Source organism: Stegostoma tigrinum, chromosome 4, assembly GCF_030684315.1.
Source record: "Stegostoma tigrinum isolate sSteTig4 chromosome 4, sSteTig4.hap1, whole genome shotgun sequence".
Classification (NCBI taxonomy): Eukaryota; Metazoa; Chordata; class Chondrichthyes; order Orectolobiformes; family Stegostomatidae; genus Stegostoma; species Stegostoma tigrinum.
In genome coordinates, this window is record NC_081357.1 from 116,002,859 (window position 1) to 116,125,490 (window position 122,632).

The 122,632-nt window shown below is 41.3% G+C and overlaps 1 protein-coding gene across 1 annotated transcript; it reads left to right on the forward strand.

Annotated features, from left to right (window-relative positions):
* The first annotated feature begins 62,895 nt into the window (after positions 1-62,895).
* Positions 62,896-119,363, forward strand: LOC125452775 (hippocalcin-like protein 1). The gene is made up of 4 exons (XM_048531603.2): positions 62,896-63,191; positions 111,229-111,627; positions 114,157-114,262; positions 118,268-119,363. Exons 2-4 carry the CDS (start codon positions 111,250-111,252, stop codon positions 118,363-118,365), a joined length of 582 nt encoding a protein of 193 aa, XP_048387560.1. The 5' UTR covers positions 62,896-63,191; positions 111,229-111,249; the 3' UTR covers positions 118,366-119,363.
* The last annotated feature ends 3,269 nt before the right edge of the window (positions 119,364-122,632 follow it).

The following is a 122,632-nucleotide window of genomic DNA, read 5'->3' on the forward strand; positions in this document are numbered from 1 at the left end:
GGACACTCTCGAACACCAAGAAATGACTTAACATCTAAACGTTGGTTGTTTAGGATTGTTTAACTTAAAATACAATGCTTTTGATTTACATGGAGGTTGGGTCGGGGGATTTGGTGGGGTTGGGGGATGGGCAGTGGAAGAGATGCTGTGTTGAATTGTTTGGTGTCTATTGATCCTCACTGTGCTGTATTCTGTCAGCCAAGCCAGTTTACAAGGCTGAGCAATCAGCATGTAGGAGAAAGGAAACATGATAAAAACACTTACAATAAAGTTTACCTCCACAGTAAAAAAACCACTGGTATGAGTGATCTCTTTAAAGTCTCGAGGCACAAAACACAGTGTGGACTGTGAACCAATGCAGGAAGAATATCTTTTTCACACTAATATATTTGTGGACAAGGAGAGTGATTGATCACAACTAAAGTTGCCCCCGCACTGTCCCACTTCAATGTTGGCAATAACATCCCAATAAAATAATTCTTCGTCTTCCAAAAGTATTCTATTACAGCCATTGCATCAATTGTTTGCCATGCTATCACACATCCTAAAATCAGTTTCCATTGTGTAATATTCCCTTAAATTTTCCATAATTCCTTTGCAAAGTTTTCCCAGTGTCTATCATGACTCTGGATAATGTTCATGACAAATAGGTATGCCTTATTTCTTACAAAACACTTCATGATCCAATGCTACAGAATATAAGTTAAAGCAAAGAACTTGCTTGCTTTTTCTGCCTTCTATCATTGCCGCCATCTCTTCACGTCAGCCTCCCTTTAATGTCTCACTGCAAAGCCTGGTATACTTACTGTTACTCTGTTCAATACTCTCTTTAGTAGCCGCTTGATAGATTCCCATGATACTTCCTATTTGTTGTAGCTTTCAATTTATCATCGGTCCAGTAAGCGCAATGAGGCTCTTTTTTTCTGTATTAAGAATAATTTAATCTCCCTAGTCATCAGCAAAGACTAAGCCTTTGATACATTTCCTTTCTTGCTAAGCAACCAACTTAATTTGTAGCCTTGTGTAACTATTTCACATTGCTAATCTATGAATCTCTTTGCCATTTTTTTCTTCTATTTAATCTTTTGAAGATTTATTTTTCCCAGCAGATACCTTTTAGAAGTCTTCAACTTTTTTTGAATTTTATTGGCAAACTAATTATAATTTGGTTACGGATTCACTAGCATGCCTTGACTTTTAGGTTGCTTGTTTGCCTGACTATTACCCAGAAGCAGATCAAGTAATGTTGAAAATCGTACAACTACAGTTAATACACACCTACTGTCTATAAACCTCCAGAATCCACTTGATGCACATTGAAATGTTTTCTTTATTAATTGCACTGATAAATGAAAATGTTGCAAATAACATGTTGGTATTGAGTTTAGGAATCCGAACTGAAAATCCAATGCACCCAAATTTGGCATGAAACAAACTAGACAGCGTTATGAAGCTTATATGTTGTCATGGGTAGGACCAGCGAGGCCAATTATCCTTTCTGAGCTTCCTCTCATTATTATCCAGCAGAGTCACAGAACTGTTACGGTGCCAGTTTCCTGCTTTGTCCCCATACGCTTATACACTATTTTTGAATGCCTCAAGCAGGCACAGCACATGTGAGGGCCCTGAATCTTTGAACAGAGATGTGGCCCAAATATTTCAGGCTGAGGCACAGTTGCCTAATTGCTAACAACCGCCACTTGTATTTATGTAGCATCTTTGACATCATAAAAATATCACAAGGTACTTGAGAGCAAGGCTCTGCAGTAAGATTGCTGTCAGGAATAGGAGTGTGGCAGTAGTTTTGAAATACCTGTTAAACTGCCATCAAGAAGTAGTAGCCAGAAGGTCATGAAGCTGAAGGAGGGTGGGAAGTTAAGGGGACTGGGGGAAGAGGGTAGTGATCTTAAAAAAATTTTGAATGACCCTTGCTTGGTGCTTTCTCACTTCAACCTGCTCTGGGATCCTCACCAAATCTCCAGTTTTTTTTAAGGTGCTTATCTGCTTGGAAGATCAACAAAAATCCAGGCTGGCGACCAGAAATGATGGCACACAGCTCATTAGTGTTTTTACCGTGGGACCAATTAGATCATTTTGAGAATTCTAAAGATATTGATGAGGTAGTGAGCCATCACCCTGGTTCTTAATTTTACCATTTTTAAAAATATTTTTTTCAGTGAGATTCCTAGCGAGCAGACCACCATGGCCAACGTCAGCTTCTCTCCCACAATCTCCAGTCTTCAGTTGATTAATTATGAACCTAGCACCTTTACCTTTACCCAGCTCGCGTAAATGTGTGATAGGAATGGTGGAAGTGCTCCCTGCTGCCAGGATTTGCTTGTGTTTATGCTATCGGAGACATATTTAAACCCCAGCTCCCAAGCGCTTCAGACACTGCAAGCCACAAAGTGCCCATTATGATCTGCTACCCCATTGTTCCTCGGGAGGGAGGCTGGTGCACCATTTAGGATCAGGATCTGGAAATGCTGTGATCGGGTGTTTGAGAGGATTGCTGTACCATTTCCTCCAATGACAAAGAGGCTACATCACAAGACACAATCAGCCTGACCAGAGATAGCACCATGGGCCAGTCTCTAGGGTTAAAAGAAACACCCAGCAGTACAGGACAAGGGTTAATGGTTTGTGTCTGTAAGGATAAGATACAGCATCTTCTCTCTGTCTCCTCACATTCATGGGGCCACTACCACTCATTGTAACTCTGCCACTGCACACACTTTGGTTCCTTAATTGTAACTCTTACTATTGCTGCTGCAGCAAGTTAACTCGATGGTTGTCACCCGGCCCACCCTTCCAAACTATTAGCCCTTCCTATCAAGGCCAAGCACTGCAGATGCTGGAAATCTGAAACAAACATGGAGAATGCTGGAGAAACTGAGCAGGTCAGGCAGCATCTGTGAAGAGAGAAACAGAGGTAGGTATGACTCTTCTTCAGAACTGAAGTGCTCCATGAGCAACTAATTCCATGAGCTTCTTTGTATTCTGTTGTGATTCTCTCCCATCCTGAAGAAGAGTCATAGTGGACTCAACATGTTAACCCCCCTTTCTCTCTACACAGATGCTGCCAGATCTGCTGAGCTTCTCCAGCATTCTCTGAGTTCATTAACATTCCTACCTTGTTCATTTCCTGCTCACACACACAGGGGCATTTCATCACTTCTCTTTTCCCTGCATCACAAGAAACTCTTATATTCACTTCCATCATACTTAATCACTCCCTTTGTGTCATTGCAGGAAAAGTATTTTCTAATTGGGCTGGGAGAGGTGTCAAGACCAGGGTGGAAGAGTATCAGACATTAGACTTCTCACCCCACAGGAAAAGATGCCGGAGTTGGCCATAAAAGAAATGACAGCTCATATGGGCACCAAGACCCCTCCCAACCTGATTAAACTCTCTTCCACCCTCTTCTGTCAGGCAGAAGATACAATAATTTAAAAACACGTACTAACTGATTTAAGAATAGCTTCTTCCCCACTGTTATCAGATTTATGAGCAGCCTTCTCATATATTAAAATTGATCTTTCTCTGCACCTGCAACACTATATTCTACATTCTATTCTATTATCCTGGTGTATTTAGGTAAGGTATAATTTTTTTGGTTAGCACGCAAAACAAAACTTTTCCTAGTGTGGAGGAGTTCATTACTAAGGTGGCATATTTTTAAGGTGGGGGAAGTTTAAATTAAACATGAAGGGCAATTTTTTACAGAGTGCTTAGTGCGTGGAATGAACTTCCTGAGAAAGTGGTGGACGCAGGTGCAGTTACAATATTTAGAAGGTACTTAGGCAAGCGCGTGAATAGGAAAGGTGTGGAGGGATATGGGATATGGGCCAGAGACAGGCTGGGAATATTAGTTTAGTTCACAAATACTGTCTGCAAATACTCCTGCCAACTGGTCACAACAGGATCTGAGTGCTCGGTCCAGGACTCCATCCGGGCCAGCCATTTTCCATGGGTTCACTCTCAAGAAGGCTGTTCTGATGTTTGTGCCAGTGGCTGTGGGTACAGGTGTATCCAAGGCTGTTGGGATAGGTAACAACATTTCACTGACGTTCTATTCAAAGTGAGCATAGAATGCATTGAGCTCATTGGGTAGGGCTGTACTGTTAGCCACGATTCTGTTCGACTTTACTTTGTAATCCTTTACATCGAGTTAGGTACTGGATTTTGAACCAGTGATTATGATTATGTCAAACTCAGGATGAAAACAGAAGTTGCTGGAAAAGATCAGCAGGCCTGGCAGCATTGGTGAAGAAAAATCAGAGTTAATGTTTCAGGCCTGGTGATCCTTCCTCAGACAGAAGGATTCTTCCTCTGAGGAAAGGTCACTGGATCTGAAATGTTAGCTCTGATGTTGCTTCACAGATGCTGCCAGACCTACTGAACTTTTCCAGCAACTTCTGTTTTTGTTCCTGATTTACAGCATCTGCAGTTCTTTTGGTTGTTATTCAGTATCAAACTCTGGATGGCATGATGTTAAGGTGATGGTACTCAATTGATCATTGGGATTTTGATTCTATCAGCGATTGAGATGTTATTGAAGTAAACTTTGATGAGTTACTCTGGAGACTGTAAGTACAGCGGTGATTGTTTTCAGTGGTGGAAGGCTAGATGCTGATTCTCAAAATACTTTGCTGTGTTGTTACATATTTCTCCAACAGCAAATCTCATGGTCCATAGACCATTGTCTCGTTGCTTGCAGCGTTATGAAAGATATGAGCAATTAATTGTACTTTAAAATGTTAAAAACAACAGGACAGAAATTGATGTTGGACATTTGTGTGACACAATGGAGAATTGGCAGCCTCTTTCAAATTCTGTCTCATTTTCCCTTCTATTGAGGTTTTGCCACAGCACCCAGATTGAGTATCCACTTATGTGTTTATCAAGCCAAGCTGTGAGCTCCACCCTTCACTGAAGGAATGCTATGGATGCTGGGTCCAGAACATAATGTACATGTCAAATAAATGGGCCACACATTGCTATTCAGAAATGTGAGCCCTAATGAACAAAAACAAATTCTCTTTTTACACTAAAATAAAATCTCTCAAATGATAAAATAAGACCTTCTTTATACAAAGAAACATGAGTTTTGCATACACAGAAGTTCTGAAATGCCCATCCATCAAAATTTCACTTGGGCACAGAATATTCAAACCTTTCCTCTACTATTCTTTCTTTCCACACATTCTATCCCTCTTATCTTTCCCTCCTATTGTGTTTTCCCTTTCCTGCCCTCATAGTTTCAAAACCCAGAGGCTTTTCCTTTTTAAACTTTCTGGACCTGGGATAATGGTAAATGCTGATTTCCTGATTGGTGCGAAATAGCTGACATCCAGTTGGCCATTCAACATAACTTCTCCAGTGATCTAGGGCTAGAAAGTTTAAAGAGCAGGATCAGTTCAGTGAACAAACAGGTATGGAGGAGCAGAACTAGCCTTAGCTTCAGTGACTAAATCACAAAATAATCTCACTGGAATATATGGCACAATTCTACTTCACTCATGTAACATTTCATCTTTGACGCCAATCAATGAGAGTTTTTTTCCTTTACCTGTGAATTTCGTGTGCACAACAGTTGAGAAGCTCATTTTAATAAACTCACTGGAGGGCATAGATTTAAGGTGGGAGGGAAAAGATTTAAAAGGAACCTAAGGGGCAACTTTTTCACACAGATGGTGGTATGTGTATGGAATGAACTGCCAGAGGAAATGGTGGAGGCTGGTAAAATTACAACATTTAAAAGGTAGCTGGGTGGGTAGATGGGTTTAGAAAGGTTTAAAGGAATATGAGCCAAATGTTAGCAATTGGGACTAGATTGATATAGGATATCTGGTTGGCATGGATGAATTGGACCCAAGAGATGTGTAGCATGAAAACAAACCCTATGACTTCATAATTGGAATTTCTGTAGTCATAGTAAACATTTGCCTCATCTGTTTTGAATGGATTTGAGCACAGGAATCACGGTGAGACAACAATGTTTAAACCCTGTGCATTACATAGATTTGTACGGAATATATGCCAATAAAAAAAAAAGGTTTGCTCTTCTAATCCATGCTCTACCCCAGCCCAAAATGTCCACTCTCCACTGCACTTAAATTTAAGTAGCATTGAAATGGAACATTTAGTTATTTGTTCAGCCTGACATTTTCATGCTCAGTTGATGCATTGAACAAATGCTTCTTTTCATTTGTCAAAAGAAAATGTGCTGTGCTATCTTTACTCTCATTAAAATTAATGGAGTTTTCTTGTAGTCCTTTCACAGATGATCACTCATGTATGATAACTGGCATGAAAGCAATAAAATAATTGCTGCATATCCTTTCACTGTATCAAGACCTCACCAAAAGGGCTCCACAAACAAGTGTAGATCATCCAGAAAAAAAAACAGGCTTTTACAAATAAGAGATCTCAAACCATGAAATATCTGAAATAAAAGCAGAAACTGCTGGAAACCTAGCAGGTAGACAGGCAGAATCTGTGAATTCTTTCGGAAAGTAGAGTGACTCAGGAATTAGGAGAACCAAAGTCATGCTGGTACTTCTTGAGACTGAGGGAGGGCAGAGTGAAGGATCCAGGTGGAGTAAAAGTTCTGAAGATGGCCTTCCACTTAATTGACCAGGATGTGAATGAGAAGGACATGGAAGAATAACTCGCATCATGTCATTGAAGTGGGGTTTTTAAGGAGGTCAGACTGAAGTTGTTGCTGAGGACTGATCACTAGAATTCAAGAGTGTGGTGAAAACAAAAACAAGTGGTGAGATTCAGTAGAGAAATGGCAAGAAAATCTTTTCAAAATCAGATGAAATAAAACTAGAGTTGTTGATTGAGTTGCTGCTGGCGGTAATGGATGCTGTAAATAAACACAGGATAAGGTTATTCACTTGGCTGCAACAATAGAGCTTCTTTCAGACCATCAATATCGATCCAAAAATGCTGAAACTAATCTAAACCTATGCCCTTTCTTTTAAGATGTTCGGTTACACAGGTGAATATGTACCATTTCTTTGAAGAAGAAGACCAGAAATAACTTCTTAAGTCATGCCCAAAATTCATCCCTTAAATTAATTAAAACTGAGATGCTAATTATTCTTATTAATATTCCCTCTAACCAATGTTTTGTTTCTTTATTATATTTGTTTTTAGTTCCAAAACAGACTTGTTACCTAATAGCTGCTGCCCTCTAACTTCGTGCATTCCCAATATTTTCCAATGTGACCCAATGTTAATGCCTCTGACTCGGTATGACCCAGAGCGAAGGTGAAGCAACAAGGAATGCTGAAGCTTTATAACTGTTGAGCAGAGTGCAGTGTGGTTTGATGGTTACAGAACTGAGCGGTCGATGGGTGCTAAGATTGGTGAGAATTGTTCACTGGGCAGTGGGCAGAGGTATCTCAAACTGTTAGTAAAATACCCATGTTTTTGCAGGACCCAGCTGTACCTCTGAGGAGGCTGGAAGGATAGCACCTCCAGAATTCTGGGATTGGGTATGTACTGTGATGGAACCATTTCATGGGTTTGGAGAGGTGGTGCAGTCATAGAGAGAAGAGCACATGGTATCAGAAGCAGGACCAGGTGATTGGCTCTCATTGGAACCTCCCTCTCCTCAATGTCAAGTTCTTTCATCAAGCACTGACTATCTTTCATTCATTACCTCCCCCAGTGGGGCAAGTGACCTGTACAGCCTGTTCAGTTACGCTTGCTGCCCAATGACTGGCTTGCTCGCAGATATTTTTCTTATTTGACCCCGGGATGTAGGCATCACTGGTCAGGCTAGTATTTATTGTTGATCCCTAATTATGCTGGAGGTGGTGGTGGTGAGTGGCCTTCCTGAACCGCAATAATTATTGGTGTGTATGACCAGGTAGAGAACTTGTAATGGTGATATTTGCATGAGCCTGCTATCTTTATCCTTCTAGACGGTAGAGATCATGGGCTTGGAAATTGCGATCAAGGTACAGTTGCTGCCACTGTGCATTAGTGGTGGAGCAGGTGAATATTGAAGCCAATGGATGTGGTGCCAATCAAACAGGCTGCTCTGTCCCACATTTTGCCCAGCTTCTTGAGTGGTATTGGAGCTGTGCCCATCCACGTAATTGGAGGGTAGTCCATCACACTTTCAGCGTGGGCTTTATGGATGGTGGATGGACATTGGAGATAAAGGAAGTGAGTTACTTGCTGCTGGATTCCCAGCCTTTGACTTGTTCCTGCAGCCACACTTGTTCCTCGTCAATGTTGGTATTGATAGTGGGGTGATTCACCAAATGTGATCCCATTGAATGTTGAGTGCTGATGATTAGGTTTCTCTTGTGGAGATGCTCATTACCTGGCATTTGTGTCACGTGGATGTTATTTCTCGCTTGTCAACCCATGCCTGGATTTTGTTGCATATCAACGTAGACTAATACAATATTTGAGGAGTCATGAATAGTGCTGAACATTGTGCAGTTATCACTAAAAACTCCCACTTCAGACATTATCTTGGGGGGAAGGTCATGGTTGAAGCAACTGAAGATGGTTGAGCCTACGTCACTACCCTGAGGATATCCTGCAGAGGTATCCTGGAGCTAAGAGATTGATGTTTGTCAACCACGCCATATTCCTTCAGGTTATGTATGACTGCGATCGGCAGAGAGGTTTCCTACTATTGCCGATTGATTCCAATTTTTCTGGAGCTCCCTGATACAATAAACAGTTTAATCCTACCTTGATGTAAAGGGCAGTCATTCTCAGCCCACCGCTGGAAATCAGTTATTGTTTTCATGTTTAAACTAAAACTGAAATAAGCTCAAGTCAGGTGGCTCTGGCAGAACCCAAACTGAGTATCAGTAAGCGTGTTATTCCTTTGCAAATGTTGCTTGGCAGCATTGTTAATGATCCCTTCCATCGCCTTGCTGATAATTGAGAGTGGGCTGATGGGTAGTTGGCTGGTTTAGATTTGTCCTGCTTTTGTGGACCTGGGTAATATTTCAATGTCAGTGCTGTAGCTGTGCTGGAACAGCTTGGCTCGGGGTATGGCTAGTTCTGCAATATATGTATTGCCAGAATGTTGTCAATATCCATCCCTTCTGGGTATGCAGTGCTTTCAGCTGCTCCGTGACATCATGTGCAGTGACTTGAATTGTTTGACAACTGACATCCATGATATGGAGGATCTCAGCAGAAGACTGAAAGTGATCATCCGCTTGGCACTTCTGGCTGAAGATGAATGCAAGTACTTCATCTTTGTCTTTTGCACTGGTGTGCTGGGCTTTCCCAACATTAAGGATATTTGCAAAGCCTCCTCCTCCTTTTGTTAGTTGCTTACTAACATTCATAACTGGGATGTGGCAGAATTGCAGAGCTCAAATTTGATCCTTATTAGTTGTGGGTTTGCTCAGCCCTGGTTATTATGCACTGCTTCTGCTGTTTGCCATATTCAGGAGCTCCTAATACTGCATGTTGCATCATTTGCCCTCTATTAGTGACTTACTCATGTTGCCTTTTTTCTATTTTTATGTTTATTTGCACTCCATGTTAACACTTAAGAATACAAAACACTTAAAAACCACACATTAGAGACTTACCAAAGAGCTAGCTCTTGTCTCTGAAGTAGATTCAGAACCAATTCCAATCAACCTAAACAGATATAGCTCTGGCTGCTTGTCAGGGTTTCTTTCTCATCTGTCCTGTCAAGGTAGAGTATTCTCAATGTGAAGACAGGACATTATCTTCATAAAAACTGTGTAGTGAACACTCCTACTAATCCTGTAATGAACAGATATATCTACAGCCGGCAGATTGGTGACTAAGAGGTAAGGTAGGTGTTTCCCTTTTGTTGGTTCCCTTATCACTTGTTGCAGATGTAGTCCAGCAGCTATGTACTTTAAGACCCAACCAGGTTGGTCAGTGGTGGTGACTGAGCCAATGTTGATCATACGCAATGAAGTCCCCAGCCATAATACAGTTTGTGTTATTGCCATCCCCCGCTTTCTTTAAGTGATATTCAAAATGGTGGATTACTGATTCATCAGGTGGGTCAGTTGGGGAGGTGACATGGCCATCAGCTGCCCATGTTTGACCTGATGCCAAGAGTCAAAGTTAAGGATTCCCAAGGCAACTTCTTCCTAACTATGTACCACTGTTCCGTGACCTCTGCTGGGTCTGTCCTGCTGGTGGGACCAAACATATCCAGGAATGGTGATGGTGATATCTGGGACAATGCCTATAAGGTATGATTCCATGAGCTGGTCTGTTGCACAACTCTCCCAACTCTGGCACAAGCCCCTAAATGTGGTTAAGGATTTAAATGGTCATTTATGTCTGCCATTGTCGTTCCTTGTATCCAGGTCAAATACAAGATGGTCTGTCCGGTTTCAGTTCTTTCTTTAGACTTTATGGTATGGTGGTTACTTATAGCTAAGTGACTTGCCAGGTCAATTCAGATGGCAACTAAGATCAACATTGCTGAGTCTGGAGTCTGGGCCAGACCAGGTAAAGATGGAAGATTTACTCCCCTGAAGGACATTAGTGAACAAGTTGGATGAACCCCAGTGGCAGAGGGGTGAGGAACTTAAGTGGCCCTTACTTGACCCCTTGAGTCTTCCCACCCAGAATCTAATTCAGTTACACACAACCGCACTTAAGTAAATGCCCTTTCTGCATCAATGCTTGCCACCAGCCTCTGAGTTTGCTATTCAGTCAGAAAGGAGATGCAAGTGCCAGCCAATACAGTAGTCAATAGACTGATGCAACACATTGTTGGATATCATTCACAATTTCTATTCTGGCTTGAGAGGGGAAAGAAGTATAAAAATTAAGGGACTAAATGGCAGTGCCAACCATATGATGAAGGCACAGATTTTCTTTGTGAAACTGATTTCCATTGCCATGCCAGTAAGTGTGCGAAGACCTGCAGATATGTTGATGGGGTAATGGCAGATCTGAGCATCTGGTCCTCGTACCTCCTGTTCTCACTGGCATGCCTTCATCATTAAACTACAATATAACCAATTTGAGGAGATTCTAAATTGTCCTTTCTCATTGCTTGTAGCTTGTCCTTTGACAAAGGTAACTGTATTCACCTCAATTTATTCTTTTCCCCATCTTTCATTTGAGTTGTTCTGTTTTGTCTATAATCTGGGAAATGTTTCAGTTATAGCTAACTGTCCTGTAAGCTTTAACATCTCCAAGTTCGCAAGCAATTTGGGATTTTTTTTAATGAAGAACATCTCATAAATAAACTAAGACATTTCAAAAAGAATTTACTGCATGAAAGTTTCCTTCACAATTCTGTAAAAACAGATTGCCATTTTTCTTAAAAGATATTTCTAAAATCGTTAGGATTACATAAGAAGTCATGCAATGACTGTGATAAAGATATATAATACATTATTATAATTTGGAATTTGGATTTTTTAAAGTAGAAACAAATGGATATTGGTTTCAGTTCTGTGAAGATAATTCTTTTTTAAGAAGTGCTAATTTGGAACCATGATTTGAGTAAATCATTGCCAAGGAAGCATGATAAGTGAAGTGCCCATTAGGATGCCTGTGATATTAAATCATAGAATCCCCACAGTGTGGAAATAGGCCATTTAGCCCACCAAGTCCACACTGACACTCTGAATTGCACCCCACCCAGACTCACCCTTACATTCCCTATAGCTAGCCTACATAGGCCACACATCTCTGATGGGCAATTTCACATGGCCAATCCACCTAACTGGCATATCTTTGATCTGTGGGAGGAAACCCTTACTGAAACAGGGAGAATGTGCAAAGTTCACACAACCTGAGTGACCTCTGGTGTCCGGCTAAGGATGCTCAGAAACCAAACTAACTGATTGGAGGAAGGGAAGTTCTAATTCCGGCCACTAACTGACCTATTTCAATCAAACTCCTACAGTAAGTATTAGGACACCATTTTACACATATTGATCATCTTGTACTAGTTTTAACTGTGTAACCTGTATGTCTAAACCCGATCATGTCATATATGCGTTTCCCTACTTAAAGCCAAACCTAGCTTTGCAAAGAGTAGATAATTTGACCAAACTTCCAGCAGTAACTCATTCAGCATTAGAATTTATTTAGCAGTGTAATCTTTTTGTTTTGTCTGAGATGGCATATAAATTCAATATACTGTAGAAAACATCAATTTTCAATTATCCTTTAATTTTCATTTTTGTTGTTGCAGGGTTTGTGCAGACAGCAAAATAAATCAAATGTAGTTTATATTTTGAGAATTGCATTAAAATTAATAGGATGATGATTCATGTTGGCATTCTAGAGAATACAGTGTTCAGCATGCCAAAACTGTGTTTCTGCCAGGGAGGTGAGCAAATTATCATGCAAATAAAGATTCACATTAGCAACTTTCACAGGAAATCTCACAGCTAACTGCTGAATATCAGTAGAACCCAGGAGAGCTCTCAATGTCACTGATGTTATGGCAGGAAGCCAAAAGGATATGCCATGTGTTTTCTGCATTGTGTATTAGGGTAGGATTTCTGCAATGGAACTCCTGATCTCACACAATAACCTCTGCTGGAGATCAACAAATTCTTATAGAAATTTCGTAAACTGACTTTATACATTTTACTGAACTTTGTTACAATTTGCCCAAAGCAAATCAAAAACAAAATCTTCCCTGTTGTCTTGTTTAGCGTGTTGGAAAGATCACGTAATACGACTGCATTGATTTTAAAGTTGAAATCATTGGAAAAGCTCAGCAGGTCTGGCATCATCTGTGGAGAGAAATCAGAGTTAAAGTGTCAGATCGAGTAATCCGTCCACAGAACTCCAGTTCTGAGGAAAGGTCACTGGTCCCGAAACATTAACTCCGATTTCTCTCCACAGATGATGCCAGACCTGCTGAGCTTTTCCAGTAATTTCTATTTTTGTCTCTGGTTTATAGCATCCACAGTTCTTTTGGTTTTTATTCTGATTTTAAAGTTGGCTTTTCACTGTCTTACCTGATATCTACTTTTTTGACTTGATGTCACATTATGATTTATTAAGGTTTGCTATGCACCTCTGGATATTTGATCAAATAAGAGATCATATATTTTTCTATTTTGGAAGCACAAATGAATGGATATTGGGGTACTATACGCATGCAGTCCTCAGCTTATGAAGGGGTTCTCCTTCTGAGCATTTTTGTTAGCAACTTGGAGCACAATACAGTAAAAATAAAATAGCCATTGTAAGTCAGAGATAAGGCATCCCTGGAAGAGGCTTCGCAGTGAGGTTAAAATTGTGATCAGAGATAATGGAAACTGCAGATGCTGGAGAATCCGAGACAACAAAGTGTGGAGCTGGATGAACACAGCAGGCAAAGCAGCATCTTAGGAGCACAGAAGCTCCCGAAACGTCGGCTTTTGTGCTCCTAAGATGCTGCTTGGCCTGCTGTGTTCATCCAGCTCCACACTTTGTTGTCTAGCCATTGAAACTGGCTGTTTTAAACATAAATGGAATTAAGAGTGAACATTTGCATGTTGGATCCTTTAAGTTAATAGTTATATGGGATCGTGTTCATAAATCAAACCTTTATAAATCAGGGATTGCCTGTAACTGAAATCAAGGAGCGTTTTGCAGAGGGAAAGTAAAGTGCTGTATGTTTTTGAGCTGCACAATGCAGTGTAACGTTTTGAAGCAGTGAGGGAGTAGGTTCAAGACTGAGTCTTTTTAGTTAAGGAAATTCTGCATGATGACAGCTCTCTGATTGTTTGAGCTGCAAAGTGTTAAATCTGTAAATGCCAGGGCAAGAGAGAGAGAAAAATGCCAGCAGCCTGCACACAGAAGCCTTCTAAAAGACCATGAGATCAGAAGATTTAGGATCCAAAGTAGGCTATTCAGCCCATCAAGTCTGCTCCATGATTCAAAGAGATCATAGCTGATGTGATAATCCTCAACTCCACTTTTTTATCTTTTCCCCATAATTCTTGATTTTCTTGCTAATTAAAACTCTGCCCATCTCAGCCTTGAATAAACTTAACAGAAACTCGACAGCTCTTTATGGCAATGAATTCCACAGATGCATTACCCTCTGTGAGAAGTGTGTGTGATCCCGAGATGCTGTCCTTTGGTCTGAGTGTGTTTCACAATCTGAGTGGCTGCTTCCTTTCTTATCCTAGAATGCAACCCTCAGAGTTTATATTCTCCTACTGAATAAGTTTTTGATCATTTTCATTGGCTTTTGAAAATGTCCCAAATATCTGGTTTCCCACTAAGCTTTGCCACATTTTTGTTCCTTTCTTTCAGTGTAATACTATTCTTACCTTCCTTAGTTAATTAAGGTTGGTTGAACGCTTTCCTAGAAGCCTATTTTTAACCTATTTTTCAAATCAATCCGTTCAGAGATGTTATTACACACCTCTGGAACACTGTGGCACCTGAACCTGTGCCTCCCGGTCCTGAGGCTTTACCACAGCACCACAAGAGGGCCCTTATTCCTCATTGTCTTTGCTGTGAGTCATGCATTATTTTCGTAAATAAAGGCAAAAGGCTGTGGATGCTGGAGACCTGAAACTAAATACATTTTGAACATTGGAGAAATCACCAAGTCTAGCAGCATCTGCGGAGAGAGAAAAATGGAGTTACGGTTTCAAATTTAGCATTACTCATCTTCAGCACGGATCTTCTTCTGAAGAACAGTCATACCAGCCCATTTTCTGAAATGTCTGAGGAAGGGTCACTCAACCCGCGACATCAACTCTGATCTCTCTCTATAGAGGCTGCCAGACCTGCTGAGCTTTTCCAGCAGTTTCTGCCTCTGTTTCTTAAATGTCTGCCCTTGCCCATCAACCAACTTTGCACCTAAACCCATTTCCAGTCCACTCCAGCCAGCTCTATGCTCACTCCCATGTAATTAAGTTTTTCAAGTTTATTTAAGTTAAACATGGTTGTTTGATAACATGCAAATACATGAAAATAAGTAGTGACCACTCAAAGGCAGAATTCCAAAGTTGCCAGTTCAGGCTTGAGAGAAAAAAAACAGTAGATTATTTCTCAACATTGAGAATCTAATTTTTTTCATTCTCATCATATTGTCCTACCATTACTTAAACGACACCATGAAGGAAAATTCCATCCGTTGTACTCGGATAATAACCCCTACCATGTTAGGAGCAAAAATTCTTCCCATGGTAGCAAAATTATGCTTACTCCTTTGATGGTACCTTTATGACTTAAACTGCATCCAGATTTCTATTTAACTCCATAGCAAGTGCGCACCCACTAGTGCTTCCTAGATTTAAGTGAGAACTAAGGACAAGTTTGAGTGCTTAGCTGCTGGGTCTGGTAACAACTGTGAAGCTGACAGTGAAGGAGGGGGTCGGGAAGGAGGGGTTAGTATGGTATCCTCAAAGTATGGCTTTGGAGGACGACCTTTATTTAACATCGGTCGTCAGCCCCCAGTTCGTTGTGCAAGACTGTGTGGTTCTTGGGTTAGACTTTGGATCGGGTAATTCTCCTGTTCCTATTTCTGTCTACCATAGCCCCACACTCTCTCAATCCCCACCATTGCTTGTCCTGTTGGTCACATCATGAGTTCAACTGTTTGACTCTACCTTCGCATCCCCTCTCCCCCACCCCAATATTGGTCAAAGCTAACTCTGCTACAGCCTGGTAGACAATACCTGTCCCAATATTTTTCTTTCGCAGACAGCACAAGGACAAATAGAATGATTATAGCATAGAAGGGGGCTATTTGGCCCAACCTTGTTTCATCTCCGAAGGAGCAATTCGCTGAATGTCACTTCCTCCCTATAATAATCAAATTCCCTTTTGGATGTCTTAATTGAACCTGCCTCCATTACTCTTGGGAAATCCATTCCAGATCTTAATCATTCGTTATGTGAAAACAGTTTTGTTCATGTTGCCATCACTCCTTTTGCCAAATAACTTAAATCTGTGTCCTTTGGTTCTCAAATCTTCCAATAGCATGTTTGTCCTGATTTATTGTCTCCCTGCTCACCAAGAACACTCCCAGCTCCTCTGATCTAGTTAGGTGACTGAAGTTACTCAACCTCTGAACCATTTCCTTGAATGCTTTCTCCACTCTCTCCAATGCCTCTCATCCTTCTTAAAATATGGCATGCAGAACTGAACATGATATTCCAGTTGAGGCCAAACCAGCATTTTATATAAGTTTAACATAAACACCTTGCTTTTGTATTTAATTTTTCAACTGATTAAGCCCAGGGCACAGGATGGAAGATTCCCCTGAGAAGTGATGGGAAAGGTGGCAGGATGGGCAGTCAATAGGGTACGTTGGAACCAGGGGCTTTCTGCTCAATTTCCACCACCTCAGCATAAGCTCTGGGCAAGCGAGCCCACGATTGAACGTCTTGAGCCACCTCCTTAAGTGGTGAATTAATGACCACAGAGGGGCCTTAGTTACTTCAGTTTCAGTGTTGTGACCACTCCTGCTGGTCCTGGGATAGAGGGCAAAAGAGAACAAAACAGAACAAAAGAGAAGTACTGCACTCCAAGCCTGCGCCGATCATCATGCCCTGACTAAACTGAAAAACAAACCTGCCTTTATTCGGTTCATATCCCTCTATTGCCTCCCTCTTCATGTAACAATCCAGATGCCTCTTAAATGTTGCCAATGTGCCTGCTTCTACCATCTCTTCTGACAGTGCATTCCAGGCTCCTACCACTCTTTGCTTGAAAAACTTCCCTCACACATCCACCTTAAACTTTCTCCCTCTCACCTTGAGCCTGTGCCCCCTTGTAACTTAAACTTCAACCCTGGGAAAAAGCCTCTTACTAACCACCCTATGTATGCCTCCCATAGTTTTTTAGACCTCTATCAGGTCTCCTCTCAGCTGCCATCTTTCCAGTGAAAACAATCCCAGCCTTTTTAATCTTCCCTCATAGCTAAATGCGCTTGACAACTAGGAGCATTCTGGTGAGCCTCCTCTGAACCTCTCCAAAGCTTCCATGTACCCCTGGTGATATGGACACCAAAACAGCACACAATACTCCAAATGCAGCCTAACAAGGATTTTGTATAGCTGCAACATATTTTGCCAACTTCTGTACTCCATGGTCCGGCTGATGAAGGCAAGCATGCCATATGCCTTCTTAATAACCTTGGCCATCTGTGTTGCCACTTTTAGGGAACTGCACAGCCAGATTGCCTGTATGTTAATGCTCCTAAGTGTTCTGTCATTTACTGTATACTTTGCACCTAAATTTGATCCTCCAAAATGCATCACCTCGTATCAAGTCTGCTCCATGATTCAAAGCGATCACAGCTAAGTTTAGCTTAGTCAGGGCATGATGATCGGCACAGGCTTGGAGTGCTGTACTTCTTTTTTGTTCTGTTTTCTTCTCTATCCCGGGACCAGCAGGGGTGGTCACAACACTGGAAGTGAAGTAACTATAAGAGGAACTTTCCCGCTCCTCTGATGCCGCCCGGCCTGCTGTGTTCCTCCAGCTCCACACCGTGTTATCTCTGACTCCAGCATCTGCAGTTCTTGCTATAACCTCACATTTGTCTGGATTAAAATCCATCTGCCATTTCTGTGCTTAAGTTGTCAATCTATCCATACCCTGTTGTACCCTTTCACAATTGTTGGCACTATCAGCAACTCCACCAATCTTCGTGTCATCTTACTAATCAGGCCACCCACATTTTGCTTCAGATCATTTACATATACTACAAACAATGAGGACCTAAGACTGATCCCTGTGGCACACACTGGTTACTGGTCTCCATTGTGAAAAACATCCTTCTAACACTACCCTCTGTCTTCTATGACCAAGCCAGTTTTGTATCCATCTAGCTAGCCCTCCCTAAATCTCATATGACTTTGGGTTTTGTACTAAACTGCTATGTGGAACTTTATCAAATGCCTTAGTAAAGTCCATATAAACTACATCCACAGCCTTTCCCTTATCAATTATCTTTGCCACCTCTTTAAAAAATTCAATCAGATTGGTGAGACGCAACCTTTCCAGAACCAAACCATGCTGCCTGTCAGTAACTAGTCCATTTTCTTCCAAATGAGCATTTATCCTGTCCCTCGGAAGTTTCTCCAAGAGCTTCCCTACTGTAGACGTCAGTCTCAGTGGCCTATAATTTGCTGGATTATCCCTGCTTCCTTTCTTAAACAAGGGAACAACATTGGCTAATCCCCAGTTCTCTGGAACCTTGCCTGTGGTGAAGGAGATTTTGAAAGGGGCTCAGACCAGAGGACAGCATCTTGGGATCACACATATTTAAGACTTCTCACAAAAGGTAATGTGTCTGTGGAATTCATTGTCAAAAAGAACTGTCAAGTCTCGGTTGTTAAGTTTATTCAAGGCTGAGATTGGCAGAGTTTTAATAGCAAGAAAATCAAGGATTATGGGGAAAAGTTACAAAAGTGGAGTTGAGGATTATCACATTAGCTCTGATTGCTTTCAATCATGGAGCAGATTTGATAGGCTGAATAGCCTACTTTGGAACTTAAATCTTTTGATCTTGTGGTCTTTTAGATGGCTTCTGTTTGTAGGCTGCTGGTATTTTTTTCTCTCTCTTGCCCTGGCATTTACAGATTTAACACTTTGCAGCTCAGCCAGAGGGCTGTCATCATGCAGAATTTCCTTAACTAAAAAGATTCAGTCTTGAACCTATTCCCTCACTGCTTCAAAACATTACACTGCATTGTGCAGCTCAAAAACATACAGCACTTTACTTTCGCTTTGCAAAACTCTCCTTGCATTTCAGTTACAGGCAATCCCTGATTTACAAAGGTTTGATTTATGAACACGATCCCATATCACTATTAACTTTAAGGATCCAACATGCAAATGTTCACTCGTACTTCCATTTATATTTAAAACATCCATTTATAATGGCCATTTTATTTTTACTGTATTGTGTTCCAAGCTGCTTACAAATTGACTTCCGAACATACTCAGGAAGAGAACCCCTTCATAAGCCAAGGACTGCGTTGTGTATAGTACTCCAATATCCATTCATTTGTGCTTCCAAAATAGAAAAATATATGATCTCTTATTTGATCAAATATCCAGAGGTGCATAGCAAACCTTAATAAATCATAGTGTGACATCAAGTCAAAAAAGTAGATATCAGGTAGGACAGTGAAAAGCCAATTGTCAAGGAGGTATTTAAGGGATGTAATAAAAGAGGAAAGTGAGGCAGAGAGGCAGAGAGACAGAGAGGCAGAGAAGATATAATGAAGTAATCTAGAACTAAGTGCAGCCCCAGTGCTAGAGCAATTAAAACCAGGAATATTAAAGAGACCAGAAATAGACTGCAGTTGTCTTAGAGGGTTGTGGATCTGGAGGATCCACAGAGACAGAGAGAAATAATACGCTGGAGGGATTTGTAAACAAGGAACTTTAAAATCAAAATAAAAACTAAAAGAACTGTGGATGCTGTAAACCAAAGACAAAAATAGAAATTGCTGGAAAAGCTCAGCAGATCATGTAGCATCTATGGAGAGTTAACACTTCAGGACAAGTGACCTTTCCTCAGAACTGAAGCCTCCTCTTTCCCTTGTTACCCTCTTCCTTCTAATACATGCATAAAAAGTCTTGGATTCTCTTTGACCCTGTTTGCTAAAGACATTTCATGGCCTCTTTTTGCCTTCCTAATTCAGCACTTAAGTGCCTTCCCAATTTGTCTATACTTCTCAAGGGCTTCATCAGTCTGTAGCTGCCTAGACCCTATTGTATGTTTCTTTTCTCCTTTTAACTAAGCTTACAATTCCCTTGTCATCCATGGTTCCTGAATTCTGCTGTTCCTATCCTTCAGTTTTGCAGGGACATGCATGTCCTGAACTTGAATCAACTGGTCCTTAAAAACCTCCCACATGCCAGACATAGATTTGCCCTCAAATAACTGCTCCCAAATCACATTTCCCAGTTCATCTCTAATGTGGATGTAACTGGCCCTTGCCCAATTAAGCACCCTCACCCAAGGGTCACTCTTGTCCTTGTTTCTGACTACTCAAAATCTTATGGAGTTATGGTCACTAAGCCCTAAATGCTCTCCTACTGAAACATTGATCACCTGTCCTGGCTCATTCCCAAATACCAAGTCTAGTAATACCAAGTTCTCTCTGGTTGGATTGTCAACATATTGTCTCAAAAAGCACCCCTGGACACTCCAAACAAATTGCTCCCCATTGGAGCTTCTGGCTCTAAGGGAGTCTCAGTTAATAAGAGGAAAGTTGAAGTCACCCACCACACATACCCTACTTTTCTCACACCTTTCCAGGAACTGACTACATATGTGCTCGGCTGTCTGCCTTGGGCTGTCGAGAGGTCTATAGAAAACTCCCAGCATTTTGATTATACCCTTCCTATTCCTGAGCTCCACCTATAATGCTTCACTGCAAGACCTCTCCAATGTGTCCTTCCACAACATAGCTGTGGTGCGATCCCGAATCAGCAATGCAACTCCCCCAACTCCTTTCAGTTAAGTTTCTGTCCTGTCTAAAACAGCAATATTCTGGAACACTAAGCTGCCAGCCTTGTCCCTCTTTTAATCATGTCCCCATAATGGCAGTAACATCATAATTCCATGCAGCAATCCATGCTCTTACTTCATCTGTCCTACCTGTTATACTTCCTGCATTGAAGTAAATGCACTGCAGACCTCCAGTCCCTCTGAGCCCCGTGACTTCCCTCTGCCTGCTCTTACTCTGTGCAACCCGGCATTTCGCGTCCTTTCATTTTCCCTTGTCTCTGGACCAAATGTCAGGAGCCGTGCAGGGCAGGTCCAGACTGGCAGAGCTGGTCTTGGTACAACTGCAGCTTTTTAAAGCTGCCCCAGCACCAGGGATGTCAGTCCATTCTCAGATATCCCAGCAATGGCGAGTTGCTCCGGTTGCAGCAAGTGGTAGAATGAGGCTGGAATTGGATGGGAGGGGTGCTATAGAGCTGGGGTAGGTAGTAAATGAGGCAAGTTTGAAAAGATATGGCAAGAAGTTGTACTAGGCCTCACAGAGTGAAACTCTCCATGAAACTCGACAAAGGTGATACATAGTCAAAAGAAAATTTCAGTCCTATGCTTCTACTACCCCTTACTTTCTACAAATTGTAATTTTGTTCATAAATGTGTTGTGCTATAATTTATCAAACACCCTTTTGAAGATTATGTGCACCGCATCAACAGTACTCCCCTCATCAACCCTCTCTGCAAGCTAATTGAAAATGGTTTGCTCTTAACAAACTCCTACTGGCTTTCCAGTATTCCAATTTATCATTTCTCAAAGATTCCCCACCACTGACACTAATCTGAATGGCATATTGTTACTGCACTAATAGTTACACTTGTTTCTGAACAAAGGGTGTAACATTTGAAACTCTCCAGTCCCCTGGCATTATCTTGACTCTAAGGAAGATTAAAAAATTATGATCAGTGCCTCCACAATTTCCCTTCTCATTTGCCTCAGTATCCTTGAAAACATCCCATCTGAGCCTATTGTCTTACCCCCTTTAAGGACAGTGTCCAAAATCTCCTCGTCATCAATTTTAAACCAATCTGTTATCTGCATTAAATTGTCTTTGGCCATGAACTGTGTAATATCTTCATCCTTGGTAAAAAAAAAAGCAACATATTCATTTATTATCTTAGCCTCCTTCCATATGTGAATCAGTTTTTAGGTCCTCAATTGTCCCCACACATCATTTTATCACCATTTTAGTATTATGTCCATATAGAATACTGCTTGCTTCCTTTATATGTTGGTTGCCAGTCTCTCCTCATTCCCTCTCTTTGCTTCTCTTGCTGTTTCAATTCCCCTGTGAACCTTTTATTTTCAGCTTGATTCCCAATTGGATCATTTGCCTGACATCTGTCATAAGCACACCTTTTCTTCTTTACCTTAATGCGTCATCCAGGAAACATTGGATTTGTCCATGCTTCTTTCCCCTTTGAGGGAATACACCTTGATTATGCTTGAACGTTCTCTTTGAGAAAGGCAACCATTGTTCAGCTACAGTTTTGCCTCCCAACCTTTGAACAAATTTATCTGAGTCAGATCCACTTTTCCCACTGAAGGTGGCTTTCCCCGAGTTATTTATTCTTAGACAGGATTGTTCCTTGTCCATTAACATAGACAACTCATACGTTATATTGCAATAATTACTGTGCCCTAAAATTCCCCCACAGACACTAGATTCACTTGTTCCACAATGCTTCCAAAAGCCAGGTCTAGCACTGGAATAGAAATATACTGCTAAATAAAATTCTCCTGAACACACATTATGAACTTTTGCCCCTCTCTGCCCTTTATACAACTACCATCTCAGTCTATAATATGATATGTAAGTCTTTCATTATAACTACGCTTTAAATCTTGTGCCTCTCTGTCACTTGCAGATTTGTTGCTCCACATCTGCCCCATTGGTTGAAGACTTATAGATTACATTAAGTGATTTAACTGCACTATTTTTGTTCCTTAGCTCTGGTCAAATTGATTCTGTCTTTACTGTGAAATATCCTTTCTCCAACACTGCAGTGTTCTCCTTAATCAGTACTGTCATCCCTCTTGCTTTGTTCCTTTTCCTATCTTTTTTGAACACCTTGCATATCCAGGAATATTAAACTCGCATTCTGTCCATCTTAGTGCCAGATCTTTACTTATAGCCACAACATTTTGTTTCCTTATGACTATCTGACCAATTCCTTGCCAATTATGGTTGCCACAGACTGCCTGTGCATTCACATACGTGAAAAGTAATGCTAATTTGCACACACTCTCCCATTCACTAAGTTTTTTATATCCAGAGATTCTCTGTGTTTATATAACCAATTCATAGAACTCTATAGGCATCATTTGTTTCATAAATAATTTTAGGATAACGAATAAATAGAAAATATGCTTCAAAGCTGCTTAAAGTGGTATAGTCTTTATGGAAAATTATTTGAGAACTGCTTTACGAATTGTTTCCAAGCAGGCAAAGATCACAGTGATAAAAATCTCACTGAAACATTTTATCGTGTAATGTGCATAAAAGTCCCTGATCAACAGGAAGAGTTTATCTTGCATTTGACCAAAATAAATGAAAATGTTTCCCAGTGTTGTTCCTGAAGAAGATTGATGCCTCTCTTCATGAAAGCATCGGCTGGAGGAGATACATATGGCTTTAAACTAAAACTTGCAGATCCCTGCTCAGGCAGGAAGTTGACACGTATGAACAAACCATTGCCAATAATGAACAGAAATGGCTGCAGCATCAACTAGGTTGACTTTCATGTGTTAATTTTCTCACAAGGTCTGTATCTCTAGGGCTGGTGCAGAAAATCATGTAAATGACGCCAAAGACATGGCTAATCTTAAGATTTGAAGTGTTTGTGAAATAATTTTACTCAACTATTCAGGGAATGGCAAAGGAAGCAGCACAGAACCTCAAGCCATGTGACATTTCCCTGATGACAGCATCTGGCTCCTGCAAGAGATGTCACAAATCTGCTGTGGCGGTCTTTTATTCAATAAATATTTACTTGTCATTTCTGGAGTAGCCTGCCCTGATTAAAGGAACAAAAACAATTTCATATGGGTGCTTTGAAAGCCTTATTAATAGGAACAAATCACAACATACCAGTTTCCGACATGTGCTTGGTTAGCAGCATGTAGGTTTCGTTCCATTAAATCCGCATTTTTGTAAAGGAGATTTTTTTAAAATAGATTTTCACATAAAAGAATCAATCACTGTGCTTTTCTGTTGTTCGTTCTTTCCAAATCAAGTTCTTTTCTTTCCAGTAGATCCCATAAACATGAACAGACTTGTATTTATTGGGCTAGGCTTTCACCCAACTCTGCTTCAGCTGACACACTTAATTCTCCAGAGCCTGGTGTTCCCCAAAGCAGTTCCTTATTTGCTTCTGTAACTTTAGTTTGTTCCAAGACTGCAATTTGGGGGCAATCAAGTGTTACCGCTTATCGTTCTATGATTCATTGAAGACATCAGATCACAACCACGTAATCCTGGGAATATTTGAGTTCTGCATCTCCATACAAGGAGGAAGAAAACTTGTATGGAACATGTGTAGCCTTTCCCTCATGCATCCTGGCCTTTAGTTTCAGAGCATTGTTGTAAAAATCTCAGAAGAACTTGTACATCAGCTTCCTTCCCAGTTTCAAGGTGTCTTACCAGAAATCAGCTAAGTGTTAATTTTCATTGTGTTTCATTGTTTCTGTCTGAGAGCTCTGATAAGTTGTCTCGCACTGTCTTCCCAAACTGGCCTCATTAACTCCGCACCACACCGTATTTTGTCCCAGTCATCCTCTTTTCCCACTCACTGAGGGTTTAAGCGCTGCCCATTGCTGGAACTTCATGGGATTCCTTTAGAGGACATCTTTAGAACTCAGCTGTGCACCCGATCAAGAGATGGCATTCTGCAGTTGCCTTGCACTGTTCTTTTTATTTGCCCTAGCCATGTTGGACAGAGGGTACTTTGCATCCAACTTTGCCCACAGGGACCCAGAGGTGCTGCTGGATTGTGGATGCTTGTGGTCACTGCCCATGGGCCATTCCCGGAGATGTTGGTGCTTGATGAGGGCCAAAGTGTGAAGCAGCAAGTTGGAGTTGCCAGGTTACTGCTCTGAGTTTCGTGATGGCAATTCTAGTGTCTCTCTGGTGGGTGGGAGAGTGGGTAACTGGATATCAATGAGGCAAGGTGATGTTATAACGAGGGTAATAATATAGGCTAATAATGCATGCTTACTGCCCTCTCGCTGCTCATCAACAAGAATCTCATCTGGTCAGCTACCATTTAGTTGGAAAATGGGACTTTATGCTCTCAATGGTGGGAAGCTCCTCACTGCCAATCTCACACAATGTTTTCACCATTGTCCACTTAGTTCAGGGACTGGGAAGATTCTGGCCAGATGTTGAGTTGCCAAACCGTTAGTTCGAATTCATTAGAATTTTATAAGCCACAGAAGAGATTCTGGGTCTATTTTGATGGATCCATGAGAGGACATTGTATTCATGAAACAAGAATCATCACAACATGCAGTGGGACACTACTTTTGCTGAGCAGAAATGTTTGGCCCAATCAAAAGAAGCTCATCATAAGCAGAAATGTCCAAACAAGAGCAAAGGGAAATTTCTTGGGATAAATTTATTTCCTCACATATTCCTTAAATTTACATCAATTAAAATAATTAAAGGAATAAATTGTAACTGCAAGCAGAAGCATTCTGTACGGTGTTTGAATTTAAATCACTTGCTTGTTCGTGCTGTATAGATTTGCCAGACATTGCAACAACATCAGTGTAAAGTAGCGTCTCACTGGTGGGTAAATCCTTCTTCGGTTTGCTATTTATTTTGAGTGATTTATTTGATGTTAATTTAGTTGACAGGGAAAAACAGTTCTTTTGCCTATGCACACTAATGAACCTGGCAATGTAGATAATTAAACAGAATGACCATATACTGTGTACACTTGTGTGTGTTTGTGTCTGTATTTTTATGCGCGTGTGTGTGTGTGTGTGTGTTGTGTGTGTGTAAATCTGGATCTGCCTGGCTCTGAGGTTCACACATCACCAGAAGCTCTTTCTAGGGGCTGCAGGGAAGAAGGTAAATCATATGGTGCCCCTCTGACTCCGTCCTCTCCTTCCCTGTGGCTCTCCAACTTTTCCTTCCATTCCACACAGGTGCCTATGATCCCAGTGTGGGTCTCCTCAAAGCACAAGGCTAAAGAGAGTCACCCTAATGCATTTCATTTTTTATACAATTTTCAAGGGGCAATTAACAATATTTAGTCATCCGCTCTGGTATAAAAGTACTTGCAATACAAAATCTCATTTGTTGCAATCTCTATAGCGGCACAGTCTGACCGCAGCATCCAAATACAAATCCCACAGAAGCTGGAAAGACCATAAGGTCAGAGGATATAGGAGTAGAATTAAGCCATTTGGCCTATCAGGTTGGCTGTACCTTTTGATCGTGGCTGACATAGTTCTCAACCCCATTCTCTTGCCTTGTCTCCGAAACCCTTTATCCCCTTACTAATCAAATCTATCTACTTCTGTCTTAAATATTTTCAACGAATTGGCCTCCGCAGCGATCTGTGGCATTGAGTTCCACACCACCTGGCTAAAGAAATTCTTCCTCATCTCGGTTCTAAAAGATCATCCCTTCACTCTGAGGCTGTGCCCTCAGGTCCTAGTCTCTCCTACGAATGAAAACATCTTCTCCACATCCAATCTATCCCGGCCTCTCAGTATTTGGTAAGTTTCAGATTCCCCGTCATCCTTCTAAACTCCATCGAGTAGTGACCCAGAGTCCTCAACCCTTCCTCATTTGACAAGCCCTTCATCCCCAGGATTATTCTTATTAACCTCTTATGTCCCCCTCCAATGCCAGCACATCCTTCCTTAGACATGGGATACAAAATTGCTGACAATATTCCAAATATAGTCTGACCAGAGCCTTATACAGCCTCAATAGAACATTTCTGTTCTTGCTTTCTAACCCTCTTGAAATGAATGTCAACACTGCATTTGCTTTCCTAACTGCCAAATGAACATGCATGTTAACCTTAAGAGAATCCTGAACTAGGACCCTCAAGCCCTTTTCCACTTCAGATTTCTGAAGTCTTTCCCCTTTTACAAAATAACCTCATCTCTATTCTTCCTACTAAACAGTATAACGTCACACAGTGCCATATTGTAATCCATCTGCCACTTCTTTGCCCACTTGATTAGCATGTCCTAGTCTTTCTTCAGCCTTCCCCCATCCTCAGCACTATCTGTGCATCCACTGTCCTGAGGTCATTTGCAAACTGCCCTCAGCTCCTTTATCCAGATCATTAATGTGTAACCTGAATAGTTGTGGTCCTAACACTGAGCTCTGCAGAATTCCACTAGTCAGAAGTTGCATTCTGAGAAAGGCCTCTTTATCCCCACTCTCTGTATTCTGCCAGTCAACCAATCCTCTATCCATGCAAGTATCTTGCTCCTAACACATTGACTCTTATCCTATTTAACAGCCTCCTGTGTGGCACTGTGTCAAAGGCTTTCTAGAAATTAGAATAGATCATGTCCACTGGCTCTCTTTTGTCTAATTTGCTCACTACCTCCTCAAAGAGTTTGAACGGATTTGTCAGGCATGACCTCCCCTTGATGAAGCTGTGCTGACACAGCCCTATTTTACCATGCACTTCCAAGTACTCTGTAATCTCATCCAAAAAATTGGGCTCTTAAATCTTAGCAATGGCTGAGGTCAGGCTAACTGGCCTACAGTTTCCAGTCTTCTGCCTCCCACCCTTCTATGCCTCCTGACTCCATATCACTTCTGCAATCAATTTAATTTCATTTCTTACCAATCAAGATGACCCTGCTCCCCTCTGCCCTTCTGGCTGTCCTTTCAATAACCTTGGATATTTACTTCCCAGCTCTGATCCTTTTGCAGCCACATCTCAGTGATACCCGCAGAATCATACATGCCAATCTGTGCTACAAGCTCATCTACCTTGTTTTATATACTGCATGCATTTAAGTATAACACCATCAGTTCTGCATTGACTGTCCTACTCTATATGGTTGTCTCCTTATCAGCTGTGCCTGAAGTTGGGTTCCTGACCCTTTCCATACTTTCTGTGCTGTTACTTGTTCTGGAAACATTAATAACCTCTGCTGAGCTCTTTCCTTATTAAACTCTTTTCATAATTTCCCATGCCTACCTCCCCACTATTTCGTTTAAAGCCCTATCCACAGCCCTAGTTATGTGAATCACCAGGACTCTGGTCCCAGCAAGATTCAGGTAGAGGCTGTCCCATCAGAACAGCTCCTTCCTTCCCCAGTACTGCTGCCAGTTCCCACGAATTCAAACCAGTTTCTCCTGCACCAAGTTTTCAGCCATGTGTTTACCGCTTTAGGCCTGTTGACACTGTGCCAATTAACTTGTGGCTCAGGTAGTAATCCAGAGATAATTACCTTATTGATTCTGCTTTTTAATTTTACGCCCAGCTGCTCGTACTTCCTCAACAGAACCTCTGTGCTCTTTCTATCTTTATCATCGATAACTATATGGACCATGACAACTGGATCTTTCCCCTCCGACTCCAAGTTCTTCTGCAGCGCAATGAAATATCCCGAACCCAGGCACCAGATAGGCAATACAGCCTTTTGGACTCTTGCTCCTGGCCATAGAAAACTGTGTCTATTACTCTGACTATACTATCTCCAATTACAATTTTTAGTGGATTACCACTGATGGATGTCATGGTGGCCCGGTGGTTAATGCTGCTGCCTCAAGGCACCAATTCCAGCCTCGGGTGACTGTCTGCTTGGAGTTTGCACGTTCTCCCTCTGTCTGTGTGGGTTTCCTCCCACAGTCCAAAGATGTGCAGGTTAGCTGTGGGGGTGTGGGCCTGGGTGGGATGTTCTTCAGATGATCAGTACAGACTTGATGGGCCAAATGGCCTCTTTCTGAATTGCAGGGATTCTGTGCAACTACATTTCATTTTTCTCCCCGATCCCTCTACCACAGTGCTATGATCAGTTCGCTCATCTTCTCTACACACCCCACTCTCATCTACAAAGTGAACAAAAATCTCAAACATGTTAGACAAGCTCAAGTGCTGAGACTCCTTCAGCACTACCCGTCCGCCTCCTCAAACACAGAGTCCAGGTAACTCTGCCCTTCCCTGATGTGTCAAAGTGTTCCAAGCTCAGACTCCAGCTCATCAACTCTGAGCCAGATTTCATCAAGCAACCAATGCATGCTATAGATGTGGTCACTGTGAACCATAATGGGGTCCACAAGCTTCCACATCATGCAATTACAACATAGCACCTGGCTTGGTATATGTATTTTAATTCCTTCATTTTAAATTTGATTTTTCAAAATCTTGTACTAGTCTTTCAGTTTGTAGCCTGCAAACCAATTTCTTCTATTTACCTTCAATCTGAAGTAAGTCATAGTGGATATTCAAATCAGTAGCTTTCACCAACCAATGAACGTATAGTTTACCTGTGATGTCATTCTCGTCCTGGGACTCTGCTCTGGGCCTTTCATTATTCTGTTTAAAAAACTTACAAATTATAATCCAAAAAAAGGAAAAAGCACCTTGTTCCGCTCTGCACTGAATTCCCACTTTGCCACCAAATTCCCTGAACTATAAATTCACTTGGGTTGTGTCTCACTTTGGTGAGAAACATGAGCCAATTCAGAACAGCATGCTGAAAACAGCAGTTACCTAAGGGAAATGGGATTGCCGAGGGTATCCCCAACTCCAAACATTGTCAACATTCATCTCAGTTCTATCAACAAAAGACTGCGTTAGCTAAAAGATAGCAAGAACTGCCGATACTGTCAGAGACAGCACAGTGTGGAACTGGAGGAACACACCAGCAGAGGAGCAGGGAAGTTGATGCCATTTTTGAAGAAGGGTCCCGACCCAAAATGTCAACTTTCCTGCTCCTCTGATGCTGCCTGGCCTGCTGTGTTCTTCTAACTCCACAAAATGTTATCACTGCTTCAGCTAAATTTTCTTCAAAGTAGGTGTGCCGTGTCAGAGATAACAAGGTGTGGAGCTGGATGAACACAGCATGCCAAGCAGCATCAGAGGAACAGGAAGGCTGACATTTCAGGCCTAGACCCTTCTTCAGAGGCCTAGATTTGCTTGGCAGGCCTAGATCCCAGAAGTTGGGTCCACATATGCCTTTACAGACGTGCTCACACTTTCACTCACTCAATGTGCCAGCTGAATCAGCTTTAGGAGCAAAAATCCTCAGTTTGGGGCATCTCCTTTACCTTATTATGGAAGAAGAAGATTGAATTGACTTAAAAGGTGATGATAAAGTTCACCTTACTGCATGTTCAATTGGTTTCTGAAGGAGTAATGATGGAATCCCTGTTGAGTCTCTGTATGTGTAAGGCAGCTCACTATTGCCTGTATTCCTTTCACTTTGTTTATCTTTTTAGATCCAGAGTATCCTGCCCTCAATTCCATTTGGTGTCATTGACAGGGCTATCAGGTGGCAATTGGGTTGAGTTCCTCTCAGCCTGCTCAGCTCATGACCATATTACAGCCTTGGTTCAGACGTGGACAAAAGAGCTGAATTCAAAAAGAGAAGTGAGGGTGACATTTAAAATCAAGGCCTCATTTGACCAAGTGTGAAATCAAGCAGCCCTAGCAATACTGGAGTCAATATGAATCAGGGTGAAATCTCTCCGATGGATAGAATTATACCTGGTACATAGGAAAATGATTCTGCCTTTTGGAAGTCAGTCATTAATAACCTTCCCTCCATCATAAGGTCTAAGATCGAGATGTTTGCTGATGATTGCAGAACATTCACAACTTCTCAGATATTGAAGCAGTCCATGTCCAAATATAGCAAAACCCAGCGAACATTAGAACCTGGGCTAATGAGCGGTAAGTAATATTCATACCATATTAATTCAAGAACCATCTCCAACAAGAGAGAATCTAACCATTATCCTTTGACGTGCATTGAGATTACCAGCACTGAATCATCACTCTATCAACACCACGGGACTAACTATTGATTAGAAACTGAACTGGACCAGCCATCTAAATACTATGGCTACAAGATCAGATTAAATGCTGAGAAATCTGTAGCAAGTAACTCACTTCCTGACTCCTCAAAGCCTGTCCACTATCTGCAAGCCACATGTCAGGAGTGTGATGGAATACAATCTACTTGTCTGAATGAATACAGCTTCAAAAACACTCAGGCAACTCAACACCATTCAGGACAAAGCAACCTGCTTTGTCGGGACCTCTTTAACACTCACTCCCTTCACCATCAATGCACAGGGGTAGCAGTGTGTACCATCTACAAGATGCATTGCAATAACTCACCAAGGCTCCTGAGACACTAATTTCTAATCTCATGACCTCTATCAGCAGATGGACAAGGGCAAAGGGCTACAGGAACACAATCACATGCCATACACCATTCCAACTTGGAACTATATCATCATTGGTTCAAAATCCTGGAACTCCCTTCCTCATAGCACTGTGGGTCTACCTGCACCAAATGGACTACCGTGGTGCATGACGGTAGCTCACCAGTACCTTTTCAAGGGCATGTAAAGATGGGCAATAAAGGCTGGCTTAGTAAACAATGTCCACAACCTGTAACTGAATAGAAAAAGTGAGGAACAAAAACAGAAATTGCTGGAAAATCTCATCAGATCTGGCAGCATTTATGAAGAGAAAGCAGAATTAATGTTTCGGGTTCAGTGACCCTTCGTCAGAAAAGAAGTGAAGGTCCGTTTTGTGGTGCTGGTGACAAAATTAAGTTTATACATACAGAATGAAGAGAAAAATCATAACATCACTACAATACAGAATTTAAGTTACTATGTGTAATGTACCTCTTCAGATCCAGACATCTGGAACTCCACCATGATAAATTTATTTTCATCTTGATTACATACAAGCTGTTAGAAACACTTTGGAATGTTTGCTTGAACATTTTGGCAGGGACTGTCTCTAGATTCCTTCTCTCAAAGCAGGACAATGAAGATGATCATCTGTTTCGATACATGTTTTATGCCTCCACATAACTGCTTCAGGTCTCACAGCCACATCTGCATATTATTCCATCTCTGTTGTGCTTCATCACATGGTAATGCCTTAAATGCATTACCTGTATCCCTCAATTGGGTATATCCTGATGCTGAATGAGCGCTCTAATGACGTCTTTAATGAATAGCAGACAAATGCGCCAGTTTTGTAAGTAAATTCAAGAATCTGTTCTATTGTTTCCTGGCAAGTAATCCTCTGGGAAATACACTCTTGAGTGCTTATGCAGAATTATAACATAATCAGCCATTTTTTTTATGAAAAAGCATACTTTAGTTAACACGTTTTATCTGTTCACTCAAACCCACTGAGAGCACAAAGGTTCTCACATCTCTAAGCTGGGAGTGGAAGCTAGTTATGGCATGTGTTACCTCTTTATGTGTTTTTTTAATTCATTCATGGGATGAGGGCATCATGTCTAGGCAGCATTTATTGCCCATCCCTAATTGCTCAGAGGACAGTTAAGAGTCAACCACATTGCTGTGGGTCTGGAGTCACATTTAGGCCGGACCAGGTAAGGGTGACAGTTTTCTTCCCAAAAGGACATTAGTGAAGCGGATGGATTTTTCCTGACAATCGACAATGGATTCACGGTCATCATTAGATTCTTAATTCCAGATATTTTTATTGAGTTCAAACTCTACCATCTGCCATGGCAGGATTTGAACCCAGGTCCCCAGAACATTATCTGCGTCTCTGGATTAACAGTCCAGTGACAATACTACTCGGCCACCACCTCTCCTTCACATTGTTATATCAAAGCATTAACATAATATGCTTTTCTTATTTTCTTTTGCAGAAGTGTATTGTATAAATTAATTGCTGCAATATAGTCCTGCAGTCACAATCAAGATACATAAAATGGATGCTCATAAGTAATGAGGGTCGGTAAGGAGCATAGGAAATAACAAGTTCTCTCCTTCATCAGTAGGAGCAGGTGCTAAGGAACAAGGGTCGGAGGTGTGGGGCTTCTATATGCTAGCATTCAGAATGAGAAACACTCAAACAGAGTGTTACCAGTAAACTTTGTTTCTGGTTTTAGCTGACATGCTGTCCGAGCTGCTATTCAAAACAATTGTGTACTCCTACAGTTATCTTCTCTGTTATCCATCTGAAACTTACACCTTTGCTAACCATCAACATGGTCATCAAACTGCCTCCAACGAGCAATGAGCTCCTTGTAACTATGCAAGTTGCCCTTACAGCAACAGGCATAATACCCTACTTCCCTGTACCCTAACAGTGTCATTCCTCCATGCTGGAATCTGTGCCAGCAGCACTTTGCTGCAGCCCTTGGGATTTCAATTAGAAACTCACCTTCTTTCATTTCAGCCATTTAAGTCCCTTGTCCAAGAAGCTACTCATTTCTTCAACTGCAAGTTACACCTTCTTCCACATATCTACCAAATTTCCAAGACACACTATCTCCGTGCTCATCCCACATCTTTAATGGTCCTACCATGACTATTAAGTCAGCCATCTTTGGAATTTCTGACTGCACAACCTTTCTGCAATGTTGGTGGCCACAGGGTCAAACCCAGTAATTAATGCTGGGAAGGATCAGTGCCAGGAATTTCCAGGCCCCTGTAACTTCGCTGATATCCCATAATTCATGCCAATGCTGCTCCCTCCTTTGCTTGCAGGGAAATGCTTTAATCTGTCTCCAGCATATTTCCCCTGTGTTGCCTCTTTTTCTGGCATTGTATTCAAAGCCTTTTACTTTCGTTCACTTAAACTGAACCTTTTGAAAGACTGTATTTCGCTGTGTGACGGCTTAAAGCAAAGCTATTAACCAAACTTTAGATCAAAGAAAAGGGGCAGAGGCATAAAAACGAGACATTGAAACTTTGCTACACTATAGTCAAGCATTTAACTGTTCAACATGAGTCCTCAACAGTCGAAATTGTAGAGAAAGGTCTGACTATGCTCTGTGACCTTTTCACTTTCTTACCCATCCCCTTCATTTGGAAATAACCTTTCTTAAATTTCACCATAAGAAACAGGGCTGTTCATCAGACGGAAATTTATGCTCATTTTGATGATTATTCTCTACGGCCTTTCTGAAACTTGAATGATTCTGTTAGATATCAGAAAAAACATGAAATACCAGCACTCAAGAAAGCTCAGCTGCACCTATTGTGTTTGTGCATGAATGTGGGCATGAGACAAATAATTTACTGCTTATTTTGTCACTAATCAGAAATATATTACAATTCCTTCTCTGTTGCTGGGTCAAAATCCTGGAACTCCTTCCCAAACAGGCTCAATCTGCAGCACGTAGACTGTAGTGGTTCAAGAAGGCAGCTCACCACCACCTTCTCAAGGACATCTATGGTCAGGTAATAAATGTTGGTCCATTCAATAATCCACCCACCTTCCACGAGCGAACATAGAAAAAGATGAAATTTTATAAATGTGCACCAAGATTTCCCTCCAAAGTGTGTGAAACCAAAACACTGTTTGGGTATTTATGGTGTGAGGAAATTAAACAAGGGAAATTGTCCTTGACATATAAGGAACTGTCTCAGTCTTAATTCTATCAGTCCATATTTTCAATATGAAAACATAGTGTTCAAATTTCCGGGCTAAAGTTACATCCATATGTCTAAAAGCCTTTCCACTATGCTTCTTCAGTACATTGTCATTACTAATAGATACACACCAGGAGTAGATAGTTCATCATTTGGTTTTTCTTCCCCTCTCTAAGGACATGCCTTCTGTCTATTCAGGACCATAACATGTCAACACAGTCATGACTGGCATTGCTGTGTATGGAGGATCAGCACAAACTAAACAATCTGTATTCTTTTAAACTTGGCCCAGACAATAAAAACCGACAAACAACTCAAATTTTATTTCAAATGATGAGAACTGTGCCTTACGATTTAGAAAGTTTAACATTTTGAAAACATTTTCCTAGTTGCCATGGAAATACAGGCGCATTCCAAGAATTTCCAACAGCTGGAAACTGTTTTCTGAGTTCAGGCTGTGATCAATTACTTGTGCTGTGGTGAAATAAGGTGGTTCGTATGAAATCAAGTTGAAAATCTAAGAAATCGCTCATAAATTTAACCATTTGGTGATTCTTTTAAGCTTGTCTTTTGGAAAGTTAGAAATGCAAACTCTGTATAAATATACTGTAGTTGAAGGTCTGCTACCTCAGATGGCTGGATGGTTGCTGTGCAATGCAGAGTGATGCCAACTGCATGGATTCAACTTCCACACTAGCTGAGGTTCCCATGAAGGACTCTCCTTCTCAACCTGTCCCCTTGCCTGAGGTGTGGTGGCCTTCAGGTTAAATCACCACGAGCCTCTCTCTACGAGAGCAGTCCTACGGTCTGGTAAGACTACAGAGAGTAGACTGAAAGCAGCACCAGTTATCTCCCTCTAATGAGAGAAATACAACTGGTGATTTTCCCATTTAAGATATCACTGAATAGAAAGGTTAGGCTTGAAAGAACATGATTATAACTTTGATCCTAAGTTAAAGACAGGTGAATGATACTTTATAAAACATGTGTTCCTACAGCTGCTCTACCATGCATAACAGATCTGAAACCTGTAGCTTTGAACATTACAAATATGTTTCTGATGCACAAGCATAACTGGCAGTGTAACTATGTTTAATATGTGTCTTGGAACAAAGTAGCGTTACTATGGAAACACTGCTCCTGCTGTAGATTTTCACTTTATCCGTGGTTTGAACCAATGTCACAGATTAATTTGGCTTGATATGATTTGTAAAATACTTTGGAGCTACTATAGATATATGATATGATAAATTGTTTGGATGATCACATGATTTAATCCAGAAGACAGTCTGTAACAACAATGAAGTCACCAACTTTCAGGAGAGTGGGTTATTTGTTTGCCACAAGGTACCTTCAAAACCTAGTCACCTTGAAATAAAAATAATTTGGCCCCAAGGGCTTTATGTAAACGTCTCAAAATGTTTGCTCAGTAAGTGTTGTATATTTTTATTCCTGCTGATTTTCAATACACCTGCAAGTTCTACTTCAATTTCGCAACCAAAGTGTGGACAGAAATATATGAAACCTTTATTCAGTGAATAAAAAAAGCATAGCGTAAATAAATTCAGGACCACAAGAATAGATTTTCCTATCAAAGTAATGGAGAGGTTAACAGCAAATAGTACATCAACTTCATGCGAAGGGCAGAGGCAGGGATAAACTCAAATGCCCAGAATTTGCTGTCCAAATTTTACTGCTCCTCTGTTTGTTTTGCAGAACCATCCTTTCCCTCTCTGAATGACCTTTGAAATGCATTGAATGGTTTGTCATTGCTGTACTCATGCAGTAGATATGAACTATACACATTACAGTGAGTCATGGTTGGTCTGAAATGACGCAAGAGGCCTGCTTATCCGAGAGCCAGTTTTGCTCCACATTCACTTAATTCAGCCTGAATTCTGACAAAGGGAGCTTCTTTTTCAGCTATCAGTCATTCTTTTAGCAAAGTGCTCAATGTAAATTACTGGAGATCAACCACTCTGGCTAGAAAAAGCGCCAATTACAACTGTGGAGGATCATTTTTTACTGTTTTAATTTTCATGGGAAATTTTAAATTGAAATGGTTTTTAAAAATATTCTTTAGTTTTTTTCTCTCTGTTTTGAGTGTACAACACAGCATCGTTTAATATGATGGCTTTATTGAAGTGAGTTTATGTTACATGCCTACAGTGTGCGCACCTCATCATAGAGGTCAAATGATTGTGGCCGACTGTACATGATTGCATTTCAATCCAAACACTCTCTTTTAATCCTAACATTCATTTTCTGTATGGGATTTGACATTGAATTCACCTACTCTAAGTTAAACTTCCCTTTCTCAGTCATTGCACTGCGATCCTTTCAGACTTATTGTATGTTTCTTTACTTGTTCAGTTTACATAGATCCCAAATGCTTTCTTTCCTCCACTATGATAGTATCAGCTTGCACCTTCAATATCTTGCCATGTAATTTTTGAAAGAAAATTAAACACTTACAGGATAATTACTCTCCATTGCTGCTGCCAGAGTCAAATCTGGCCCATGTTTCTAGTGACACGAGTAGTATCCAAACTGAATATACAACTGCACAGAACATCGAACATTACAACACAGGAACGGCCCCTTTGTTGCCCCCCCCAACGGCTGTGCTGACCCCTGTTCTATAATCAGTAATTGTGTGTATACTTCAAATAGAGTCCAAGTCAGACAACCTGGAAACAGACCCTTCAGTCCAACCCATCCATGCTGCAAAAGTTTCCCAAACTAAACTAGTCCCATTTGCCTGCATTTGGCCCATAGCCCCTTAAACCTTTCCTATCCATGTACATGCCCAAATCTCTTTTAAATGTTATAACTGTACCTGCCTCCACCACTTCCTCTGGCAGTTCATTTCCATATACACACTGCCCTCTGTGTGAAAATGATGCTTAGCAGGTTCCTTTTAAATCTTTCCCCTCTCACTTTAAACTTATGCCTTCTAGTTTTGAATGCCCCTACACTAGGTAAATGACCTTTGTAGCTCACGTTATCCCTGTCTCTCATGATTTTATAAGCCTCTACATGGTCACCATGTAACCCTCTGAGCTCCAGGGAAAAAAATGTCCCAGCTTATCTGGCATCTCCTAATATCTCAAACACTCCAGCCCGGGTAACTTCCTTGTAAATCTTTCCTGCATCCTTTCCAATTTAATGATTTCCTCCCTATAGCGGGGCGACCACAACTGCACACAGTACACCAAGGGTGGCCTCACCAATGTCCTGTACAGCCACAATATGACATGCCAACTCCTATACTCAATGTACCTCCCTTGAAGGCAAGCATACCTTCACCACTCTATCTACCTGTGACACCATTTTCAAGGAATTATGTACATGAACCCCTAGATCTTTCAGTTTGACAGCACTCCCCAGAATCCTACCATTAACTGTGCAAGCCCTGTCCTGGTTTGCCTTACCAAAATACAACACCTCGCATTTATCTAAATTAAACTCCATCTGCCACTGCTCAACCTATTAGCCCAGCTGATCAAGATCCCAATGCACTCTTAGATAACCTTCTCCATTGTCCATTATATCACCGATTTTGGTGTCATCCACAAACTTACTAACCGTGCTTCCCATATTCTCATCTGAGTCGTTTATATAAATGACAAACGGCAGTGGGCCCAGCACCGATCCCTGTGGAACATCGCTAGATGTTTAGCAAAAATTGATACATACTTTATTAAATGAATGCAAAGACAATGTCTCCACAGTTCCAGAGGACTATGGAGCTGCTCACTTCTTAGAGAGATGACTGATCGTGGTTTAAACTGAAGGTTATCACACCTCAGGCAAAGGGGGTGTTAAAAAAAAGTGGGACTTTCATAGTGACCTCAGCCAGTCTGGGAATTGAACCCATGCTGTGGCATCACATTGAACTACAAAGCAGCCAACTGATCTCACCAACACACACACGTAGGAAGAGGGAAAGTTTAGGTAGGTGTAAATAGATGTCTGTGATTGGAAAGTTGAAACATGTAACCTCGGGAAGCAAAATTTATCAATTTTAGAAAACTGAGGTAAAAACAGAAAGCCCAGAAAAAGCCCAGCAGGTCGGTATCATCTTTGGAGAGATGCATGTAATTGATGTTTCAATTCAAATGATTCTTCTTCAGTATCAGAGCTTCCATTTCCCATTCCCATGAAAGAATTTACATTGGCAGAAGAGGAGCGACATGAATGTGAGCCAACAAGCCAGAGCACCGTCAAACTGAGAGGGAGGACAGCCAAGTTTGAAGTGGAAATCAGACAAAGGAGTCGAGCAGATAACTAGTTGGAGATGCTTTTCAATGTTAGGAGATGTGAACTAGTAAAGGGATGACCAAACCACAGCTAGTGGGCTACTTACAGCCCAGCAGAGCATTTCATATGACCCAATGCCTGCCATTTCCCAACATTGTGATCTCTGACTGGCAGTGTACAGCCATTGTATTTTCATCATGTCCATTCAGGGATGGGTTGGAGTTGGAGCTGCCACTTCCTGAAGAAGCACAGAAGCAACAAATTGTGTGTCCCACCCCTGGACTGAGGAAAGGCCACCTTGATGCCTCAGGAATTAATTGCAGATCATCACAACTGCTGCAGCCAGTGCTGAACTTTGACCTGCGAATACTCACTGCCATTGCTGGCAAATATGTCATTCAATAAACTTTGGCCCAAAGGGAGAAGATTCTCAGTGAAGCCCCAACATGTTGTATGATGAGCCAGCTCTGGGGAGACTGCTGGGCCAGACTTTCTGGGCTTCCTCTATTTGGCCGATAGTTGTCCTCTGCCAACTGAACATGCAGTGGGGTCACAGCGTGAACAGCAACCCGCACACAGATTTTGACTTGTCATCCCCGCACCGCACCCCTCAGCCTCCAATGGAGCAGGCCAGGTACTGGGCAATCCCATCCCTGCTCCCGGTTTCTCTAACAGAAATCTAATAAGACACAATTCCTCCCTCGCGTGACTGTCTGTGTAATGTTTGCACAGTCTCCCTGTGTCTGTGTGGGTTTCTGTGTCAGTGTCTACGGGTTCTCCGGTTTCCTCCCATAGTCTAAAGATGTGCACGTTAGGTGGATTGACCACGCTAAATTACCCGGAGTGTTCAGGGATGTGTAGGTTAGGTGGGTTATAGGGGGATGGGTCTGGGTGGGTGTTCTGAGGGTCGGTGTGGACTTTTTGGGCCGAGAGGCCTATTTCGACACTGTAGAGATTCTATGATCTTCTATGATTAAACATAAATAGAGCTGACTTCAAACCAACGGACATTAAAAATGACTAAATATTTTTACAGTGTTTACATTTATGTTAAATGTTCCAATATATATTTTGTTGTGGCCCGTGTATGGTCTACGTGGCTCATCAGTGCAAAAAGGTCAGGCAGCCCTGAAATCATACATTACCGGAATAAGAAAGCAATGTGAATTATACTTTTACTGCTGCCTGGAGAAACAGAAATTTAAGGGTGTTGATACATAGGGTGGAATTGTCGAGGGGTAAGCTTAGCTCTCTCTCCGAACGACCTCCAGGTCAGACATCAGGGCTCTGGACACACAGACACACTCCACATCAAAAGGCATTGGCATCTGATAAGGAAAAACCTCTAAGAACCCACATGGAACCTCTCTGATCCACTTGCAGAAGGCCTCTACATTTCAATGTTGCACCTCAGACTGCCGCAGGAACTCTCATTGTAATGCTGCAGCAAGAACGCTGTGCAACCAGGGATGCAGACTCAGCTCATGGGCTGCATCTCCTTGCTCTTTGCCCACTGTCATAGTGTTCACTCACCCTGACCCTGCCTGGATGCTCAAAGCATCTCTGCCTTGCTATGCTGCCACAGCCAGAGATATGAAGGCCCATATTACCTCCCTGTTTAGCACAGACACAAAGCCAGGAAGCTTGTCATAGTTACAGAGAAACCTGGACAAACTCAGCATGTCTGACAGCATCTGCAGAGACAGAAACAGAAGGAGTCACACCAGGCTTGAAATGTTGACCCTGTTTCTTTCTCTTCCCCCCAGATGTTGCAAGACCTGCTACATTTCTTCAGTCTTCTCTGTGTTTATTTCAGATTTCTGAAATCCACAGTATTTTTGATTTTAGCTCGTCATCTATGTCAGGGAGCCTCAATAAGTCAAAAGGCATAGACTTTGCTCAAGGGGTGCTGAAACAGTAAATCATGGACAGCCTTCTGACGCCAGTCCAGAGGCTTGGAAACTATCAGTCATCCATTCGGGCTGGTCTGAGTAAGGATGTTCTTCACATGAGAGCTGAATGTCGAGCAGTCCACCATCTATTCTAACCTTTTTTTTTCTCAAGCTAGGGAATGATTTTCTCCTGGAATGAGGCTGATATTAAGGAAGATGAAAGTGAATGACACAGCTGTTATTCTTGGAGCAGGTGGGGCATCGTCCCAAGCGAGTGAGTAGGCAGCATGAAGGGCACGCAAGGGGTTAGTGTTGGCAGGGTTTGAGTTGGTTGAAGGTGAGTTGGGAAGATGTTGCAGAGTGGTCCAACTTGAGCCTTGATGTGTGGCTGATACAGAAGCAGAGGGTATGAGGTATTGAATACAAAATGGTGGCATCTATGCTGGTGAAGTGCAGAAGATCATTGACGCTCTTCCAACAACAGATAGTTGAGACTGTTGTAACCTGGTTAGCAACCTTGGACCAGACTGGCATGGTTTGGTGTTGTGATTTCCACCGTTGAACCTGAGAGCAAGTGGAAATCCTACATTTGCACTGCCCTGTCCAATAAGACCTTCAGGTCCTTGCCAGTCAAGCAGAGTACCGATTTCAGGGTGAATGTCAGGAATTGTGCGGGGCAGCTATTAAAGATGCCATCGGTCGAAGGAATGCCAGTGAATTCCACCTCCTTGACCTGTCCGTCTTCCCTGGACTGACCTATCCCCTCCCTACCTCCCCACCTACACTCTCTCCACCTATCTTCTTTACTCTCCATCTTCGGTCCGCCTCCCCCTCTCTCCCTATTTATTCCAGTTCCCTCCCCCCATCCCCCTCTCTGATGAAGGGTCTAGGCCCGAAATGTCAGCTTTTGTGCTCCTGAGATGCTGCTTGGCCTGCTGTGTTCATCCAGCCTCACATTTTATTGTCTTGGAGTCTCCAGCATCTGCAGTTCCCATTATCTCTCTCTCTCTCTACCTAGCCTGCACATCCCTGGACACTATGGGCAATTTAGCACGGCCAATCCATCGAACCTGCACATCTTTGGACTTTGGGAGGAAACCGGATCACCCAGAGGAAATCCATACAGACAAGGGGAAAGTGCAACCTCCATGATTTTTTTTTCCTTTTAGTTTAGTCCATGAAAGAATTCAGGTTTAAGAATCAGAAGGAAAGAAGTTATAATTTGATAGTCCATGTTGACCACCATCCTTACCTGCCGGCAGCAATGTGGGCTTGTACACCAGAGGCCAGGGATTTTGTTGTTGTGTGTGTTTGACTGCAACAATCAGACACAAGGAGGACACTGCCTGTGGAACCAGAGGGAACATCCAGCATGGGCTCTATTGTCAGTCAGGGTAGCAGCTCAGCCATGGAGATGGCAACCATGATGAAAAGAATGAACACCAAGCTGTGCACAATGCTCTAGTCATAAAGTCACACATCATGGAGACAGACTGTTGGCGCTGCCCATGCACAAAATGGCTGACAGCTGCTCAGGGCTAATGCAACTTTTATAAACCTCTGTAAGGTCACCCCTGTGCCATGGTGGGGCGCAAGTCCTCTGTGTTCCCCGTCTGTGATGGGAGGCTATTTGTTTGATCTCTCATTGCCTCAAGCATCTTAGTGTACATTTTTACCAGTGTTTTGCTACAGTTTTCCCCAGCAGGGACATTGCTGTGCAGGTGAATTAATCTATAAGCTTGTCCTCTGGGGTGTTTGTCGACGATCTGACCTATTGCCCTGGTCTGACTTGTTGTCCACTTGCTCATGGAGATTCACCACATGCCGATCCTAATTCTAAACCAGCCTCCAACATCCCACCGTGCCAGCATCTGGGGTGTACTCAAGTGCCTCTGCGTCTTCCTCCAGTCTCCCCACCCTCCAGTGCATTTCCACATGAAGCTACAAGGGTTCAGCGACTTGCAAACCTTGGTGAACTGAAAGCACCGAAACATAGGGGGAAGGTAGAAAACTAGGGAGAACATGTGAGATTCATTCCATCTCCAGCCTCCATTTCATGCTACATTTCAGCTTGAAGTTGAGGATTCAGTAGAAAGGGTAGATAAGCCAGCAAATAGCATCATACAAGATGCCCTCAGCATTGCCCATTGTCATTGGATCCATTGCTTTGGCACTTTGTCCCTCAGATCCTTTCCATTCAAGGCTGCCAAGCTGATGGATCGTTGTGGTCCTCCATCAGTTATCTGTCTCACTCCATTGTTCGGGTCAACCTTCCCTGCAAGTGTTTGAAGTGAATGAGTGAGTGGAGTGAGTCCTGCCTCCACAACTCTCCATCAAGAGAATACAATGCTTTTACCCTGACACCGGAAACTTGTATTTGGGCTTCCTGCTGTATTCAGTGCCCACACCCACATCTTTCCCAATTCCCTTGGCCATCAATAGGCTCCACCTTATGCTTTTCATAAGGGAAGGCCACTTGCGGCACATGGTTTATGGTCAACAGTAGACAGACTCCTGGGAATGTGGAGGGCACTAGTACTGAAATAGAGAAGTGAACAAATGGGAGCCACATTTGACCACACTATAAGCATGAATTTTGAGTCTTACCCACTTTGTTTCCAATGGGTATGAGCAGATCATGAATGACAGTCCTCATGCCTAAAAAGCAAGGCAAATGTATTTTGATCCATTCCATTGCTCAAATCACAGGTAAGCTCCTTTAGAATGCCCATCAAGGCATCAATAGGGTTAATCATTCTGAACATCATCTGTGTTAAAACCATCTGATCTTTTACAAACTTAATCCTATCCAGATGTAGCACTGCTTTGTTTTGTTGAATGTGTGCCAAAAAACAGCTGAGAATCAAAGACCATGGAATAGAGGTCACATTGTAACTTTGTAAGGGCAATGACTCTTGTCAGGTTCATGTATTCCTCGACATGCTAGCTCGGTTCTTTTAGCGATGAAAATGTTTAGATGACATGTTATCTGCTTTCATTGTCACTGCCATCGTTAAAAACAATATTAAATTCTAGCTGTCAGTTTCTCAGATGTGCTTAAAAGTTGTGCAATAACTTAGATTTAAAAAATGTTTTAAATGGAACATTGAAAAATTGCAGAAAAAATTAAAATGAAATGGTACAAAATTCTATCGATTCAACTCTGCAGTACTCGCATAAATCTCACAGTGCCAGACAGATTGGGAAACCCATGCACTAGAAAATGCCTGTGTAAGTGAGTTTCTCTGGTCGCTAACTCTCCTTCTCTGACTTTTATTTTAAGTCACTTCTACCATGGCACCCTCTTGCATCTTACCATCTTCTTCCAACGCAGTCTTCCTAGTGCTTACTGACACTATTATATACCAACAAGTACTTCATACTCACACAATTCTGTTCTCTGTCAGACTCTATACCCATCTGGTATGCTTTTTAAACTTTCCCTTGTTTGTTTTGTCCGATAACTGGTTGGTTTGGTATTCATCTAACACCTTTTCTGGTATTCCTTTAACCTACAACATTATCCACTAATTTGTGTACCCATGCCAGAAAGCATATTCTTCTCCCCTGTGCTCATAGATGGTCACTCATTTAGTTTTTTGAAGATATTTTATTGCACATCAAACAAGTTTACATCATCACCTCAGAATGAAGGGCATTGAATGTCCATCTAACTCCAAAGAAAACTAAAACTTAATTCAGATATGATTACAATCCATTAAGTGTGCCTAGCTTCACTGTGCAAATAAATAGATAGACAGACGTACAATGTAATTGGTAACACAACCAATTTCCTCTACATCAGCCTAGCATATATATTGCAAAATTTCTAAAAGGTGTGGCTGTACAGATCTAAATAAAACTAGTAAAAGAATACTGACAGGGCCAGTAATTCAAACAAACAAATTTGAATAAAAGTATTTAAAAGCATATGGCTTACCACATTAACAAAGTGTGGAGCTGGATGAACACGGCAGGCCAAGCAGCATCTCTGATGAAGGGTCTAGGCCCGAAACGTCAGCTTTTGTGCTCCTGAGATGCTGCTTGGCCTGCTGTGTTCATCCAACTCCACACTTTGTTATCTTGGATTCTCCAGCATCTGCAGTTCCCATTATCACTGGCTTATCACATTTCCAGATTTCACAGAATGTTTGTCTGAAATTCTTGGAGCACAGTTTTCTATCAAGTTTGTGGGGACAGAGTGGAAGGGGGAATGTGAAAAGGGCAGGAATACGATGCCAAATCCATTCCATTCCAATGAATAAGGTTACTTAAATTCTGGCGGTGGAGGAGAAGGAGGGTTTTCACTTTTTCCATATGTCATTGAAGCATATCTGAAGTTCACCCGAGCCTGCCCTTGGAATTCATCCGTCACTGGTCTCATCAGAATTTATAAGAGCTGATATCTAGAATAAATCCAAAGGAACAGCAAAATCTTTGCACTTCAAGGTAATTGATCATTTCAGAATTAATTTTCTGAGGAACTGAAAATTGGAAATCCAGTGAACATTGGCCCTTTCAATGGCCTTTCATTCAGTGGTAAATGGAACAGCATCAGTCAGGTGCCGCAGCCAGGAACCTGGGGTTTTGGGCTATTGAATTCCCTTTTGTGATGGACTTACCCAATGTTTATAAATAATTTGGAATAGGATCAGAGCCTCACTGCTTGGGAAGACTTGAGGTTCACTTAGAAAATTAGACAGTAAAGTAGTCGCTTACAAGAGTGAACAATGGTGATGAATGTTCACACAGAGTTAGTGCAGACCCGAAAATAGTGGGTTTGGCACGACAGAGCCAAGTTGAGGTTCAGCTGGCTCAAGCATTAACTTTTAACATCAAGTGGTGAATTGTGCTGTCAGTAAAAAGTGAAGACAAGGCTCTTATTTTTAATTTGTTTCCAGGATGTGAATGTCACTGGATACAGCTGTATTCCTTAAAATATCCTAACTGTCCTTGAGCTGTCTGGCTTTCCCAGAGGTGATTTACCACTTTACTGTGGGTCTGGAGTAACATGTCGGCCAGACCAGGGAAGGATGGCAGTTTCTTGTCCTAAAGGACATTCATGAACCTGGTGGGCTCCATGCCAATCAAAAATGGACACCCCAGGGCTAGCTTTTAATTCCAGATTTTTATTGAATTCAAATTTCACTGTCCAGCATGATGGTTTATACCCATGTATCCAGAACATGAGCCTGAGGTTCTGGATTATTCGTCCAGTGACATTATCGCTACACTACTGCCTCACCTCACTGAATGTTAATCCTACTAAAATGAGAATTATACCAGCTGTTGATAAATTAAGCTCTCAGTCTGACCAAATGGAAATTTCGGAAACTGCACTTCATAGTAAATACTTAAATCAGGGTAAAGCAACATTCTCAAGAAATTTATACAGGACAAAAAAAAAGTCCAGTTACTTATGTAGGATTTAAATTAGCAAGTGACAGACGAATAAACTGTTTAAGATGATATAAACGCCATGCACAAATCATTTTTGTTTCTTTACAAAGAAGAGGCATCCCTTTCAAATTATTAACTGTTAAATGCACGAAAGGTTGAAATAAATGTGGAAATAAATCTAGATTTATTGATCTAAGTGTTTGATTTTGTCAATAAACCCTTTGTGTTTCACCATTGAGTATAGTTTTGTAAGCATTTTGCCGATCTGTGAAAATGGCCGACTAACAAACACACCTCAGACCACCACGTTGTTCTTTCTTCACTAGATTCCACCTTCTATTCCAGATAAACTCAGTGAATAACCAATAGTGTAGAGAATCCTTGGAAATCTGCTTCAAAAAGAAGCAGGCAGTTTGAAAAATAACTCATTATTTTAATCCCTATTTAATCCCTTTTGAACAACATTCTCTTTTGTGAACTGCTTTCTTGTGAACTGCTCACTATCCTTTAGCGATAATACCCTTTCAATTTTAAATGTAAAAAACTAGCCAGCAAATGATGAACTCTCCAACCCACCATCCCTGCCAGCTAAAACATTTTACACTTCTCCTCCACTTGGCACTTCCATCGGTAACCTCTGTCTAACTACTAAGGCAGAAAAGTGGGTGTAAACTTGCCACACTGTGGTACAACAGTATATTCACTCACAAAGCCACTCAGACATCTAAAACAAGATGAGCTGCAGCTTATCATTGAAATGTCATTCTCTGAGAAGCTGACAAATTACCAGGTCCAGTGTAATTTTGTAATACAGATTGATCCAGCAAAATACAATTTTAGACTGGCAGAAACAGATTGATCCAACCTTTGAAAGTAATTAGAGGCACAATACCCAACATCACATCCACACAAGAAGTAAACTTGCATGCAATGAGAAAGTGTATCAGAGATAATGGGAACTGCAGATGCTGGAGAATCCAAGGTAATAAAATGTGAAGCTGGATGAACACAGCAGGCCAAGCAGCATCTCAGGAGCACAAAATGAAGAAGCGTCTAGGCCCAAAACGTCAGCTTTTGTGCTCCTGAGATGCTGCTTGGCCTGCTGTGTTCATCCAGCTTCTCACTTTATTATCTTGCAATGAGAAAGTTGTGTTTCAGAACACTGAGATTTATTAAATGGCTGCTTTTCTTAATACAGGGTCAATAGACACAAAGCACTAAAATCATCACTTACTCCATGGAGCTCTCTGAAACTACTGTAGGCATGCCCTTTCCTAAAATAAACATTGTCTGATCAATAGACTATTAGTAGCTGCATGTCGAATATCAAATGGTAGCCATGACTTTGCATGCAATTTGTGTGAAGGAACGTGGTCATCAAGGAATGCAACACACAAATTTTCCGACCAGAAGCATTCCATTGCAGTCGTCTAAAGTTTTGGAGCTCTGAATATTCTGGATTCTATTCAATGTAAATCCTTCAAAGGTAACTTTGGAAAATGTTGCAGTATGGTTTAATGGCTCAATAAATATTTCTAAAGATAATCTCAGCACACATGCCTTCCTGACTTTACATAACAGCTGTTTTGTTTCTGAGTGTACCCCTGTTATTGCTGGAAGACAGTTCAGCAACTTTGCTGAAGCTGTGATTCCCACTTTAACAATATTAATACCCTGCTCTCTTCAAATATCTTGCATTTCTTCACGTAAAATAATTTCCAGTTTTTCTACTGGCAGAAATACTTAGCACACTAGTGAAAGTAGTTAATGCTGGTACCTTCCTAATCTCAACTAATTTCTAAGAACACTAAAGTTACAATTTCCAGGCCGCTCCAATCATAACAGGGGGTGGACCACTACTAGTAATTCTCATATGTAGTTCTGGTAATACAGTTAGCTTGCCTTTACTGCCCAAATTCTAGTCTTACGATAAAAGGGCTTGTGAGGCAGAATAATTCAAAACATGAAATCCTTGTGATATGCACACTATAATCTTAAATATCATTCTCCAAACTTCTGAAAGGAGCCCGATTGCAAAGTGGCATGTTGAAAAGTCAGTGAAACATGATCACTTCACAATCGCTAAGCAAGTGTGCAAAACAACATACAAAATTAAACTGACCAAAAATGAGTGTATCACTTCCACGCTCCCCATAACTTAGTAAATAAAATTTACCACATTGTCACCACTGTATTTTTTTTTAAGTGTCAATTTCTGTGCTCAGCCATTTCTGACCAGTTGAATCTTAGAAAGGACTTTCCTCATCAATCTGTCTCCCTCAACTGAGTGACAGAAAACAGAATTAGACCATGTCCAATAGAAATGGAAAGTGTTAGAGAAGCTCAGGAAGTCAACAGGCTTCTGTGCAAAGAACAATAGAGTTAATGTTTTAAATCCAATGTGAACCTCCATCAGACTGAAGAGAAGGAAAACTGATGGGTTTTATACTGCAATGAAACATAGATAGAAGGAACAGAAGAGAAGGTTAGAGGTGAACAAGATTAAGAGATTACAGGTGTCACAGAAAGCAAAGAAAGGGAGTGGGAATGATTGTAGAGAAGCAATACAGATCCAGAATAGGTGTTAATATATGTTGTTAATAGCTGAATATTGCTTGATTGTAGAGAAATGATATAGATCTAGAGTAGGTGTTAATAGCATAAAATAGGTTAGCCCTATTGCAAGCAAAACCATAAAAACAAGAGTTTGTTGTTAGGAGACCCTAGAAGTGGGAAATCGGGCTGTAATGAAGGACAAAACCCATCTGTATCTGGATAGTTAGAGAGACCATAGCAAAATTCTAACATCCTCCCTGGCCTCACTATTCACGGATTGCTCACAGGGACTGCCAACTTTTCCAGCTGCCACCTCCAATACAATCTAAACCCTCCAGTTAGTAACCACCTCTGATTGTTTTCACATGAACAGGTATTTCCTAGGAGACTGATCCTTCAGATTGTCTGAAAAGCAGAAATTTGCAAACTGGGGCAAGGAGAACAACTCAGGCTTACATGAAGGACACCTGGTATAAATAGTTTGCAAATAGTATAAGCCCCAAATATCTGATCACTCAAACTATTATAATACATTTATCTTTGTAAAGGATTGAGAAGCTATCCAATAAATTCAAGTGGCTCTCTGCCAATGGAGAAGGAGGAATTGTCTGGAAAATAAATGTGTTCACCCACTGCGATTTGAAATGATGTGAATAAATTGGAATGTCCTTTGTATGGCTTCATACAGCCGGGCATAAATAGAACCTATTGTCCTCAAATGCAAAATTGCTGTCCCTGACTCACTGATACAGATATAAAACTTAATCTGTGCACCTGCTCAATCACTGTATCTTGGCAATAATGAAAGCCTTTCACACAACACATACTGCGCTATGACTGATATTAATATAACCACTTCCCTGTTGTCTTGGGTGACAGGACCACAAGTCTGACCCCTGGCATTTCTCAAGATAAGAGCAAGAGGAGAAGGGGGATTATTAAACCTCCCAACATATTAATCAGACGAAGTCACCACTTGAACAGGATACGGAGATATACTTGCAAATAGTGAGTGATTGTTACCCTGCAAATCCTAAGAGATGTAGAAAGGTGTTTAGAGAAGCAAAAATTGCCATGAATCTTGTTGAGACAGTACTTAACACATTATCTTGAGTGGTGGAAACTAGTCCATGTAGTCGGTGCAGATATCTCATTTGGTCCCATGAGAAACACAGTGTGTAAGTTCAGGTCTTTCCAGACAGGCCTGTGGCGACAATCTGAGCCATCCTTCTCTAGCCTAAAGGTGACAGTGCAGCCAACTTCCAGACAGTGTTCCATGTCACACAGCTGCTTTAGTGGATAAGATTGTATTGGATGACCACAGAGCCACTGTGAAGATTGAGTGGCAAAACAGAGAAAGTTGTAACTATTTTGAGAACTTCGATCTAATAGAAGCAACACCTCAGATTACGCTGAGGACGGATTGAGGCAACTATCTAATAGCTATCTAAATTTTATCCATTAACACTCAGATTGGAAGCAATCTTTTGCACATAGTCCAGAACGAATATTGTAGAACATTCCTCTACCTTCTGGGAAGTAAGGGCAATAGTACTTCAAGAACCACCTACAACTGATATTGATCTATCACACAGCCAAAGCTTAGAAATGGATAAGTTTCTGCATCAGCAGACAGAGAGAAGGTGTTTCAAAACAACCAGTCATTTGTTAATCTCTGGGGACCACTGGGCATAAAATTAAATTAGAGCTTGCAAGGTTGAGAAGAAGCATTTAATTGAAAAAGCAGGCTAGTATATTCATATGCCAAATTAATTTTACTTACTCACTTGCTGGCATCCATTTTCAGTACATTACATACATATTTTTGGACATAACCATGCACCATGTTATTCCTCATGCTTGCTTAAAGTGTAGACATGTTTGTCACACTTCACTGGAGTAGCAGACTGGAAATCAAGCTCTGCTATTCCAGGAGTCATCATAGATGTTAAAGATTTTATAAAAGTGCCTGAAATTCTCCCATTTCCCTGTCTTTTAAATCCAGGTTGACAGCAAGCATGAATCAGGCTTCTGTACATAACAAGAGTTACTATTTATTATAAATAAATAGACTGTATCTACAAACAGGTAATTATGAACTGTTGACATATAGCTTTACCGATAAAAACTCTAACCCACATATAAACTCCTCCTTTTCACACACATACAGGCGGGCAAAAAGACAGGAAAAATAGGTGTGTGAGTGAAAGACTAGGAAGGCAATACACTGGTTGCTGTACACAGGGTTCATAAATCCCTGTTCACTGGGACAGTCTTTTGGCTTGTCAGAACTTGCTGCTCCTTTATTCCCTTCTTCCAGGTACTATCACTTGCCTGCAGAAAGTGCAGGGTGGTTGGTTCACTTTTATAAGCTCCCTGGCTTAGTAGTTGAGAACCACAGCCTACAGTAACTGTTGAGGGAAAAAGTAATGGCTTTCTCAGGCTTATGGTGGTATTTACTGCAGAAACAAAGTGGCCAGGCGTCCAATGCCTTCTCTCAAACAATTACATGCCTAAGCCATTCCGTTACCTGGGAACCAATCCCAAAATTCACAGGCAGAGGGCTTTTGTTATTGATAACCATTTACTAGTTCACAGACCAATTAGCTACCTGTTGCTGGCTGAATCTTCACTTGTACACAGCCCTCTGGCTCCAGTACATCTGCAAGCGAGATTTCACTATTGCTTCAACAAGCAGCTGTGTAAATAATGCTTACAAAGAGTGTCAGGTAGCTTGTTTTCAAAAAGTGCAGCAATCGTTCAATAATTGTCGGCTTTTAAACTTATCCTTTTCCTGTTTCAGTCCACAATCAAAAATACTGAAAAATAAAAGACATTTTTTACACTTTGAATTGTACACCAGTTTACACAAAATAAGAGCAATGTAGTTGCTGAAAATCTGAAATAAAAACTGTGTATTGGAAATAGTGAATAGGTCTGGCAGCACCTGTATAAAGAGAAAGTGAGTCCAGTATGATTTCTTCAGAACTGAAAGAAGATAAAAATGTGATGGGTTAAATGCCATTGAAAAGGGGGACAAAAGGAAAAGGAAAAAAAAACCCTGGGAAAAGGCAAATGTTTTGCTTCTTTGCTAAAATTATGACCATTCTCTTTACCTTTTCTTCAATGGCATCTTTGTCATTTTGATCTCTTCTAACCCGTACCCTATATCTGAGCTTCTATATAGTTCCTTCTTTTCTGTTCCTTACACCCCATTCTCATCTTCAATGACACAAAATCCAACACATTTCTGCCTTCTTTCAGCTCTGAAATGGAGTCACTTCTGGCTCGAAACGTTAACTCTGTTTCTCTCTCCATAGATGCTGTCAGACTCACTGAATATTTGCAGTACTCTCAGTTTGTAATTTACAAACTTACATATTATAGCTCAAGACCACTTGCGAACATTAAAACACACCAACAGTTGTGGTTGGAAAGCAAAGGTGGAATAGGATATGAAAGCAGTGATAATGGGAACTGCAGATGCTGGAGAATCCAAGATAACAAAGTGTGGAGCTGGATGAACACAGCAGGCCCAGCAGCATCTCAGGAGCACAAAAGCTGACGTTTCGGGCCTAGGCCCTTCATCAGAGAGGGGGATGGGGAGAGGGTTCAGGAATAAATAGGGAGAGAGGGGGAGGCGGACCGAAGATGGATAGAGGAGAAGATAGGTGGAGAGGAGAGTATAGGTGGGGAGGGGATAGGTCAGTCCAGGGAGAATGGACAGGTCAAGGAGGTGTGGCCTGAAGTGGGAGAAGGGGATAGGTGTGGGCCTCAAGCTTCAAAATCTCCCCCTCCCCCACTGCAGCCCAAAACCAGCCCAGATCGTCCCCGCCTCCCTAACCTGTTCTTCCTCTCACCTATCCCCTCCTCCCACCTCAAGCCGCACCTCCATTTCCCACCTAACCTCCTTGACGTGTCCGTCCTCCCGGACTGACCTATCCCCTCCCCACCTATACTCTCCTCTCCACCTATCTTCTCCTCTATCCGTCTTTGGTCCGCCTCCCCATCTCTCCCTATTTATTTCAGTTTCTTCTCCCCATCCCCCTCTCTGATGAAGGGCCTAGACCCGAATGTCAGCTTTTGTGCTCCCGAGATGCTGCTTGGCCTGCTGTGTTCATCCAGCTCTGCACTTTGTTATCTAGGATATGAAAGCATTTGCTTTTTGATGTTAAGGGAAATATTTTTGGAAATAGCACCTGATACTTTCGGCATTTGGTTACTTGATCTGAAGTGTAAACATCTTAAGCAACTGAACAGACATGCTGATCATTTTATAGCCTTACCACCAAGGGTGGGAGATTAGCTGCCACATACCAGATTTTCTGGTTGGACAGCAGCCAAACAGAAATTATCTGACTCGGAATTCAACTGATTGAAGCGGGTGAGATAGGCAAGAGGGAAAACCTATTACAGTTTCTTTGAAATCCTGAGGTGCAAACTGGCCGATCACTTAACGTCATGGTAGGAGTCAGTCATTTATATTTACAGGGAGCAACAGATTCGATTCTGGACGCTGAGAATTATACACTTTCTCAAAGGGGAAGTGCTGCTATAAGTCACATAAGCCCAAATCCTCTGGTCACCGCATGGTTAGAGACTAGACACATGACAGAAGCTGTATGTTAGGAGACTGCAGAAGCCCTCACACACAGACCTGTGAGAATTGTCTAGGGAGTTCAAACTTTCAATGAGCTACAACTTGTTATCTATGACCCCAAGTTTAAAGTGAAGACTAAGACCAGATGCTGAATTAACGATGGAAAACCAGTATAAGCCCTGTTGATGGAATGGCCTAGTGGTATTTTCACTGGTTAATTAATCCAGAAACTCAGTTAATGCTCTGGGAACCTGGGTTCAAATCCTGCCATGGCAGGTGCTGGAATTTGAATTCAATAAAGAATCTGGAATTATTGGTCTAATGATGACCATGAAACCATTGTTGGGGAAAAATATCTTATTTACTAATATCCTTTTGGGAGGAAACTCTGCCATCTTTACCTGGTCTGGCCTACATATCACTCCAGACCCACAGCAAAGTGGTTGACTCTTAACTGCTTTCTGAACAATTAGGGGTGATCAATAAATGCTGGCCTAGCCAGTGATGCCCACATCCTGTGAATGAACATATTATTTAAAAAAGACTTCTTCAGAACTCAGGGCACAAAACATTAACTCTGCTTTTCTCTACACAGAGTTTCTCCAGCATTCTCTGAGGAGAATGAGACTTCACAGCTCATAAATGCACAAGAGACACCCAATTACCATCCCAACCATGGCTTCTTCAGAACTGCTTGGAAATTCGAACTTCCAGTAGGCAATTCCACTATTCCCGGGACTGCTTCAAGGAGCTCTCTGATGCCGAGTTAGAGTTATAGACTTTGGATGGACTTACCTGGTAGTAACCCAGGAAAATTTAGACAATAAAGTCCTTCCCCTTGAGCATAAAAACGGACCCCTTAATGATCATTCCAACAAAGCCACCAACACCGTATCTATTCTCTGAATTCCAGACCCACCCCTGCTGCCTAACTCTCCGAGCTGACCTCAGGGTCACAGCCCTGACTGTTCCCACACTGCCACACTACCCACCTACCACTGTACCCAGCTATCACCGTACCCCTTACACACCGACACATTCACTCATACATGCACATTAACACATCAAGAAGCTTCAGGTCATTCAAAGTTACCTACCCAGACTCAAGTCATGATTCGCACACAGTATTCTCACCAATCAGTCTCAATCAATCTCACAGCAGTCTCACCAATACCCTGAAGAACTGAAGCATAATTCCCCACTCTCATCTTCGATTCCCATCTAAGTAAAACATGACATTCTATTAGCTTTCCCGATTACTTACTGTAATTGCAAACTAACCTTCCATGATTCACGCATGGTAGGCCAATTTATAAAGTTAGATCAGATGGGATTCAGGGAAAGCTTGCCAATTGGATACAAAATTGGCTTGACAGTTGGAGACAGAGGATGGTGGTAGAGAGTTGTTTTTCAGGCTGAAGGCCTATGACCAGTGGTGTATTGCAGGGATCAGTGCTGGGTCCTCTGTTGTTTATCATTTATATAAACCATTTGGATGAGAATTTGGGAGGCATGATTATTAAATTTTTGGATGACATCAAAATTGGAGGGAGGGTGGACATTGAAGAATGTTACCTAAGATTACAAAGGGATCTTGACCGGTTGGGCCAAAGGGCTTAACAGTGGCAGATGTAGTTTAATTTGGATAAGTGTAAGCTACTGCATTTTAGTATAACAAACTAGGGAAGGCCTTACACAATTAATGGTGGGGCTCTTTGAAGTGGAAGAGAGAGTCCTAGGGGTTCAGGTACGTAGTTCTTTGAAAGTTGTATCACAAGTAGACAGCGTGGTGAAGAAGGCATTTGAATGCTTGCCTTCAATTGTCAGTACATTGAGTATAAATGTTGGGATGTTATGTTGTGGTTGTACGGGACATTGATGAGGCCACTCTTGAAGTACTGTGTACAGTTCCTGTCACTCTGCCAAAGGAAGGATATTATTAAATTGGAGAGTGTTCAGAAAAGATCTACAAGGATATTGCCTGGACAGGAGATTTTGAGTTATAAGGAAAGGCTGGATATGTGGGAGGTTGATGGGTGGCCTTATAGAAGTTTATGAAATCATAAGGGGTACAGATAGGGTGAATAGCAAAGGTCTTTTCCCAAGGTTAGGGGAGTTCAATAATAGAGGGCATCATTTTAAGGTGGGAAGAGAAATATTTAGAAGGAACCTGAGGGGCAACCCTTTCACAGAGAGGGTGGTTTCATATGAGAAATGAACTGCCAGAGGAAGTAATTGATGCAGGTACAGTTAAAAAACATTTGGGCAGATACATAAATAAGAAAGGTTTCAAGGTTTCAAGAAAAGATGAAAATAGATATTGCAGCCCTGGTAGATCTAACCAGGATTTCAGTTTACTTAAGCCAAAGTATCTAACTCTATAGGAACACAGAAACATGTAACTAGGGAGCAGCCATAGGTTCTTTTGCTCTTTGCACTTGCCCAATCACTCAATAAGATCATGTGTGATCTGGCTGTGGTCTCAGACCCACTCTCCTCTCTGGCCTACATAAACTTTGACTCCTCCGTCAATCAAAAATCAAACTGAGCCTCAAATGAATCTATTGTCCAGCCTCTGCTGCTTCCTGAACAAGCGAATTCCTAGGACTAATCGCCTTCTGGTGAAGAAACATCTCCTCACCTGAGCCTTAAAATAAAGACCTCTCAATAATTAAACTGTAAGCCTCGTGCATGATAGTGAGATGCTCTAGCAATTCCGAGCAGGAAAAGCATACATATCTATTTTCAGTTTCTTAACTTGTCACTAACAATGAAAAGGAAACTATAAACTAAGGAACTCAGCAACTTGTGCAGGTTTAACACCACTATGTATGCTCAAATAGATTGTGTTGACAAGGGATCCTACCAGGCCCAGTACTCATAAATATTTTTATTGGATTCCATGAGAAATGTATCTTCTGTGGAATGATATCTAACCTTCTACCCCTTGCATATTCCCAATATGTAGATAAGATATTTGTAATATTTGGATCTGCAGCTGCATATAGGAATTTTCTCATGTATCTTATTGGGGTCCGTCTTACTGAAATTCATCGATCAAACAAAACAGTCAAATGATCTCGAGATCCTGGCCAGGAGTTTACTACAGTTTACTGTGAACGTACTGCTACTCGTCAATATACGTGATGGAACTCATACACTTTCACATGCTGTAAGATTGGCCTTACCAACCTCATACATAGGAGCTGGGCCATTTGTTTATGGTGCAAGCTGATGCTGAAAAAAAAGGCATATCGAGCCTTCCCATGATATAATGACTACCTGGATCAGATCAGTTCTTGCTGTAGATTGGATGGATGCGGGAACAGCTCTAAGGACCCTTGGTACCATCCTGGACTATCCTGGAAGTGGAAGGTATCTCAAAAGTTGGAGCAACAGGTAAAGCTACAAATTTTGTGTGCAGTACTAACACGAGTGGCGGTCACCCTCAACAGGATGCTGCTGTCAAGACTTTCTGCTGATAACACGAATGAGTAGTATTGTGCATGAATTTTAAAGCTAATGTGATGTTATATACCTGGACCATATGTCCCAAAGACTGGTGGATCATATCAAAGAACTACTTCCCTTCTGATGCTCACAACAAGCAAGTTACTGCCCATTCCAGTCAGCAAAACTTAAAACCCAATATCTAACATGAGTGATTCTGCAATTGGGCCATATTTGCTAAATAATCATAGAATTCCTACAGTGTGGAGACAGGCCCTTTGGCTCAACACGTCGAAACCGAACCTCAGAACATCCCACCCAGACCCAGCCCCCCATAAGCCACTTAATCTACACCTCCCCGAACACTAAGGCAATTTAGCATGGCCAATCCACCTATCCTGCACATCCTTGGACTGTGGGAGGAAACCGGAGCACCCAGAGGAAATCCACGCAGACACGGGGAGAATGTGCAAACTCCACATAAAATCCTCTGTATCCTAAGCATTACGCTGAAAACAATTCAAGATTGTCACTCAGGCTTGCAATATGGTATACCAGAAGCTACATTAATAATAGAGAGGGCACTGTCCTGTGTAGGGAGATAGAACATGCGTACACACTGCACCTGTTTCAACTCACATGAAAGGTAACTATTCTCTGGTTCATTTCTCAGGACAATAAATTTGAAATTTAAACAAAGCTTGGATGTTAACTGTCAGACATCATCCAACAGGTGCAATTCCTTCACCAATCAGCATTCTCTTCTTATACCGAATGAGGCAATTGTATTCACTTTACATTGTTGTATATCTTGTGAATTGTCCTGATGAGTGCAAAATGTATAGCTTTGACAGCATGTTTTTTCTCATCAATGTGAGAACATTTTTGTTCTAGCAATTTTAAATATTTTTAATCACAAAATTGATTAGTATATTAATGTTTTAATTAATAATTGTAGCATGATACTTTACATAGAATAGTCATAACACCCATGTTTGGACAATGTAAACTTCTGCTAATCATTTCTGGCAGTCAATAAAAAAATTTGATTGAGTCATGAGACCCGCAAATCAACTCAATCCCTTGACGTGTCTGGTAAGTAATTATTCAGCCACTGCAAAGCAATGTTTTTTTCTAATGATCTGTTGAGATTTTCTCACAGACTACTTTTTTGTTACCAAGGGCAAATTTTTCAATATCACTCGCTCCTTTATTGGGTGATGCACTCACATAGTAGTAATGCCTCTGTATTTGTTTGGGATATTTGGACTCACACAGAAACAGATGTGGAAGAATCCATCAATAATCAAGTATCCATTAAACTTAGAGCTAGCACACACAAGGAAAGCATTGTTTTTTGTAGATACCATAGTACTTATATTGCAACAAGTCAACAGGCAAAAGTATTTTCCAGAATAACTAACTCATACATCTACGCACAAAATAAAACACCCTAAATACACCTCTGGTATGGTAAAGTTGCTACGTATTTTTCAACCGCATCTCAATCTCAGCTTTTAATGTAGTGAATCTCAGTGTGTTCTTTACAATAGCATTTGTTTAATTTTTCCCCATAGTGCAGCCCTAGGCCAGGGATACCACATTCGTTTGCAAGTAATTACTTCAATGATTCCAAGGTTTCCCTTATTTAGCAGAGTGTTCCTTTATTGACAGGTTTGAAACACTTCTTTGTAACCTCCCTCTTTCTGCCACCTGGCTCCCTTCCTTCCCTGCTTCCTTTCCAACTTTCTATCAACTGCCCACCTCCCACTTTGCAGACTCCCCGTCTACACCTTCCCAGTTTTCCAAACCCCTGTAGCCATCATGTCTCCCCCATCCAACTTTGCAGCCTCCCGGTCTCCTCCTCATACACCCCACAGCAACTGTGAAACAGCTTTTTCTTAATGCCACTCTATTCCTACAGCCCTGTAAATAATTAGTTCTGAAAGTATTATCAAGTCAACTTAAAGTATTCCTTCAGCCATTTATTTTGAAATCGTAACAGCTTACAGTGTAAATCAAATCGTGTATTCCCTTGATTTTTATACCACTGATCTTAAATTTATTTATTAATCCTCCAGCCAATGGAAACGGAAAGTTGAATTTGACAGACTCTCTCATGGCACGTTCAGAGGTGGGATGGTTATTAGGCAGGGTGGTGGTGTGCCTGAATCCTGCTATATCTTGCCTCTGCCAGAATTTAGTGGGGAGGGTCAGGAATTGATTGCTTGATTGATTATTAACCAAGTGGTGGGTGGGCCCGTCTATATGTAGCAAGCATTACAGCCAAAATGTTCCACCTACTTGTGGTGTCCATGGGAGGCAGCCTCTCACTCAAATGTTGCAAGTGCCTGATAATGGGTTGCAACTTCAGAAAGGGGATGACCTCTGATAGCCATCCTCTAGCCTTGCTGCTGGCAATTCCCAGATCACTCTACCTGCAACTCCGAACCCCTGAAACCCTTCGCACCTGTGGCCTGGATCTCTCCTCAGTCTTGGAATTTCATTAAGTGTCATTCTAGCAATAGTTTGGTGCCACAGTGCCTCCCGAGTGCTTATTGAAAGGACTGCTGATGTCTGAATCACCACCATACTTCAGTAAGTGACATTTCTACTCTGGGCTTCTTGATCCCAGGATATGCCTGTCACTCACCACCTAAGTGCCTGAACGACTCTTAATAGCAATAGGTCTTTCTCAAGGAGACAACACAAGCTTCTCTTCAGCACTCCATCCAGGAGGCAAGAACCTCAATACCTCCACACCTTGTGTCTCCCTATTTGCTCGATCAAATCCTTCATTACTTTGAATATCTTCATTAGGCCGTTATTAAGAGCGACACCTATCAAAAGAAGTTACATTTTTAATTCAAATGAATTGTGCTAATGTGGGCTATTAATTTGAATACTGATAAATTACAAATAAAAACACAGTCATAACTTCCAAAGGAAACAAGATTTAGACTGCTTGAGAAATAGTACTGATTGGTTGGCACGATCTCTGGTTGTTCGAGCTGTTGCTTTGGAGACTACATCTGGGAACAGGTACCCTGCCTCCCCATCACATTCCCCACCCTGGCCCCAACCATCTACCAAGTTTTTATTTTGATGTAAAAAAGGCAATTTATTTCTGAATTCCTAAAGTTGATGCGGCACCAGGATCAGACGAGATGCATTGAAGGAAGTGAGGGTAGAAACTGCATGTACACTGGCTAGAATCTTCTAGTGTTCCCTGGTTGTGGAGGAGGTGCTAAAAGACTGAATAATTGCAATCATTATGGCCTTGTTCAAGAAATGTCACAATTAATTCCTGTTAGTTCAACTTCCGTGGTGGAGAAACTGCGAGAAACAAATATTTGGGATAAAATTAGTAGTCACATGGAAAAAGGTGGGTTGATAAGGAAGAGTCAGCATGGATTTCTGAAAGGGAAATTGTGTTTAACTAATGTGCTGGATGTTTTTGAAGAGTGACAGAAAGACTTGATGAGAGCGATGCTGTTGTTGTGATATACATGGATTTCCAGAAGACATTTGATACAGTGTCACACAACAAACTTGTGAGGAAAGGGATAGGTCATTAAATAAAAGGATCAGGAGCACAAAATTGACTGATAGAATACAGCGAGGCATGGTCAGTGAATAGTTTTCGAGCAAGAGGAAAGTTTATAACAGAGTTCCCCAGGAGTCAGTATTTTCCAGATCTATCTGAATGACCTGCATCTTGGTATACAGGGGACAATTTCAATGTTTATAGATGAGATTAAACAAAACTTGGAAGAATAGTAAATTGTGAGAACGACAGTGTGGAAGTTGAGGGAGTGGAGAGATGGGTGGCAGATGAAGTTCAATGCAAACAATGTGAGGTAATACACTTTGTTTGGAAGAACGTTGAAAAACAATTTAGAATAGAGGGTACATCTAAATGAGGTGCAGGGATAGAGGGACCTGGGCATATATGTGTACAGATCATCAAAGGTGACAGAACAGGTGGAGAGGTCAATTGGTAAAGCATAGTGTTCTTAGCTTTATTAATAGGGGTGTCGAGTACAGGAGCAAGTAAGTGACGTTGAACATGTATAAGTCACTTGTTAGATCCAGCTGGTGTACTGTGGGTACTACATTGTAGGAAATATGTGATTGCACTGGAGAGAATGCAGAAGTGATTTACAAGAACAATTTCAGGAATGAGAAATTTCAGTTATGAGATAAATTGAAGAAGTTGGACTGTTCTCGTTGGACAGAAGGTTGAGATGAGAGTTTTATAGACGTTTTCAAAATCATGAGTAGGCTGGACAGTGTAAATGAGGGAGGGGGGCAGCTGTTCCCAACTGTAAAAGAAAAAGGAACAAGAAGCATAGACTTAAAGTGATGTACAAATGAAACAAAGGTGATGAGAGAAAAAGCTTTTTCACACAGGGAGTAGTTAGAGTATGAAAGGAGCTGACTGGAAATGTAGTAGAGGCAGGTTCACTTGAAACATTCAAGCAGACATCTGATGAATATTTGGATAGAAATGGTGTGCAGGCATGTGGGGAAATGGCAGGAAATTGACACTAGGTATTCAGTATTATGTGGTGTCTTTCTGCACTAAGACTATTCTGTAGTCAAAGCATTGCTCTGGGAATGGAATGGGAGAAAGTTGTCCCCCTGCTTTTCTTTAATTGAAACAATGCAACACCTAGATGTGTTTCCTCTCTTTGAAGATGATGTAAGTGAGCATACACATAGCTTTTAGCAAGTGGTAGTACGCCAAATTGTCAGCCTATCTGGTCATTTTCAATTTGCTGTTAGTGTAGTTCTTGCACATTTAGGATTATTTGCTCAATGTTCTCCAATTGTAGATTTACATTTAATATTTGACACTTTCTTCAGATTCAGATAATGGCAGCACATCTAGAGTGCTATTATATAATGCTGCAACACAATGGTCTTTGACCATTTGAGTGAAGACGTTCAAAATGTCAAATGAACACATTGCTATCCATATGCATGTCTTGCATAGATTGTGGGAACGCCATTTTTCAGCTTTATTTACATATTCCTGATTCCCTTAAAATCCACCTACCTTCATTTCTGAACCTACTCAACAATCTACTCCACAGGTCACTATAGTAAAGAACACATTAAATCTTATAAGCTTAAAGTAAAGAATTTTTTCATCTTTGTTCTAAATGGCAAACCTCTACAACTCCCTAGGGGAATTACCAGTTAGGGAAATACATTTGCAGCGTAAAACACATAATACCTCCAAGAACTTTATAAATTGAAATGAGATAGCCCGGGATCTGAGGAAAAGATAAAAAAAAACAAAACAACTGCACATGCTGCAAATCAGGAACAAAAACGAAGTTGCCGGAACATCTCAGCAGGTCTGGCAGCATCCGTGGAGGAGTTAACGTTTCGGGTCCGGTGACCCTTCCTCATAACTCACCGGGTCACCGGACCCGAAACGTTAACTCCACCTTCTCCTCCACGGATGCTGCCAGACCTGCTGAGATATTCCGGCAACATCGCTTTTGTTCTGAGGAAAAGATACCTGTTCTACGTAATCGCTCCTGTCTGGGCAATTTTCTCACCCATGGCTCAATATAATGTTTGAAGCACCCGCACCACTTGAACCTGAAAAGCAATTTGCTCACGACTCCATTTTTTTCAGTCAGTAAATATGGACGTTAATGTCAGCATTAACTGTGAAGCTCAGATCTGGTCATTCCGGTTTGAAGGACTATAAATAAATCTCTTTTTTAAAAGCAAAAGCACGTGTAGATTTTGTATTATAGATCCGTACTGATTATGAAGCAGTAAGTGACTGTAGCCGAAAGATTTTTTTAGAAAGTTTTAGTTCATTGGAAATATGTAGTTGGAAAGTATTTGTATTAGGAGAGGTTTGTGCCGTTCTGTTGCCTGACAACGTTCGGATAGACAGTGCTAAATTTTAGGATTTGCATTTGTTGCAAAAAAGGTGATCCCACTTTAGATATTAAATAGCGAAAATAATGTTTCGATAAATACCTCTTAGAAATTACCTGCCGCTTCTACGTAGTGGAAGCATATCAATGTACCTCTCTTGACAAATTGCGCAAGAACGTCCTCTATAGGTTGTACTCCCAGCATTTACAATCTAATTAATTTGTCTCAAAAAATTTTGGTATAATAGCTCGAAGAAGCTGCTCGTGTAACTTATTTTAAACCAGCACGCAGAACAAATGCTAGTATTTTTAAACAAAAATATGGATTCCATATGGAAACAAATGTTTAACCTTCTTTCCCATCTGACCCGGTTAAATGGATTATCTAATGAGAGACAGCGTGGCTTCAATTTAGACAATTGCTGCTGTATGTATCAATCCTTAAACTGGAATACAGTAGATTTAAGGATCAGTTCAGGCCAGGCTTCACTTCCTGTCACTCTGACAAATACATACAGACTGGAATGTGCTAAATTAAAAAAAAAGGTTGGGGGGGGAAGTAGATTGTATGTTTGCTTTCATTTTTGATGCATAAGCATTTTATGTCCTAAAACAAGAGTTGACGAGTAATTGCAGCAGAGTATATGGTGTGGTAGGATTGCACGATAATGTAAAGGAGATGAGCGACCCTGTGGGATGAACCGTCTCTTCACTCACGCACACTGCCCCCTCTCCAGTGCATGGTCTGGTCCATGGAAATGGTTACATGGAGCCGCGCGGCGGCTCTTCATCTTTTGCCTGAAATGGAAAGCGCTGCTCCAGAAGTAGACAGGGTTGTGTACAAACTACTGATGCCTCTTCACTGCAGGCTTGTGATTGTTCCAATACGCCGTGACTGATTTGAAGTCACCTTTGTTTTGTTTCTTCTTGATAGGTTTTTGGTTTTGTCTGTAGTCGTTTTAATTTTAAAAATAAATAACTGAACTGAACAACGGACCTACAGAGTAAAAGAGGAAAGGCACTCTCGAAGGAGCTCTGTGGGATAGTTGGTGAGTCTTTTGTGTGTGTGTGTGAGACAGAGACAGATAGAGAGGAAACCGGGTTGCAGTGCGAGCAGCAGCAGTGCAGTACAGCAACTTCCCTGATCTGTTATTGTTACAGTGGCTCCAGACACGGGCTGCAGGAAATAAAGTACAGAATGGTGGTGGCGGGGTGTGGAGGGGTTGCTGTCTCCAAACAAACAGCTTCCAGACTCTCATTCTTTCTCCACCCTGGACGTATTAGACTATGTTTGTCATCTCCACTTACAAAATAACTTGGCAATATTCTGCCTTCCTTCCATTCCACCCCCCCCCCCCCCCAAATCCCGACTGCCCCAAACTAGTTTTCCAAACTGAACGTTTTAAAGGTTCACCGTCATTGAAAACCTGGATTGACATTTCTTGTCTGGTGTAACTTTTTTTCTGTTTTCTCGGGTTAGGTCTGTAAGCATCAGCCAACAGCAAAACTGAGTTCTGTAACTCATAACAGTTCGGGAGATGGGCGTATGAGTTGGACCAGGGCGTTTTAATTCCCTCCTTGAAATGAAATTCTTGTCGCTCGTTGGGTGTCCTAGGAGTCGTGTCAGTCGTGTTTCCTTACAGTTTTGGAATGTGAGATTCTAATGTACATCCAGCGTTAATGGATGGGAGAAGGAAAAAAAATCGATTTCAGAATGATACGCTGACCTCGAACGCATTTCTTTTAAAGGCAGTATTGTGGGCAATAGCCTCAACATTTCCCACTGCTGTTCAAAAGAAAACAATCCCCTGGGGATTTTAGTTTAAGATGATTTATTCTGGACGTTGCTTGAATTGCAGTTGGCAAAGGGGAAAAATTATTAACTTTTTTTTGGCGATCAGTACAGCTGCTGTACTGAATCTGTTAAAACTCTCGTTTGAAAAATAGTCTACCTGGCAGGTTCACAAAACGACGTGCAGTAATCCATGGATGAGATGAATAATCCCCACAAAACTCGGTGCAAAGCCAGACAAGGTGGAGCGGGCCTGTGATATAAGTGCACCGTGAGGCACGAGTACAAGGCTGTGGTTAGTTTTAACCCAGGAGTCCAGACCAAGCTTTAGATTCAGGTGTGAGATTGAGACTGCTAGTGATCTGTGTACATTACAGTCCAGCATGTATACTTCCAGTGACAAGATTCATGAAAGGCTGTGTGCAGTTCGAAAGTATTACTCAAATAGTCTGTCTCCAATGTTCACATCTATCTCTTCTCCCAGCTAACGAATGCTTGCTTTTTCACATTGGATTACAGGGCAAGTTTACAGACCACACTGCTTTTAATAAGTGGCTGTAAAGTAATGGAGATAATGGGAACTGCAGATGCTGGAGAATTCCAAGATAATAAAATGTGAGGCTGGATGAACACAGCAGGCCAAGCAGCATCTCAGGAGCACAAAAGCTGATGTTTCGGCCTAGACCCTTCATCAGATAGGGGGATGGGGAGAGGGAACTGGAATAAATAGGGAGAGAGGGGGAGGCGGACCGAAGATGGAGAGTAAAGAAGATAGATGGAGAGAGAAAAGGTGGGGAGGTAGGGAGGGGATAGGTCAGTCCAGGGAAGACGGACAGGTCAAGGAGGTGGAATGAGGTTAGTAGGTAGATGGGGGTGCGACTTGGGGTGGGAGGAAGGGATGGGTGAGAGGAAGAACCGGTTAGGGAGGCAGAGACAGGTTGGACTGGTTTTGGGATGCAGTGGGGGGAGGGGGAAGAGCTGGGCTGGTTGTGTGGTGCAGTGGGGGGAGCGGACGAACTGGGCTGGTTTAGGGATGCAGTAGGGGAAGGGGAGATTTTGAAACTGGTGAAGTCCACGTTGATACCATTAGGCTGCAGGGTTCCCAGGCGGAATATGAGTTGCTGTTCCTGCAACCTTCGGGTGGCATCATTGTGGCACTGCAGGAGGCCCATTATGGACATGTCATCTAAAGAATGGGAGGGGGGAGTGGAAATGGTTTGCGACTGGGAGGTGCAGTTGTTTGTTGCGAACTGAGCGGAGGTGTTCTGCAAAGCGGTCTCCAAGCCTCCGCTTGGTTTCCCCAATGTAGAGGAAGCCACACCGGGTACAGTGGATGCAGTATACCACATTGGCAGATGTGCAGGTGAACCTCTGCTTAATGTGGAATGTCATCTTGGGGCCTGGGATAGGGGTGACGGAGGAGGTGTGGGGGCAAGTGTAGCATTTCCTGCGGTTGCAGGGGAAGGTGCTGGATGTGGTGGGGTTGGAGGGCAGTGTAGAGCGAACAAGGGAGTCACGGAGAGAGTGGTCTCTCCGGAAAGCAGACAGGTGTGGGGATGGGAAAATGTCTTGGGTGGTGGGGTCGGATTGTAGATGGCGGAAGTGTCGGAGGATGATGCGTCGTATCCGGAGGTTGGTGGGGCGGTGTGTGAGAACGAGGGGGATCCTCTTTGGGCGGTTGTGGTGGGGGTGGGGTGTGAGGGATGTGTTGCGGGAAATGCGGGAGACGCGGTCAAGGGCGTTCTCGATCACTGTGGGGGGAAAGTTGCGGTCCTTGAAGAACTTGGACATCTGGGATGTGCGGGAGTGGAATGTCTTATCATGGGAGCAGATGCGGCAGAGGCAGAGGAATTGGGAATAGCGGATGGAAATTTTGCACCCACCCTCCTATTCCCAATTCCTCTGCCTCCGCCGCATCTGCTCCCATGATAAGACATTCCACTCCCGCACATCCCAGATGTCCAAGTTTTTCAAGGACCGCAACTTTCCCCCCACAGTGATCGAGAACGCCCTTGACCGCGTCTCCCGCATTTCCCGCAACACATCCCTCACACCCCGCCCCCGCCACAACCGCCCAAAGAGGATCCCCCTCGTTCTCACACACCGCCCCACCAACCTCCGGATACGACGCATCATCCTCCGACACTTCCGCCATCTACAATCCGACCCCACCACCCAAGACATTTTCCCATCCCCACACCTGTCTGCTTTCCGGAGAGACCACTCTCTCCGTGACTCCCTTGTTCGCTCTACACTGCCCTCCAACCCCACCACATCCAGCACCTTCCCCTGCAACCGCAGGAAATGCTACACTTGCCCCCACACCTCCTCTGTCACCCCTATCCCAGGCCCCAAGATGACATTCCACATTAAGCAGAGGTTCACCTGCACATCTGCCAATGTGGTATACTGCATCCACTGTACCCGGTGTGGCTTCCTCTACATTGGGGAAACCAAGCGGAGGCTTGGAGACCGCTTTGCAGAACACCTCCGCTCAGTTCGCAACAAACAACTGCACCTCCCAGTCGCAAACCATTTCCACTCCCCCTCCCGTTGTTTAGATGACATGTCCATCATGGGCCTCCTGCAGTGCCACAATGATGCCACCCGAAGGTTGCAGGAACAGCAACTCATATTCCGCCTGGGAACCCTGCAGCCTAATGGTATCAATGTGGACTTCACCAGTTTCAAAATCTCCCCTTCCCCAACTGCATCCCTAAACCAGCCCAGTTCGTCCGCTCCCCCCACTGCACCACACAACCAGCCCAGCTCTTCCGCCTCCCCCCACTGCATCCCAAAACCAGTCCAACCTGTCTCTGCCTCCCTAACCGGTTCTTCCTCTCACCCATCCCTTCCTCCCACCCCAAGTCGCACCCCCATCTACCTACTAACCTCATTCCACCTCCTTGACCTGTCCGTCTTCCCTGGACTGACCTATCCCCTCCCTACCTCCCCACCTATACTCTCCTCTCCACCTATCTTCTTTACTCTCCATCTTCGGTCCGTCTCTCCCTATTTATTCCAGAACCCTCATCCCATCCCCCTCTCTGATGAAGGGTCTAGGCCCGAAACGTCAGCTTTTGTGCTCCTGAGATGCTGCTTGGCCTGCTGTGTTCATCCATCCTCACATTTTATTATCTTAGGCTGTAAAGTAATGGAAGGTTTAGCTGGCCATACAATTGCAAATGTCATTCTTTAGCTGCTTTTTATACCCACTCACTGGACTGTTAATCCTCTGTGGCAGCAAAAAAAGGTTTTCCCTGATCCAGAGTGTGCAGAAATGCCACCCGCACATGTATATCATGCTGGATGTCAAAGTAAATGAAAAGGGACTGCTTTTTCATCTTGTTCATCAACCTGTACCTACAGTGTAGTTCAGAGTTGAACCTAGATCTGGTAGCCCAGACGTAGGAAAAAGAAGCACACCCTTCTCTATACGCAGCCGATGGCACAGACCCAGCCTATGGTGATTGTATGTTTAATTCCCCTATGGCTGAGTTTGTGTAACACCTGTTATGTGGTGTGATGGCACCAGATGAGAGGTAAAATATCTACTCCCCAATTAGGTTCTTCTGGGATGGCCTAGAGTCCTTGAATGCTTGTGCTTTATTTGGGTGAGGATGTTAGGAGGGAATGCCCTATGTTTGTATCCATGGCCATATGGAGCACTCCAAGGTCACTTGCTTTATGGACCACAGTAAAGCTTACCAGCTGTGTGCACACATTACACCTAAATCCCCACCCCGATTTATTCCAATGCAGTTCCAATCACTCAGTTGCTGAACAGGACATTACATATTAAGATTACACAATTTCTTAGCTCTTTTTAAAAAAGCACTTTAACTCGAACCACATTTAAATCTAGGTTATTCAATTCAAAGGATGAGTTCCCAATCGCTGCACCTCAAGATTGTTTCCTCCAGTTCTTCCTCTTGAAGGGGCATTATCTATCTCCATTAGGCTGCGAGGAGTGGAACACATGATATTGAAATGTGACTGCAACCTTGGTCATGCTTTTGACATCACATTTCCTTTTATAGAATTTCTTTTCTGAGTGGTACCAGGAGGCCTAGCTTCCTTGATTTGGAAATTTGTCTGATTGAGCAATTATGGTTGGAGAGAGCAGAGGTTAAAAGACAGAACAAGAAAGCTGGGTTAAATTACATTTTAGAAAATACTTCAAAACTATGAGCAGGCCTAAGCAATTAGGACCATTTTGTAAATGCCGTGATAAAGCGAGTGACTCGATGCCAAATTATCCTCCAATTATTTAAGATCATTCAGAAGAAAAATTGTCTCCACATTAACGATCTGCAAACTTGTAATTTCAGAGCAAAAGCATATACTTAACGATTAAATTCTGCAATGAAAAGGGGTTTTTAGGTTCCTATCTATAATACAATCCTTCCCAAGTATAATTGGATGATTACTTTCAGGGTAGTTATATATAAATTATAATATGTATCCTTCCCCCTGTGCGGGATGCTGCGTAGGAACACAATAAGCACCCGATACTGACTAGGAGGCTTAGTGTCATTCCCTTGCTGTCACTGGGTCAAAATCCTGGAACTCCTTTCTTAGCTGCAGGGAGTGGGGGTGTATCTGTACCATATGGACTGCAGCAGCTCAAGAAGGCAGACCCCTACCACCTCCTTGACAGCAATTTGTGAGAGGTAATAAGTACTCACCAAGTTAGTGAAGCCCACAACCAATGAAAAAAAAGTATCTGAATTTACCTGAGCAAGATTCTTGTCTGTTTTCATGGAAGCAAAGTCTTTGTCCATCCATTTTCCAAACCAACTTAATATATCAGTAGATAATAAAATGTGAGGCTGGATGAACACAGCAGGCCAAGTAGCATCTCAGGAGCACAAAAGCTGACGTTTCGGGCCTAGACCCTTCATCAGAGAGGGGGATGGGGAGAGGGAACTGGAATAAATAGGGAGAGAGGGGGAGGCGGACCGAAGATGGAGAGTGCCTCACATTTTATTATCTTGGAATTCTCCAGCATCTGCAGTTCCCATTATCTCTAATATATCAGTACTTATGTTTTGCATGTTTGATAATTCTTAAATTGCCTTAAAGAGCCCTTCTTACAATTCTATGGCATTTCAATTTGCCCACCTCAGTACTGATATTAAATGTGTTGCAAACTGGTGTTCATTTTGTAGTGACACATTCATGTGAGAAATTTTGCTAGGTAATGGCACGAATCTTCCGTAAATCATGCTTATTATGAATGATGTTTTGGTAAGTAACCAGTAGAATTAGATTTAGTTATGTAATGGGATTTACTATCCTTGTAGACTTTAACTTGGCGAACCTAATCGTTTAATTCTGAGTATTACAAATGTGAAGAATTCTTTCTTCAAGAAATTAATTTGTTTTAATTCATGTTCTACATTTTAAAAAATAAATCTTTTTTATAAACAAAACTTCAGTTCCCAAATGCTGCAACTGATGGCTTCAGCAATGTATTTGGTCCTGGTTATTTTAAAAGAAAATTAAATGGTCTGTTAGCTCTTTAATTTGAGCCCAGGAATAGGATCACTTAAATTGTGTACCAAGTGTATTTGACATGCACTTAACTTGACATGAATGTGTCTAATATGGTGACATTTAAATGTTAGTGTGCAAGATGTGAAATAATTCATCTCCAAACCGAAGGGAGGAGTGAATATATATCCAGATCCAAAAATAGTTCTGAGTCTTCTAATGAAGGTTTAAGCTACCAAATTTAGATTTGGCCTAATAATCAGATCTTGATCTCCAAAGCGTCTGTAAATATTCAACTACATAATGTTCAATACATTGTTGACTTTCTGCACCACATCTTAAACGTTTCCTACATAATGCATTTTGGTGTACAATCTCTGCTTTCTTTATAACTAACTCTGACTAGAGTTTACAAGCTCATGTTCATAAAACAATTGAAATTTAAGTTAATGCATTTAAATTGTTGAAATGATTAGTTGTAGCATTTGAGGGTTGAGGATCTTTAAGGTACTAAACTACAACCTTTCCGAGAACCACTTCGTAGTGCACTCAATATTATGATTAGGTTAGCTAGTTAAAATCCACAGGATAATGATTCCTCTTGCATCTCATGAATCATTACATATCTGAAATCTAATTTTATTTTTACAATTTCTCCTTTTATTTGTAGTTTTCCTCCATACCATGAGACAATTTGATTGGTTATATTGTAACTATCTTGCTAACTTTTCAGTCACCTCGATGTTCTGGCTATTATGTGTTGCTGGTTGCTTTTTATCCAGTTTTCCAATGTGATGAAGTTGCAGACCGAGCAGAGATCAAAACATTCAAACTGGGGAATCAGTTCCATTGTCACTCATTTCCGTAACTCTTCCGCTCAGAATAACTTACCATTTACCCTTAATCAGCATTAAGTGCTGAAAACTCTTTTAAATTCTGGGCGAAATAACCACCCTGCTTATGATAAAAGTAACTTGTATGTCTTGTTGGTAGACGACAGTTGTCTGTACCCAAGATGTTGTGCCTTCACTGTGTCTCCCCTAACTTTTCTCAAAAGTAAAATTGTCTAGCCTGACGTGTTAGAAGAACCAGAATTTTGGTTAATTGTGGAAATTGAATTCGAGGTTTTTGGTCACCTGTGAGGTTGAGTTTTAAACAAAATTTCAACTTCAAATCTTGAAGGAGGAAAATAAAAATCCAGGACACTTTTTTGAATTTCAATACTTTTTACTTTGAAGGAAGATGAGTGGCAAACAATAAGTTCAGATTTATTAGCAATTTGTGCAACCTGAAACTGTAGGTTACAGTTTTTAAATTGTGTTCTCCATGGGAAACCCAGTTCCATTATAACTTTGGTAGGTGAGGAATGCTTTCTGTAATAAAATGTAAACAAAAACAGGAAGTGTTGCCACTATTTCTGAATTGGCTTAGAAATTTGTTAACATTACAGATGGGACTAATTATTATGCCCCCTTTAGAATTCTTTGTTTTAGCTTATTAGTCTGTTTAGTAACCAATACTGGGCCTAGAATTGCTTTTTTATATAATGCAGCCTCGTATAAAAACCAGGGGTGATTGGATAAAGAAGCTACCCAATTTTAATTATCACTTTCCTTTATGCTTCAGCAACATGCCGAAGATGTACTCCAGCTATTCTCTATGGACCTGAGAGTTTAGACATCATACACAAACCCATTTGCAGTGCTGTAAAATCTTTGTGATTTTCATGTGGGGAATGAGAAAATAGTTAAATTATTTTTAGCATTGCTTAAATACTTGGTATATAATGTGAAACCAAGCAATATGAAAGATTAAAGTGTCAATGCTCTTTGCTCTTGTGATGAAATATAGCGTTGAATCCTTGAATTCCTATTAAGTGAGATCGCAGTCTTGGCTGTCCTGTCAACAAAATGCTCTGTGCCAAGAACAGGAGTGTTACAGCAGTTACTGTTTGACACTTTCTAGAACCTGGCTGAAATGATGCTGGATGATGTCCACTTAGTTTGTGACAAGTAGCTTGTGCAGAAGGAAAGTAATAATTAGTTATTTATGGTTGGACATAATTCATTACCTGCTAATTTGATGCTGCAGAGCTGTTTTGTCATCAATTACATTGGTTATGTTAAGCATTCCCATTAACTTCAAGTGTAGTTTTAGCTCTTGCTTGACTATGGCTTGAAGCTATGTAATGGATGAACATAATTTTTTGTGCCTTTTATGACTGCCTTTGCTCATTACAGAAAGCACTCATCAAAACTGTTGGCTCGATCAAGAGTAATGGTAGGATAAATTGTATCTAAAAAGTCATTTTTGTGATTATTGATCTGAATATAAGTGGATTAATGGGAGTTACTGCACTGACTTGTCTGATGAAAATTGGACTTTTTGTTCAGTATTACCAGATGTAAACAAGGTCACCTATTCCCACTGACTCAAAAGCACACCTAACATCCAAGCATTAACCCTGAATATCCCTTGCTGCCAGTGCACCAATCAAGTCAAGATACTTGGATATCACTTGCAAATAGTGTATACGTAATAGTATGGTGGTTTCATGAAAATGCATGCATTTACAGGGCTTCATAAGGTGGAGGTGTACCTTTGTAAAATATGACTGTGTGCTGGTTTGAGAATCCAACATTTTAAAAACAGCTTCCATTGCAGGAAGGAATTGAATTCTCAGTGATACTCTAAGCAGTGCAAGACTATGTAATGTTACAGTTCTGTTGACTCTTCAATTTAGATTCAGTTATAGGGATGGGGACGTCTGGGGTGAGGTCATCTCTTTCCATGTTTTTAGTTGAGTCACATTCTTCCACCAGTTTTTCACGTGAGATCTGAGAAAATTCTCAACAAGTAGTCCCGGTAAGGGCGTTTGAAAACTTTTTAATTTGTTACTCCACTCCACTCCTCTCCACTTCAGTGCTGAGATTTAAATGGAAACTTTCTACCCTGACTTCCATGCAGATGAATCTCACTGGTTTAAACATAGGTTGCAACCCAGTGACAGATGTAAGGAGATTTTTTTTTCTTTAAAGACATAACAGCAGCAGCTGGGACTGAAGTTGGGAATTAATAGACGTTTTTTAATATTACAACAATAGGTGAGGTCAAACAACAGCAAATGACAGAATGAGCAGCTTGTACTGGTGGGAAGTAAACAGTCAAATAAAGCAGCTTAGTGGATAGAACTAGGCGGTTAACTTTAAAGTGGATTATTTTGTGGGCAGGATATGAATTGAGGTTTAGCTGGAGTTTGCAGAACTATTGAGTACATGTGATATTTATATCAACACTCAATGAATTTTGAACATCTACATCTATTTGCCCTTCCAGCTTTTAATTTAAGGTAGTAATTTTGCTACTTCAATGAAACTTGATTATATGAACAGCTCTAAAAGATAGGCACTTCAATGCAAATCTTTTATGTTATAAAAGGGTAAGATGCACTAATGGGATAGATAGTCAAAAGTTGTGGACTTTGGAAACTTTTGAAGTGCAAAGCCAATGAATTTTCCATCTTAAAGTATGGCGTGTGCAGACTTTTCTGGGTCTGAGTGAGATGTGGTAGAATTGGTTGATAAGTGCCACAAAGCCAATCTCAACAACTAGACAATCTTGCTGCATCTTCAATGCTTTTCTATAGAATCTCTACAGTGTGGGAGCAGCCAACAAGTCCACACTGACCCTGAAGAGTGTTTTCCCCCCCCCGCTCTCTCCCCGCCGCCCCCCCCGACTTGCACACCTCACATTCCCTATGGCCAACCCGTGTAACCTGCACATCTTTGGCATCCAGGAGGAAACCCATGCAGACACAAGGACAATGTGCAAACTCCACATAGACAGTGACCCGAGGCTGGAATCAAACCCGTGTCCCTTCAGCTGTGAGGCAGCATTGCTAAATACTGACCCACCATGCCACCCACAAGTGGCATGGTGCAATTTATACTAGGTAGCAGTGAGATGCCAATTGACAGGGATTATTGCTTGTTAAACACCTTGTTAATTGCCCATCTTGCCTTATTAATAATCAGATTCCCACCTTCTCAAACCCTTCAAATAATCTTGCCATTAGAAAACCAGAGCAAACATCTGGTCACTTTAGCTCCCCACTTGCTCCAAATAACCTGGTGTTTGTGTCCAACATCTCAGGACATGATCTGTGGGCACCTGACTATGCATTCCATGTCCATGCAGCTGACATAGACAAGCCTCTGAGCCCTCATGGCTCATTGCTAACACACTTACAGGGAGCTTCTGCATTTCAGGACTGTGTCAGGAACTATCATAGAAATGTTGCAGCAAAGACACTGAGCTCAGGGGCATGCACCCAGCTCCTGTACTGGACATGCGTCTCTAGCCTGTTCACTTGCTCTCTTAGTACTCGCTCACTCTGAGGCACCTAAACACTAAGTGTCCCTACATTGCCTTGCCATGCCTTTTTGGACTCGGTCCACTCAGCCAGAGATGCCAGACTCATATTACTGCTGTCCTGCCATGCCATTTAGGGCAGACACAGCCAGGAAATTTTTTTGTAGTGGTCAGTCCTCAATCAACTCAAGGCGGGGAGTGGGACAGTCGTAGCCTTAACTCTGGGGCTCCCAGTGAGTTGGGAGCAACCTGCAACATCAGTCCAAATGCCAGTCAGAATCCAGATCCTCTTGTCATTTCATGGGTGAGGAGCTGAGTGAGCTGTCATGGATTTTCTGCCTGTTGAGGGCTGTATGTGAGAGGGGCAGGTATCAAGGGAGATGTAAGTGGGTGGCACACCTGTTAATATTGGTGCCAGTGGGAAGTGTCATGGCTGACTGAGTAGGCTGCGCAGGGGGCATGCAGGTTTTTTTGTAGTGAGTTGAGGTGGGAAAGAGGTTGTGGGCAGTAGTGGGTGTGGTGTTGCACAAGCTTGGTGACAGGTGGTACACTAGTAACGATAGTGAGTGGGAGGTACTTGCCCTGGGGAGTGGAGACATTGACCACCTGTGCACTTCTCCAGACAACTGGGGTGGCCTGTGACATGGCCTCTGCTGCTAATCCCAAGGGAGGAGGAATTCCCTCATAGGCATCTCCCAGTCCAGTAGAAACCCCAGGTGCTTACCTGCAAAGCAGTGCACTGACTTACCCTCCCTGACACATCCGGAGTAAATGTGTGGAACTGTACAATTCCAGATTGGCCCTTTTCCAGGTTGCCATTAGTTTTTAAAGATGGCACCAGTGTACGGAGTACTGATGAATTCCTGAATACCTATGTAGAGGTGACTTGTTTCGGTAATAATGTGTGATAAGATGGGTGGAAATTGGGCAAATTTGGTATGAGATAGTGAGCGAATTCTGCCTCATGACAAACCCTCTGCAAAAGTTCCAACGCAACTTGAACCTGGCCGAAAGAGAATTATCCCCATCGATCTAGTTCAAACTGAATTCAATGTTGACCAGAATGCTTCAAATGAAGTCCTTGCAAATCTGTGTAACAGTGATGCTTTGTTTTCATTTAAGGTAAAATATCCCAAACTGTCTTTTGTTCACTTTCTGAATGATTGAACAAGCTGTAGAAAGTGAAAGCAGTGAGGTTGGATAGTTACAGAAGCTACTCAATCACCAGAAACTGATGCCAGAGGTAGTGTGCCTCAGATCCTCTCAGTACTTGTTTCCTTTAATGATGGAACACTGCTCGGCTTCAGCTTGCAATGTAGTTTCATTGTAAGATTAGGAAACCCAACACATCAGAGATCCTGAATGAAATCTTGTTGCTATGTGATTTTTACAAAATTGCTCTCTTTTATCCCTGATTTGGCAACTTTCATGTTTTCAGTTTAGTGGTTATTGTGCAACTCTGGTCTTGAAGCTTGTCGACCAAATGTTCGGGACAACTTGGTTTGTGAATGATCCTTTACGTTAAAAGGGAAATCCATTTGATGCCAAGTCATTGAGAATGGTGGGATGTGGGTAGACGGCGAGGTTGTGGGTTGGGGATAGATCAGTTTAAGAATGACTAAATGTGAGCAAAGGAGTCTGTCATCAGACCATGAATTTTATGAATGACAGACAATTGCAAAGAGAGGACTACTGATGTCATTGCATTGACCGTGGATTTCATTGGATTTGGAATGGTGGTACAATTGATCATTTGGTCTAATTCGTTCCTTTTCCAATCAACAGAAGCTCTTGGCTTGCTTCACTGCCCTATAACAGGGATTTCAGAGTCTTCTCAATTGCGATGACTCACAGAAACATTGCCTGAGTTTTTCATCTGTTTGAGCATTAAACATGTTTTACTTGAGAAAAATCATGTATGGTCTTCAAGCATTTTGAGATTATTTTCTTAAAATTAGAACGGTAAGGAAAAGAAACTCAATGTAACATGATTATGGCAAATCTAACTTTTGGCACCTGCATTCTATTGCATTCCAAACTGTCAGGGTGAGTCCCTCTGAGCCTGAGCAGTCTTAAATTTGTTTTTGGGAGACGTAGGCCTGCAGCACACAGCTCTCTTCAAACCTGATAGATTAATTTTAAATTATAACAATACTAGTTGTAGAAAATCGGAGAAGTTGAGTAAGACCAGGTTATTCAGAAAGAACAAACAATGTATGAATTAGCCATTAACCTATTCCTCTACAGTAAACTTGTTGTAACTGAACTGAGTGTAATGCTGACGCTCTCTGAAATGGTGGGGTGGGGGGAGGAGAGGGAAGAAACTTTACCCCGAAAGAGCAAACAATACATCAGAAAATCCAATCTAGAAATTGAAGTATTTTGCACTATTTTAGTGAGGCATATAACAGAAATGGCAGAACTATTTTTAATCTTAATGCGGAGATTAAAAAGACAGTGTTTCTTGAAGAAAAGGCATTTTTTTTAAAGTGGATTGCCAGACTGTTAATATTTTCCATGCAGTGACTACATTAGAGTTGCCAAATATCCAGGAATTAAAGAATTTCCTGTGCACTGTTGCAGGCAACCTGGCAGAGAGCTTGTAGGGATATTGTATGGAAACGATACTGTTTTGTAGCTGAGGCAGTGTCAGTGTGATGGAACTTCCAGGAATATATCCAGCCAAAGTTGATGATTCTTGGCTGCATGTATCTTGCTGTCACTGATATGAGAATCATTTCAGGTGCAAGACTTGAAACTGCTACTTAATATGTAACATTTGGCATATTTAAAGACACTAGCTGCTGTGCATGGCACATGTTATTGTCATAAAATTGTAGAGCTGGACAGCACAGAAATAAACACTTCGCTCCAACTCGTCCATGCCGACCAGATATCCAAAATTAATCTAGCCACGTTTATCAGCATTTGGCCCATATCCCTCCAAACCCTTGTCTCAGAGGTAGTAGGAACTGCCGATGCTGGAGAATCTGAGATAACAAGGTGTGGAGCTGGATGAACACAGCAGGCCAAGTAGCATCAGAGGAGCAGGAAAGTTGATGTTTTGGGCCAAGATCCTTCTTCAGAAAATTTTCCTGAAGAAGGGTCTCAACCCGAAACTCAGCTTTCCTGCTACTCTGATGCTCCTTGGCTTGCTATGTTCTTCCAGCTCTACACCTTGTTATCTCTCCAAATCCTTCCTATGTGTATACCTATCCAGATGCGCTTTAAGTGTTGTAATTGTACCAGCCTCTACCATCTCCTCTGGCAGCTCATTCTATACACACACCACCCTTTGCATGACAAAGTTGCCCCTTGGGTCCCTTTTAAACATTTCCCCTCTCACCTTAAACCTATGGCCTCTAGTTTTTGACTCATCCACCCCGAGAAATGACCTTGGCAATTCATCCAATCCATGCCCCTCATGATTTTATAGACTTCTATAAGGTCGCCCCTCAGTCTCCACATTCAAGGGAAAATAGCCACAATCCATTCATTCTCTCCCTGTAATTAATTTTCTGGTTATATTTGTATCCATGAAAGCCCCGAGAGTTTCTCCTTGTATAAAGTGTGGCAAACAAGTTTAATATTTAAACTCGTGGCATGAAATTTGTATCCTTGGTTGTTTAAAGTGAAGAAATGATAATTTTCCTAACAACCTGCTGACTTGGAACTATATCACTTGATCCTCCCCTGTCACTGGACCAAAATCATAAAATTCCCCCCTGCCCCCATTCCTGGAATCATTCTCCGTTCAACGAATATCCCAGAATTCACTGTTATCCCTTGTGTCCACGCTATCTTTAAAACCCATTGTGAATATGGATGTAAGTCCAGAGCTGCCCTGTGTGGGTCCTGACATTTACCCTGGACAAGGCAGATGAGCACATTGGCACTCCCCTTTGCCGATTATTGGTCCTGCAGGAAGTCCTACATCAGCTCGAGGAGGCAGCAATGCCAGAGCATGCCAGCCTGGTCTGTGCTTACCACCTGGGTTCAGTGTAGTCTGGAGGATTGCCCAGCAAGAAGAAGGTTAATGACCTTCTCCACTCTGCCAGCGTATGTGGCACCGTCTCTTCTCCAACACTTCATACTCCTCCATCACTGCTACTGCACCCACCTCCCACCAAGGCTCATGTTCTGCCACTGTCTCAATTGTCGTCTTCATTTTCCTAGTTGCTCTCATTACCGCCCCCACCCCCCACCTCTCCTAGCAACCCCTGACACCTCAAACCCTGTATGTACCCTCCTTAGTGCCAACTCAATTCCTCAAAATTAACAGCTGTGCCACCACAGAGGCATGCCAACCAGTTTCCTGGCATTGTGCCTCTGCAAAACTGTAAAATGAGCCTCATATCTCTGGAAGAGGGGACACATTTCTAAAAGGCAGGGAGCATCCCTGTAGAGTCAAAGAGCTTGGAGTTACAGTCTAGTCCAGTCCATGAGCTAGGTCTGTGTCCCTCAGTGCCTTTGCTACAACATTACGATAGTTATTAGTGCAGAAGTATATAATGAGTAGATCAGAGATGTGCCATGAGGAATTTTTAAAGGCTGGCGCGCATTAGATGTCTTTGTGAACATGGGATAAGAGAGGCTCGTGCCCATGGAGAGCACTCTGAGATGTTGGAGTCCATTGTCCAACACACAGGTTGTTCAGATCAAGTGACAAGCTAAACTCACCAAGTGCTTGCTGGGATTTCACCTTCAATTTTGTTTAGATGCCTGATGCATTCAGCAAGGGGGGAAGCTGAATGTTGACACCCCAACAATGTGTTTCACCAGGAATAGTTCTCCTTAATTGGCACCTCATTGCTTCTGAGTGAGGAACTCACCATAAGCTTTTGACAAGTGGTAAGATGGAGATATGAAATGCTTCTGAAGTTGATCAGCCTCACCAGACTTCTCATTTGATTGTGCCACAAATCTCATTCATGTTGCACAGACCGCTGTAAGATTCTCCTTGAGGAAATGCTTTGTATTTTATCTTGATAGTTACCCAAGTCCTCCAGTGTGGTTTTTTTTTTGTCTTAGTATCTTCAAAACAAAAAAAAATACTGGTTGTTGAGTCATTCTAGTAGCACTCAATGATTGTGGTGTTCAGCAATTTTATTCTGTTTGACTTGAATCTAGGAATGAATGAGCTAATGCTTGGTACAACTCGCCAATATTAAATGGTATTTTTTTAAACAGCTGCAATTCATTAAAACAGAAGTGGAGACACTGCTTAATCTAACATATATCATGTGTTGATCAATTAAGCCAAGGGATTTCTGCACTCCACATCAATGGTTCCTGTACCTATTCTCCCTCTGCTATATGTAGCCAGTTTGTGATCCCCAGACTGCTGTGTGGTTTCACTTGTAAACATCGTTGATTCTATACCTCGTGTGTAACTTGTTAATGCTCCATGGCACTTTTCTGATAACTGCACACCACGAGGTTTGAGGGAGTGGGGGGCGGGTAGCGGGGAAGCATTGTTTCTGATTTATAGCAGCCCTGTGCGATCATTGTCACACAAACGGCATCAGTTCAGGATTATATCTGAACAGTTACCTTCTAAAAGCCATTTGGGGGTGGGCAATAAATGTTGACCTTGCTAGAGGCATCTGAGAGAATTGCAAATGGCCCAGGCACCCTATTTCCAACCCAGATCAGAGAAAAGAAATACACATTTGTCGTGGTCCTTTTCTTCTCCTAACCAATCTTCAGGTGGGGAGTCTTCTCTATTCAACAAACCTCACAGTGCAGTGACCCCCCCCCCCCCCCCCCACAACCTTTTATAGCACTAGCGGCTGTGTTCTGTTTTTGGCCCAGACAGCTTTTTTATAAAGCTGTGCAGCGGAGGTAAATGTATAAGAGAGTAGCAAGGTCAAAATGAAGAAGGGAAATGTGGTTAATGGGTCAGCTGTGTCATTTTCCCCAAGGGTTAGACTGGGATTTCTTTGTCTAACATTTCCCTGTTAACTATGCCGTTCACAAGGTCAGAATTGTCAAAGTCTCTGACTCTAATTCAAGTTGGGGTCATCTCAGAGGGTCCTCGGGAGCGGGGGAGTTGTCTGCCACAACTTCCAACTTCGCAGGGAATTCGCACTGAACCCTTGCACTGGCATATCTGAGATATCCTGCAGTGTACCCTCTGGGGTATGTCTGGTCTCTGAGCCAGATCCCCTGTTCTCCAGATGGCTAATGGGTATTTACAGCAGGAAGCTTAAATCACCAGTCAGGATTCCTGGTGAGTCTTAGTATTTAATATTTCAGCACACCTAGTGAGATAGGAGAGGCCAAAAGGCGCACCTGGGGCCATCTCAGCAATATCTTCAGGTTAGGTATGGGAATAGGTTGAGGAGGGAAATGTACTGGAGGATGAGAAGGTTCTTCCAGTCTGTTTTTTGGCTTTGATTCTGATTGAGTGCTGCTAGCAAAAATTGTTTTGTTTTATTCAGTCAGTGGTTTTAGGTATAATTACAGGCCAGGAACTATTGTTCTTTGATTTACCCAGAAGACAGTTAACAGTTAGCCACATTGTTGTGGGTCTAGTATCTCATATAGGCCAGATTACATAAAGATAGCAGAGGGACGACACAGTGTCTCCATAGTTAGCACTGCTGCCTCACTGGACCAGGGACCGAGGTTCAATTCTGACCTCTGACTCTGTGCAGAGTTTGTGCCTGTGTGGGTTTCTTCCGGGTGCTCCAGTTTCCTCCCTTGGACCAAAGATGTGCAGGTTAGGTGAGTTAGCCATGCTGAATAGTGTCTGGAGATGTGCAGGCCAACTGGGCTAGCCAAGGGAAAATGCAGGGATAGGATAGAGGAACGGGTCTGGAAAGGATGCTCTTTTATGGAGGGGTGGGGAGGAATGGTAGGTGTAAACGCAATGGCCTACTCCCACGCTGTGGGGATTTTATGATTTCCTCTTCTGAAGTGATCCAAATAAGTTTTTACAATAATTGGGCTTCACATGTTAGCTTTTTTTAATTCCAGGATTATATTTATTGCAGTCATACTTGATCTGTTGTGGTAGGATTTGAACCCATGTTCCCATGAGATTTTTGATTACTTGTCCAATAACACTGCCGCTGCCTCTCTGACATTCTTGTGCATTTCACTGAGCAGTGCTGACTTTGCATGAGCATCGACGTTCATCGGTGTGCAGGCTAAACACTGGGTGGAGCATAATTATAAACCACATCTAAAGCCAATGGAAAATGTTGGTTCAGTTGTTTCAGTTTAATAATCCGTCTGTTTCTAAGCAGGCATTTTTTTAAAGATTTTTCCTTTTGTAACGTTCTACTATTGGCTCGTAGTGCACAGAACAAATAAAAAGCTATAAAATGCTGTTTGAATGGTGTAATGCTTCAACTTGGATTGACTGAAGTGGGAGTTTAGTGTACATTACTGACGATATAAATAATTCAGTGGAAGGAGTAGCTTGCATGAAAGCCAATTCATTAAGTTGACATACTTGTGGGTTTTATTTGGCAGTACTGACTTCCATTGTCTTTAGTCAGAGAGTTTTTATCAAGCTAAAAATAGCTCCTTCTGCTATATGCTCTATGTATTGCAAGTATGTTGGCTTAAAAAATGCTTTGACAATTCCAAAAGTTTGCGTTTTAAAATAAATTAACTGTAACCTGTGAAACAAAAAGCCTTTAAATTTCTGACATATAAAGACAATCATGTCTACAAACACTTTCCAAATTGCAAGCAGATTTGCAGGAATCGGTGACGGATTGAAGCTGGCTTAAAATAAAAATGAGCTACTCTTGGAATAATTAAAGACAAAATATCAAAGTATTTATTCCTCCATCGTTATCACAGAAATAAACATTTGGTTGTTACCATAATGGCTGTATGTAGGATCTGTCTGTTTGTAAATTAACTGCTGCATTTTTCTGCTTTACAGCTTGGTTGACAGGATTGTAACCTGGGTGCAGTAGTCCCCCACTTGGCGCTAAAGTCAAAACTTACTGCTGCAAAGCTTAAAGGTTGACAACTCAGGCTCTTTATTTCATGAGAAGTTGGACTAACACATACTGGTGATAGCCATACAGCATGGAAGCAGACCCTTCAGTCCAAATTGTCCATACTGACCAGATATCCTAAAATAATCTAGTTCCATTTGCCAGCATTTGGCCCATATCCCTCTAAAACCTTTGTAATCATGTACCCATCCAGATGCCTTTTAAATGTTGTAATTGTACCAGCCTCCACCACTTCCTGTGCTACCCCACTTTTCCCAGTATCCACATTAGACGTGTGCAGTTAAACAAAGAGAAAAGGTCGTCACCAACACAAATCAACTGCCATTACCTCGTCACCAGTTAATTGTATGATCTCCAATCTGGTGATGTCCCTTTCTGTTGTAAACTTGTGCGTGTTGTGTATGGGTCTGAGAGTTATTATCTGTTTGAGTGCACTGCAGATTATCCACTCTGGTAGATGTCACACTGATCTGTTTGGAATAAAGATGGGACTTGTGTACACCAATAGATTTAGAAATCACCTTGTGTGTTTTAGTCGTTAGTTATGGCATGATTGCCTATGAGTCAAAGTTGTACATTTCAAGCACAGGACAAAGTGAAGGTTGAGGCTTCAGTCCGATACCGATAGAGTGCTGCGTAGTTCAAAGTGCTGTGTTTTACGTAGAAACACAAAATAAGAGGAAAAGCAGGCCATTCAGCCTTTCCAGCCTGTTTCACCCATGCCATGTCATTTCTGATCATCCAGCTCTGCTCTGCTTTCTCCCAATATCCTTTGATCTCTTTAGCCCTAAGAACAATTATGTAGCTCCTCCTTGAAAACATTTCGATGTTTCAGCTACCACGGTTTTCTGTGACACAGAATTCCACAGGCTAGCCACTTTCTGGTTGAAGAGATTTCACCCTCATTCAGTTGTAAATGACCTACTGAGTCTACTTAGACTGTGACCCCTGGTTTTGGACTCTCTGGTCATTGGAAATATGCTTCTTGCATTTATCCAGCCTAATCCTGTTAGAATTTGAGGTTTGAGATTACCCCTTTCCCTGAAACACTCTTTAAACTCCAGTGGATGTCATTGAATCAGTTTAGTTTCTGTTCTGACAACGGTCCTACTCACCAAGAATTGGTGAACCTTCATTGCAATTCCACCATAGCCAGATCATCCATCCTTGGGTAAGGAGACCAAAACTTTGCACTATATTCCAGGTGTGATCTCACAAAGGCAAAGTACAATTTCAGCAAGACACCCCTGCTCCAGTGTCCTGGTGACAAAACTGATTTACCTGTTCTTTACATGTTTTAACAAGGTTGTTGTATGCAAAATACTTGCCGTCTTTCTGACACTACTATAGTGAGTTTATATCAAAACTGTTTGTAAAGTGTTTTGAGACATTGTAATGATGAAAGGTGTTGCATAAACACAAGTCTTCCTTGCTCTTCCGTGTTTTAAAATCAGTTGACACTTTTTTAAATTGCTTTGAAATAAGCATCCTAGTTGTTTTTGGTCAAGATGTGCCAAAGGTGCAAATCCAGCTTTCTATTGCACTTTCTCTCCGGGGGAGGAAGAAAATATTTTCTTGCTTTTAATTTGATTGCCCAGCCCTCACGAAGTCAGGCGAATATTTGTAGCTGCACTGTGTCCAACCCAGGAAATATTGAATATCTAATATAAGCTTTGGAGCTGTATTGCACCGAATAGCTTCCATCTTTTCTTCCCCAGTGAATATTGTTTGGTGTGTGCCATGGTCCAAAGGTCTGTTTTAAAATTCTGTCACATTTGGGTTGCTAATTTTTGCCCCTGCTCCAATTTCATTGGCCTACTGTGGTCTGTGTGTCTGTATATGTCTGTGTTCTTTTGTATTCCTGTCATAATCACAAGGTCTCAATGGGATTGTAATGTATCGTCTCTTAAGACCATATTAAAGTACGACTTAATTGACCTACATTTTGGTGACCTGTGTGTCTTGGTATCATTGATTAGTACTCCTAGCACCCTGAGACATTGTCATAAATTACAGGAGCTATATAAATTCAAGTTTGCTCAGGATACAGAATTTTCAAACATTTGGGCTGGTGACAATTTTATGATTGGAGTAATGTTTATATCAGGTTGAAACTTAATTTTAGTTTAATTTTGGACCTATCTGAAGTTAAAAACACTTTACACGTCTTTCTGCTATAATGCGTGTTTCATCAACGCAAGTTGGTGAGTGTCATTGAATACTGGATGCTGTTTGGATAATGCAAACTTGTTACTGCACAGTTTAGTATTTTTTTTTCTCTCTATAGCAATTTTTCTAAAGCGTTTTTTTTAAAGCATGATTTTCTATTGCACGAAGTCGCACAAGAACGCAACTATCGTGTTAAAGGAGAAATACCTGTACCGTCATAAAATTCTTTCTCCAGTTGAAACTAGAGTACATTCTGCTAAAACCCCATTATTGTGGTGCCTGTCTACATGATCATAAACTCAAATGGACTTGCCACATAAACACTGGCTATGGGAGCCGGTCAGAGGTGAGGAATACCGGGGCAAGTAACTCCTCTCCTGACTCCCGAAACCTGTCCTCCATCTACAAAGCACAGGTCAGGACTGTGATGGAATACTCCCCACTTGCCTGGACGAGTGCAGCCCCAACAACACTCAAGAACCTTGACGCCATCCAAGACAAAGCAGCCTGCTTGATTGGCACTGCATCCGTTAGCATCCACTCCCTCCACTATCGATGCTCAGTAGCTGCAGTGTTACCATCTACAAGATGTACTGCAGAAATTCACCAAAGATCCTCAGGCAGCACCTTCCAAACCCACAATCACTTCCACCTAGAAGAACAAGGGCAGCAGATGTACGGGAACATCACCACCTCCACATTCCAACTCCTCTCCACCACCCCACCCCCCCACACCAAGCCACTTTAGTCTTTTGACTTGGAAATGTATCAATGTTCCTTCGCTGTCACTGGGTCCAATTCCTGGAATGCCCTCCCTAATGGCATTGTGGGTCAATCCACAGCAGGGGGAATGTAGTAGTTCAAGAAGGCAGCTCACCACCACCTTCTCAAGGGCAATTAGGGATGGGCAAGAAATGCTAACCAGCCAGCGATGCCCACATCCCACAAAATGAATAAGAATCAAAATTTCCCTCTGCTTTGGGTACCACGACTAAAGGATCACCTTTGCATCTATCTCATTGCACCCATGCAACTTATTATCAATATTAAAACAATTGACTTAATGAAGAAGTAATAGTTGTTAGAAATTCTTTTTATCAATTCAGGTGAACAACTTCCAGACCTTAGTGGTTTAAAAAGTAATGTGCCGTTTGCTTCACTTTGTTTTGGGATGGCGTGTACGGAGGAAGGAGATGGGGTTTGCGATGATGAAAGCAAGCTCGTTATGAAATTATTCCTAGTGTCTCATTTGATTTTCTCACATGAAATATCGTGCATGCAAATGTGAGAAACCCAGATGTGAAAGTGTTGGTTGAATCATAACTCTGCTGCATGATGCCGTAATATGGTTTAATGTGTATGCAGACCACATGCTCATATTGATCAGCTAAACTGTTACCTAAATATGTCCATACTAAAATTTCAAAGCTTACAGTTGATGTGTGGCGTACTACATTTTATGCAACTTGTCTTTTGACATCACTGAAATGGATACAAGTCCAGATTTACAAGGATGATTTGTTTCTCTTTAATGAGAAAAAACACTTTTTTAAAATCCGTTCAGTCAACGTGGTGTCACCTGCTGAACCTACTGTAAGGTACGCTTTAATCAGAAGCAAAACCGTGCATCAGGCATTCCCATTTTGAAACCTTTTGGCTTCACTGTGTTCTAGTACAGTGGGATCTATATGGTGATTTATGCAGCATCTTTTCCTTTGCAATGTTGGTATTCCTGTTCAAGTGGTTTTGTATCATGCAAGTCTGACAGCTCAAAACAAGTGTTTTAAGAAAATTGCGGTTTGATTATTACTGAAAGAATCAAATGTTGTCAAAGCTTTTCACCTTCCCCTCATCAGGACAATTTGCAAGAAACACCAGTGTGAAGGGAAATAACATTCACAGATATACGAAAAGAGAATGTAGGTGGGTCGGTAAATGGACATTGTTAGCATGGGGAATGCACCAGTTAGATAGACATTTTGTTACTAAGCTTTGGTAAAAGTTAAAGCAAGCAGACTGACCCTGGTCTTGGCATTGTACAACAAATAAGTCTGCGAATGATTGTCACCTGTTTTGTCTTGAATATACTTGGGGTTTTTGTGGTACAATCATAGTGTCCCTACACCTGAATCATGAGATCTGGGTTCAAGTCCCACCTGCCCCGGAGTTGTCGTAACACCTCTGAACAGGTTGATTAGAAAATATGTAACGTTATTTTACTTTAGCTCGTCAGTATCAGCATGTGGTTTGAATACACATGTAGCCAGAGAAAATGCTCATGTATCAAAATTTATAATTTGGCTAACCTTTCCACGTCCAGGTTTCTCCTCGTTTACGATCAGGATATTTCCAGTCAAATATAATTGTGTGCATGTTCTTCCTGCAAGTATAGGGATGTGTGTGTTGATAAGTAGCTTTCAGTATGTGCAAGTGGGCCATTCTGCCAGCCTGTCTGATGGTTGCTTTCAGTGTAATTCTTGCCATGCTCTGGATTATGTAGCAGATGTCGGCCAGTTGTGGAACCCCATCTAATATTGGACACCTTTTTCTTAGCAAGACTTGGCAAACTTGAGCAAGTTCTGTCCTGCCAAAAAATGCAATGATATCTTATGTCTTTGACTACGGTGATACTGCATTTCATTTAACTATTTTGTTGCAAGGAAATTGCATACTTCATATATCATAATTTGGAGAATGACAGTTTTAAATTTTTCTATTTTGTTTGTTCCTCAATGAGCCTGAATTTTGGGTTGCCTGTATTATTCATCAGGTAGTAAAAACCACTGCACTTAACCAATGCTATTATGCTATTCGGTATTTGTTTCTTTTTGGTATCGTTTTGCACTTCAATTTATAAATAGAGGTTTACTTAAGGATGATTTAACCTCTTGAAAATTACAAAACTTCCAGTTAATTTTCTCTGTAGAGTTGCAGCCTTAATATGGAAACTTGAGAAATCATTAAGCCATGTGGCACCATACTGTCTTGTGACTTTTGTGCAGCAAAATACTATTGCTGAATCAGGATGAAGGTGATTGAGCCATGGGCCTCCTACATTCCTCACTGTTAAGGCAATTGAAAGAGTAAATTTCTTGGAAATTTCACCAGTTCTGACCCAAATTTTAACTTCCTCTCTGGCCACAGGGGAGGTTCCATAGGACTGGAGGACAGGTAACGTAGTTCCACTTCTCAAGAAGGGGGCTAGAGTTAAAGTTACAGACCAAGGAGTGTCTTAGCAGTGATTGGGAAGCTAATATTGGAGAAGATTGTGAATGAGAGAGTTAATGACCTCTTGGAGAGCCAGTGACTTGATCCGGGATTGTCAGCATGGCTTCATCAGACCTGGCTACTTTGTCGTAATTAATGCTTTGAGTTTGTGCAGACTCTTGCATCTCCTCAAGACATTTTCTTTTAATAGCTGAAACTGAAACAGATGGCAAGTAGTCCATGCTAGGTAATGGAGTTGGTTATCCCTACAGAATTCAAAGTGAAGGTCACTCCAGGGGAATGGGCTGAGGAGTCGGCATCCTGTTTTTCTGCATCAATTTGAAAATTGCATTGAAGCAATTTAAGAAGCTAATTGTAGCTCCTTCACAAACTGCAATTTGAACTTTAAACATACTTGCAGCTTTTAATCTTTAGGTGACTACCTCTTTTGTATTCTGGCAAGGCTACTGGAGCAAACAGGATGCTGTTTGGAATAAAATAATTTCTTATTGTCAAATGTGAAGTTTTGTGCCCAATTCCTTTGCAAATGAATACTTGTGTGAAGAAAAGCTGGGAAACTTTTTTTTATACTTTTTCACTATCCAAGAAGTTGAGGATGCAATATTTTTAAAGCCTGTCTGTGTGTCTCCACGGTTATATCAGTACCAGATTGTTTTTAAATGTCTAGTTTTCATTGTTTCTTTGCAAGTGGCAAAATGTTCTTACGCGTTGGGCTTACTCTGGTTTACAAAAAAAAATGCTTTAAAGATCTTTTTCTGAAGCCAAGCATTCCTTTTAGATACCTAGATATTTCAAAAGAGGGAAAGCTTTCAAACACAAAGATAGTAAGGACTACCGATGCTGGAATCAGAGATAACACAGTGTGGAACTGAAGGAACACGGCAGGCCAGGCAGAATCAGAGGAGTAGGAAAGTTGAAAAGTTCCAACCCAAAATGTAAAGTTTTGGAACACCGTGTTTCTTTAGTACAAGCTAACTTGTAACGGGTAAAGCTATCCCAATAGAGGCTAATAAGAAGAACAGGCAAGGCCAGGTTAATGAACACAGTGGGACTGATGGTCTGAAGCATTTATTTTCATGCAAGGAGTATAATGGGCAAGGCAGTTGAGTTTAGAGCCTGGATTATAATGTGGACCCATGATGTTGCAGCCACTACAGAAACTTCCTTGAGAGAAGGACAGGACTTTGGGGTGGCACAGTGGCTTCATGGTTAGCACTGCTGCTTCCTGGTGCTAGGGACCCAGGTTTGATTCCAGCCTTGACTGTGTGGAGAGTGCACATTCTCCCTGTGTCTGCTTAGATTTCTTCCTGCAGTCCAGAGAAATGCAGATTAGGTGGATTGGCGATGTTAAATTGCCCATAATGCCCAGGAATATGCTGGCTAGGTGGGTTAGCCATGATAAATTTAGGGTTACAGGGATAGGGTTAGGGCGGGTCTGGATGGGATACTCATCAGAGGGTTGGTGGAGATGCATTGGGCTGAATGACCTGATTCCACGCTGTAGGGGATCTATGATTCGATGACTGGCAGCTTAGTGTTCCAGGGTTTAGATGTTTCAATGAGACAGGGATGTAAAGGGGCATGGGAGTTGCATTATTGAGAATGTCACAGCTGCTCTGAGAGGACATCTTGAAAGACTTATCTAACACGACCATTAGGGTGGAACTCCAGTTTAAGAAAGATTGCAGTCACCTATGATCGGATTATAGGCCTATCAATAAGGGTGGGAGATGGAATAACAGATAGGTAGGCAGATCATGGATGTATGTACAACTACAAAATGGTTCTGGTAGTGTGTGTTTTTTTTAAATTAAACTTCACCCTTTAGTTGACTGGGACTCCCATAGTGCTGGGGCTCAGATGGAGCAGCGTTTACATGCATCCAGGAAGGATTGAAACAATATGTAGGTAGCCCAACTAGGAAAGGGATCTTATTAGATCTTTCATTAGGAAATGAGCTTGGCCAGGTGACTGAAATTTCAGTGGGAGAACATTTTGGGAACAGTGATCGCAGTTCTGTAAGTTTTTAAATGGTTATTGATAAAGTAGGTCATAGACATGTACAGCACGGAAACAGACCCTTCAGTCCAACTTGTCCATGCCAACCAGATTTCCTAAATTAATCTAGTCCTATTTGCTAGCACTTAGCCCATATCCCTCTAAACCCTTCCTATTCATGTACACATCCAGATGCCTTTAAATGTTGTAATTGTACCAGCCTCCAGCATTCCTCTGGAAGTTTGTTTCATACACAGCATCTTCCATGGGGGAAAAACTTACCCCTTCGATTCTTTTTCAACCTTTCCCTTCTTACCTTAAAGCGATGCCGTCTAGTTTTGGACTTCACCCCACCCTGGGAAAAAGACCTTGGCTATTGACCCTATCCATGCCCCTCATGATTTTTATAAACTTCTATAATGTTACCCTTCAACCTCCAAATCTCAAGGGGAATAAAGTCCCAGCCTATTCAGTCTCTCCCTATAGTTCAAACCCTCCAGTCCTGGAAAAATCCTTGTAAATCTTTTCTGCACCATCTCAAATTAACAGCATTATACCTACTTTAAGAAGAGCAACAAGGATAATCCAGGAAATTTACAGGCCAGTCAGTGGTTGGGTGATAAAACAGAAGTTGTTGGAAAAGCTTAGCAAGTTTGGCAGCATCTGTGAAGAAAAATCAGAATTAACATTTTGGGTCTTGTGACCCTTCCTCAACTGGTAAGGTAGATAATTGGGACGGGATTTATTCACGTTTGGAAATAATGGACTTAGAAGAGATGGTCAGCTTGGCTTTGAACAAAACAAAGAACAAAGGAAAATTACAGTACAGGAACAGGCCCTTCGACCCTCCAAGCTTGTGCCAATCCAGATCCACTATCTAAACCTGTCATCTATTTTCCGAGGATCTGTATCTCTCTGCTCCCTGCCCATTCATTTTTCTGACTGGATACATCTTAAATGACACTAAATCGTGCCCGTCTCTACCACCTCCGCTGGCAACCTTTCCAGGCACCCACCACTCTCTGCATAAAGAACTTACCAAGCATATCTCCCTTACACTTACCCTCCCACCTTGAAATCGTGACCCCTAGTAATTGAGTCCCCCACTCTGGAAGGGGGAGAAAAGCTTCTTGCTATCCACTCTGTCTATACCCCTCATGATTTTGTAGACCTCAATCAGGTCCCCCCACAGCCTCCGTCTTTCTAATGAAAATAATCCTAATCCACTCAACCTCTTTTCATAGCACCCTCCATACCAGGCAACATCCTGTTGAACCTCCTCTGCACCCTCTCCAAAGCATCCACATCCTTTTGGTAATGTGGCGACGAGAACTGTACGCAGTACTCTAAATGTGGCCAAAGCAAAGTCTTATACAACTGTAACATGACCTGCTAACTCTTGTACTCAATACCCCGTCCGATGAATGAAAGCATGCCATATGCCTTCTTGACCACTCTATCGATCTGTGTTGCCACCTTCAGGGTGCAATGGGTCTGAACACCCAGATCTCTCTGTGCATCAATTTTCCCTAGGACTTTTCCATTTACTGTATAGTTCGCTCTTGAATTGGATCTTCCAAAATGCATCACCTCACATTTGCCTGGACTAAACGCCATCTGCCATTTCTCCGCCCAACTCTCCAATCTCTCTATATTCTGCTGCATTCTCCAACAGTCCCCTTCACTTCACTGATCGTGCGCAAGGATGCAGTAAAGATATCTGTTAAGGCTCCAGCTATTTCCCCTCTCGCTTCCCTCAGTGACCTGGGATAGATCCCATCCGACCTGGGGACTTGTCCACCCTAATGCCTTTTAAAATACCCAACACATCACTTCCCTTGCCAACGCCGCCGCCCCCCCCCCCCCCCCCCCCGCCCCCCCACCAATGCTGACTTGACGGAGAGTAATCAAACATCCAGCCCTAACCTCCAACATCCATCATGTCCCTGTCCTCAGTGAATACCGATACAAAGTACTCATTAAGAATGTCATTCATTTTCTCTGACTCCTCGCATAACTTCCCTCCTTTGTCCTTGAGTGGGCCAACCCTTTCTCTAGTTACCCTCTTGGTCCTTTGTGCAGGAGAGATCTTGTCTCAAGTTTGAGTGAGTTTTTTTTTAAGGAAGCAATGAAGATGATTGAGGGTTGGGCAATGGATGCTGATAACAGGGCCTTTGTTAAAGTTATTGGCAAGGTTTGTGAGAGGCTGATCCAACTGATTAACTCACATGGGGTCCATGGTAAGTTACATACAAAATTGGCTTGGTAATTGAAGGCAAGGTAGTTGTGGAGGGGTGTTTTTTTTTCTGACGAAACGTGTGTAACCAGTGGTGTTCTGCAGGAATCAGTGCTAGGATCTCGCTTTATAATAAGTTGTAGATAGTGAGGAAAGCCCTCAAGGGATGTAGCAGGACCAGTTGAAAAGTTGAGTGGAGAAATGGTAGATGGAGTTTAATCTGGATAGCTGAGGTCATACATTTTGGGAGGTCAAATGCGAGGGGAAACTACAGTATATGGAGGGACCCTTAAGAGCATTGATATACAATTCAAATCCATAGCTCCTGGGAAGTGGCAATACAAGTGGATAAGATGGTAAAGGAGGTGTATGACATGCTCGCCATCACTGGTTGGGGCATTGATTATAAAAGTTGGCAAGTCATGTTACAGATGTATAAAACTTTAGTTTGGCCATATTTGGAGGAGTGTTGTGTGCAGATCTGGTTGCCACACAATAGAAAGAATGTGAAGGCTTTGTCGAGGGTCCAAAAGACGTTTACCAGGATGGTGCCTGGATTGGAGTGTATTTAGCTATAAGGAAAGATTGGATAAACTTAGATTAGCAGAGTGGTTAGCACTGCTATGTCATCGCGTCAGGGGCCCGTGTTTGATTCCAGCCTTGGGTGACTGTCTGTCTGTGTGGAGTTTGCATGTTCTGTGTGTCTGCATAGATTTCCACCAGGTGCTGTGGTTTCCTTCCGCAGCTTAGGTGGATCGGCCATGCTACATTGCCCCATTGTGTCCAGGGATGTGCAGCCAACGTGAGTTAGTCATGGTAAATGCAGGACTGCAGGATTGCAGTGGACTGCACTTCACAGGATCAGTGCAGATTCGACGGGCCATTTGGCCCATAGCTGCACTGTAAGCGGTTCTAGTGGAACAATGGGTGCTGATGGGCAACAGGACAGAAGTATGTAAAATTTGAGAAGCATGGATAGTCAAGCCTTTTTGCCCAGGGTGAAAATGTCAATTACTAGAGGGCAAAGGTTTAAAGTGAGAGGGGGAAACTTTAAAGGAAATGTGCAAGGAAAATTTTTCTTTTAATACAGAAAGTGGTATTTGTTTGGAACATGCTTCCAGGGGATGTGGTAGAAGCTGATACAATAGCAACATTTAAGAAATTTTAGACAGATATGTATGAACAGCCAGAATGGAGGGACCCAAGGGACCATGCACATGCAGATGGCATTAGTTTAGAATGGCATCAGGGACTGTGCTGACGTAGGCCGAAGAGCCTGTGGCTGTGCTGTTCAGGTCTATAGAGTGATGCTGCTGAGGTGTCAAGGGGAGGAAGGAGCGATTTGGCACGCCATGTCTGTTTTATGTTACTCTGAAATGGCATACTGTCCTAATAACCTAAATTGAATTGAATTTGAACCTGACCACACTTCCTGTCTTCTGCCCATTCCACCAAACCTGCACAATTTTTCTACCACCTCTTCTTTGCAGAAAGATGAGTTGCACTTTTAAAAATATTTTTCAATGCTTTTAATTAAATATACATTGTAATGAAGGCACTCTTCAGTCATAATATTATTTTGAATTTTATGCTTTTTATTTTGGGTAATTAGCAAGAAGAGAGAAAGGGATAGTGACTTGTTTTGCTTTGTAGGGAAAAAGCAAATGCACTGTTTCCTTTGTGTCCCTTTTTTTTAGTATATGGCTTCAGTTATCAGTTAAGATTAGTTTTAACACAGGGTCTTACCATTTTGTTCCAGTTGCAGTTTTGTTCTTGGCAAATGCTGGTTGTCGGGATTGTTACAATCAACTCTTTTGCACATATGAAAAATAACATGACGTGCAAATTCCATCTCCTAACAAGTGAAGAATAGATTTCTTTATCTACAGATGTTTACTGTAAATCTGCAGACTGTACAGAATTTCACAATATTTTCATTATAACTCATGCAAAATAAAACGGGTAGTTGAAGGGTTTATAAGTCGCACTGATTAATAAAGAAGCTGTGTGAAATTTGATATTCACAACCCAAGTAAACTGTGACCGTTTTGTCGTTGAAATCAGTACCTTGCACATGTAAGTGGAAACATCTCATTTTACAGTTTGGAACTGGTTCACTGTCATGGTTTACAATAAATCTCTGAATAAAGCTATCTCTTTCAGTCTGTTAACCCTGCAAACTTTGCTTCCCCCCTCTTAGTAATCTTGTGCACTTTTTTTGCTTGTAGCGTTCAGAGGCATAGGTAGAGAGCCCCTTTTCCTAAACGAAAGGATCAGATCATACAACCCACACAATCAAATCTGTCCATTACCAGGTTCCTGAACATCCGTTTCTTAGGATACACTCTCTCAAATACCTGTTGAAAGTTGAACATTTTACTTTGAGCAGTCTTACTCATGGGTGTGAAAGTTATTCATTTTTTGATCTTTTGTAGAATTGGTGAATGGTAGTGGTTCATAAACTCAGTAAGACATAGATTTATGAAAATGAATTTGATTTTTGTTTCTTGCAGTAGTGGTACATACCGTCATTTGGTAAGATTCAACATTTTTAAGAGTTAATGTCCTAATCCCACTCTGCTCTGGCAAATAAATAGGAAATGCCCCCAAAATTATATCTAAACAGCAAGTCCCTTTTCCGCTGAAGTCTTTTTGCTGTGTAGTTTTCTCTATGCACTTGCACAATACGTCCTATTTTCTAAAAATATATATACAGATGCAGACGCAGCATATTTTGGTTTCCTTTTTAAAAATAGTGCACATGTTCACTTGTGTAATTGTTTGATTTCACAAATTTCTGTATGTAGTGAGGACAACTTTGCTGAATTAGAATGACATCAAATGTTTCTACAATTTGCCATTGGATCTTGCAAATCTAATTTTTGCTTTGATCTTTTTTATTATCCATTTCAAGCTGGAAATTTTATTGTAGATTCCTCTTACGACGATTACTTTACTTATTCTTGATGTATTTCTGGAGAGTTTATCAAACTAGTAACTAACAAATTCTCAAACCATTTTTATTTAAACTGAACTAACTAGAACCAGCAGTGTTAATGTAAGAATTGTTAGAGCTGCTTGACTTATATGACAATTCTGACATTTATATTAGGCAGACATTGATAACATTTGCGGGTTAGCATTTGCTGTGTTCAATTATGTTTTATCTCTAACATGCAGTGCAGCTGAGGGGGCTGTAGTGGTGTCATGGTATTGCCCCTACCCCCAGTGCTGGGAGGCTGGGGTTCAAATCCCACCTGCTCTAGATGTATATAATTACACTTCTGAGAGGGTTGATTAGGAAAAAAAAAAGTTAAATTTTTAGAAAAAAAATTGAGCAGACCCATATGGGTCCTCTAGTCATGCAGTGGTAGTGTCCCTATATTTGAGCTAGGAGACGTGAATTCAAATCCCAGCTGCTCTAGTGGTGTGTAATAACAGAAACAGAAATGTCTGACATCTGTGGCGAGAAAGCAGAGTCAACATTTCGAGCCCAGTGACCCTTCTTGAGATCCAAAATGTTAACACTGTTTCTCTCTCCACACCACAGCTAATGGACCTGCTAAGTTTCTCCAGCAATTTCGTTTTTTGTTTCTCATTTTAAGCATCCACAGTTCTTTTGTTTGTGTAATAACCTCACTCTTGGCATTGATTAGATAATATCTTCAAATACGTTGTGCAGCTGAAATCCCAGTTTGTATTTGTGGCATCTTCTTTTCTTGAAAGAGTCCACTTAGTTACTTTGCGCAGTTGAATATCTGTTGTTTTTCAGAACTTGTGTTGCAGGAGGTAATGGTTCTGAAAGGGTTAATGTTGGAGACTGCATTAAGCTCCACCCAGTTTGAAGTCACAGTCTTGGATAAGGAAGTCAGAATGGGTCTTGAAGAGGACAGAATTCACCCATGTCTCCTGTTGGCATTGGCTAGTTCAACATAGTTATTAATGTGCCAGTGCCTAATTGCAGTCCAGTAATAAACTGTAAGATTCAGTTGCAGCTGTTTCTCTACCACTGCATAAACCCTTAAGGCCAATCAAGGAAAGAAGCATGGCAGCTGAAATACCCACCAAATAGCGTAGTCACGTCTTGCAATATTCAGTTAGAAAATAATGGTGGCCCTAAAGTTGGGCAGAGTTCAGCATTATGACTGGATCGCTGTTGAATTAAGTAGGCATACTATGATGATATTATTGAGTAACTTTATTGTAAAAAAAAATGAGTAAACAGCTGTAATTAAGTTTTCACTCCAGATTAATACCATTTATACTACTTGGTGGAAATCAAGATTTCCCCTCCTGAATTTCACAGCTTGCTGATACTCCAGGGGAATTTTATACTCGCTGAACATGATGTGATCTTTCAGAGAATGTGATTTTAATACAGTTGGAAATGAGTCAGGATTTAGTTTCTATGAAGCTGGACCACGCCTCCCAACAGTTGGAAATTGGATGGGGGTTTCCTATCTTCAGTGTCGGAACTTCCCATTAGCAACAAAAGAAGAGCAAATGTGCATGGGGCATCCTTTCGAGAGGCACAAGAGAGCTCTGTGACTCCCATGAAATCCCAGAGCCAGCACTGAATTCTGGCCAGCTTAGATAATGATTATCAAGAACCTCATTAATAAGCAAATTCACGTCCCACAGCTGACAAGTGGGATTCCTGCACCAGGCCTTTCCAGTCTGCAACTTTATTAGTACTGCACGGGGGGTGGGGGGCTGACTTACAAACATATGACTTATGAACGCAATCTCATACTGGGGTATAATTTTAAAGATCCAACATACACACAGCTACTTTGTATTGTCCTGCATTGAGTTCCAACTTGTGTACAAGTTGACTTGCGATGACCCAAGAACAGAACCCACTTGCAATCCAAGGGCAGTGTGTTATTTTCTTGATGCTGAGCAAGTCAATTTTTTTCTGACCCCTCCCCACCATTTTGCCCATTCTTGGCTTCATTAAATTCTGGCTACGAAACGCCTCAACAAGCAAAGCTGAGGGCTTCTATTTTAAATACATCTGGCTACATATTTTCATGCACAGCTGGTCAGATCAAACAGTACTTGGGGAGACAGTTTAATCATCACAATTCTGAAAATGTTGTGGTTGAAGCAATTTACTCTTTTTTTTGCCAAAATTGTAACAAAACCGTTGCAACATATCTGCAAATGACATTTGAAATATCGACATGAAAAAATATCAAAATGATAAAACTTTATTGAACTTGGGGCTCAGTGTAGATTGAACCAAACATTCACAGTAGCTGCGTAATCTTCTATGCAAGAATGACAAAATATCATGGCATTACCAACCTTGTGCTTCGTGAGAAATGAACTTGAAATGTGACCAAACTTGAGAGTTAAGATCTTTATTCCAAACCATTCAATCAATCTTTTGAAAGCGCTGCTTCTGATTTGTTTTCACCCTTCCATGTGTTTTGAGGCCTATTTACCAACTAGTTTAAGCAGATCACTGTTATTTACCATAATCCGACATTCTCAATCCTATTCAGATTAAGCCAGTCTCTGACTTTGGTTAGTGAGTTTTTTCCTCCCCCTCTTTCATGGATATATCTATTTGAGGTTGGCTGGCTGCCGATTGACAACGTCTACATTCCATCCAATTTATACACATTAAAAATCTTGTGTTCTTTTTCACTATGCTCTTCTATTCTTCTACGCCTTAACGATTTTGCCATGTCACGGGTTATTTTTCTCAAGTTTGAGATTGGAAAAAAAATCACAGCACTGAATGTGATGTCTAGTTTATCTTATATTTCTGCTCGGATCTATTTCTTGCCTAATTAAGTTTGCTTGGATGGATATTGTACTGGATTTATTGTGTTTTGTTTTGAGTGCTCTATAATTCTCCATCGCCTTTTTAATCACATTGGAAGGTCCCTGACTCCTCTCTGCAAATTATCTATATGTATTCCAAGTATTAACAGAACCACAGAAGCAAGTGAGTCATTACAAACTGCATACTCCTAGTGATAAACTTCAAATCGATTATCAAGGATGGAAGTAAGCCAAGGAGATAGTTAGGGATGGATCATGTGAAAGACTGATTTGAATTTATGCATCTGTCTTGATCTCAGCCAATTTAAACTTCTTTCTATGTGGCGCTATCTCATGAGGATGAGGGATTAACAGAAAAGGCAGGTTCAGTTAAATTTCAAGATACGAGTAGGAGGCAAACCCTTTTGGCAGTGTTGGTGATCAGAGTAATAGAGTTCATCAAGGAAGAATCCCAAGTGGGATCTGAATGAAGTGTTCCTGCTTTTTTTTTAAAAAAACCTAGGCATTGAGTGGCTTGTAGAGGAGCTTTGCTGTGTCACGTATGGTAATAAAGTTACTGCACACAGTGTCCAGGGAGCAACTTGACTCAATGTTTTTAGTACGCATTTCCAACGTTTTAATTGAGCGATTTAGTAATGCCTTGCAGAAATGAAATGCTTTTTCTAAGTCCCAAATCTCTTGTTCTAGTTTCCACATGCCTTTTTCTATTTATACTAGTTATCTTGAACTTCAGTAATGCAACTCTTTTAAAAGCTACCAGGTTTGTTTAAAAATTAAAGATTTAAATTTACCTCAGTAGCCTAAAGCCATAATCAAACCCGCACCAGAATGAACTTCTAAGACTAAACAGTTGATTCCTCTAATGTTTTCGGTTAACGTGGACAATTGTGAGATTAAAATGTTCATTAAAAATTAATGGTAATTTACAGTACTTACATTTCATTATTCATTTGCAACCAACTGGTTCCTTTTTGACTCAACATGACTAAAACGAAATGATTTGCACAAAGCAGAAAGCTTTAATTCCCATTACTTGTGTACTGGTGCAATGTGTTTATGTTGAATCATCAATTATCTTTTGCGTTGGGTCAGAGTCAATGACAGTTGACTGAATTTGATCTGTGTAGCCTAAGTGGAAATGAGTAGAGTGTAAAAGTCTGCAACTTTCCTTTTGATCACCAAATTATATATTTTTTGAAAAGGCTCCTGTAATGAAATGAGATAGAGCAACTTTGCAACTTCCCTGTGGGTTTTGGTCTATGCCTTTAAAGCCAGCTGTACTTTGGGATTAATTGGGGGCGGGAGAGGGAAAGGCATGCCTAACACGGCCACTGTAACCATCGTGAATGTGGGGCAGGCTTGTCAAATTTGTTTATTTTTATATATCATTGTCAGACTGACTCAACAGCACTCAAGCTTCTGCTTTTGAAATAGAGTTCAAGGCCCATTAATGCTAAACTGAAAAATGAACCACCAAGTATGTCCCAAGTTAACAACTCCTCCAACTGACTGACTTACTGGAAAAGTATTTACAGTACAGTAGGTTATGGGGGCCATTTGCAAAGTAGTAAAAGTAGGCACGTATTTTGCAGCAATTGTTTATTGGACACTTGTGAAGTAGTTGTGGGAATGTAAATGTAATTTTTATAATTTAGAACCTTCACAACACAAAAGGAAAACTCTCAGCCAACTCTGCAATACTAGGTAACTCGTCAGGCCTTCTCCATGCAATTACCTAACCTCCTGCTAAACTTTTCATTTAAATCTTTCTCAACCATACTCTCCAGCAGTACATCCCAGATCCTAACTGCTCCTTGTACGTTTAAAACAAAGACAACTTATCCACAATGTGCAATTTGTACACTTACTGTCTATCTACACTTTTATTTTGCATTTGTAAGTTCATGGTATATAGGTGTTGTCTGGAAGAGCGTTCGTTGCCCTCAAGGGGTGGTCTTGAACTGTTCGGCATCTTGAGCTATAAGAGCACCCAAGGTGCTGTTGAACTAGAGGCTTGGTGTAGGGCGTGGTGAGTGGGGGATTGGGGAGAAAGAGTTCCAGAGTTCTGTCCCGATAACACCTGAAGGCGTGGTGAGAGAGTTCCAAAATAGGATGGTCTGTGACCTGGCAGAGAACTTGCAGTTGGTGTTCCCATGCATTTGTTACCCTTGTCTTTCGAGGTGGTAGAGGTCACAGGATTGGAAGGTGATGTTGGAGTTGTGTGCATTGGCACAGTACATCTTGTAGTTGGTGTACACTGGTGCTGATGTGTGCATGGGTAGTGAATGCTGAAGGTTACAAATGGGATGACAGTCAAGCAGTCTGTTACGTTGTGGATGATACCCAGTTTCTTGAACGTTGTTGGAGCTGCCCATTCAGGCAATTAAAGCGTAATGGCCATTAAATTGCATGTCAGTAAGTACAAAAGTGATCCAGGTCACAAGCAGCAGGTTTGGATTACCGCCAAGTTTATCGCTGGTGAAATATAAGCGACTAATAAATAGTGTGGAGCATAGTCCAGTCTAGCGGTAACTGTATTTATATATTTGCGGACAGTGTCATTGCAGGCTGGGCCAGCATTTACTGCCCATCCCTATGTGCCTCTGAAGGTGATAGCGAACTACCTTCTTGAACTGCTATCAGTCCATGTGCTGTACAGACACCCACAATGCCCTTAGGGAGGGAATTTCAGGATTTTGGCCCAGTGATAACAAAGGAACAGAGATTTATATTTCTAAGGCAAGATATTGAGGAGCTTGGAGGGAAACTTACAGGTGGTGGTGTTCCAAGTATATACTGCCTTTGATCTTCCAGATGGAAGGTTAAGTCATAAGAGCCTTGGTGTTGGAGATAGAATATTGGTATGGATAGAGAATCAGCTAATGGATGGGAAACATTGATTTGGGTTGGGATAAAGGGTTTCTTTGGGTTGATAATCTGTAACCAATGGGGTTCCATAAGGGTCAGTGTTGGGACTGCAACTGTTCACAATATATGTGTATGTGTGTATGTATATGTATGTATGTCTTGAGCAATGAAGTGAGTGTACAGTAGGCAGATTTTCAGATGACACAAAGTAGGATGGAAAGGCAAGTTGTGAAGGGGATACAAATAGTCTAGAGAGAGTTATTAATAGGTTAACTGAGTGGGGGGAGGAATATTGGCAAATAGTGTACTGAGGGAAAATATATAGTTGTTTATTTTGGAAGGCAGAACAAGAGTATTGCATAATCGGAGAAAAATTGCAGAAAGCTGCTACACAAAGAGACTTGGGAGTACTTGTGCATGGACCACAAAGTTAGTACAAATGCAGCAGGTAATCGGGAAGTCTAATGGATTCTTGGCCCCTATTTCAAGGGGATTGGAGTCCAAGAGTAGGGAAGTTTTACTGTAACTGTATGAGGTGCTAACGAGGCCATATCTGGAGTATTTAAGCAGTTTTGGTTCCTTATTTAGGGTAAGCTATCATTTTGTTGGAGGCAGTTCAGAAAGTTTAATGTCTGATCTCTGGTATGGAAGAAATGCCATTTATAAGCAAAGACTTAAACAGGCCGGGACTGGACTCACTAGAAGAATGAGGGGGTGATCTCATTGAAACAGAATTCTTAAGGGAGTTGATAGGGTAAGTGCTGAGAGAATGTTTCCCCTCATGGCAGAGCCTAGTTCCAGAGGGCATAGATTCAGGAAAAAGGGCTGTCCGTGTAAGACCAAGGAGGAATTTCTTCTGACAGTCGAATCTTTGGAACTCCTTGTCACAGAAGGTTGAGAGACAGACTCCTTGTGTATATTGAAGGCTGATAGATTCTTGATCAGCAGCAGAATAGAAGGGTACGGGGAAAATGCAGGCAAGAGTACATGAGGAATGCAGATTCATCGTGATCTTGATGACTGGAGGAGCAGGCTTCAGAGCCTAAATGGCAACCTCCTCTTCCTATTTCTTCTGGTCTTATGGAAATGGTCGTGAATTTGGAAGATTTTGTCTAAAGATCTTTGAATTTCTGCAATGAATCTTGCAGATGGTATGCACTCTCGCTACTTGGCGTCGGAGGTGGAGGGAGTGAACATTTGTGAGTTTTGTACCAATCGAGTGGGCTGTTTTGTTCTTGCGAGTGTTGTTGGAGCTGCACTTATCCAGGCAAGTGGGGAGTATCCCATTGCAATCCTGACTTGTGCCCTGCAGATGCGGACACAGACTTTGGGGACCCTGGAGATGAGCTATTTGCTGCAGTATTTTTAGCTTCTGATCTGCTCTTGTATCCACTATTTAACAAGTAGGTCCAGTTGATGAGTTTCTGGACAATTGGTAACTCCCAAAATGTTGATAGTAGGCTACTCAGTGGTAATACCATTGAATGCCATGGGGAAATTCTTTTAATGGAGATAGCCATTACCTGGTATTTGTGGCGTGAATGTTACTTGCCACGTTTTAGCCAAGCCTGGCTACTACCTAGGTCTTGCCACATTTGGACGTGGACTTCTGAGTATCTGAGGAGCCACGAATGGTGCTGAACGTTTGTGTAATCATTGGTGCCTAGACTGACTTCCGACCTGGGAGGGACAGTCATTGAAGCAACTGATGATAGTTGGTCCTAGGCCACTATCCTAAGGAACCCCTGCAGAGATGTCCTGGTTCTGAGGTAACTGACCTCCAACAACTACAACCAGCATTTCCCCTGATTCCCATTGATACCAGGGCTTCTTGATGCTACCCTCGGTCAAATATAGTCTTGTTGTCAAGGGCAGTCAGTCAGCTCACCTGAGTTTTCTGCAGCAAGTCAGCTGACAAGGGTGAAACAAGCATGATAGAGGTGGAAATAGGCAGGTTTGCTGATGACATGAATGAGGCTGGACAGTCCTATCTGGATCAAATGTTGTGAATAAATCTGGCTTAATCTCAAACTGTTACCAGGGAGAGGGTGAAGCTTGTTATGAACTGGAATTTGGAATGGGTACCAAAACAGTGTCTTCAGTCTTACCCAATATTTAATCAAAGAGCATATTTGCTCATACCGTACCAAGTATCAAACAAGCAAGTTGATTATTTAGCGACGGTTGAGAGGTGAAGAAGTAGAGCGAGTGTTTTCACTGTGCACTTGAAAACTATATATGGCTCTTAAACTACTGATATTAATCACTTAATTGCACTTAACTTTGATAAAGTGTGAAGTGCAGTTCCAAAGCAACTACAAGTTGAATTTCCTTTTGTTTTTTATCACAAGCAAATGGATTTCTGTTAGAATCCCTGTGGGTGACAAATTTCAATTATCCCCTTAACTACTGTATTCTAGCTGACCTGCATATCGAACAAAATGTTTCCTATTTTGTTCTTTCTGACCAGATTCCTGTCCATATGTTCTAACCAGTTTTGTGTATTAGTTACGCAAGCACAAGCAAAAAATAATTTTAAAGGTGCCTCGCAGACACTACTTTTTTTTTCCAGCGTCAACCACGGTTCATTTTGTAACACTTGCCCCTGACTCAATGTCATTGGGTTCATGTCCCACTTCTGGATTTGAAGGGGTCAAAGGATCTAGGAGTAGGCTGATGTTCCTGTTGTTTGCTGTTTGATTTTAGAGGAAACATAAGTATCTTGATTGAAGTGTGATAGTGCAACAAAACAATGACCAAGGACACAGTGAAATAACATTTCCATCTGTTGTGGGGTAAGACTGTGCAAATATGGTTAGGAAAGGGGTGGAGATGGGACTGCCTGAAACCAGAGGAAAGCCTAAGACTTGCTAGGAAAAATGTGGAGATGAATTTTGAAATGAGGTAGAATTGGAAAACAAATGGGTGACTTACACACACAAGGAGTTGGAGAAGTGATCAACCAGCATGATAGTGACCCTGAGTAACATTTGGAGAAGCCATAAGAAGAGAAATATGTGGTGACTTATCTAAAAAAATAAGCTTTGCCTTGTTTTCATGTTCAGTAGGTGTAGCAGTGCCAGTAAAATGACTGGGATTTGTACTGGAATGTGTTTACCACAACTCTTCCACTATTATGAATCAAGCATCTGACCACTGATACTTGCTTGTCCCATTGCATCCATGTAACAAAATCTTTGTCCAAAAATTTCCTGGCCAATCTTTGTGGTTTTTAAATCCAGCATTAATATGATGACAACTGGGGATACTTGACTTTTGGTATGCATGCGATCAGTATCCACAAGGCTTGTTTTTTATTTTGGTTTGGTTTCAAAATAAGAAGCTATGTATCTTAGTGGCACATGTAATTGTTACTTTTTGTCAATGTAGTTTCGAATAATATACATTTTGCTTCCTTGCATTGTTTGAGTGTCCAAAGTGTGTCTCACTTACTGATGAAAGCTCTATATAAATGGAAATCACTTTCTGCTGCTGTCGCCAATGTCTCGAAGTGTTTTACAGGCAAATATATTTGTGGTACGATCAATGTGGTATGAGAAATATGGCAACTCACATAATATTGTAACTCGGAAAGATACGTTGTTGTGATGTTCATTTCACAGATTTATTAACAAGGGTAGCACAGATAGTTCTTTCCCTCTTTAAATGGTGCTGTGGGATCTTCCTGCATCTCCCTAAGCAGTTGAATGATGTGCCATGGTTTAATGTCTTATCTGAAATTGGGTGCCTCTAAAGCAGTCTCAAAATAGCACTGTAGTGTTAAAATGTTTGTTAAAATCCTGCTGTAAGACTTGATCCAGAACCTTATGACTCAAAGGCAAGAGTCCTACCAACTGAGTCATGATTGACTCTCCAGCATTAGGAACCTAGTAAGATTTTCAAACATCTGCATTCTCCAGCATCTGCAGCTCCCATTATCTCTGATCTAAGATTTTCAAACCAGTTTCTTTTGAAGATCAATATCTATTCTGGAATTATAAACTGCCATATTTTTTTCAGATTGTTACTAACCACAGATCATAGTTGCTTATAGGTTGTTCTGTTTTAGGATTTAGATATCTAGATAAATCCTAGATATTCCAGGATTTTGACCCAGTGGCAGTGACGTTACGTAGGTATACTTACAGTTATGATTGAGAGTCTCGGAAGCGATCTTGAAGATGCTGGTGTACTATTGTCATTGTAGACGATGTCTGTTGTTTTCCTGGAAGACACTGTCTAAAAGATCTCGGTGAGCTGTGGCATTGCATCTTGTAGATAGTGTACACTACCACGGTATGTATCAGTAGTGGAGCGAATGAATGTTAGTGGATGGGCTGCCAGTCGTGCTTTGTTCTGGATGGTCTTAAGCTTGTGGTGTTGGAGCTGTGTTCATCCAAGCAAATAGAAGTATTTCATCACACTCCTTATTTGTTTTCATAGATGGTGGACAGAGTTCCCAGCCTGCCTTTGTAAATCTAATACTTTTTATGGCTGGCCCAGTTTGGTTTCTGCTCCATAAGAAGTTCATAGTGGGGTTTTGGTGATAGTGTTGGTTAGATTCTCAAATTGGTGATCTTAAATATGACTGTTACTTTCCACTTTTGTACTCAAGCTTGAACTTTGTCTGGGTCTTGCTGTCTATAAATGTAGGCTGCGTAGGTATGTGAGGAGTTGGGAATGGATTGAACACTATGTAGCTATCAGTGGCCATCTCCATTTCTGGAAGATTGGTGAAAGATTGGTTAAAGCTCAAAAATCATGTTTACAACCAAAGTTGGAGAGATGCCTAGTTTCCTTTTCCAATCCCACTCCTCCACCGGTTGCAACAAATTTATAACTTCATCAGTTTGGTCAGTTATATAGGTCTCTGAATCACTGTTAAGAATAAGTCAGCCAAGGTTCTTTTAGCTAACAGCACACAACTGGTTAGAAGTTGAATAAACAATTAATAATTAATCACATGAAAAGAGGATAACTTATGGTAATAGTATTCTAAAGTTCCGAGCACACAACATTCTGTTAGTGGGCTGTCTTCCTGAAATTTTGTAGTTTTGCTGAATTCCCTTTTGGATACAGTGGGCCGCATTCCAAGGAATCCTCGACTGGTAAAATCCACAAATGGCAAAGGTGACTTCTGGTAGGTTTCTTGGCACTCTGAAGTGCTGAGAGGGCTTGCAAAGAGAGCATGTGTAACAGGATGTTGCTCTTTCCAACAGTTCAAATTCTCTCTCCCTTCCTCAGGTTCAAACTTTAGCACTTTCATCCTAGTCACCAATTGAGCCATGTGACCTGCCTGATGGTCCTGCAGAGATTTCACCCTGTTTCTTGCAGGGGCCTCATTGTTGTCATGCCCAGTGCCTCAAGCATGTGTATATACTCGTGCAATCTTTTTAATACTTTAATATAATTTTTTATAACAATATATTCAATCACATTTTGTAAACTTCTTGTTTTAATATATGGAAGAATAATATATTCAAGTACTGTCTTTTGTGGGCCACTTGGCTTTCCACCAGGAGTGTTCATTGTGTCAAATCATTCCACGTCGCCATTTGCATGGAAATCTAATTAAGGATGTTAAAAGCAAGTGTTGATTTGAATAATTAGTCATTTCATTTGCAGTCCTTGATTTGTCACGTACTTCAGTAAGATTGAAACATCACCAATTTAGATCCCTGACCTACATAGATCATCACTGGTGCTTAATTATATTTCTCATGTAACACAAAGCTCAAAAGCAAATTTAAATTTGATATCAACACTGACTTCAATTGCAAATTCTTCCCAGTTTGAAGTGTTTGCTCCTTTACTTTGGAAATTTAAAAGTTTTGCAAATGGTTAAAGCAAGTTTGCAAATGTGAAAAAGAAAACACCAAAATTATTTTTGTATTATTCATTTAACGTGTTGTAGATCTTGTACAGTCAGTGTCATATTTACTACCTTCATGGTTGTGTAAGGGTCTTTTATTTTGCCATTGTCTAACTGTCTGCAATAGATGTGGCTTAGAAGGGGTGGACGCTGGGAAGTTGTTTCCGTTAGGCGGGGAGACTAGGACCCGTGGGCACAGCCTTAGAATTAGAGTGGGTAAATTTAAAATGGAAATGAGGAGACATTTCTTCAGCCATAGAGTGGTGGGCTTGTGGAATTCATTGCCACCGAGTGCAGTGGAGGCCGGGACGTTGGATGTCTTCAAGGGAGAGATCGACAAATTCTTGATCCCACAAGGAATCAAGGGCTAAGGGGAGAGTGCAGGGAAGTGGTGTGGCCTTACTCCCACTCTTATGTCTTATGGTCTAAGGGATTTGAACTAGGATAGAGGATTAAATTATACAATTTTAGTAAATTTGCAACAGATGCCTGCAATTGGCGCACAACTAGTTTATTCAACTTTGATCAAGTAATAATTATTTAATAATTATCTGTTTTTCAAATGAGCATTTATTGCCCGTTCCTGGCTGCCCTCGAAGGTGGCGATGAGCTGCTGCCTTGAACCACTGCAGTCCATCTGCTGTAAGTAGACCCACAGAACCACTGGGGAGGGGATTCCAAAATTTTTGACCTAGTGACAGTGAAGTGATTTATTTCTAAATGTGTAGCTTGGAGGGAGCTCACAAATGGTGATTGTTCCCAGGTACCTGCTATCCTTGACCTTCAAGTGGGGAAAAGTGTATCACTCATTTACTATTACATATTTCTTGTACATTCATGCTATCTTCAAACCTCTTATGATAGACTTGTCCTGATTTTTATGGTGGCATTTGAATATTGTTTCAACACGATCGCTGTCTCGGTTACTTTTCAGCCTTGTACTCTATTTTCTTTCCTCCTTTCCTTTTTTTTAATAAAATCAAAAACTTGCATCCCAGCTTGTCTATCCTTGTATTTCTCTTTGTTTGCCTGGTATATTTAATACATAGGATTGTGAAGATATCACCACGGTGTTATTCATTAGAATTTGATCCTTTTGGGAAATTTTAAGGCTTTTCTAGAGCTGAGTTAAGAGGGGAGGGGTGTGGTAGGTGTAGTGGGAATTGGTTGTTCAAGAATATCAGAAGAGATTTGTAAGCCAGAGATTTTCAGTCAAGGTTTGGCCATCTTGTTCAAGGGTGAAGGGAGGTGACTTGTGTAATATCTTGTGGTTGGTTTCACAGTTGTGCAGTTGTGGTACCTTGACTGGCTTTTGGAGCAAATGGTAGTTGATGTTGCAAAACTATTGGTTGGGGGGAGGGATGGAGAATTCTGTTGTGTTAAGTAAGCTTTGCCAGTAGAATTGTATAATTTTGACATCTTATATAGACCTTTCAGTTCAAATCTAAGCCCTTTGGGAATGGGGATGAACATAATTTGACCTTCAGTTATTGAATAAATTATATTTCTTTTTTATCTTGTGCAGTGTGTGCAAGACCAGCTGCTACTGCCCATCTTGAAGAAGTGCCCAAGCTGGAGTACGTAAAATGCCTTGTGCAGTTTTCTGGCTGTCAAACCCTTGCATTGCTAATTGAAAAGGCAGCTCCCACTTCCAATAAACAAAGCTATTTCTTACAGGCAGATTAAAATAGAAATGGCTGGAAAAGCCCAGCAGGTCTGGCAGCATCTGTGGAGAGAAATTTGAGTTAGTTTTGGGTTAAGTGACCCTCAACCTGAAATGTTAACTCTGATTTCTATCCACAGATGCTGCCAGATCTGCTGAGCTTTTCCAGCAATTTCTATTTTGTCTCTGATTTACAGCATCTGCAGTTCATTCAGCTTTTATTAAAGGTATCTCCTTTGACACAGTGACTGCAAATAGCATGGCACAGTGTTAGACATTCACCTGACGCTGCTGATGTATTATATTAAACATGACAATTGTGAATATTGTTTTTAATTCAGCCTAGTATAGTGTGAAGATGTGAAGAGTTATTTGGGTGCCTACTGCATTAATGGTGAATCTACTCTGAACACTGACTTTAATCCTTTTTCCAGAAGGGGTGACCTTTTTAAAGCTGCACAAAGTATTGTGGCTTATTCAATGTTCTGAATTTATTCCTACATTTAGTATGTTTGTTCTTAAACTGTGAAGAATATTTGCCTGCTATCTAATGACAGTGTAAGGTTTCTCGCATCTTCAGGAGATGTAGTTGAAGCACCTGTAAGGTGCCATCCAGTCTGTTTTACATGCTCTCCATATGGAGATGGAAAATATCTGCATGGGCATGTTTTTGAGCCAGGAATTCTGCACGACCGCCCACCCAGAAATGCATTGGATGTGCGTAATCATAAGGTAGGACTCTATGCCAGACACTCTGACTAGGACCGGCCAATCCACACGTACAGTGTGACTTGCCTGTCAGTGGGATCAGCACATTTGCTTTAATAGCAAAAATCTATTGGTCTAGTGAATTGAACTGGTATCCTGTTTGGGAGAGAGTTCATTTTTCTGCCAGCCTTAGCTGAAGGTGTATTTTTTCTAACTTATTTTCTGAACAACATGTCTCTGTTCTATCTTTTTGTGTCCCACTGGGGAGAATGCTTGTTTGTTTCTTCCACCTACCTGATCAGTTCCTTGCAAAATTGGGGAGGGGGTGACAAATTTACATAAACTCTCCTCCATAACCTAATCTTTGGAGCTCTGGTGGTATTTTGCACTGCAATTCTGACAAGGCCAATGTTTTGGTGCAGACCCTGAAACCGCACGTGATTTTACATGTGATCTTTCATGGGCTGAGATAATATTTTGCTGCCTAAATATGTATGCGCAATTTTAAACGCCAGCCTTCCCAATTTTCAACACTTATTGCTTTCCTTTGGGAGATGGTTAATGCAGCTACACTCTACCCTTCAAGATAAATGACTGAAGAAACTGTAATCTGTGTAATTTTGAAAGTGTGGGTGCCATAAGCAGCGTACTTTATGCATGGCAACAAACTCGAGTTGTCACATTGTGATGTATTAAATTTCCTACTATTAAGTATGGCTTTAACTTTGTTGCAAGGCAGGGACGGACCAAATTTTATTATTCAGTCCATCAATACTAAGAGCTATTGATAATTAAATATGATTGACAGTGATGTTTTTCATTTGCTAGAGTTTCATTCATTTGAATTTCCATTTAAAATGAATCTGTCATTTTCCCAGTTTATAAGTAGTAACTGTGCAAACAAAGTCGCTGTGGATTCCTATCCATCAGAAATTCCTAATCACGTGTCTCATATTGGATGATCCCTGGTTGCCTTAATGAAAGAATGTCTTTGAGAGCTTGGAATTTTAAGTGATCAGTCAGTTGGAATGTATTTCATACCCTCGGGCAGGCTGGTCGGGTAGCCTAGGACCTACTGCTCTGCTTGTTCTTTTTGAGATGGTGGATTATTCAACTGTCAGGGCTCCTGCTTCATTCCGTTTAAACTCAAACTCAACAGGAGGTTTAACGCAGCTTCTCCTCTTTCACTTTGAACACACCATGCTTCCAAACTTGATACTGTGCAAATGTTTCACTGCTGCCATCTTTGTTTTTCTTGGCACCAGGTGTTGGTAATCGTCCCATTTGTTTATTCAATCTCTAGACCCAGCTTGCTTGTATCTTTATTTGTCCTGTTATCATCCCCTTTTTCCTTTATAGTATCACATTTGTCGTTTAATCATTCTCTTGCCTGCCATCCTATCACTGATCTTTCTCTTTCATAGAATTCCCTTTGGCGTGGAAGCAAGCCATTCGGCCCATCGATTCCACACCGACCCTCTGAACAGCATCCCACCCAGACTCACCCCCTTACCCTATTCCTGTAACCCTGCACTTCCCATGGTTAATCCACCTAGCCTGCACATCTTTGGACTTTGAGAGGAAACCAGAGATGAGAGGAAACCCACACAGATGCAGAAGAGCGTGCAAACTGCGCTCACACAGCCACCCGAGGCTGGAATCGGACCTGGGTCCCCGGTGCTGAGGAAGCAGTACTAACCGTTGACCCACCGTGCTTTCCTCAGAGCCTCTTTCACTGTCTCTGCACATGCTTTTTAAAACCAGTTACCTCCATGATATTTTCCAGTTCTGGCCAAAAATAAAGGCAAAAAGATTACAGACCCTAGAAATCTCAAACAAACACAGAATGCTGGAGAAACTCAGCAGATCTGGCAGCCTCAGTTTGGAAAGAGTCTGGTATAACTTTCTTCAGAAGCCAAGATGTTGACTCAGATTTTGCAGCCAACAACGATTAGGCAGCAGATAGTTCTAATGTCGAAGAAAGTTGCCCTCAAAGATTCAGCAATCTTGATGGCATGAATTTCACCTTCTCTCATTAATTTGATTCCAACCACAGCTTTGATAGCGACTTCACTCAAGTAGATAAACGGCCAAGCACATTAGAATAATTCTCAGGCAGCAAATGAGGAAACAAAATGAACTGATTGTAGAATGATTAGAATAGCGAGCGGGAGAGAGTGAAATAAAAATTAGAATGCGCACGTGGGACTGATGAAACAGAAATATCTTGGGCTAATTTGCAGAACTTCTAAAAGTTTATCACACTGGAGAAATCTGAAATTTCATAAGTATAAAATTGTTTGTCCTGGACTATACCTGCTGAACCCAAAAACTGTTACAACTTGGTCAACAGGATGTAAAGTTTTTGGGGCTTTTTAAAGTGAGATTAAAACTGAAGAAGTTCATGACCATTGACGTGACCATCGGAGAAGCAGGAAACTGGTGACAGTGCTCTTTATTTTCAGCGTTTATAATCACCTCTATAGATCCAAGAAGCTGCTGTTGGTTTCCGATCTAACCCCAATGAATGCCACCAGTTTGACTGTCAGACCAGCCTGGATTTTTGCAGCTGTAAACTCTTTCTTTCTCTCTGCATAGATAGCACTAACCTCCTGAATATTTGGGGTATTTTAATGATTATTAAATAGTATTTATACAGGACAGTTTTATGTTCTACATTACAGGATTTCTTTGTGTTTTCTTTTTCCAACCTCTTAGCGCTCATTTCACAACCTTTTCACAAGGTACCAAATGGATCTAATATCTTGACTTTCTAACTTTTTCTTTTGCTCAACACTATATTTGCCTAATCCTATTGCAACACAAGTGTAGGGTCATTATCTGCAAGCTATATTAGTTTGCTTATTCTGCAGTAACACTCATTAATGTGTTTCCTGTTTTGTGTAGATTTGAAACAAAGCCAAGAGGATGGGAAAGCAGAACAGTAAACTGCGTCCCGAAGTGCTTCAGGACCTGCGAGAGAATACAGAATTCACGGATCACGAGCTTCAGGAGTGGTACAAAGGCTTCCTTAAAGATTGCCCTAGTGGACACTTAACTGTAGAGGAGTTCAAGAAAATCTATGCAAATTTCTTTCCTTATGGAGATGCTTCAAAGTTTGCAGAGCATGTGTTCCGTACCTTTGATACAAATGCCGATGGTACAATTGACTTCAGAGAGTTTATAATTGCGCTTAGTGTCACATCCAGAGGGAAGCTGGAACAGAAGTTGAAATGGGCTTTTAGTATGTATGACTTGGACGGAAATGGGTACATCAGCCGAAGTGAAATGCTGGAGATTGTACAGGTATGCCATGGGATAAATGCTGTTCAAATTGTACAAGTCTTGTTTTTAATTCTCATTCTCTCCCCTAATGCAAAGAGACTGTCTCTGTCTCCCTGCACCACTCCTCCAATCCTGATTCCAAAATCCACCCAGTTCCAACTTGGGCAGACTGATGGGTCCATTGTCTTTGGCTGCAGCTTGGCTGACCAAAATACTTTATTTGTTTTTTTTTGTAAAGTTATGTCCGTTATAGATTATTTGAAAGTGAAATGTACAGATTTGCCAATTCCTGGAATACAAAAATCCAGGAGTGAGGAAAGAAATGAGTTTGGAAAAGTCAAGGGTTTCAAGAGAATGAAAGCAGGCAAGAGTGACATTGAGAAATTGTGACATTAGGAGCAGAGAGATATGGTTTAGATAATGCAGTAATCTGAAAGAAAGGAATCTCGGCCATATATCATATGTGGGTGGAAATTCAGAGCAGATAAAAACAAGATGCCAATGTCCATACCTCTGAGCTTTGAAGGCAGTCAGCATGTTGAAATTTAGGTTGAAGAAATGTAGGGTGCAGGCAGGAGGAAGAGATTTGATTTTGGTTTAGCCATTGTTGAGTTTTTTTGAGCTAATACTAAACAGCATATGATGAGAATAAATAGAAGAGGTTTCCACAGCGTGCACATGAAAAATTATGTAAGGTCCTGAGGGTGTGACTGGGGCCATGAATGTAGTACCATGGAGTACTGTGGAGTTGTGAAGAAGAGAGACATAGCAGGATGGAGAAGGACTGCAGGTAGAGTCAGTCACGTAAGATGTCAACAAGTTCTGACCCAGTGCGAGACTGAACACAAGTCGTATTGGAGATAGTAGGAACTGCTGGAGGATCTAAGATAACAAGGTGTAGAGCTGGATAAACACAGCAGGCCAAGCAGCATCAGAGGAGCAGGAAAGCTGACATTTTGGGCCTAGATCCTTCTAGACATCTTGCATGACTGACTATACCTCCAGTCCTTCCGCATCCTGTCATTTTTCTCTTCAACTCCATAGTACTATATTCATAGAGTGTATTGAGGAAGGGAAACAAGTTCCCACAGCTTAGACTCCTCACTCATTCCAACAATTTGGACGGAATGGAAAGCTTGTCAATGGGATGGTTTGTGATGAGAATGGGAGTGACAGGGATTCGTATGAATTTTGAAGTAAATGTGTACAAGTCTGTGATTTATGGGAAAGTTAAATAGCTAGCTTAGGTAATTTGACTTCACTGAGCTTGATTAGAGTGGGAGTAGAATGTGTGTGGTTATGATAGAAAAGAGAAAATGAAATGTTGCATACAGTGGTAAATTGCCTTGCACTCTTCACTTGTGGCAGTATGAACGATAAGGATTGAGACATGTCAAAGGGTTTACCATTTTTATTCTGTCTGCTATGTTGGAAGTAGCAGAATTTGATTGTTCAGAGGAACCGCCATACAGAAATAATTACTAATTTATACTTGCCAAAGCTCAATAATGGAGTTTGTTTCAGAAATCCAAAATATATTGCCAAATCTGGTGTTGTCACTCAACCTAATAAGATTTGTTCAGATGGAAGATAACAATTTGGTTTGGCAATTCATTGTATTCTCAAAGGTCTGAGGCCAGTCTCACCTGGTATGCTGGGAATCCCTTATTAACCTGAAGAATTTAATACCTTTACTTGAGCAATCTAATGCTTGGATGGTTTGATGATATTTCTCACATTACACCTTGAATGTGTCCAGATTACAATAACTTGTGTAAGCAGACTAAAATAACATGTAATTGCAGTTCCTGCTTGCTTGTTACTGCAGAAAATAAAATGTTAACTAATTAGTAGGGAATCAATTGGCTGGGGAGTAAGGAGAGCAATTTAAGAACTTAAAGCAATGTTGATGATTATTCTATAAGTTTTATGTGGGCTAGAATTAAGTCAGTAATGTATTTTTGCTGAGTATTGCATTCTCTGCAAAATAGCATGTTTATTTGTTAGGACAGTGTCGGCCTCTGTTTCCCAGTGGGTGAAAGAAGAGTTGGTAGGAACACGAGAACGGGAGTAGGCCTTTGGCCAATTGAACTTGCCCTACCATTAAAAAAAGTCATGGCTGATTTGAATACATCAATGTCTTACGGCTACCTCATTCCCATAGCCTTGTGCACAATTGATAAGCCTGATTGCCAATGTCTAGCTTAAACTTACTCCAAGATTGAGCTTCAACAGCCCTCTGGAGTCGGGGAGTTTAAAGATTTACACCCCTTTTGAGTTAAAAACAAAATTCTCCACATCTCTGACCTAAGTGGCACTCACCTCTATTTTTTTGTTTTAAAATTATGCCCTCTGATTCTAAACCCCATAAAACCAGGTGAAAAATCATGCCATTCTATGCTAAAGTATATGGAAAGTAATGTCCGGGATTTACAATGGTCCGTGCACAGCATTTGAATGTTTTAGTTCTGTGCTTGCTTTTAAAATATTTGTGTAAAGGCCTTGCGGTATTGTTTGAGAAATAAACCAACTCCCATTTCTCGATGTCAGGCAATTTATAAAATGGTATCATCTGTGATGAAGATGCCAGAAGATGAATCTACGCCCGAAAAACGAACAGACAAGATTTTTAGGCAGATGGACACCAACAATGATGGTATGTAACAAACGGCGTGTATCAGATTTGTAAGCAAGTGTTTGCAGTTTCCTTTCAGTATATGCTCAGTGTTAAAATGAATGTATGTTTATGTTCATAGTGAGACAGGAACACTGAAATGAACCATTTTGAGGGTCTGTATATATTTTTGAAAATGGGGGAAGGCAAGAGCCTGGATAAATCATATGACAAGTTGGTTTATTGCTTAGAGAGTAGCAGGTACAGTTTAGCATTGGCCTTGTGTTTGGAGTTTCAATGTGTGATTTGAAGTGTGTAATTGCTTACTGAGAGCAAGTCCAACAACATTCTAAACTTAATATGATTTGGTACAAGTGGGTGGCACCACATTCACCTGATTTTTGTGCCAGGGAGAGCAGTGTGTATCATCTACAGGATGTGCTGCAGCAATTTTCAAACATGGAGCAGAAGTTGGCTGCTTGGTTTCTTGAGTGTGCTGTCCCATTCAGTTGTGGCTCTAGTTGTTCCTCGTTCCTGCCTACCCTTGATAAGCTTTTTACCCCCTTGCTTATCAAGAATCTACCACCCCCTGCCTTAATATTCTCAGACTCTGCTTCCACTGCTTTTTGATTATTGACCCTCTGAGAATAAAACTTCTCATAATCTGCCCTAATTGTACAACTCCTTATTTGAAACAATGACCCCATTTCTAGGTTCTATTCCTTTTAGTTGCATGTCAGCATGCAGACTGCAGGCCAGTTAGTGAATTTCTATGGCAGCTTTACATTAAATTCACAGAGGATATCTCTGTATAATCCTGTTTTGCTATTCTGCCTTTCTGTGGCCTTCCATTGTTGACATGCCATTGTTCTTCATATTATCTCCCCTATTGACCTTAATAGGCATATTCCTGTGGATTCTGTGCTTATCTATCTAATTAAAACCATAGATTTTTTTTTCACCATGCACTATCACCTCTAGAGCTTCCAAAAGAGCTTTCTTTTGATCCATCCTGTTCCTCACCTACACAGTTGATATATGGTGGTGTCATTCAGAATATAGTAGCAGACTCCATGTTGACACAAATCTAACACTCTCTTGAAACTTTTTTTGTTTTTAATCATGTCCGGCATGCAGTCCAGGACAAACTTCTGATTCGTTCCATTGGTAAAGGGAAGGTTGAAGTCATTGACGCTGACTCTGTGTTGCACTGTTTCCATTTTTGTCCAGTGGCTGGGCTGTTAGCTCTGGGAATTCTCTCATTAACCTTTACCACTCACACTTTCCCTTCCCTGTCCTCCTCGTGATCCACATTGATGCCTTTTGATCATCCTTCAATTCATTGTCCATTTAGTGTGTGTTTTTATGAAGTCCCTTGGACCATCTTTGTCAAAATTGCTTTAAATGCATATTGTTACAGGAGATGGGAATAGGAGAAATAGTGGTGTTTTTGATTCACTATTATATCCTTTGTAAGAGGTAACTATTTAATATCGGCTGCTAATACTGATACTGTCATTAATGAGACCCTATTTGATTTGCCATCTCAAATGGCAAAAACTTTTGATGGATCATAGATAGTTGGTCAGATTCTTGATCACCTGACGCTTGAACAATTTGACTGAAAAGAGGTCTAAGAGAATAAACATACACCATGATCAAAGGGATAATGTAATTTGCATCAGGATGGAAGCTAGTGTGATCCTAAGGTCAAACAGCTATTTCAGCTCACCTGCTACAATTCAGTCTAAGAGCGATTTAAGGTGGACAAGCATGGATAGGGTGAAAATCCAAGGTCTTTTTCCTGGTTGTTGGGGGGTGGGGGGGCGCGGTGTGCAAATTTAAGCAGAGAGGGGAAAGATTTGAAAAGGACCCGAGGCATAACTTTTTCACACAGAGGGTAGTCGTTGTATGGAACGAGCTGGCAGAGGATGTAGCAAAGGTGACCACAATTACAACATTTTCAAAAGGCATCTGGGTGGGAGTGTGATTAGGAACAGTTTAGAGGAATAGGGGCCAAATGCCGGTAAATGGGCCTAGGTCAGGTTGGAGTATCTGTTCGGAGCAGCTGAGTTGGACCAAATGGCCTGTTTCCATGCTGTTCGACTCTAACTAAAATTGAATAGAAGATAATATGGAATTGAGGGACAATTTACTCTTAGTCCTATAAATCCATCAAAGACAGAGGACATCTTTTTTGTTAAAATACTTAAAAATAAACTGAAGATTTCCAAAAGCAAAATGAAAATCTTTGGGGATGAGCCAGAAATTTAGGCCATGCAAACCAAATGATTTAAAAATTCTCCTGAACTATTTAATGCTCAGCAAGTTGTTTGAGAACAATGATTCAAATTTAACACTACTTTGCATTTTTGTAAATCGACCAATTCCAGTTTGTCCCAATGAGCCCTGGTGATCCTATTATTTACAAATCCATTAGTAACCTCCCTTTACAGCTGCCAATGCCAAACTGCTCAAACAATTTAATTTGCACTATAAAGCTTCACTAAAATCTAACTGTACCTATTGGCTTAGCTGTGCCCATGCATTGTCTGTATCTAAACTCACAGGTGAACAAGGAGATATTGAAATAGTAAAGTTGAATGAAAAATGATGCATCAATTTATTCCTTGTGATTGTGTGCATAGAATAGAAATGAATTATAGACTCAGATTGGACCAGGGTGCATACAGTTAACTTCAAATGCCTGACTTTAAAATAGTTGTCATTTTTATTTCTGTTCTAATTCTGATAGGGAATTTAACAATATAACTATTGATGGATATTTATCATGCTGTAATTATGTTGTCATACTATGGAAACAGTTTATTTTATTAAGAGCTCAGATATTGTAAAATGCACAGTGAATGAAAAGTTGACCGGAAATACACAAGGAATTTTAAATGTTCCTAGTTGGTTCCTTGTTTATTGCACAAAGGCAGCTGAGGACCAAGTATGCTCCCCAGGTGAAGCAGGCAGAGAAAATATTGGGAACAAAAACAGAAGTTGCTTGGAAAGCTCAGCAAATCTGACTGCATTTGTGAAGAAAATAAATTTGAGTTAACATTTTGGGTCCAGTGACCTTTCCTCAGAACCTTGGTTCCTCACTGGACCCGAAACATTAACTCTGATATTTTTCTTCGCACATGCTGCCAGACCTGCTGAGCTTTTCCAGCAACTTCTGCTTTTGTTCCTGACTTACAGCATCCACATTTTGTTTAGTTTTTGCAGAGAAGACATTGGTATAATCAGATGTAATTTGCTGCTAATTTTAAAATCGTATTCCCACCCTTGTTTTTGGTTAATAAGTTTCTACATCCACATTATAACGGAATGGGAAGGAAAGGTGATGCTTCTTTCACAGGTAGTGAATCTGTACAATTCTTTAATGTAGAGGCTGTTGATTGTTTAATCTGTTCAAGGCTAAGGTAGACTGATTGTAATAAGGATGTCAAGAGTTGTAGGGAAAAGGCAGGAAAGTAGAGTTGAGGGTTATCAGGTCAGCCATGATCTCACTGAATAGTGGAGCAGACCCTGATGGAACAAATTATCTACTACTTTAAATGGTCTTTATTTTGAAAAGAAAACTAAACTGGCACATCAGTGCCCCTATTGGTAGGAAGCTGTAACTAGTGAGCTGGCATAGGCAGTGACTGTTGAACAATGAATGACATTGAAATTACATCCAGGCAGAACATGTTCCCTTTTCAAAATTTCATTTAGCACAGTACCTCTCATGACCTTGTGTGAATGCTGATGAGTAAAAACCAAGGTGAGGATGGATGACAAAGGCCTCCAATTCTGAGATTTGCAAATAAATGAGCTCTAGGTGTGACAAGTTAAATAAATTAAACTATTAATTAAATAACAAAGTCAAGGAGCTTAAACAGCACTGTCACTGCAAATCAACTTTAAGTTTATAGTTTGTTACAGCATGCAACACACGTATAATTTTCACCTCAGTACTGTTGGGGACTTTGGATGAAGTCTATAGGTATTGTTTTGTGGGATGGTCATAATTCTTTATTTTTAAAAATGTGTTTTCAGGTAAACTATCTCTTGAAGAATTTATAAAAGGTGCCAAGAGTGATCCCTCCATAGTTCGACTACTACAGTGTGATCCAAGTAGCGCAAGTCAGTTCTGACTTTTAAAAGATTTGCCTGGACATTAATGAAGAACCACTGGCTTGTCATTCAAGCTTAGCTTGCAGCAGATGCCTTTCACTCATTCCCAATGGTTTGGTGGACAGATTCAGTTGTCAGATTTTAATGCATCATGCAATAAAGTGGCTGACATTCTGCTTTTCTTGCAGTTACATAAATGCAGCAATGGAGCATTTCAACAGATATTCACAAAGTTTAAAGTTATGTTTACATGCAGTTGTCTTGACTTTTTTGAATGCAGTTAATGTATCAGATGTTTAGCTTCAATTAATTGTTAGTACAGAGGGGTTGTAAATATTCAATGAATGACTATGGAAATGTTTATTTGAGCTGGATCATAGTCAGCTGTTGCAACAGCAATGAATGTAGCTGACAGCCTAAAAGCTTATCGTGAAAGCAACTATAGCATCTATGCTTCTATTCTGTAAGAAAATTGCTTCCACTTGAGAAATGTTGGGCATTTTTTTTGTAAAAAAAAGTCTTGGTGGAATGTAGTTCAATATTGAAAGCAAGTTATATATATTTAAAGTAATGCTATTTAGCTGTCCCTGTATTTTATTTCAAGGCTGGCTTGATACATATTCATACAATTTTTAATCTTGCTCAGAAGTGACTGAACACATCAAAATCATCAGAGCATTTAATATTTGCCTATTATGTAAGATATATTGATCACAAATTTAAGTTAATTTTTTATTATAAATCAAGCAAAATCTGTTTTTAGGATCGTGTAAAGAAGGCAAAACTCGCAATTTATGTTGACAGAATTAAATATTAAATTTATTGCTCTCGGGGATTATTGGAGCAAGGGGCATGTTATCAGAAAGTTATTCGCTGTTACTGATGTATTCCAACATCCTTTCTGGAATGTTTCTGTATTTTCAGCTGCCAGTAGTTCAAGTCTTGTGTACCCCAGTGTTACTAGAGATCTGCCTCCTGCTGAGAAGTATAGTAAAATAAAGCCTACCATTTCTTGTCAGCGACCTTGTGTTCATTTACAATGTCAACTGCAATACCGCTATACAGATTCTTCTTCCCAAGAAATGTCACCAGTTCAGTGGCACAAACAAATGTTTTTATTTGTAATGTAGGTTTTAAACACCACTTACTATTTCGGCATTGATTATAATTCACAGTGATGATGATCTTGCTCTTTTTTTTAGAAACTAGTAACCAGCAAGGTTTACCGCAAGTTTGATTCTACGGGAGCACTCCGAGATTGCTCCCAAATGCAGGACAGCTGGTTCTGTTTATCAACTCTTGTTTTACTTTTTTGGAGATTAAATAGGTAGGGGAAAGTTGTGTATTAGCCACAGCAAGCTATCTAGATCCCGAATAATTTCAAAGCAGAGCTGGATATACAGTTCGGGATAAAGGGATCAAAAGATAAGTGAGGAGAAAAGCAGGAAGACCCTATTGAATTAGACAGCCATAGTGAATGGCAGAGTGGGCTCAAAGGAGGTGGCTCTTCAGCCCTATTTTTGTATCTTTATATCTCTTGTCAGTGTCAGTGGAATTTTAGTGATCCCTTGGAAAGGGCTCTACCCTCCCATGCCTGGTAGGCGAAGTCGCAAATTCCTGACTGAGCAGTAAAACTGACAGTCAGTCATTTCTGACTGACCGTAGTCCTGTAATCTATACAGGTTCTTTTTTGTTGTAAAATGGATAGGTCCTCATATAATGATTGTACATCCAAGAATTAAAATGGTGTCTTGAGCTGACGAAGCATTCAAAACACCATTTCAAAGCAACTGCAAGCATTGATAAAGCATCCACAGAAATTGCTGTTGGACATTACCAACCTCCCCTCGCTGAGCTGCTTTGTAATTCTGTCGTGCACTTCAGTGCTGAACTATAGTGTACACTGGTACTTGGCATTGGAATGTTATTGTTATGCCACACAGGCACTTAGCTCATGGTTTCAACCACAGTGCATTCCTGAGGTTCCTCGCTTGCTCTCTTTTAGCTCTCCACTCACTTTGCACCCACTTGATGCACCTACTTTGATACTCACAGCATCCCTGTTGCGTCTTGCACTTCTTTGCTTTTTTTGCACTTTTCCCCCTCAACCTTAAAGACCCTCTCTGCTTCTGTCTTGCCTTTTACTAGACTCTCAAAACTAGACTCGTTAGCAGTGATCAGTCAGTGGGGTGGATGTGTTGCCATGTGACATTATGCTATCTCGATCTCTCACCTGCATCATGTGCCAGTTGCGTATATGTCCAAAACACTCTGCATGCATCTGGCAAATGGGCTCCAGCATAAGGCGAGTAGTCCTGTGTAAAGTCAAGGGAGATGGTCCCCAATACAGAAAGCCAAGGGCAGCATCCAGTATTAGGTCAGGGGTTTCAGCTCTTTGCAACTGTAGGATGGCCGAAGACTCCATCACAGAATTGTGGCTGGGGTGGGTCCTTGTGACCTGTAGGTGAGTGCTCATTCAATCCCAATGGTTGCCAGGGTGACAGTTGCTTTGAATGTTTATGTAATTGGCTTGTTTACAGCGTTTTCTTTCCCCCTCCCCCACCTCACTATCCTCAACCCACAAAGGTATTCACAAGATGCATCCACAGGAATGGTTCCACTAATGAAGACCCTCAGTTACAAGGAAAGATTGATGTGGAGGTGCTGGAGTTGGACGAGGGTGGATGAGGTCAGAAGTCACATGACACCAGGTTATAGTCTAACAGGTTTATTTGAAACCACAAGCATTTGGAGTGCTGCTCCTTTATCAGGTCGAAGGAGCAGCACTCCAAAAGCTAGTGATTTCAAGTAGACCTGTTGGATTATAACAAGGATAGCCTGAAGTTGGGAGTGGTGTTCTTGAAGCAAAGAAAGCTGACGGGATTTGATCGAGGTCTTCAGAATTATCAGTACCTGGGTAGAATAGTTAGGGAGAAGCTGTACTGTTTGCAAATGGAAAAAAATTGATTTTAAAGTGATGTGCAAATAACAAGTAGTTAGGTTATGGTATGCACTGCCTGGAAATATGGTTAAAGCAGATTTAATTGAGGCATTCATGTGAGAAATGGATGATTATTGGGTAGGGCTAGTGTACAGGGATATAGGCCGTGGCAGGAAATTGGCATTAGGTAATAGAGCTGGTGTGGGTACGATGAACGTCTCACCAATTCTGGATTAAGACCATTACCAATGTAATATATGCCAGACCTCCTTCCTTTCCCCTGATGAGGCTCAGCCCTACAGCCCAGGCCCGAGGCCTTGCCAACTTTGCTTTGCCTGTGGTCAGGGCATTATGGATTGTGCACACGTACATAGAGGGCATTTCAACATAAACTCAGCTGCATTATCAACAGGAAAATATTCCATTCCAACAACATACAGGTGACCTATGATCATCCGTACCACATCATAGATTTACCTTAGGAAATGGTATTGTAAATTGTATGGTATTAAACTCAGATACCAAGCGAAGACATGGTGCCTGTAATCTTTGAACCGTCCTATTCCTGCTTCATTTCAAGAGCCGAATGCCTTGCAAGAATAATTAATGGTTCAGAAGACCTTCCCTTTGCATCTACAGCTGCTGCCTCAATTCATGTAATCCCCTGACTGAGGCCAAAGGTAGGTAAGATGTACCAATTGTTAGATCTGGATCTGTGTGAAGCAGAAGGGCCAGCTGAAGATGTCATTCCAGTGCATGGATCGATAAGAGGCCTTGCAGTACACTACAGTGCAGGTAGAGTGCGCTCCATAATTTCGGTGTGTTGTGCTCTGCACAAGTCGATCGGGCAAAGAGGGGATGTGATGGACTCTTAAAGATCTGGAACTGCAGCAGCATTTTTCCAAGGAGGGAGATGAGACATTGAATGAGAAGAATGTCACCTTCTGCACAACAGAGCACAATAGCTTCAGGTGTGACAAGCCAGGCAGGACTTTTAATGATAACAAAGTGTGAAGCTGGATGAACACAGCAGGCCAAGCAGCATCTCAGGAGCACAAAAGCTGACGTTTTGGGCCTAGACACTTCATCAGAGGACTTTTAATGATACCCAGTTCCAGGAGATGAGAGATTGTTGCTGTGGTCACTGTTTGTTCCCAGATGCAAATGCTGTTTCTGTCTGTTTTATTTCTCGCTTTGACTGTTGCTGAATAGAGGTGAATATTTTCAATGGCTTCTCATATGTGATACTTCTACATTGAATGATAAAAAGAAGTTTGGCTGCACTGGGCATTGGCGAAAGAGTAACACTCCCTTGGACAGTGTTAAGCTGGGATGATGCTAAGGAC

Excerpts from the sequence above, each read along its gene's own strand:
- LOC125452775 (XM_048531603.2), top strand. The coding sequence starts at position 111,250 with ATGGGAAAGCAGAACAGTAAACTGCGTCCCGAAGTGCTTCAGGACCTG. Across the intron at positions 111,628-114,156 it reads AAATGCTGGAGATTGTACAG|GCAATTTATAAAATGGTATC; the intron begins GTATGCCATGGG and ends TCTCGATGTCAG. Across the intron at positions 114,263-118,267 it reads GATGGACACCAACAATGATG|GTAAACTATCTCTTGAAGAA; the intron begins GTATGTAACAAA and ends ATGTGTTTTCAG.